Raw genomic sequence first — 137521 nt, 5'->3', positions numbered from 1 at the left:
GGATCATGGGAGGGATTGCCCTAGGGGGGTTGGGTCAGAAACCCCTTGCATGGGGCTTTTGCATAAGTGGATTTCTATGTACCTGAGAGGGAACTGAATTCTCTCTCAGGCACAGAGGATCATGGAAGGGATGACCCTGTAATGTTGTGTTGGAGATCCCTTGCATGGGGCTTTTGTGGCCCAGAATAAAGAGTTCAGTTCACGGGTCAACGGAGCGCTGATTGACTCGTTTGACATATGCAACGGCACGAGACAGGGCTGCCCTCTGTCTCCCCTCCTGTTCGCCCTCACTCTCGAACCCTTTCTCGAGGTGGTCAGGTGGGACGGAGGAATCACAGGACACCGCATAGGCGGGAGGGAGCATCGGGTAGCTGCATATGCCGACGACATGCTCTTCTTCCTGGAACAACCCAGGATATCGACACCGAACCTCCTGGAGGCATTCCGAAAATACGAGGTATCCAACCTGAAACTCAATCTGGATAAATCGGAGGCGATGCTGCTCACAAGGGACACAGCCCTCCAGCAACACATTCGAACACAGTACCACTTCAAAATATGCACAACCGAACTACACTATCTTGGCATCTGGCTACCAAAAGATACTGCACACATATGCCAAATGAACTTCGCGCCCCTTCTCGCACTCTTTCAACAGGACATAAAGCGGTGGACAACTCAGTACATTTCATGGTTTGGCCGAATAAACGCAATCAAAATTGATGTCATGCCCCGCATCTTTTACTTATTCCAAACACTACCCACGACCATCCACGCGAGTTCTTTCAGACGTTATCGACGACCATCCGACAGTTCGTTTGGAACCAGAGACCAGCACGCGTACGGAGATCAACCCTGGAGCGACCAAAAAGCGAAGGAGGCGCGGGTCTACGGTCAATCATCACGTACTATCAAGCAACGCATCTTCATCGACTAGTCGACTGGCACGCCAGCCCAAGCACTAAACAATGGGTTAACATGGAATTACAACAAGCGCAAGGGAAGATCCCCGCCCTGCTATGGCTAGGAGAAGCAACAAATGGGGACATGCGCACAGATAACCCGATGATAGATGCCACACTGAGGGTCTGGTGCAATGTGCGCTACGCCAAGAAGCTCACCATGTCCCCCAACCCGCTCACACCCATAACTAACAACCGAAGCTGGCTGGAGGGCTTGGCCCTGCCGACCTAAAGAACTTTGGGGCAATGGACTGGGTACACATTTGCCAAGGGTGTGGCGGGCCGAATCTAAAGACTCTGGCAGAGCTGCTACAAGACCGCAGACCGAGCAGACTGGACGAATTCCATTACCATCAGATAAAGGCATATGTCACCGCTGTGAAAGCCAGGGATCACCCATTGCTGTACCTAGAAAAAATGTGCATGCCCAGACCACCTTACACATGGAGTATCGACCTTATATACAATGCTACAGAACAATGGAGACAAGAGCCCACTAGGTTTCACTGAGTGGTGGGAAAGAGAGACGGAAGTGGAACTCACAGACAACGAGTGGGAAAAAATCTTCCAACTGACACACAAAGGGTCCATAAGTACTAAATTTCAAAGAGTGCAACTATAAAATACTGATGCACTGGTACAGGACACCAGATGTCCTAGGGCACGTACACGAATCGATCCCAGGTGATTGCTGGCGGTGCGGCATAGAAGAAGGCACAGGAATACACATTTGGTGAAAATGCTCGCACATCGTACCATACTGGTAGATGATACATTTAACAATCAAAGAAATCACAGGTACAGATGTCCCCTTCCAGCCGCTATCGATGCTGCTAAACCATACCCACATACCCCTGAAGACTTACAAAAAAGGCCTTATCATACACCTGCTCACAGCAGCAAAAACGCTCATACCAACATTGTGGAAAAGCCTGATAATACCCTCTTTCCAACAATGGGTCGACAGGGTAGAAACAATTTACAACATGGAAATGATGACGGCCTCACTGCAGGGACACTCAGACAAATGTGCTCTGACATGGTTCCCATAGATGGCCTACATATCTAAGACAGCTGCGGGGGCTGGCATGGGGGGGAGTGGGGGCGCTACCGCGGCGGCGCAGGCTCCCCGACAGGATAACACACACCCACAATAAACACCACACTCTAATAAACCCACACACCTGGACACTCTCCACTCCACTCCCCTCCCTCCCCCCCCCTCCAGAAACCACGGACGTACAACCAAAAGACCCCACAATAACTAGATTTAGCCCATACTATAACAGACACCCAAAGATAGTACTGAGGGGAGGACAGACAGAGGGAGGCGCGCAAGAAAAACGTGGAGAATTTAGCCAACCTAGTTCTCACAAAGACTTCCATAAATCAGAGAGGGAGCAGAAAAGATCAACAGAAAGAAAAAACACGACTTGAAGTAGGACTAGAGAAGACAACTAGCTCAGACGACCACAACACAGACAACCCCACGACTTGCTCTAAACCAAACACGAAGACCACAAATCTAGAACACCTAAACGGTCACACCCTAACACACTAGAGGTAGGATGCGGCAAACTCACACAGGGACACAATGAAGAGAAGGCAACTAGCTCAGACGACCACAACACAGATAACCCCACGACTTGCTCTAAACCAAACACAAAGACCACAAATCTAGAACACCTAAATGGTCACACCCTAACACACTAGAGGTAGGACGCGGCAAACTCATACAGGGACACAATGAGACCACCAACAGCGAAAGGACCAACCAAAGGCACACTAACCCGATGGAGACCAAGACTCATCTAACCAGACGTAAACCCAACCAGACATCCTGAACAACCCAAGAATACTAGAACGAAACCACAACTGGACACAAACAGCATAAACCCAAAACCCAGCCAAACGCACACAAAGGAACCACAAACAACTACAACTATCACACAAACTTTTGGGGGAAATACACAAAACAAGCAGAGAGTCAAAGTGGTAAAACACTAAGATGGAAAACGATCTAGGTAGACGAGCTACAGAAAAACGCTCACAACCACTTGAACACAAGATAAAAATACAGCAAGACAAGGGGACCCGAAGCAAACTTAAAACAAAAGGAAAACCGACACAATCAGCACATGAGACAGCTCAATTTCCGCCCAAGTTTTCACCCCTCCTGCTCTCCCTACAGTGGACGCAAAAGTATAAATATACCTTAAAGCACGTTACGACAGACACCAATCATAGATAGCTATCAGGGAAACATGTTCTTATGACATCAACATAGCAATACGTGTAACTGAACCTGTTCACAGCCAAAAGCTGAATGTTTAAATGCCATATGATTGTTCCTCCATAAATGTTCAATGCATTAACACGAATTTTATGTTACCTGTCTGAAAAAAAAAAAAAAAGTTCAGTTCAGCTGTACTCCCAGAACTATGTGTCGTCTAGTTACTGGGAAGGTAAAGGGGTAATCACTGTTCTAGCCTGTCCCAGCTCGTGGAGGATTTCTGCGGGGAAAGTCCTTGTAAGGACTAGAGCTCCTTGGACTGTGTCCCGCGAATAGAGCTTATCCCTTATCCTGTTTCGGCTAGGAAGCGGCCCCTGGCAGAGGTTACCAGCTGCAGTACGTGGAGCTCCGTCACAGTTTGATGCCCTGGGATATATGTAAAGTGTAGGTCGTCTCCGTATATTTAGGGAAACATAAAACACAAAAATAGTGCACACCATAGAAGTAGGGAAATAATAAATTAACATGGTCTGTTAATTTTAGATTATGATTACTTTGAAAATTGTCATGTGATTCCACGAGGAAGACAGAAAAAGTTATTGAAGAGTTACAGACACTGGGTTGCAATATACTCTTAAATGAACGTGTTAATAAAGCAAAGCAATTTTGCATTGTGACATAGTGGGATGAGAAATAGTTTATGTCTGCTTCTTGGTTTGTGGCATTGAGAAATGTCATGTGGCATATAGCTTTATAATTAGCCCCTGCCTTGTCTGTCACTCTGCACTGCAGGCTTCTATAACTGACAGCTTCCTACAGCTTTCAACACCAAGACACGTTAGGGTTCCATGTATAATAATGCAGTAATGAGATCTCTGCATGAAGGTTTCATTAGTACAGCATTTTAAATACAAACTTTAATTAATGTTACTATTATAGGGACATTTTAAATGGTTTTAGTATATAATTTTTCATTTAGTTTTTATTTTAAAAGTCTGTCCTAGAGTTGTCACTTTTTGAAATTCATAATCTCAACTTTCTGTAAATGCTGTCTGTAAAATCAATTTATTTATCCTTAAACAACGACTTGACAACCAACTTACACAAATTATGATCAAAATAACAGAGTTAGAAAAAGAAATCCACCATTATTTCCCCCCCCAAACCTTAATTATTTTGAAAGTTCATTGACAATTTAAAAAAATGTATATAGGGAATAAAAAATACAAGCAAGAAGTGTGCTACATGGGCTCCTGCGACTGACACCCTACACAAGGCATAACACCTGAGCAAATAACTTGCCCGACCGCAGAGCAGAACCAAGCCTGTTCCTGACATACCGGTGATGCTGGGGATACCTCTCATGAGCTTCTCTGCCACTGGAAACTTTGCCTCGAGGCTCTGCGGCCTACCAGCGACTGGGCGGGGGAGAGACGGCCGCTCTCCTACTGCCTTGCCTGGCGGTAAGACACTCAAACAAGGTCCCCCCCCCATGGACCGGCGGGGGTCATCCCGGGCCCCACTGGCTAGCCTAGAGAACTCACGCTGCACCCAAAAGACCGACTCCTGCCACATGGAGACTGCGGCTCACTCACCCAAGATGGCGGCCGAGTTCCCTGAACAGGGGCATGTGCTGCACGGGAAGAAGCTGATACTGCCAAACTCCACAAACGACATACTGCAACGCATAGACAAGGCATTTGAAAGATTTTGGCAGCAACTGGAAGCTAAAATGCTACCCTCACAGTCCAAGACTAAGAGACCTGCATCAGTGACTAAGCAAAGGAAGGGGCCTCAGAGGACCCGACAACCTTGTGGGGAAATTACACCAGAACAATCTGACGCTAACCCGCAGGAGCAAAGGGCCAAAATGGCTACTACCGCGATACCCAGACAACGGCTACAGAAACAAGGTACACTTATCAGGCACCAGGCAATCCGAGACCCTTGCGGCACTTGGAAGAAAAAAGCATCGACCTCATCTGCAGCCCAGACCCACGGAACCCAGCTACAGACTCCCAGGCAGGCTGAAAAGAGCACAGAGGATGCCCTGATATACCTACCGTGGGCCACACAACACAGAGAGTCTCCCGCGATACTGAGCAGGGGCAAAGGCCATAGCAGAAGTACCCCACCGCAGCACTCCACAGACCAGGACTATGTACAGCCACAGATGGGCATTGGTTAGCCACAAAAGCAGAGCCTGCCTCGGCCATAGGCCTCCCTCCACGCTAGGCCACACTCAGCAGCATTATAATCAGCTAGCCTAGCCTGATACTTATAACAGCTGGCCGAGCAGGCACACAGTGCAATTATAATGCTCCATTGTTTTATTTTATTTTGCTTTAATTTTATTACCCACGTGGCATGAGTAATTTTCTTACACCACAGCTAGCCACACTTGTAATGCAGGAAGTCCCATTTTGTCATGCACGTATAAATGACGCTGAGGGCCAGTGGCATAAAATATCCAGTGTTAATCCTAGCATGTTATACCTTGTTTCTCTTAACATTACTTAGCTCCTACCTAACATATACCATGCTTCAAGCTATACCTTACTTTTCTTTAAACTTGTAATCATTCAGATCTTATATTCAGATCCAAAGTTAAGCCTGTTTTATCATACCAATAAAATGTGCACTTTCCTCATATGACAAAGGCGCTGTAGCAGCGCCGAAACGGACGTTAGGTCGCCAATTTCTTTATTTTAAACTACACGATTTGATGTGATCACCAGGGGAAACAACCTTAGCACCTACTGAGCTAGCAAGTAGCTCTTTAGCTAATCTATTCACTTCAGTGCAGAATCTTTTTTTACTCCTTACAGGTGAATTACTTTAGCTCCTCTCCACTAGTAGGAGAGAGGCTTCTCCAGCTGTTGACATCAAGCAAAGACAACCAGTGGGTTAGTGTGGAGACGGCGTTACTACACTTACCTGTAACATACTTACGTCTAAGAGTGTGGACACATCTGTGTCTCCCTACCCACATCGGGCTATCTCCGTCTAGGAGAGTCCGTCTCGTCCAGCTGTTACACTGGCAAGCAGCTGACACAGAGCAAAGACAGCAAGCGGGTCACTGGGAGACAGGTTATACTGCACCTAATGGTAGCGTCTTTACGTTCCAAGTGTGGACACATTTGTGTCTCCCTACCCATATTGTTTCCTCTTCACACATAGGAGAGCCTGCTCCGTCCAGCTGCTATACCGGCAAGCTCTATAGCCAGACTGTCTGTCTGGGGTGGCTCCTTAACTATTGGCACCGATTAGAAGCCTTGTAACTAAGTGAGTTACAACCCCCTCCACCTCCTCACAGTCTGTCACCGCTAGGCACTCTCCCTGTTTGGTAGATTGTGCCGTCACTAGCGGTACAAGTGCTTTTGAGTAATCCCAGTACGGAGTATAGTCTCTTTCCAAGGCAACATCCGATTCCTTTATAGACAGGATTGAGTGTACTCTATTATTGACTCACAGTAATCCATCATTTGGTCTGAACCGTGTGGTTCAATCTGTTCCTGTCATTCTAGAGCTGTCTTCACTCACGTATCCCTGTCGTAGAGGTCAGCTGCCACTTAGAGCATTGGTCTGCACTGTATAATACCTGTTACCTAGCCTCTGCGTATACATTCTCAGTCTTTCTCTACTCACAAGCAGTATACAGCAGGGCTAGCTTCCACAGGTTCCTATAGCCATTTCGTAGGTACAACCTTTTATACATTTTTGCTTTCCCCGTTTGGTTCATAGCGGTTGTGGGATATTAAGTTTCCTTTCTCTATATGTATATTTTTGTCTGGGACCATACAGTTGTTATGGTGCCCATAATAAAGTTGAATTTTTAAGCCTGCCATATTGGTTAGAATCATCCCTGCAGCACCCAACTCCTGTGCTCCTGAAGCTGCCCCACAGCTTGGGTTCACTTTTTCTCTTTCCTCATATGACATGACAAAGTATCTTTATGTATGTTCATACTATGACTGTCACTGCCGTCATGGCATCTCAAATCTGTATGTCAATCGTTGCACAACAAAAATAAAGAATAAAAAGAATAAAAAAAAAAATACCTCTTCTTCTCCAGGCCCTGAATAGCATAAATTGTTGCAAAAGATCTGCTTCGCAAACTCCCAAACTCACTAAAGCCATTGCTGATATTGAGATATATATATATATAGATATATATATATATATATATATATATATATATATATAATTTATTTATTTTTCTCAAATTCTTGGCCAGCTTAGAAGATATTGAAAAAAAATAAATCTTAAAGGGACACTCAAGACCAGGGGCTGGATTAATATAGGGGCTAATGGAGCTAAAGCTCCAGGCCCATGCCCATCGAATAGGCTCGTTATTTTGTTTTCTTTTTTTGTTTTTTTATCAAACAACTTTTTCATTACTCTTCACATGCTCTTTGTTTTGTGCAGAGAGAATTAAAGGAATACTATAGTGCAAGGAAAACAACGTTGTTTTCTTTGCACTATAGCACCCTATAGTGCCCCCCCCCACCAGGTCCCAGCCAGCTCCCTATACTGCCACCTCCCGCCCCTCCCCGCGCCAAATCTCAGCCCAGTGGAAAGGGGTGGCCGGCGAATTTATAGACCGTGTAACCCCTCCCACAACTACAGGCTCCGCCTTTACATTTGTAGTCGGGACAAAAAGCCGAGTTATAGTAGTGGTGGTATAAGTAGGTTGTGGTGTGCCGAAACCAATGTTCGGGTAGGTCTGTAAAAGAGGGCAAAAAGTTAACAGTTTGATCCTTAATACGTGTTGACATTACATAACCAATACTTTAAATGCCTGCCTCAGTACCTTGCCGTTTGAGGGATATCTGGTGTATGCAGATGATTCCAATGTCCCAGTTTATGATGTGTGCTGGGATGTTTACTAAAGACTGCAGAAGCAGTGCTTATTCTAAAATAATGAACTGACAATGTTGAAGAGTCGCATCTGAGTTTTATGAATTGTTTTCTAAAGTACAGGATTGTAACGGATCACCTGGCACGCCACAAGGATGAATTTGATGTAGAGTGGTTGCTGTGTAACCTTAAAAGAGAGCGTATTCCTGTGTAGTCCTGTGTGTTGGGCAATAAGTCTAGTATGTTGACTGGGCACCATTCATTTTTGATAGTATGTAGGTATATGTCTGCAGGTGGGTATGAGATAAATTTAAGGTTGAGGTGGCAAAAGGATGTGAAAGCCACCATGGTATCGCTGGAGTAGAGAGTAACGATTCGATATTCTGAAGCAAACTTATTAAAATGGCTTGATTTCTGGTATATAAAACAGTTGTTATAAGCAGAGAGAGCCGCATGTCCCGGCAATCTATTATGCTCATGAGATGAGCTAATCCAGAATGAGCTCCTGGAATGTAGGAGTTGTAATTAAGAAGCCGTGGGGTGTTTGGAGGAAACCCTGAAATGGGATTGAGACAAGGCTTCCGCTGCTATGTTGTGACAGGCTGGTATGTGTATGCAGACAAGGTAAAATTGCTGTGTTGCTGCCATCCAAGTAACTTTGCACACTGCTGTGTTTGAGTAGTAATTGATAGACATCAATTATATACTACAATGAGAGCTGGAGGTTACTAAAAGAGTAGGCTTCGTGTCTCTGCAGGTCATGTGTCACAGAACCAGTTGTCCTTGATAATGGCTGCAAACACAATCTAAAAAACAAGGGAATCGCTGGTCAGTGGGGGAAAGAACATGCTTTATCCGGTACATTGTGGGTTGGACATTAACCACATGAACAGGTCTGCTCGAGCATGTGTTGTTATAGTGCTACTGTTGGCAGGAAACCTGGAGTAGGCAGAGCAGTCAGGAAATGAAGGTTTGACCTTGTGGTATTATGTGCATGGCAAAGTAGAGAGAACCTAGGAGAGAATGGAGATACAAATGGGAACAGGCACCTTTGCCATTGCATGACTTATCCTTCCCCAATATGCTGGACCCTAATGTTGGGAGAATTAAATATGCTGGTGAAATAATGTGAGCAGAGGGAATGTGTGCCAGACTGTAAATGGTGATGTTACCCATAGTGAATGAAAGTAAAGGGTACTTAGTGGGTTACTCCGTGTGAGGATTAAGAACTCCTGAGTTAGGAAACGTTAATTCTCCAAACCATCATAGAACATAATTATGATGAAAGGATGGATGTCATCACAGAGTAATAATTACCTTTTTCCAGAGCGAAAAAAACTCTGAATGTCGGTGTTAGCTGGAAGGTAACACAAGATGAGGTAATGTATGCTTTGGGAATTAAGTAATCTCTCCTAGCTCCAGGGTGAGAGACGTACTACGATGAATAAACAATGAGTAAATGTAATGGAGTGTAGCCCTGTATGAACTGGCGGCTCGCTAAGTGCTAGATGGCAAAGAAATTCTATGGGGACAAGGGGAAGGTGAGGCCCTGCTAAATGCCAAGTGGCTCAGAGAGGCTCTAGCTGTGATTTTAGCCAAGGGACTGAGACCACTGAAAGAAGTGGCGCAAAATGTTGGGCTCTCCTGTAACTCTTATTGCCCCCTCCCCCCGTAACTTTTATTGTCATCCCTCTAGCCTTCATCTCGCTCCATGTAGTGTGTTTGAGCAGGCGGTTCACGGTGGAGGATCTTGTTTACTGTCAAGATCTGACAGAAAGCAGTTTGGTGCATTTGTATTTGTATCCAGCATTTTGTAAAAGATTGTCCCTGAGGAAGTCCCTGACAAGGACGAAACGCGTTGGACTACTATTGAACATATTTTTCATCATCTGCTTTTATTTACTTTGATGTAAGTAATAAATGCTGCTTTTTGTACTTTATCTACTCAGTTACTTCATTATTTTCTTGCAATTTTTTATCTTTTGTATGAGATTATCATCTATTCAGCATTGAAGCAAGAAGACACACACCGATATATTTCTGAAGGCACTTTATTTGATGTCAAAGTGTGAGTGATCACTTGCATTTTATATCCAGTATTATTATACACAGTGTTGTATTTTTGCTTCCCTAGCTGGAATAGCCCTATACTATACATGTGGTGCATTTCCTGTCAGATCGTTCAGACCACGGTCTGTCCGCTCGGCCACGCGGGGGCTTGATTCAGCACAGGGGGACAGATTGCTGATGAGGTGAGTATAGGAAGGCTCCTGGGGCTAAATGTCGTTACGGCATTTCATGACGCCGCTATGGCTTTATAACCGATTTAAATGTGGATGGCATTGAACGCCATAGCAACGGGAAGGAGTTAAGCTAAAGTTGTTTTTATGCGTATAATGTACCTCTCATGGACTGAAAACTTGATGAGGTTGATACACAGCTTATTAGTTCTTTCAGTTTTGTTATAGGAAAACTTGATTTTCTAAAATGTTTTATATACTTACATTAGTGTTTTTCGGTTTTGTTTAATTGTTTATATTGACTTTTTCTATTCTTAGAATTCTCCTATGGCACTTTCAGAATTATCTATTATCCTAGATCACTCTCACCTAAATTAACTGATTAAAACCCTATGATCACTCAAAATTATATCACCGACAGGAGTGAGGAAGAAAGCGTTTAGCATAGGCGTGCACAACCTAATCCACGCGGCCCACGCTATGTGCCACCATGGGCCAATGAGGGAGGCAGGAGAGGAACCGGGGAGCACTAGCCAGCAGCTCCGCCGGGTTCCTCTGGCGAGGTTGGAGCGTTGGCAGGCTAGAGTTCACTCACCACTGGACCACCAGGGATGGCAGCAGGGGGGCTAATAACTAAACAGTACCCCCACACAGTACACACAAACAGCACCCCACACACACAGTAGTGTGTGTATGTATGTATAATATACGCGGCGTGTGTGTTTGTGCTTTAGGGTGCACACCCTTATGCAATAGGCTGCGCATGCCTATGGCGTCTAGTAGGAATTATATATGTAAAAAATAAATGTACACAAGTGAACAAAAACGGCATAAAACTAAGTGTGTAAAACCATTAAAAAAAAATAAAAAATTAATTCAGCGACTTTTCCTTCTCAGCCCTGCAGGATGCTTATGGCCTACAATATTTAGCCTCTAGCAGGGGCCAAATGGAAGTTCCTCAACTGTTGTACGACTCCCAAGAAGCCTTGCCAGTTGGGGATCTACCATTTTCCAATGCTTACTAATTGTGATCAGTGTCTTTGTGTTGTCTTTGTGTTTGAATTAGTGTACTGCTGGCATTTGAAGGTCTCTGGTTGGCTCTGGCTGCTCATTTTTCCCTGGCTTGGGAGTCTTGTGGCTCCTTCTTTTTTTTTCAATACGTAATTTATTGATCAATTTCAGGGAGAGGATACAGAAAGAAAAAAGGGAGTAGGAGGGAAGGGGTAAGTATACACATACACGCGTTTACAAGTCGCACCTGGGAAGGTGCCAATGGATTGGGAAAGGCAGACATCATATTGGATCATCACTTTATCTTCGCGGGTTTGATGTAATGACATAGTAGAGTTACAACATAGTAAAGTAAAGTTACCACAGACAATTCAGCGCATATTACAACTCGTTGTTGTGGCTCCTTCTTAATCAGCACTGCATGGGCTGTGGCATGGTGACTTCTGGAGGCTCAAAAAAAAGTCACCATGTTGTGGCCTTGACTTCCACTCCCGACCTACTACTACCAAGTCCAGCTTGGTGTAGATGGCCGATGGCATCAGCAGCATAGTCCGAGTGCTGGAAGTACTGGTCCAGTCTGCCCATTACAAAGAGCAGTGGCAAAGCACCTGAACCATCTTTGCTCTCCATGCAGTCACAACAGCTGCAACACTGGTAGTTCCGCTTCTGGTCTAGACACTAACCCCCCTCCTGAGCAAATCTGACCTCAACTTGACAAGGAATGTCTAAGCATAGCATTTGCTTGCTGTTGCTTTCACCATTTTATCTCTGTCTATGGCACAATTATTACAAAAACCATAACCCAGAAGTGCCATCTGCATAAACCGAAATGCCTAAAGTTTAGGGCATGTTAATCAAATTCCATATTATTATTATTATTGCCATTTATATAGCGCCAACATATTCCGTAGTGCTTTACAATATTGTAAGAGGGGGGGGATGTAACTATAAATAGGACAATTACAAGAAAACTTACAGGAACAATAGGTTGAAGAGGACCCTGCTCAAACGATACTTATCAATATGTCAAATGGAGGGACAAATTTAAATTTAGGAGTGTGAGTGAGTTGGGACTGTTTATTAACATATGATTTCGAACAAAACCAATGTATTAAATTCATACAGACTGATTTCTGAGGACATTTATTTTAGTTTAAAGACACATTACTGTAAGCATTATTGCTGTGGAGCTCTTGTATAAATTCAGATATACCAAGACTGCTAAGCACCTACAAAAGAAGGACATTAGAATAGGAAAGAGGGACAGATGGATTGGGCCTAAAATAGGGACTATTAAGCAGGTAAACGTGGGAGATGTACATTACAGATCCACCTTCACATATTGCATCAGTGTGACACTCAGCAGAATGACAGGGTTGAAAGGATCAATTGAGGTTGTTTTTTATGAATTTATGAATAGTAGATGTATAACTTTAAATAAATCATAAAAAGATACGATCATGAGGGTTTCTTGTGTCTGTTCATTTTAACACTTAGCAAGGGGTAATGCACTCATTCCACTATTCTGTAGTGTTGACTGTGATAAGGTTAATCAGTGCTCTGTTATACATTGTAACAAATCATGTTCCTTCAAACAATAGGTTCCATAATCATGTAATATAATCAGGGTATGGCATATCGCTAGACGAGTGTTGTGCTTAGAAAATGCCTACAGATGACATGAAAGGACAGATTGTTTTACATCTATATCAGGGATAATGCTTAATGTTCTATTATCGTAAATGCATTTCGCCAGGAACTTGAGACATGATGTTTTTGTGGCATCAACAGAACAATGAACATCATTCTTCACTTTATTTAAAGGCTGCATACTCATCATCTGCAGTGCAGACTTCCGCACAAAGCTGTTTACAAGAGAATTACAAGAGAATGACAGTAATCCATGCGAGAGATTACTAGAGCAATAGGAGCCTCCTTCCTGTCTTACCAAAACAACCAATTTCTCTTTGAATGTGTGTGCTGTGTTGCAATATCTGTTGTGCAAACTACAAAACATAGATTTAGGGTTTATCAGATCGATGCTGCTGAAAAATTCCTTAAGTAGTTCACTAAATGTACTATCCCACCTGAAAACCGATTCAAAGCAGGGAGACCATCTGAATCAATCTGAAAAGCCTGAAAGAAAACCCAACAGAACAGGATTCTAAAGGAATTCCGAAACTATGCAATTACATAATTATACCCATTCCAATTTCTGCAAACAGTATAAATAAATGTTTGTCCCTACATGTAATGGAAAGCTTTCCCAAAGGAGTTACATGAAATACTAACGGAATATTGATGATTTTGGAATGAGATGTTCATTGAGCAGGTTTCCACATGCTTTACTACACATCTCACCATCCTGGAGGAATAGAAATGTTAGGAGACAGCAGCATGTGGTCAATGATGCGTAGGAGGGTGAATAGGTAAGATGTGGACATAACTGGTGTAGCCAAGGGCTTACATTTTACCTGCAGTGCCCCACATGTTAGGGTCCCAGTGGTATCCTGTTCCCACACCAAGGGTGTATAAATGTTCTCTGGCACACAATATATAGGGGGACTGATCTAATGTGTCCAGATGATGTGTGCACTCATGAAGTGGGACTGCACAGCCATCAGACCCTCTGTTCATGTGTGTCCAATTCGTCTGGTTACAAATACTGTAACCAAATGTTCCCATCTCATTACATCTACATTATTGATGGGCCATTCACTTTAATTACTAAGCTAATAGTAGTTGCATCCAGGCATTACTGGCTGCTCCATTCCCAGTAGCAGGCAGAGGTGATCACAGGACCACGGCTCGTGATTGGAAGAGGTTTATGCAAATCATCTGCCCACTGTATAAATATTGACACATATACCACTTGTTCCTGTGATGCTTGTGACTGTGGAGGTGGGTTTATGATTGCAGTGATTTTTGCATGTGGCTGCAATAATAAACAGATTTTGCACTCAGCTACAAGGGTTTAAATCTAAGCATGGATAATTTATATTGGGTGCTAAATGGTATAATCCCACTACCTAATTAGGAAAACAAGTACATAGTGTATAGTAAAGCATTGCACACCATGGTCATTGTGCAAAATAATATAGGGGAAACATATATTGGTATTTTGCTTTTTTCTCTATTGGTCCTGTGTTAGTTTTTATTTATGTTTGTATCATTTTTTAAATAATATTTTGTGTAGGTTTTTTTATTATTATTTTTGACATGCATTTTTTATTTTTACATTTATTTAAATTTATTTTCCATTATATATATGCCCTGTCTATATGCCTTGAGTTAAAATAAATTGCATTGAGCAAGGAGTTCTCCACTCCTTTTACTGTATTAGAGCGAGGTCATGGGTTACTGTGGTAAGGCTCTGATACATTTCATAGGGATGCAGACAAACTGCATTTCACACTGGACCACTAGGGATCAGAAGGGATTCTCACCTCCCTGGCCCAAGATAAACCTCAGTGAGGGGGGGGAAACAACTTTCCAATTAAATTTTCTTTTTACTTTACCCTCTGCCTCTTTATTTTAATTTTTTTTTAATTCTTTACTTTTGTTGTGCAGGTAGGTACATTATATCAACGGTCGCCACAACAGCGTAATTCAAGATACATAACATTGTGACTGTGGCATGAGAATTCACACAATTTTATGTTTTGTATACATGCTTAACAAGACAGATTGGTGAAGTAAGATTAGCCAACATACAATGATATGAACTGGCGATTAGTTATCAATTCTAATTCTGCTATGTTATCGTAGTCATACTGTGTAAGCACGGTTTGCCGGTTAGCAGTAACTAAATGACATAATACATATAAAAATTAAACTGTGCGTATGTAAACTAGGAAACGCCAAACAGCATATAACATTGCTAGAGTTAGCCAACATTGCGTAGTCATGTGTCCAGAGGCGGCTCTAGACTTTATGAGGCCTTAGGCGAAACGCAAACATGAGGCCCCACTAACAAAAAAGTGTCACATATACACATTGATGCACTGTCTACCTGTGTATGTGCCTGAGAGTGTGTCTGACAGAGAGTATCCTTGTGTGTGCGAATGTATGTCTCTGTGAGCATGTTTGCGTTTTTGTCTGAGACCCTATGTGTATGGGGTAGCTGATGGTGAGAGGGAGCGATGGTGAAAGGGAGCGGGGGGTTGATGGTAATGTGAGAGGGAGCGGGGGGTTGATGGTAATGTGAGAGGGAGCAGGGGGTTGATGTTAATGTGAGAGGGAGCGGGGGGTGATGGTAATGTGAGAGGGAGCGGGGGGTGATGGTAATGTGAGAGGGAGCGGGGGGTGATGGTAATGTGAGAGGGAGCGGGGGGTGATGGTAATGTGAGAGGGAGCGGGGGGTGATGGTAATGTGAGAGGGAGCGGGGGGTGATGGTAATGTGAGAGGGAGCGGGGGGTGATGGTAATGTGAGAGGGAGCGGGGGGTGATGGTAATGTGAGAGGGAGCGGGGGGTGATGGTAATGTGAGAGGCAGCGGGGGTTGATGGTAATGTGAGAGTGAGGGGGTTAATGTGAGAGTGAGGGGGTTAGTGAGGGGGGTTAATGTGAGAGTGAGAGGGGGGTGATGTGAGAAGGAGGGGGTGATGGTGAGTGGGGGGAGGCTGAGGGTGGTGACGGAGGGTTATGCTGAGGGTGGTGGGGGATAATGCTGAAGGTGGTGAGGGGTGATGCTGAGGGTGGTGGGGGTGAGGCTGAGGGGGGTGATCCTGAGGGTGGTGGGGGGAGTGATGCTGAGGGTGGTGATGTTGAGGGTGGTGGTGGGTGGTGAAGCTGAGGGTGGTGAGGGGTGATGCTGAGGGTGGTGGGAGGTGAGGCTGAGGGTGGTGGGGGGTTATGGGGGATGGTGAGGCTGAGGGTGGTGGGGGGTGAGGCTGAGGGTGAAGGGGTAATGGTGAGGGTGGTGGGGGTGAAGCTGAGGGTGGTGGGGGGTGATGGTGACGATGGTGGGGGTGATGGTGACGATGGTGGGGGTGAGGCTGAGGGTGGTGGGGGTGAGGCTGAGGGTGGTGGGGGTGAGGCTGAGGGTGGTGGGGGGTGATGGTGGGGGAGGGGTGATGGTGAGGGTGGTGAGGGGTGATGGTGGTGGGGGTGAAGCTGAGGGTGGTGATGGTGGTGGGTGAGGCTGAGGGTGGTGGGGGGTGATGGTGACGGTGGTGGGGGGGTGAAGCTGATGGTGGTGGTGGGTGTAGCTGAGGGTGGTTGTGGGTGTAGCGAGGGTGGTGGTGGGTGTAGCGAGGGTGGTGGGGGTGATGGTGGGGAGGTTTGATGGTGAGGGTGGTGGGGGTGATGGTGGTGGGTGGTGAGGCTGAGGGTGGTGATGGTGGTGGGGGGTGAGGCTGAGGGTGGTGGGGGTGATGCTGAGGGTGGGGAGGGGTGTTGGGGTTGAGGTTGAGGGTGGGGTGGGGTGATGGTGGTGAGGCCGAGGGTGGTGGGGGTGATGGTGGTGGGGGGTGAAGCTGAGGGTGGTGGGGGGTGATGGTGGTGGGGGTGAAGCTGAGGGTGGTGAGGGGTGATGCTGAGGGTGGTGGGAGGTGAGGCTGAGGGTGGTGGGGGTTTATGGGAGATGGTGAGGCTGAGGGTGGTGGGGGGTGAGGCTGAGGGTGAAGTGGTAATGGTGAGGGTGGTGGGGGTGAGGCTGAGGGTGGGGAGGGGTGAGGGTGGTGGGGGTGAAGCTGAGGGTGGTGGGGGGTGATGGTGACGGTGGGTGTAGTTGAGGGTGGTGGGGGTGAGGCTGAGGGTGGTGGGGGGTGATGGTGAGGGTGGTGAGGGGTGATGGTGGTGGGGGTGAAGCTGAGGGTGGTGGGGGTGAGGCTGAGGGTGGTGATGGTGGTGGGGGATGAGGCTGAGGGTGGTGAGGGATGAGGCTGAGGGTGGTGGGGGGGGTGATGGTGACGGTGGTGGGGGGGTGAAGCTGATGGTGGTGGTGGGTGTAGCTGAGGGTGGTGGGGGTGATGGTGGGGAGGGGTGATGGTGAGGGTGGTGGGGGGATGGTGGTGGGTGATGGTGGCGGGGGGTGAGGCTGAGAGTGGGGAGGGGTGATGGTGGTGGGGGGGAGGCTGAGGGTGGTGGGGGTGATGGTGGTGGGGGGAGGCTGAGGGTGGTGGGGTGATGGTGGTGGGGGGTGAGGCTGAGGGTGGTGATGGTGGTGGGGGGTGAGGCTGAGGGTGGTGGGGGTGATGGTGGTGGGGGTGAGGCTGAGGGTGGTGGGGGTGATGGTGGTGGGGGTGAGCCTGAGTGTGGTGGGGGGTGATGGGGAGGGAGAGCCTACCTTTCCCTGGTGGTCCGGTGGCCACTGCTCATGGTCTGCAGCTCCTCAGAGCTGCAGACCGTGTAGTCTCGCGAGATTTCAGAGCGTTGCCGTGGTAACCCGCGGCAACGCTCTGATTGGCCAATTCTCGCGAGTCACATGGTCTGCAGCTCTGCACACTGCGGAGCTGCAGACCAGTGTCTGCGATGGTGGCCGGGCAGCCAGGAGGGGCCTCGTACCCGGCGGCATACCGGGCAAGCCGCCGGGCCCCCTCTTGGTGTCAGGTCCTCGGTCACTGACCGAGGACCTGACACACTGCCCACAGGCGGTTTAGGCGGCCGCGAGGCCCCCGCCAGCGCGAGGCCTTAGGCGGCCGCCTAAACCGCCTAATTAGAGAGCCGCCTCTGCATGTGTCTATTCTCTCTATGCATAAAGATGCCCTGGGTAAAATCCAGAGTAAGATGCTTGCAAGGTCTCGAGTGGGTTAAAGGGAAACTCCAGTGCCAGAAAAACTATCCGTTTTTCTGGCACTGGAGGGTCCCTCTCCCTCCCACCCACCAATCCCCGGTTACCCTCCGCGACGCTCCTCCTTGTGATTGCGTCGGCCGGTGGGCGAGACTGATCTCGCCCACCGGCCGAGGAGACCTAATGTGCATGCGCGGAAATGCCGCGCATGCGCATTACGTCTCCCCATAGGAAAGCATTGAAAAATAATTTCAATGCTTTCCTATGGGGTTTTGAGCGACGCTGGAGGTCCTCACACAGCGTGAGGACGTCCAGCGACGCTCTAGCACAGGTTTGCTGTGCTAGAACCCAGGAAGTGACCTCTAGTGGCTGTCTAATAGACAGCCACTAGAGGTGGAGTTAACCCTGCAATGTAATTATTGCAGTTTATGAAAAACTGCAATAATTACACTTGCAGGGTTAAGGGTAGTGGGAGTTGGCACCCAGACCACTCCAATGAGCAGGAGTTGTCTGGGTGCCTGGAGTGTCACTTTAATAAAACCACATATTGCAATGCGCCTCCAGGCAGTATCACGGTACCCAGTGTATCATTAAGGTTGGGGTGGCCCCCACAGGGAGTGTGTATGGGTGACGGGCATATAGCCAGTGAGTTGTGTGAGGGATGTAACAAGCATGTGGGATTCTCCACTCTATGTGATTGTGGTACAAACGAGTGGGTGTCTCTGGCCGTGTGTGGTTGGGTGTGGCGCGAGGCGGTCCCCCGTGCCTGCAGCCCGATTGCTGCATATGTGTGAGAACGTACCGTGTGTCTGATTTTGTTTGCATAACTCTTTATATTGTATGCAGGGCCGGCGCTACCTGTTAGGCGGACTAGGCAGCCACCTAGGGTGCCCCTTGGGAAGGGGCGCCGCCAGGAGCGCCGGCCCCCCCCTCATGCTGCATCCACCCGTGCGCTCTGAAGAGAGCCTCAGGCGGCTGCAGCTTTGCCCGGGCTGGTGCGTCCATGAGGGCGCACCGCCCGGGCGCAGCATGAGGAGAGGAGCTGACAGGAGGGAAGCGCTCAGCGCACCCTCTTGTCACTCCCTCACTGTAGCGTGGCCGAGCCCTGTATGGTCCGCGGGTATAGGGAGCATCTGTCTCCTGTACCCGGCCGGACTAACAGGAAGTGCACACTTCCTTTTAGTCTGGCCGGGTACAGGAAACAAAAGCTCACTGTACCCGCGGACCATACAGGGCTCGGCCACGCTACAACAGAGGTAGGGGAGGGGAAGACATTGACAGGGGGGGGGGGAGAAATTGATGGGGGGGAGAAAGACATTGACAGGGAGGGGGGAGAAAGACATTGATGGAGGGGAGAAAGACATTGATGGAGGGGAGAAAGACATTGATGGAGGGGAGAAAGACATTGACAGGGAGGGGGGGGGGAGAAAGACATTGACAGGGAGGGGGAAGAAATTAACAGGGAGGGGGAAGAAATTGACAGGGAGGGGGGGAGAAAGACATTGACAGGGAAGGGGGAGAAAGACATTGACAGGGAGGGGGGGAGAAAGACATTGACAGGGAGGGGGCAAGAAAGAAATTGACAGGGGGGGGAGAAAGACATTGATGAGGGAGAAAGACATTGATGGAGGGGAGAAAGACATTGACAGGGAGGGGGGGAGAAAGAAAATGACAGGGAGGGGGAAGAAATTGACAGGGAGGGGGAAGAAATTGACAGGGAGGGGGGGAGAAAGACATTGACAGGCAAGGGGGAGAAAGACATTGACAGGCAAGGGGGAGAAAGACATTGACAGGGAGGGGGGGAGAAAGAAATTGACAGGGAGGGGGGGAGAAAGAAATTGACAGGGAGGGGGGGAGAAAGAAATTGACAGGGAGGGGGGAGAAAGAAATTGACAGGGAGGGGGGAGAAAGAAATTGACAGGGAGGGGGGGAGAAAGAAATTGACAGGGAGGGGGGAGAAAGAAATTGACAGGGAGGGGGGGAGAAAGAAATTGACAGGGAGGGGAGAAATTGACAGGGAGGGGAGAAATTGACAGGGAGGGGAGAAATTGACAGGGAGGGGGGGAAGAAATTGACAGGGCGGGGGGAGAAAGAAATTGACAGGGAGGGGGGGAGAAAGAAATTGACAGGGAGGGGGGGAGAAAGAAATTGACAGGGAGGGGGGGAGAAAGAAATTGACAGGGAGGGGAGAAATTGACAGGGAGGGGAGAAATTGACAGGGAGGGGGGGGGAGAAAGAAATTGACAGGGAGGGGGGAGAAAGAAATTGACAGGGAGGGGGGAGAAAGAAATTGACAGGGAGGGGGGAGAAAGAAATTGACAGGGAGGGGGGAGAAAGAAATTGACAGGGAGGGGGGAGAAAGAAATTGACAGGGAGGGGGGGGAGAAAGAAATTGACAGGGAGGGGGGGAGAAAGAAATTGACAGGGAGGGGGGGAGAAAGAAATTGACAGGGAGGGGGGGGAGAAAGAAATTGACGGGGGGGAGAAAGAAATTGACAGGGGGGGAGAAAGAAATTGACAGGGAGGGCGGGGGAGAAAGAAATTGACAGGGAGGGCGGGGGAGAAAGAAATTGACAGGGAGGGCGGGGGAGAAAGAAATTGACAGGGAGGGGGGGGAGAAAGAAATTGACAGGGAGGGGGGGAGAGGACATTGACAAGGGAGGGAGAGAGATTAACATCCATCACATACACACACACAATGCACCCCTTGCACACAGAAAACCCCATAATGCATTACACACAGAGACACACACACACAAGCAATGCAACCCTTACACACACAGAAACACACAATGCATTCCTTACACACACTCAATGTACCCCTTACAGACGCACACACTGCATCCCGTACATACACAGAAACACACCTTGCAGCCCTTACACATACAAACACAGATTCACACAATGCATTCCTTAAACACATATCAGGACATCCCCTACACACTCCACCTCCATTGAACAAACTCATTGGTGGAACATGAAGGTGGACCCTGGGACCCAGACCTTGAGCTGTGTAAAGGGCCCCCAAAAAAGCGAGCTGCTTCCCGTTCTCCCAGAACATTGATTTTTGTGACCACAGTTACAAACAGCCTCCAGAGATCCTGTTCTACACCAGACCAGTGGAGCCAGACTGCAGCTAGAGCCCATCATCATCCTCATCTGGTTGTAAGTAGGCAATCTAGTATATTATTCGTGGCACTAATCTCTAATTTACCTCACATTAAAGGGACACTATAGTCCCCAGAACCACTGCAGCTTAATGTAGTGGTTCTGGTGTCTATAGCCTGTCCCTGCAGGCCTTTTAATGTAAACACAGCAGCACTGGCGTTAGTTAACGTGGCAGATCGTATGGGTGGGGCATTGGGATGTCACATGGGGGGGGGAGCGGCAAACTTTACTTTTGCCTAGGGCGGCAAAAATCCTGATTGTATGAACTTAGATATGTCATTATACACAGTGGTGTTACTATATTCATACTTTGCACCTTATAAGTGCTGATTATTTATTAAACTTTGTATCAATAAATATATTTTTGCATGATGACAATGGTGTGTTATTTTTTACTTTACAAAAAAATAAATATATATATATTTAGCATTTGTTTTTTATGGTGCTTAGAGTGTCCTTTTAAAAATTGATTGAGCTTTAAAATAAAACCAGAAGGCAGTGACAGAAGACTAGTCAAGTTCAACTTTAATGAATGGAAAATGTATGTGTCATCACTGGAAGCCTAATATACTTGGAATCGATGTTACAGCCAATTACATTCCTCCTTTTATTTCACATAAACTGCAATCACATTGACTGATTCACTGATGATGCAGGCAAACAAAATACATTAAAACTAAACTTGACATTTAGTTTCTCAGCCTTCGAGCTGGGTAAGTTTTTTTTTAGCAATGACGTACATACCGCAGTTGCAGGGGTCGCAGCTGCAACCGGGCCCATCACTCCAGGGGACCCCTATACACCCCTGTGACTGGGTACCCGCCGCCATCTTTTGAGGCCCCGGCCCATGCGGCAAACTGCCAGGGTCAACGTCCAAGAGGTCCATCGGTTGGCCCATGCTGTTAGGGCCATCCGATGGGTATGGATTGTCAGGGGGCCCGGTCAGCACTGGACGCTTTAACAGCGCAACCGGACCCCCTGTGATGAGATCACTGCTGGGAGGAAGTGACTGCCCTGGTCACTCCTCCCAGCAATCACACAGAGCCCACGCGGGAGGAAGGAGAGGGAACTCTGACTTCCACCAGCCTGAGACACCAATGGACCCCAGGGAAAGTCACCCTCCTGGACCTAAAAGGTAGGAAACAGGAGGGTGACAAACATTTTGTGTTTGTGTGTGTGTCTGTCTGTATATATGTGTCTGTCTGTGTGTATGTGTGCCTGTTTGTATGTATTTATGTATGTGTCTTTGTATGTATGTGTGTGTGTGTATGTCTGTGTGTATATGTCTGTCTGTGTGTATATGTCTGTATGTATCTTTGTAGGGTGCTAGATTGTGGACTCCTCCTAGGCCCTGGACTCTGTTTTTGTGAATATGTGTGTGGTGACTAAGTGTTGTGTGTTCGGATGACACAAACCTGTAGGAGGGGGAGGTTGAGTGTTGTGTGTGTATGCTTTGTCCACCCTCACGCTTACCTTCCCTAGTTGTCCAGTGGTGTGGTAGTGGATCCCTGGTGGTCTAATGGAGTCTTAGCTGGATCCCTGGTGGTCTGACGGGGGTGCTTCATTGTCTGCACCAACATCAGGTACAAACCAGTTTAAGAGCGCCCTCGTGGTTCAGGTGTTCATTCAATGACTCAGAGCCCTGGCTGTGGAATTCTGAGTCATTGAGATGTGCGGGAGGACCGCATTGTCACTCCTGAGCTGTGTGAAGTGGGCACCCCATACTTTTAAAATGTGAATAAAAATGCACCATTTGTTTGTGCTGGTTTGTTTTGGAAAAAAAAATAGATTAGATTTGCTCAAACCCTGCTAACTTTCCATCCAATGTTATTACATTTTAAAAACAAATACAACATTAGTTTGTGCTGTGTTTGATTTGTGCCACAAAAATAAACTGCTTTGGTTTCAGAGTTATTGCACGTTAGATTTGTTTGTGCCACATTTGTACTAATATGTGCCTTAAAAATGAATGTTTGTGCCACGTTGGATTCTGAAATATTGTGCATTGTATTCAGTCAAGCCGAGTCCACTTTGCACCCGTGTCATTAAAATGTGAATACACATTTTCCATTTGTTTGTGCTGATTTATGACAAAAACAAACATTTGTGTAGTTTTGGCTTCTTAGACATTTTAGACCATGTGACCTCAATCTCCACCCAGTTTGCACCCCATGTAAATAATCATAAATTAAAATACACTATTGTGCTGATCTGTGGCAATTTGTGGGTGTTTTTAGAGGTAAACAATGTTTACCTCAATGGGGAGCTACTAACTGGCTTCGAGCGTAAGCCAATCAGCAGCACCCCTGCCCAGCAGCATTGTGCTCTTCCTGTAACTATACTTCAGAAGACTGATGCTGCCTGGGGGATTTTGAGATTGTCTCAGGAGGCAACATTTAGCTAAAATCATTAAAGAACAGTGTAACCCCTTAAGGTAAGAGTGCACCCAGAGGCCTTCAGGCACCATAGCAACTTTGCTTAGATGAAATTGAGGTGGTTACTGGAGTGTCCCTGTAGTTGATTACTCCAAGCACCATTACCACTAAGTGGTTATAGTGTCAGGAGTCTGTATGTGTAGGGTTTTGTAGTGTAGTGGTTATGACACCAGGAGTAATGGAACAAACCGTTTGGCAATGGCTTGACTCCTACCCTGGGTCCCAGACAGCTTCGGAAGCTCCCTGGTGGTCAAGTGACACACTTCTGGCTTTTGGCAGAGTTGCAGCCGTCACCATTCATTACCTCAATGACTGATATTCTGAACAAATAAATTTGCACAGAATTGACATGAACCACCCCGGATCTCTAGTTCTGGGCAGCTGGCTGACAACATTCTAATGCTGCTGATGGAGTTACCTCTACCAGCAGAGAGGTTAAACTCCGTAATAATATAGAACTCAATTAATCCCAAAGAGACAGCTCTCATAGAAAGTGACCAATAGGATTAAGTCCCAGTCCAATCTGAAAAACTTTATTAATATCTCTTAAAAATGCTGAGATAAGACATATACAGAATATATCCTAATGAAAAAAAGGCAAAAATAGGAGAGGCACTATATGCCTAAATTATAATAGTACACGATATATCCAGAAACAAAACCAAAACTAAACAAAAGGAAATAGATACAAAGATAGCGAATAGGACTAAAGAGCATAAAACAGTTGCTACATAAACTAAAGAGCATAAAACAGTTGCTACATGAACCTAGATACTATCCATGTCTATAAGAAAATGAACATAGATATAGCTAAACAAAGCCTAATAGTGGGATTTAATCCTATTGGTCACTTTCTATGAGAGTGGTCTCTTTGGGATTAATTGAGTTCTATATTGATGCATTATTTGGGTTATACCCTATTACCCAGTCTAGGTAACCTCTCTGGTTAGGAGACGGGTCATAGAAAGTGACCAATAGGATTAAGTCCCAGTCCAATCTGAAAAACTTTATTAATATCTCTTAAAAATGCTGAGATAAGACATATACAGAATATATCCGAATGAAAAAAAGGCAAAAATAGGAGAGGCACTATATGCCTAAATTATAATAGTACACGATATATCCAGAAACAAAACCAAAACTAATCAAAAGGAAATAGATACAAAGATAGCGAATAGGACTAAAGAGCATAAAACAGTTGCTACATAAACTAAAGAGCATAAAACAGTTGCTACATAAACCTAGATACTATCCATGTCTATAAGAAAATGAACATAGATATAGCTAAACAAAGCCTAATAGTGGGATTTAATCCTATTGGTCACTTTCTATGAGAGTGGTCTCTTTGGGATTAATTGAGTTCTATATTGATGCATTATTTGGGTTATACCCTATTACCCAGTCTAGGTAACCTCTCTGGTTAGGAGACGGGACGTGGGAGTCCCCCCCCCCCCCCTATCCCAGTCTCTTACCCTTTTCATACTATTTCTTAAACTCTGTAAGAGCATTTTTTTGTGAAAATATTGTTTTATAAGACACAAAACAGCACAAATAGACCATTTCTATTCTCAGTTTAATTACATGGGTGAAATGTGGCTAATGTGCAATATCTCTGAAACCAAAGTGGCACAACTGATCATTTTATGGCACAAATCAATGCAAAAGCAGCACAAATAAATGCTATCTATCATTTTAAAATTTGAGAACATGGGGTGTTAAGTAGGCGGTGTTCGAGCAAATCTCTGAAATCAAAGCGGCAAAATCTGTGTGTGTGTGTGAGGCTGAATCTAAATAAAGAGATTACATTACATCACTACAGTGTTCCTTTAACCTCACCATAATAATCAAATACACCCTGACCCATCTCGGAACCCGAATAGCAACATTAAATACAAATGGCACCATAATTATGTTGTGCATTTAAGAATGCAGTGTCATTACAGTCTTCCTTGAATGGCATTGAATAGTTCAAAGTTGCATTTTTAAATATTTTAGAGGGATACCAAATAATGAATTTATTAGCAGAATCAAAATTGCATGCATTAAATAAATTACACAATTAAAAGACAATAAACCTCTTTGGACTGTCTTTAGAAGATAACCCAAGTGGAAGAGTTTTTTTTTTTTTGTTATACACCAGTATTTGTACCTGAATTTAGCAATTTGCCAGCAAATTCTCAGCCAGATACTCTTGTAAAATATTTACTTCTAACTTTTCACCAGAGCTGGGTGAATCAGCTTGTCTCTCTCAATCCTGCCAAATGCAGCCCTTGAGGCCCAGTTTTGCAATTTAATCCTGACATACAGAACATTCCATGTGGATGTGTAAAAGCAATCCAAACATGAAGCGGCATATGTATCAGTATTATTTTATGTATTTATAGAGTGCCAGCACACACTGCAGTGCTACCCAATGAGATGCGCGCAATCTCTCTCTACCCAATGAGATGCGCGCAATCTCTCTCTACCCAATGAGATGCGCGCAATCTCTCTCTTCCCAATGAGATGCGCGCAATCTCTCTCTTCCCAATGAGATGCGCGCAATCTCTCTCTTCCCAATGAGATGCGCGCAATCTCTCTCTTCCCAATGAGATGCGCGCAATCTCTCTCTTCCCAATGAGATGCGCGCAATCTCTCTCTTCCCAATGAGATGCGCGCAATCTCTCTCTTCCCAATGAGATGCGCGCAATCTCTCTCTTCCCAATGAGATGCGCGCAATCTCTCTCTTCCCAATGAGATGCGCGCAATCTCTCTCTTCCCAATGAGATGCGCGCAATCTCTCTCTTCCCAATGAGATGCGCGCAATCTCTCTCTTCCCAATGAGATGCGCGCAATCTCTCTCTTCCCAATGAGATGCGTGCAATCTCTCTCTTCCCAATGAGATGCGTGCAATCTCTCTTCCCAATGAGATGCGTGCAATCTCTCTCTTCCCAATGAGATGCGTGCAATCTCTCTCTTCCCAATGAGATGCGTGCAATCTCTCTCTTCCCAATGAGATGCGTGCAATCTCTCTCTTCCCAATGAGATGCGTGCAATCTCTCTCTTCCCAATGAGATGCGTGCAATCTTTCTCTTCCCAATGAGATACGTGCAATCTTTCTCTTCCCAATGAGATACGTGCAATCTTTCGGTGAAAGGTTTTAAAAGAACACACAAAGCACCATAAGCACTACAGCTTACTGTAAATGCTATAGTTCCAGCTGTTACCTGGTCTCCCTATCCCCATTATTAGTCAAACCATTTTTATACGGTTTGACTTTTTATCTGGGGGCCACCGGGCGCGTCGCCCCACCTCCACTACTGATGTCAGAGAGCCAGAAGTTCTAAAGCAGCTCACTCTCCAGCACATTGTCTGACAGCGTAAGCTGCTCACTCTCCAGCATTAAAACATTTAAAAATGTGGAAGTGCCAGGCGCACCTTAACAACCACAGTGAGCTGTACTAGTTATGATACTTGGAGTAAAAAACGAGAAACTCATCCCTACCTTTAGTATATAACAGGATCCTTCAGCCACATACACCTTGGGTCGGGCAATGTTTGAATTGGACAGTTGGTCTGATGTGCAGGGAGTGAAGCAGGGGAAACCATAGAGCGCTGTATGTATAAGGCTGAAGGATCCTGATATAGACTAAAGGAAGGGGTGAGTTTTCCTCATTTTGATTTTACATTTCCTTGGTTTAATAAAGAATCCATTTTCTTTCAAAACTTGATGAAATGATCATTATATAAAATAAATAGTGTTAAGATGACAGTTCTCCTTTAACACATTGAAAGAGGTGAAGGCCCTGCTCAATTAGTTGGTTGTGAAGTTCGCTTTAAAGGACAATGGAAGCCAGCATTAGCAAACCACACTATTTATTTTTTGTTATATGTTGTTTGGATGCATTTGAAGCAAAGGCATGTGCTAAATAGACTAGAAGTTCTGTGGAATCATGTGATTCATTAGTATTTAGCTCAGGAATGTAATCAGCATTCCGCAATGCACACTGATTTTATAGCCTTTTCTGTCCATTAAACACCTTTGCTCTCTGTATAGAATGTCCTTCTTATGGTTTTTTTTTTTTTGCTTTTTTTTTAGCTAAAGAAGGGGGGTGTACAGCCTTAACGCTATCGGGTTTATTCACTAAATGGTGAATTGTGTAGATGTGAAAACCAAACTGCAAAAGTAAATTAAAATAGCTAAACAGTGAATTATTTCACCTCGGCTGTGTTGGCCTACATTTTGCATTTTCATTTAATTTTCCATTCACTACAACTCTTTTTTTAGTGAATTAATCCTTCATTAGTCCTGATGCCCACATCTCTCCATATATACAAACTTAGAGTTATTCTTTAAACTGGGAATTGTTTGACATTAAGTAGGGAATTAAAAATAAATATCTCCAACTCTTTTTGGCTATTTTGTCTAGAATGTTACATTTTCTAGTCAATTCCCAATTTGGCAAACTACTTACTTTGTCTACGTAGAGAGGTGTTCATGGTGGGATCTAGTGTACACAGTGGATAATAGCAAAAGTATCAAAAAAGAAGCAAAGTACTGGGAGTGTCTAAATGGATGGCGATGAGTATCAGGTCAATAAAAACTTAATTCAGATGAAGATGCTGTAGTCCCCGGAATGTTCATGGGTCACATCACATCCACAATCCTGAATTTGGGGCTATCCCTACAGGTGCACACATTTATCTGATTCCCCCCCCCCCCCCCCCCCCCCCCACCTGTGTCAAAGCAGGGATCTCATGCAATTACAGACAAATGGAGGTTCTGAGCACAAGTGTGAAGAACATTGTCCTGTAGTATATGGTGAATAAATAACTATGGGGAGATCTTTATGTTATTACATCATTACTTCCAGGAACATTTGGGAAATCCTAAATCAAAGTATTTTCGGTAACAGATCATAAATAAGCACGAATTGACAAGGTTCGTTTAATAAGGATTATAAACCTGTGCAGTGGAACTGCTGTCCTCCAATCCTCCGCCCACTTTGTCCCACTGCCAAAAATGTGAAAGTGAAATGCTGCTCAGCCTGTGCCTGCTGCTCCCTCCTACAAACCATTGGAGTTATTTAAAACTTCCAGCTCGGATAACCCTTTGGAAACAACACTGGACGGCAGAAGGGGGTGGGGATAGAAAGGGGAAAGAAAAAAATGAGACAAAACCCCCATGGAAGGTAAACACTTAAAGAAGTAAAGGTTCAGAGGGCAGGGAGAGTCGAGTGTGCCCCGGAGCCAGAGGGTAGGGATAGTGTGCCCAGGAGCCAGGGGGAGTGTGCTCAGGAGCCAGAAGGTAGGGGGAGAGTGCCCAGGAGCCAGGGGGGGGTGTGCTCAGGAGCCAGGGGGGGTGTGCTCAGGAGCCAGAAGGTAGGGGGAGAGTGCCCAGGAGCCAGGGGGGGGTGTGCTCAGGAGCCAGGGGGGGTGTGCTCAGGAGCCAGAAGGTAGGGGGAGAGTGCCCAGGAGCCAGGGGGGGGTGTGCTCAGGAGCCAGAAGGTAGGGGGAGAGTGCCCAGGAGCCAGAGGGCAGGGATAGTGTGCCCAGGAGCCAGGGGGAGTGTGCCCAGGAGCCAGAGGTCAGGGATAGTGTGCCCAGGAGCCAGAGGGCAGGGGGAGTGTACCCAGGAGCCAGAGGTCAGGGATAGTGTGCTCAGGAGCCAGAAGGTAGGGGGAGAGTGCCCAGGAGCCAGAGGGTAGAGGGAGAGTGCCCAGGAGCCAGAGGGTAGAGGGAGAGTGCCCAGGAGCCAGAGGGTAGAGGGAGAGTGCCCAGGAGCCAGAGGGTAGTAGGGGGAGAGTGCCCAGGAGCCAGAGGGTAGGGGGAGAGTGCCCAGGAGCCAGAGGGCAGAGGGAGAGTGCCCAGGAGCCAGAGGGCAGGGGGAGAGTGCCCAGGAGCCAGAGGGCAGGGGGAGAGTGCCCAGGAGCCAGAGGGCAGGGGGGGAGTGCCCAGGAGCCAGAGGGCAGGGGGGGAGTGCCCAGGAGCCAAAGGGCAGGGATAGTGTGCTCAGGAGCCAGAGTTAGTGTGCCAGTATATGGAGGGTAGGGTTAGTGTGCCCAGGAGTCAGAGAGCAGGGCTAGTGCGGCCAATAGCAGCAGCAGAGACCTGGGGTCAGGGAGAGAGGTGAATATGGTTTAATACAAAGCACTAAACTCCCATGTGCTGGGTGGGCCAGACCAAGGGAAAGAGCTACTTGGCTGTTCTGTGTCTGTGTGATCAGATTTCTTCTCCTCATTGCATTGCTCCCCCCCCCTTGTCAGTGATGTCTCTGCCTGTGCTGCTGCCTGGCTCTTGCTGTCCCATGGCCGGGTTGTCATCCTCCATGGCCAATGCAGCATCCGCCTCTTCCCCAGGAGGGGATCCATCTCAGCATAGAACTCGCAGGAGCCGCGCGGGTCTGCAGCCCCCTAGATGTGCAGCCTCCCTCGGACTGTGTCCCCCTCCTCCGCCTCCCCTCTCCTCCAGACGCCGAGCTGGGTCCGGCGCGATGATGATGATGCCCGGAAGACCCTTGCTTTCCCTGGGCTTGTTGCAGCTTATCCTGGGCTGCTGTACGGTGGCTCTCAGCTTCGGGGCGCTGTCACTCAGCAAGTCCCCTCAGATCAGGAGCTCGTGTCCCTTCTGGGCTGGATCTTCGGTGAGTAACCAACATCAGCACACCTGCTACATGCACCTCTGCCAGGCTCCCTCTCTACAACTCCCATCATGTTCAGCCAGCAGAACAGTGCTGTAAGGACAGAAGTTCACTGTAAAACTGGTATGATGCCTCCAGGAGATGCTGGCTGTGAACATCGAATGTTAGCAGTGGTAGAGCCTGCACAGTGTAACTAATCGGACAATGTAACAATAATATGGAATCTGTCAGAATAGGGAAGTAACTGATCTGGTTTTGTAATTTCGAATATAAGCCACACACACAAATCAGTGACAATCACTTGTGTGTAAGAAACATGAATAATTATCTTGGTAAAATCAGTCACACTGAGATTAAGCCTACCTGGATGTAATGTTGCCCTCATTACTCTAAACGTTTCAGACCAATACTGGGTCCCCATTCTTTTTTCAAGGGTTGCTACAGACACATCACAAATTGGTTACTATGCAATACCCAATGCAATGGAGAACCATTTGACACTGGAAAGTGGGCAATGAAGGTGATCCATATGTTTTTATACACAAGAATAAGTCATTAAAACTATATTTTAAAAGTAAAGAATGGGTTGCCAAGGTAAGACCATATACTTAACTTGAGTCCCCATTTAAAAAAAACAAAACTAACCAAAAACATTCTTAGAACCGTTGCACTAAACCATAAACTGTGGTGAACTGAAAAACAAAGTGTGTGTTGAAATAGTAATGTAGTAAATACATAATTATATTATGTTTGCGCGTTGGGTTGCAGTTAGAAATGCAGTGTTAATTTTGTATTTTATTCCTATTGTTGATTAACATGTAGTTTTTAAGTGAATGCTTTATTAATTTAATTTGAAACTCAAATGTCAAAAATCTGGCTAAAATCGATGGAGAAAAAAATCTTTTGGTTGGCTATGGTCACAGCTTGGCTATTTTAGCATACATTGTGACATTCAGATTATAATTGTCTACATTCTGGTCTTTAGTGAATACAAGGATTAGTTGTGAACCATACTTCCATCCTTTCTATAGCTTACTCCCAATATTTAGGGTTTCCAGTTTTGCTCCATACATACTGCTGTGTGTGGATAATGGTCATAGCTTTCAATTCTGGGAATCATAGTTCAACTGTCTGTGTTCTGTGGTAAAAAGCTGACAGTAGAACCACAACTCCTAGAATTCCTTGCTGTGTCCATAAAGCACTGCTTACATGATACACAAACTAAGCAGTATGAGGAAATTAAAGGGACACTCCAGTCACACAAAGCACATCTTCTGGCTAAAGTGTTTTAGGGGTTAACTGCATGTCCCTTCTGCCTTAATATATAGTTTCACTTTCAAAAAGCCCCCTAGTAACACCTCAGGGAGGTTTTTCTGCCTTGCCTGTTTTGAATTGTACTTCAAAGTGGATGTGAGTTCTTCTAGAGAAGGATTGATCTCTATGAGAGGCATTACTGGTGGATCACAACAATTGCTGTGCATGCACTGTGTACCAATGCTGCTCTGTGAGAAGGATCTAGTGTACACAGGTCTGGTTGCTGTGAGATTTGAGCCCTTTCAGTGCTACAAATGTGAGTTGTACAGATATCTAAAGATAAGGAAAACAATATTATATATATATACTTTTTTTATTTTTATTGAACGACAATTAGCTGAATTACTTACTGGTTTAGTGAGAACTCATTGCGAAACCTTGCAACAATAGGAAGAAAAAATGTGGAGAATTCATGGGAATTTTTTTTTCTTTTCCCTAACTATATTACATAGTTACATAGCTGAAAAGAGACTTGCGTCGATCAAGTTCAGCCTTCCTCATATTTGTTTTTTGATGTTGATCCAAAAGAAGGCAAAACAACCCAGTTTAAAGCACTTCCAATTTTGCAACAACCTAGGGAAAAAATTCCTTCTTGACCCCAGAATAGCAGTCAGATTTATCCCTGGATCAAGCAGTTATTACCCTACATTGAAAAATGATATCCTTGAATATTCTGTTTTTTTCAAGTATGCATCTAGTAGCTGTTTGAACAACTGTATGGACTCTGATAAAACCACTTCTTCAGGCAGAGAATTTCTTACAGTAAAAAAACAAAACAAACAAAAAACCCTTTTCTTTGCCTTAGACAAAATCTTCTTTCTTCCAGTCTAAACGCATAACCTCATATCCTATGTAAAGTCCGGTTTGTGAATAGATTTCCACACAATGGTTTGTATTGGCCCTGAATACATTTGTATAATGTTATCATATCCCCTCTCAGTCTTCGTTTTACTAAACTGGAGAGGTTTACATTTTTTAACCTTTCTTCATAGCTGATATATTCCATTCCTTTTATTAATTTTGTACCCTGCCTCTGCACTTTTTCTAGTGCCATAATATCATTCTTTAGAACAGGTGCCCAAAATTGCACAGCATATTCAATATGTGGTCTTACCAGTGATTTATACAGAGGCAAAATGATATTCTCATCCCGAGAATGAACGCCCTTTTTCATGCATGACAATACCTTACTGGCCTTAGCCACTGCTGATTGACATTGCACATTGTTGCATAGTTTGTTGTCTATAACAATTCCCAAGTCCTTTTCGTGTGTTGTTATCCCTAATTAGCTTCCATTAAGGGTATACGTTGCTTGTGCATTTTTTTACGCCAAAGTGCATAACTTTGCATTTTTCATATTGGCTTGCACATATCTTTTAAATGCTTTCTATGAGGCATTAAAAATAATCATGGGGGGATGGTTGCACTCACCTAAACATGCTTAAATGGGGTGCTGCTGGGGGCCATATTATACAATAAATACACAAGATCCAGCGCACTCTCCTATCTACTAAACAGCAACTTCAATGTTGACAGATTTTATTAGTTTGTAAAAGTTTTTTTTAAAAACACCTAATCTAGGCAAAAAAATGGGGATTTAGTTACATTATATGATCATACATTGCATAAGCCTGCCACAACGTCAATGTACCCCATCTTTGGCAGGTCCTACTCTCACAGTCTAATGTCTGCTCTTATGAGATTAACCACTTACTTGGGAAAAAAAAAAATTCCATCTGAGGCTCTCTGCAGTACAAGGCTAAATAGGGACCTGAGATGAGGCACCTGTAACAGGGAGGGGTGCAGAACCAAGGAGTTGGCTAGACTCCCAAATATATATAGGAAACATGGGGGGATGGTTGCACTCACCTAAACATGCTTAAATGGGGTGCTGCTGGGGGCCATATTATACAATAAATACACAAGATCCAGCGCACTCTCCTATCTACTAAACAGCAACTTCAATGTTGACAGATTTTATTAGTTTGTAAAAGTTTTTTTTTAAAAACACCTAATCTAGGCAAAAAAATGGGGATTTAGTTACATTATATGATCATACATTGCATAAGCCTGCCACAACGTCAATGTACCCCATCTTTGGCAGGTCCTACTCTCACAGTCTAATGTCTGCTCTTATGAGATTAACCACTTACTTGGGAAAAAAAAAATTCCATCTGAGGCTCTCTGCAGTACAAGGCTAAATAGGGACCTGAGATGAGGCACCTGTAACAGGGAGGGGTGCAGAACCAAGGAGTTGGCTAGACTCCCAAATATATATAGGAAACATGGGGGGATGGTTGCACTCACCTAAACATGCTTAAATGGGGTGCTGCTGGGGGCCATATTATACAATAAATACACAAGATCCAGCGCACTCTCCTATCTACTAAACAGCAACTTCAATGTTGACAGATTTTATTAGTTTGTAAAAGTTTTTTTTAAAAACACCTAATCTAGGCAAAAAAATGGGGATTTAGTTACATTATATGATCATACATTGCATAAGCCTGCCACAACGTCAATGTACCCCATCTTTGGCAGGTCCTACTCTCACAGTCTAATGTCTGCTCTTATGAGATTAACCACTTACTTGGGAAAAAAAAAAAATTCCATCTGAGGCTCTCTGCAGTACAAGGCTAAATAGGGACCTGAGATGAGGCACCTGTAACAGGGAGGGGTGCAGAACCAAGGAGTTGGCTAGACTCCCAAATATATATAGGAAACATGGGGGGATGGTTGCACTCACCTAAACATGCTTAAATGGGGTGCTGCTGGGGGCCATATTATACAATAAATACACAAGATCCAGCGCACTCTCCTATCTACTAAACAGCAACTTCAATGTTGACAGATTTTATTAGTTTGTAAAAGTTTTTTTTAAAAACACCTAATCTAGGCAAAAAAATGGGGATTTAGTTACATTATATGATCATACATTGCATAAGCCTGCCACAACGTCAATGTACCCCATCTTTGGCAGGTCCTACTCTCACAGTCTAATGTCTGCTCTTATGAGATTAACCACTTACTTGGGAAAAAAAATCCATCTGAGGCTCTCTGCAGTACAAGGCTAAATAGGGACCTGAGATGAGGCACCTGTAACAGGGAGGGGTGCAGAACCAAGGAGTTGGCTAGACTCCCAAATATATATAGGAAACATGGGGGGATGGTTGCACTCACCTAAACATGCTTAAATGGGGTGCTGCTGGGGGCCATATTATACAATAAATACACAAGATCCAGCGCACTCTCCTATCTACTAAACAGCAACTTCAATGTTGACAGATTTTATTAGTTTGTAAAAGTTTTTTTTTAAAAACACCTAATCTAGGCAAAAAAATGGGGATTTAGTTACATTATATGATCATACATTGCATAAGCCTGCCACAACGTCAATGTACCCCATCTTTGGCAGGTCCTACTCTCACAGTCTAATGTCTGCTCTTATGAGATTAACCACTTACTTGGGAAAAAAAAATTTTTTGCCTAGATTAGGTGTTTTTAAAAAAAACTTTTACAAACTAATAAAATCTGTCAACATTGAAGTTGCTGTTTAGTAGATAGGAGAGTGCGCTGGATCTTGTGTATTAAAAATAATCACCCTGTGGTTGTAGATGTTTGCTTTACCAGGTGTGAGCTTAAACCTGGCTTAAAGTGTATACAATGGGAGATCTGTATTTTCTTCCTTGTGCTGAATCTCCGTATCCGAGCTCCACCATTTCGATGGATTTTGGGTAAATGGCTTTGGCAACTGAAAATGAACCCTTCTTAAGCTAGATTACATAAGAAATAATTAATTTGGGCTGCTGTTGTCTTTTTGGGGGGTTCTAAGCAAATAATGTCGGCAAAATGCTTACAACTAAACTACCATTTTGTAGACTCAGCCTCATGTGTACCACTTCCTCATCCCCGTCCACTTTTGTGCACCCTTTCCCTTGTTGGCATTTCTCTGTATATTATGTTCCTCTTGTGGCTCATTTATACTTGCTTTACCTATGCTCCTTTTATGGACCTTTTACCACCTCTGTTGCTCCCCATTTTACCATGTGCTTGTCCTCTCTGTTTCTATTGTGGTTCTCTATTGAATTCTTTTTACTGGCTTCTGTGCTGCCTCTCTTGTGTCCTGTCAGAGGCCCTGCACTGTACTGAACTACCTGTTTATGGTAAGATACACATCCTTTCTAGATAATGGTTCCAGGTCCATTGAGGGTCATACGTGAATAAGCTACAAATAGGCATGATGCCAGTTAGGGAATTCTTAGTCCTTGAAATTCCTAAGTAGCTGCATGCTCTGGCTCTGCTAAATTGGCAGTGCCACCACTGCTCATCACTTCAGGGAACATGCAAGGCAGTGAAAGTTCTACAATATATAATCAGGGCTGTCTATAATATTAATTGGGCCCAGGGCAAGATTCTGCCTTAAAGTGAACCTGTGTTCTATAAATAAAGTGCAAGACAGATGTCCAGCACGAGTACATATTGATGTATACACTTACCTGAAGATTGCAGCAACTTTGCACAATCAGATTCATACCACAATAACCACTTCTAACAGCAGAAGTGTTCAAGGTGTTTGGTGTGACTTTTAAGATAGGTGGCGATTATATAGTAACCGTTGCTTCCACTGCTCTATCTTTCTGAGATACCGTGTGGATTTGTTTGGGCATATTTTTCAAGTTTAGACATGTGTGACATTTTATATTGTGACGGGAACATGGATTTCTCCCCAATGACGCTGCTGTAAATACCAAAATATATACAAAGTACAGATTAAGAGAACCGTACACACACAAAAAATATAGTTTTACATTTTACAAGGCTGCTTAAAATCACCTATTTAAGAGATCACAACTCATTCCAGTCAACCAGCCACAGACTCTCACACAGGGGATGGATTTCTGTGGGTGATCGCGACGACCCAATTTGCCACCATTACCTCAGCCACCGAGCTACACTGGGATTGTGTTCGATCCTGAAGCGGACTACAACCCTGTCGGCCCCAATATCGGGACACTGTATGATGTACATAGTTCCTACTGTTTGCGAAACTGTTGCTCACTCCTGTGCCTATATAATGTGCTCCCATTTACTGTCCCGACTGCAGGTGCACGGTGGCGCATTGACATACTGATCGCCCAATTACTGTATAAAGCCTACACAGCCTCACAAACCCAATAGTCACTCACCGGAATAAATGAATGGCTAGACTTCACCCTTAGCTCGACACACGCCAAACACTTAGGGGAAAGGAATGCCCACATACAGCAGGTTTAGCATCTGAAACATATGTTTACCTTAAAAGTAGTATCGGCCTCCCATCTAACCCATAGCAATGCAGTACATCATCACACATAGACAACATCTTGGCGCCACGCTTGCTTCTGCTATGCATCAACCACATACTCTTGACAATACCTCACCCAACCCAAACCTGACTATTCTCGAGAATCGAGCCAAGACTGCTTAACTCCTGTTCACTTTTACTTTTACCCTTACCCCTATTACCATACAATTATACAAGCTTCATTCGATGTCCCACATGACCTCATGACACTCACTTCGTGGATTGCTAACGGGGTGCTTCGAAACTGTGTATTTTTGCTTCATATGCACGACTTGCTATCACTGTCATTGGCTTAACGGCAGGCATAGATAGGCCTATTAACATGTATGCTTTACTTTTATAATTAATGCTTCACTAAACACAAACTGTTTATATAAAAATATGATTATTAATCCTCTGCTTGAGCTAATCGAGAATACTGTTGCAATTCAACTCTTTATATCCCAAAAATGTGCCAGCTTACGACTTACCACAACTTGTACAAAATGTTTACTACTCAAATTTGATGTCGCTGATGTGGCGCACCAAAGTTTATTGTTATTCTTGTGCACAACAAAAATAAAGAATTTTAAAAAATCACCTATTTTAGCAAACACATATGGGAATTTAGTTCCACCTTATGGCCATATCGCGTTAAGCCCATCACTACGCCACAGTACCTCATTATCACTAGGTCCTACACTAATTTGTAACATGGGAGATAAGCCTGCTAACTGCAATACTTGGTGCTGAAATTTCTTCCATTGACTACTGTATCTTTTTGTGAGCACAGTTCCCTTCCACAGATCTTAATACAGTGCCAACTTGTATATTATCAAAGTGTGTTAACTTGAACAAGTTATTGCATATGAGCAAATCAGTCATATCAAGACAAGACTGTTGCCCTAGTAGGGTGTAAAGATAGTGTAGATTTGTAGGATGTTTATAGTTCCAGATTGTAGAAGTGTCTTCCTGGTAGGCCTGTTTCTAATATCAGTTATATAGCCTTGCAATTCAGCAGCTCCCCCAATAACCAACTTTCCAGCAAAATTGTTAGTGCCCTATACCCAAGCAAAGTAGATAGTGGGAACCGCACTCATTCCCACCGGCCACGGGTGCTCTGGATCAGGGCCAGCAATCCCAGAATAATGTACAAAGAAGAAAGAATCACAGGCACTCCGAATTCAAGCCGCAGGCAGTTTTATTGCAACAAAATGCAACGCAACGTTTCGACCGTAAAGGTCTTTTTCAAGCTGACACCACATGGTGAAAATGTGCTTGTATAGCAAAAAGTGACAAACAGGAAATCCGTTCATAATTCAATTAACTAATTAACATGAGTTGTTAATTGATACAAAAAATAATATTGCAAAACAAACAAGTATCAAATCTCCTAGTATATTCATTATATCAAATTTAACAAACAGTAATACATCAATCACTAAATAAATAAACTATACAATTGTACAATTGTTAGGAATAGTCTGGAATGTATATACATAAACATCCCATTGCAGCATACGAGATCATCATTATAATCAAATGTTTAAATGAATAGCTTACGGTACCTATAAGTGCCCAAAGAGAGGAGAGAGGATAACAGGATAAATAAATAAAACAAAAAATAAATACATAATAGATATCCCCACTGCTGTCCGAACGCGGTTCACTTCCGGGTGTGTGAACCGCATGTGACGTCACTGGAACGCAAACTAGGCCACCTCCCAAAGACAGATCGGCATAAGGACCAAATTAGCGTGGTTCTGTGCTCGATCATATAGACAACACAGTGTGCCACAAGAGCGCAGAAGTACAACATAATGTATTTCCCCACAGTGTCCGTGAGATCAAACACACGAATCTACCGCAGACCATAGGTTAAGGTCAAAATCTATAATGCACATTTATGAACAAGGATATAATAAACCAAACATATAATGGTTAGTCATGCCAATATCTAATTTAAGAGACAAATTAAGCAAAGCATGTATTTCTGACACTATAGGTGGGAAAACAACATGTAGGCATCCGGCCCTCCCATGTCCAAAGTGAAAAGGTGGTTTACTCACTTTTTTCCAGTGCCGCACGTAAGTCCTTGCAGCTGGCCCTGCCAACACTCCGCCTCCTTGGCTGAGATCATCTCTTGATGATCTCATCCAATCCAATGCTGTCCCATTAGAAAGCATTGCAAGGCTATTGCGCATGCCTGAAAAGGCAGCGTTTGCATTAAAATGCCTGCAGGGACATGCTATAGACACCAGAACAAACACATTAGGCTGTAGTATTGCTGGTGACTATAGTGTTCCTTTCAGACTGGTAATGGAGGGATGGGGCTGGGACACCATGCTGGCTGGCCGCATGTCAGAGCGGCTCCCACAAGTTCTGGTATAAAATCGATAATAAACATACTAATCTGTCTACCGTGAGATGGACAACTGCAGCATGTTACTGCTGTGACTACCAGTGCAATGGATCTGACATGCAACTGGAGTATAATAGCTCTGGAGTGTGTAATCCCTGGGGCACCTTGATATCGTATGACTGGTCCCATTTCCCCCCTTTGGACTGGTGAGGTTTATCCTGATCCTCACTGGGGGAGTTAGAAGTCACTGTGAGGCTGTTCATCGGTGGAACCTACTGAGAGGGCCTGTGTGTCACGACTATTAATGTGGTCCAGCACGCAGAAACTATGTAAACATATACATAAGTAAGAAAAGGAAAATAATAGGATAGAGCGTAAACCGGACCTTAGAATGGCCGGACTAATACGCTAGAGACAGAGAATGGTCAAAGGGAAAGCCGAGGTCAAGGAAGCCAGAAAATACTCAATACCGATAAAACAAGCCAAGTCAGGGAAACCAGAGATCAGAATAACCAGGGAAACGCCAAGGATCAGGATACCAGGAAATCAGAAACACAGAATCAGCACTTTCAGGAAACCAGGAAACTGAAACCACGACATGGCAAAGTAATGGGGAAAGCTAGGGGTTTAAATACCCCTCTCTAGGCTATGATTGGTCAGAGGGCGACCTCTGACCCCAAAACGTGCATGTGCGTTGACGTCGTGACGTCACGCACACGTTGGTATAATTCTCGGGGGCGGGGCTAGCAATAGACGCGACCACGCGGTCGGCGCCATCTTGGATCTGGGCGCGATGCCCGGAAGAACTACGTGCGCGGTTCCCGGCTCGCCAACGAGTAGGTAAGCTCGTGTAGTCGGAGCGGTCGTGCCGGTCGGGCACGACCGTGAGGCTCGGCGGGCCGGTGACCGCAACAGTACCCCCCACTCGAAGACCGCGCACCGGGCGGGAAGGACCCGGCTTAAGAGGAAAGCGGTTGTGAAATGACCGGATAAGACGGGGCGCATGGACCCGGTCAGCAGGAACCCAACAACGTTCCTCGGGACCATAACCCTTCCAGTCAACGAGATAGGACAAGACACCTCTGGATAATTTGGAGTCCATGATAGAATGGACTTCGTATTCTTCTTGATCACCCACTACCAAGGGCGGAGGAGGAGTGGATACCCTGGTGTAGCGATTGCAAGTAAGGGGCTTGAGCAGAGACACATGGAAAGTATTCGCTATTCTCATATGAGCCGGTAGTGCCAAAGAATAGGTCACTGGATTAATACGTTGGGTAACTCGAAAGGGACCAATGTACCGAGGGGCAAATTTCATGGATGGGACCTTAAGCTTGATATGTCTTGTGGAGAGCCACACCCTGTCACCTGGAAGATAGACAGGATTAGCGCCCCGTTTCTTGTCAGCTTGGACCTTTGCTCGGAATGAGGCTTTTTGCAGAGCTGAATGGACGGAATCCCAGGTATCATGAATCGATTCTAAACGGGTGTTCAAAGCGGGGATATCTGTGTCTGAGAATGCAGAAGGTAAAACAGTGGGGTGATAACCCTGATTAACAAAGAATGGACTGTGATTAGAAGATTCATGAGTGGCATTGTTTCTGGCGAACTCAGCCATGGGTAAGAGCTCATACCAGTTAGATTGATTGGCATTTATAAAGCAACGTAAATAAGCTTCTAAAGACTGATTCGCCCTCTCTGCTGCTCCATTAGTTTGAGGGTGATATGCTGACTAAAAGGAGAGTTCGACGCCCAATTGTTTGCAAAAGGAACGCCAAAACCTAGAAACAAACTGGGTACCTCTGTCAGATACTATGTTTTTGGGTACACCGTGCAACCGAAAGATCTCTCTCAAGAATATTTGAACTAGATCTTGGGCAGATGGTAATTTTTTAAGTGGGACGAAATGTGCCATCTTCGTGAATCTATCAATAACCATAAGAACTGTATTAAACCCGTTAGAACTGGGTAGATCCACAATGAAATCCATGGCTAAGTGGGTCCATGGAGCACTAGGTATGGGCAGTGGTTGTTACAGTCCAGGAGGTGACCTAGGAGGAACTTTAGAAACGGCACATATTTGACATGCCCCAACATAATCTTTGATATCGTTTCTAAGGGCAGGCCACCAAAATCTCCTGGAGACGGCTGAGAGAGTTTTATGGACTCCAGGATGGCCCGCTGTGAGGTTGTCATGGAACAAATCTAGTACCTTCTTTCGAAACTGAGGTGACACATACAGTTTGTCCGGAGGTTTTCCCACAGGTGCCTGAGTTTGATCTGCTATTATGGCACAGAAGAGTGGAGAAGACACTTCGGAAACAGTAGTGGCAATGAGGCATTCAGGAGGTACAATAGGATATATCACCTGTTCTGGTACTTCATCTGTCTCAAACTGCCGAGAAAGTGCATCTGCCTTGGTGTTTTTAGTACCAGGCCTGTACGTAATTACGAAATTGAATCGGGAGAGGAACAATGACCACCTAGCCTGACGAGAGGACAGTCTCTTAGCGTCCCCAATATAAGCCAAATTCTTATGATCAGTAAAGATCAAAAGTGGCTCTTTGGAACCTTCCAAGAGATGCCTCCATTCCTTAAGGGCAAGTACAATGGCCAAAAGTTCCCTATTCCCTATGTCGTAATTCCTCTCTGCAGGTGTGAGTTTGCGAGAGTAAAATCCACAGGGATGTAAAGGCGTATCAGGACTTTCTCTTTGAGACAGAATGGCTCCAACTCCTGTTTCTGATGCATCCACCTCGAGGATAAATGGTTTGGATGGATCAGGATGGGTCAGGACAGGTGCTGAGGAAAATAAAAATTTTAATTGTTCAAATGCCTCTCTTGCCTCTTTGGGCCAAGATATACAATTTGCTCCTTTTTTTGTTAAATTGGTTATAGGGGAAATCACGGAGGAAAATCCCCTTATGAATTTGCGGTAGTAATTTGCAAAACCTATAAAGCGTTGAGTAGCTTTAAGGCCCTTGGGTAATGGCCACTGTAAGACTGCCTCCAGTTTGCGAGGATCCATCTGGAAACCAGACGGAGATATAACGTATCCAAGGAATTGTATCTCCGTTTGGTCAAACTGGCATTTTTCCAGTTTACAGTAAAGACCGTTTTGTAACAGGGTTTTCAGTACAATTCTCACATGATCGTGATGTGTCTCTAGATCTGGGGAATAGATGAGAATGTCGTCCAAATACACTAGAACGAACATGTGAAGGTACTGTCTTAGGACATCGTTAATAAAATCCTGGAATACCGCTGGAGCGTTACATAATCCAAACGGCATAACCAGGTATTCGTAATGTCCCATTCTGGTGTTAAATGCGGTCTTCCATTCGTGACCGTCCTTAATCCTGACTAGATTGTATGCACTTCGGAGATCGAGCTTGGTAAAGACTCGAGCTCCCTTCAATCTGTCAAATAGCTCTGATATAAGGGGAATAGGGTAGGCGTTTTTAATGGTAATCCTATTCAAACCCCTATAATCAATACAAGGGCGTAGGTCTCCTTCTTTTTTAGAGACAAAGAAGAATCCAGCCCCGGCTGGTGAGGAGGACCTACGGATATGACCCTTTCTGAGAGCATCCTTGATATATTCCTCCAAACAAAGATTTTCCTGGGGGGACAAGGCATAGATTCCTCCCTTGGGAGGCATAGTCCCTGGTAATAAGTTTATAGTACAGTCATAAGGTCTATGAGGAGGTAACCCTTCTGACTGGACCTTGTTAAATACCTCTTTCAAATCCATATATTGCTGTGGAATTTGTGTGGTCAAGGGAGGTGTAACAGGAACATTGATGGTGCAAATAGGTTGTGGGATTTGCTTAAAGCAAACACCTTTGCATCTCTCACCCCAACTCACAATCTCTCCTTCAATCCAATCCAAACGTGGATTGTGTTTCAGGAGCCAAGGAAAACCGAGTATTATCGGCACTGTAGGTGAAGATATAATTTGAAAGGTCATTTCTTCAGAATGGAGAATACCCACTGAAATAGTGATTGGCAGAGTTTCGTGTGTGATGAAAGGCTGGGTAAGAGGTCTTCCATCAATGGCCTCGACTGCTATAGGTTTCTCTTTATGTCTTAAGGGCATGAGATGTTTTGCAGAGAATTCTTTGTCTAGGAAATTCTCCGCTGCCCCAGAGTCAATCATAGCCTCACACTGAACAGTAGTGTTCTTGAAAGATAAGGTTACTTTGACAAGGAAACGGTTCTTAGTCAATTTAGGGGACATATACATCACACCTAAGGTCGGTCCCCGTACGTGCCTTAGGTGTGCAAGTTTTCCGGCCGAACCGGGCATGACGATCTTAGATGTCCCTTCTTGCCACAATACATACATAACCCCTCGTTACGTCTGTGTTGTCTCTCTGCCTCAGTGAGTTTAGCGCTACCCAATTGCATGGGTTCAGGTTCCGGAAGAGGAGTTTGGCTACTCACCACTGGGTTAGAGAAACGAGGGGCTATGGACAAATTAGAACGTCTGTTACGTTGTTTGTTTTTCTCTCTCTCTCTGAGCCGGTTATCAATGTCTATCATGTATGCAATAAACTCGTTAAGATTAACCGGAAGGTCTCTAGCTGCAGTCTCATCTTGTATACTCTCAGCTAGACCCTCAGAGAAAGCAGCCACCAGACCACTATTGGTCCAATCAACCTCAGATGCTAATGTCCTGAACTCTATTGCATAATCGGCTACAGAACGACTGCCTTGCTTGATTCTCATAAGGGCTTTGGCAGCGTTCTTCTCCCTGCCTTTAGGTTCAAACGTAGCCTTAAAGGCCGTAAGAAAAGTATTGTAATCACGGGCTACTGCGTCACCACTTTCCCATAAGGGGTTAGCCCAGGTTAAGGCCTTTCCTGTTAATTGGTTCATCAGATAGCCAATTTTCGATCTATCTGTTGGGAATGAACCTGGGGAGGCCTCAAAGTGGTATTCAATTTGGTTTAAAAAACCTCTGAATTCCTTGGAATCACCTCCATAGCGAGGGGGCGGTGACAAGGTTATGGACGGTGGTTTATGTGGTACGGGAACCACTACAGGTGGCGGAACCACAGGTGGTACCGGAGGAACCTCTAAATAGGCAGTCCTCTGGAGCAAGGTCTGAAATGCCTGGGCAAATTGGTCTAACCTGTGGTCCATATCCTCCACCCTACTCTCACATGCGATCATATGCTTGCATAGTTCTGCAGGATCCATGGCCATGTCGTAATGTCACGACTATTAATGTGGTCCAGCACGCAGAAACTATGTAAACATATACATAAGTAAGAAAAGGAAAATAATAGGATAGAGCGTAAACCGGACCTTAGAATGGCCGGACTAATACGCTAGAGACAGAGAATGGTCAAAGGGAAAGCCGAGGTCAAGGAAGCCAGAAAATACTCAATACCGATAAAACAAGCCAAGTCAGGGAAACCAGAGATCAGAATAACCAGGGAAACGCCAAGGATCAGGATACCAGGAAATCAGAAACACAGAATCAGCACTTTCAGGAAACCAGGAAACTGAAACCACAACATGGCAAAGTAATGGGGAAAGCTAGGGGTTTAAATACCCCTCTCTAGGCTATGATTGGTCAGAGGGCGACCTCTGACCCCAAAACGTGCGTGTGCGTTGACGTCGTGACGTCACGCACACGTTGGTATAATTCTCGGGGGCGGGGCTAGCAATAGACGCGACCACGCGGTCGGCGCCATCTTGGATCTGGGCGCGATGCCCGGAAGAACTACGTGCGCGGTTCCCGGCTCGCCAACGAGTAGGTAAGCTCGTGTAGTCGGAGCGGTCGTGCCGGTCGGGCACGACCGTGAGGCTCGGCGGGCCGGTGACCGCAACACTGTGTGACCTTCTAAGATGGCTGCAAGCTGGGCCCTTATGAACCCTGACACAATGTTAAGTTTGCGGAGAGGCACAATTGACAAGACCTATGAAGACTTCAATTTTTCTTCCTGTTTCCTGTGGTCCCCAAGCCGCCGTGCACCTGGCCCTTAAATCTGGTCACTACAGCTACTTACCCAGGCCTCGAACGTAGTGTTAGGGGCATTTTTGTTGTTTTTTATTATTTGACCTAATTTTCTGTATACACCTGCAGTTTACTTTATTACATGGCTCTCCATTCACATTATGTTGTCAGTGTGTGCTGCTCACTCTTGATTTAATTACCTCCGTTATTGTTTCTCCATGTCTACTATACGTTTAAATAATGGTACATATTTTGACTTCGAGTCTAATGTTGTACCATCTGCAAATGTAATGGTTTTTCTTGTTTATCTAGTCGGGAATATATTATTTTTATTTATTTTGTTTAGTACTTGCCACTCAACCTAACTAAAAATCGTTAGGTGTGTTCTCTGGTAAGCACTTCATCGTCTGATATTCTATGTTGTCATTTGACCCAGCTTACTTCTATCTTTGTTGGTTCATCACTAGACAGACATTTGTTTGATTTACCATGTCTTTGGAAAAAAAACAAACAAAAAAATCAGTGCAGCCTTTCTTGATATTCGATTTTACATATCTGTGCCTTTTATTGCTGTCACTAATCTTGCACAATGTCATTACCAGTTTGTATACGTAACTCTGCACTGCAAACCTAAAGCATGTAAATAAAAAATAAATAAAATAAAGACTGCTAATGAAACATAGACACATAGAATGTGACGGCAGATAAGAACCTTTCTGCCCAATTTTTTAAATACTTTCATTAGTCACTGGCCTTATCTTATAGTTAGGATAGCCTTATGCCTATCCCACGCATGCTTAAACTTCTTTACTGTGTTAACCTCTACCACTTCAGCTGGAAGGCTATTCCTTGCATCCACTACCCTCTCAGTAAAGGAATACCTGATATTATTTTTAAACCTTTGACCCTCTAATTTAATGTCCTCTTGTTGTGGCAGTTTTTCTTCTTTTAAAGGATCACTATAGTATCAGGAAAACAAACCATTTTCCTGATACTATAGTGCCCTAAGGGTGTCCCCACCCCCAGGATCCCCCTCCCTTGGTGCTGAAGGGGTTAAAACCCCTGCAGTTACTTACTTTAATCCAGCGCCGGGCTCCCTCGGGGATGGTGACCTCTCCTCCCCCGCCGACATCAGCTTAAGAGTTCTGCACATTGGATGCGATTTTCGCATCCAGTGTCGCAGATGCGCCTCTAGCAGACAGCCACTAGAGGTTGGATTAACCCTGCTATGTAAACATAGCAGTTTCTCTGAAACTTTGTTTACATGTAAAGGGTTAAAACCTGAGGGACCTGGCACCCAGACCACTTCATTGAGCTAAAGTGGTCTGAGTGACTATAGTGTCCTTTAAATATAGTCTCCTCCTTTACTGTGTTGATTCCCTTTATGTATTTAAATGTTTCTATCACATCCCCCCTGTCTCATCTTTCCTCCAAGCTATACATGTTAAGTTCCTTTAACCTTTCCTGGTAAGTTTTATCCTGCAATCCATGAACCAGTTTAGTAGCCCTTCTTTGAACTCTCTCTAAGGTATCAATATCCTTCTGAAGATACGATCTCCAGTACTGTGTACAGTACTCCAAGTGAGGTCTCACCAGTGTTCTGTACAATGGCATGAGCACTTCCCTCTTTCTACTGCTAATACCTCTCCCTATACAACCAAGCATTCTGCTAGCATTTCCTGCTGCTCTATTACATTGTCTGCCTACCTTTAAATCATCAGAAATAATCACCCCTAAATCCCTTTCCTCAGATGTTGAGGTTAGGACTCTATCAAATATTCTGTACTCTGCCCTTGTGTTTTTACATCCAAGATGCATTATCTTGCACTTATCCACATTAAATGTCAGATGCCACAACTCTGACCATTTTTCTAGTTTACCTAAATCATTAGCCATTTGGCTTATCCCTCCTGGAACATCAACCCTGTTACATATCTTAGTATCATCCGCAAAAAGACATACCTTACCATAATGGATGTATTTAAAGAGACTGTTTGGGCTTTAGTTGGACCCTCTTTAAGTTATTTGTGACTGCTGTACAGCAAACATTATAGTGAACTTTACTTTTATAATTTGTTTTGAATATCTTTATTGTTGTCACAATATAAACGCATATATCGAACTGAGTCATTGTAAAGCAGATATTTGCCCACGCAGGGGCATAAGCATTGGTAAGTAAAGGTATAGACAGTTTGTCGCTTACGCAGAAGCGAATTAGTCTTAGCCTGTAACGTGACATAACGGATTGGTTCATATTGTCAACTGGCCTATGTACTCAGATTAGTTTTACGGCTGTGTGTTTTAGTTTTTTGTTTTAAATATTTTCATTGTAGTCGTGTCAAAAGCTAGGTTAACAAACATTTTTTTTCTTTATAGCATGCAGGTGCCTGCGCAGAGGCATGAGTCTCAATACAGCGTTATAAGCCATTGGTTGCCTACGCAGAGGCGAGATTGGCATTCTTTATGCATTGTAATTATCTGTCATACTGTGCGATTTGTGCATGTCTGGATGTGCACGTTTTTTTTTTTTTGTTTGTTTTTTTTTTTTTTTTTTGGTGGGCACCTAGGTACATTTTTGGAGCTTGTTGTGGATTTGTTGTGTCTAGTTAGTCCCTGTGTGCTTTGCGTGTGCTAGTGTTTTCGTCTATTCGTCGCGTCTTTTGGGATTGCTGATGTTGCGGTTGATTTTTACTTATGGCTGTGTGTAGTTGGCCGTTATATGAGAGTGTAGTATTGTGTAGTTGTGTGTGACATATCTCCTGTATGTTATCTCTCCTGTTTTCCCCTGCAGTAGTCCCGCTCGTCTCGGCCTCTCGCCGTGTTTACTACTGTAGAGTTTGCAGGGTTTGTTGGGGTCTGGTGGGTGGTGCGGAGTCTATGTTTTCTAGTAGTACTGTGTCCTTGGGTCTTTTGTGTATCTTGTCATGTTGGCCCCTCTTTCTGCGTCGGTTTTATATTCGGTCTCCGGGTTGGGTGAGTGTGTTTGTGTGCGTGTTCTTTTTGTGTAGTGTTTGTTTTAGCGTGTTTCGGGTGTGGTCGTGTTGGTTGTTCGATGTGTTAGTTTGTCCGTGTCTCAGTGGGGATCGCCGTAGCGAGTAGTCGTGTTTGTGTGTTGTTTAATTGTCTTCACTCTGTTCGGTAGCGTGGTCTTTTTGCGTTGGAGTCTGTGTTCGTCCGTGTTGGAAGTGTTAGGGGTGGGAGAGGTTAAGGGGGGGGGGATGTCTTGTCTCCCGTTGCCGCTCCGGCTCACCGCGCCCCGCGGCCTTCCGAATCCCCACTCGGGTCTGTGTTTCTCCCTCCCTCTCTTTCTGCGGTTACTGTGTTATGTGGCGGTGTTGAAAGGAGTCTGAGGTAGTATGGCGTATCCAGTGGAACCAACGTTTTATGTAGCGGTCCCTTTGTGTTGGGGTATTGGCTTTCAGGTCCTCGAATTTCCGTGTAGCTTCCACCTCCTCCACCCATCGTCGCAGTGGGGGTGTGGTGGTCTGCTTCCAGTATATGGGGATGGTTGCCTTGGCTGCGTTAAGTAGTCTGGGAATGATGGATCTGGCGTATGTCTGTGTTGACATGGTGGTTCGGTGTAGGAGGAAGGCGGCCGAGGTCCTCGGCAATAGTTTGTCTGTTACATCCTGTATCGTTTTACGGATAGTCTCCCAGTAAGGACGGATCCTGGAGCAGGACCACCAGATATGTGTGAACGTGCCCACCTCCTCTTCGCATCTCCAGCAGGTGTCTTGTATTTCTGGGTTTCTCGCGTGGAGCGCTGACGGTGTTAGGTACCACCTGGTGAATATTTTGTAAGAGTTTTCCTGTAGGCGTGCGGAACCCGGTGTTTTCTGTATCAGGGTGATGGATTTGTCCCATTCTGCCTCGGTCATGGGTTCGTCTATGTCTTCCTCCCAGTTTCTGATGCAGGGGGGCGCCAGTAAATATCTGCTTGCGATCAGGACCGAGTAAATCTGCGATATAGCTCGTGGTGGTTCCTTGTCCTGTGTGCAAAGGAGTTCGAATGATGTTGGGTCTCTCAGGAGGGATGGTTTTTGAGGGATGGATCGGGCGTATTGTGCTATTTGTGCTCTCGCCAGAGTGTGCATGAATGTGTGTGGTCGATCCGGGAAGAGTTCAGTCAGCGGGCGGATCATGAATGGGCGTTGGAGGACGTCTTTCATGCGGAAGATTGGTTTCTGTCCTATCGCTCCCAGGGTCGGGCCGAGTTCTCCCGCTGGGAAGTCCGGGTTGCCCCTCAGAGGGAGGAGTGGGCTCGGGTCTGTTGTCAGGTAATGTTTCGTGCCCTGTCTGTGCCAGACTTGCATTGTCGCCGCCACAAAGGGATTGGTGATGTGTTTGTGTCTGTACGCTGTTTTAGGGATCCATGGTAGTGTTCGGAGGTCGCATTTGGTCATGTCCGATTCCAATTGGGTCCACGGTTTGGTGCCGCTAGACACCGACCAGCTGATAATTCTCGTAAGGTGTGCAGCGTGGTAATATTTCTCAAAATCCGGCAGCGCCAAGCCCCCTCGGAGTTTAGGTAGGATCAGTTGGGAGTGTGCTACACGTGGGGATCTGCCCTTCCAAATGAATCTGCGGACTTCTGTCTTTAGCGTCAAGAAGAACGTTTGCGGGGCTAGTATCGGTATTGTTTGGAATATGAATAGCAGTTTGGGTAATAGTGTCATCTTAACCGCATTCACCCTTCCCAGCCACGACATATAGTAGGAGTTCCATTTGTGTAGTTCTTCTGTTGCTGTTTTCAGTATCGGGAGGTAGTTGTGTGCGTATAGATCCGCCGGGTTTGGAGTGAGCCAGATTCCTAAGTATTTCATACGTTGGTCGCACCAGCGGTATGGGTGTTGCCTCTGGATCGTTTGTTTGAGTGTGTGGTTGACGGTCAGGTTCAGTATCTCCGACTTCGAGTGGTTGATTTGAAGGTTCGAGAGGTGGCCGTATGTCTCGAATTCCGTCTGTATGGCTTGTAGGGAGGTCATCGGGTTCGTGACTACGAACAGGAGGTCGTCGGCGTATGCCAGAATTTTATGGTGTGTGTTTCCAATTGTTAGTCCTTGTATGTCCGCATTGCGTCGGATCGTGTTGAGGAAGGGTTCTAGTGTCAGCGCAAAAAGTAGGGGCGAGAGCGGGCAGCACTGCCTGGTGCCGTTGTGTATCTGGAAGGGGTCCGATAGTGCGCCGTTGATCCTGATTCGTGCCGTGGGGCATGTGTATAGCGCTGTCACCCAGGTGAGGTATTTTGCCCCTATGCCGAGGTGTCGGAGCGTTTCGAACATCAGGTCCCAGTCTACCCTGTCGAACGCTTTTTCTGCGTCTGTGGACAGGAGTAGCACTGGGGTCCGTTGCGTTCTGGCGTGGGCTATAATGTTCAGGGTTCTAATGGTGTTGTCCCTTACCTCCCTGTTTGGGATGAACCCCGTTTGGTCGTGGTGGATAGTAGCGGGTAGCAGAGGTGCCAGTCGGGTCGCGAGGACGCTTGCCAGGAGTTTGAGGTCCGTATTTAGCACGGAGATCGGGCGGTAGCTAGGGCATAGTGTCGGGTCTTTTCCCTCCTTCGGAAGAAGGGTAATGTTTGCCGAAGTAAATTGGGTTGTTGGTATGGCCCCTTCGTGGATGGAGTTGAGGGCTATGAGGAGTTTTGGTACTGTTTCCTGTGTAAAGGTCTTGTAGTACTGGAGCGGAAGGCCGTCTGGTCCCGGTGCTCTGCCCGTTTTCGCTCTCTTGATAGCGTGTGCCAGTTCCTCCGGTGTTATGGGTGTCTCCAGTGTTTCTCGGTCGGCCTCTTCTATTTCGGGTACATTTGCTGCAGCTAGGTACCTCCTAATGTCATCAATGGTACTGGGTCGCGGTGCTCCTGGGGTCTCCCGTCGGAGGTGGTATAAGTCTTGGTAGTAGGCTTGGAATGCTGTGGAAATCTGGTCCGGCATGTGCCTGAGTCGCTGTTGTGCGTCTTTGATTTTTGGGATGTAGAGTTGGGTTTTGCGTTGTCGCAGTAGGTTCGCTAACAGTCTCCCGCATTTGTCCCCGTGTTCGTGTATCATGTGTTTGTAGTGCTGGTAGGAGCGTTGGATCGAGCGGTTGAGGTGTGTGGTGAGTTGGTCTCGTTTGGATATTAAGTCCCTGTACGTCTCCGCGTCTAGGGTGCGTTTGTGCCTGGCCTCCAGGTGTACTATTTCCTGGCTGAGGTCGAGGACCTCCTGCACCGCTGCCTTCTTGCGTGCTGCACATATCGCGATGATTTGGCCACGTATCACTGTCTTGTGTGCCTCCCAGCATGTCAGAGGTGTCACATCGTCTGTCTCATTTTCCTCAAAGTATTCCTGGATGGAGTGGCTGATCTTGTCCACTACGGATTCGTCCGTGAGGATCGATTCATTCAGTCTCCATGACATCTGTCTGGGTCGGAACAGCGGTGATTTCAGCCGTATGCGGATCGGGCAGTGGTCCGACCAGGTCATTGGTAGGATCTCCGCGGTGGTGAGCAGGGTCAGGTTTTGGTGTGGCATGAGAAAGTAGTCCAGTCTTGTGTACGTTGAATGGGTCATTGAGTAGAAGGTGTAGTCGCGGGTCGATGGGTGTAATGCTCGCCAGCAGTCCGCTAGTTGGTGGTGATGAAGGAGGCGGAGCGTGTTAGCGTATCTGTTGCGTGGGGTTGTGCCGTGTGTGGATGAGGAGTCTTGGTCCGGATGTAGTGTTAGGTTCAGGTCTCCGCCGATGATCAGAGTGCCTTCTGTGAATTTCATCAGGATGTTGAGTATTTGTCGTAGGTAGTGGTGTTGTTTCGTGTTAGGGGCGTACACGGTGGCAAACGTGTAAGTTTGGTCCAGGATTGTGCCTTTTGTGAAGAGATACCTTCCTTGCTTGCATCTGATGGTGGCTTTCTCCGAGTAAGGGACTCGCCTGGAGAAGAGGATGCATACTCCTTGTGTGCGTCTATCTGGGTTGTTGCTGAAGTATCCTGTTTGGTAATTGCGGTCCCTTAGGGCCGGTGCTCTGCCTTCTTGGAAGTGTGTTTCCTGGAGGAATGCTATTGATGCCTTGTAGTGTTTTAGGTCGCGCAGAAGCCTCGTTCGTTTCTCTCTAATGTTTAAGCCGTGCACGTTGTAGGAGACTATGCTCAGTTCCTCCCGAGTGAATCCGTTCGGCCCCGGGGTCGACATCGCCCGGGCGGCCAGGGGAGACAATTTGGCAGGGCAGTGGGGGGAGGGAGGGGGAAGGAAGGTGCGGGGGGGTGTTTGTTGGTGTAGTGTGGTGCGGTTGTGGTCTCGTCTGGGTTTTTGTATTAGGTTTGTGTGGTCTTGTTCTGTCTTAGGTGCTACGTGTTGTATACTGGTTAATGGACAAGTGTCCCGGTGGTGCGACTGTTGGACCGGCCTGTTGGTAGGTCTGAGTCGACTTCGGGAGTTGTGTGACCCCTTACCGGAGGGGGGGGTCTTACGTCCTATGCCTGTGGGGGTGGCGAGCTATGTGTCTGGGGTGGCTCGGCCGTGGCGTCCGCCTAGTTTATGTGGGTTTTGTAGTATGTGGTGGGTACGTGGTACGTGGTCTCCCGTCTCTCCAGTGGCTGTGTGTTTGGAGCGTCCGCTCTGTCTCTCGTTGTATTTCATGTGTGGGTCATCTATGGTATATTAAGTGTGCAATTGCTGTCCCTCTGCTGCCTCGGGGTGGTCAGTTTGGTTGGTCGTCTCGTCAGCTGGTCCGCGGGTGTGGTTGAGTTGGGGGGGACCTCTGTTTGCGGGTCTTGTGTGTTTATCGTTTTGTTTGTGCATCTGTTTGGATTTGTGAGGCTAGGTTTTGCTGGGTCAGGGCGTTCTTGTGCAGCTTTGGGGTGGGCCGTGTCGTGGGTCAGGTCTGGGAGTGCTATTTCGTAGTCCGTTTTGGGTCTCGCGTTGTGGCGTATTGCAGGTGGGGATTGGGGTGAGGTCACACCATGCAGCGGTGTTCTATTACGTAGCTTCCCCCACGTGTTTCTCGTCTCTAGGTCATGGATGCTGTCAGATTCATTAATAGGTGCTCGTCTGATGCCATATTTGGGTGGGTTCGGGTGAGGCGCGCGTGTGTGGGGAGCGTTAGACTTGCATTAACATTTGCAACATTGGTAACAATTGTAACATTTATAACATTTACATCTTTAAAGTTAATTAAATACCCCCATGGTCATTTCCGTTTTGTATGCTTACTGTTTTTTCTGCAAAGGTTTGTTTTGCTTTTGGCCCTCTATCTATTCCCTATATTACTATGCTGTGCTGTCTGTATTTGACTTGATTTGGGGTGGATATGCGTATGTATTAGCCTTAGACTGTTCCATATCTGTGCCTGGTCCCCCTGAACGGTATCTGGTCCGGTATTATGGTGACTATATTTAATTAACTTTTTTATTATTATTATATATTTTATTTTTTTTTTTAAATATATTTCCCCCCCCCCCTCTCCCTCCCTCCCCGTACATACGTCCTGTGTATCTCTTCCTGTCCCCTTTCTGTCTCCCCTCCCTCCTGCATCAATATCCCCCTCCCCCTCCCTGCCTCCCTCCTTTGCCTCCCTGCCCTTGCATTTGTCTCACTCTTCCTTTCCCAACCTCCCTATGTGTGATGTGGTTGCGATTCTAATGTTCGTGCCACCTTTGCATGCAGTCTTTTTGCCATTCAAAGTCACGGTGCTGGGTAGTTGTGGGTGGGTTCGCCTGTTTTCTCGTCAGCCCTCTCAGGCGGTGGCGTTGGCACGCTTTCCCGTCCCCCTCCCCAATAGTTCTGTTCCCCCCCCTTGCGGTGTGGGTCCCCATGGAATGCTATGAATGTTGCAATTTTTGTCCCCTCTGTCCCCCTGGTATCCGTCCCCCACCCCAAATTCTGCTTGTGTAGATGGCGAGCCCGTGTTTGTCTCCGTTTTGTGTCCCCTGTCCCCTCCCCCCTCCTGTTACTCACTGTTCGTCGTGCACTGTCGGTGCTTCATGGGTCCCCTTGTTGTCGTCTTGGCTGCGTGGTGCGTCTTCTGTTTATTGATCCCGTCTCGCTTGGTCTTGGTTCCAGCCACGTTGGCGTTGGTGTTGGGGCCTTTGAGGGCCATTGTCGGGTCTGCGGGGTTGGGGCGGTCCTGGTGGTTGCTGGAGGAACGACCTCGCTAGCCAGTCGGGTACTTGTACTGGTGGGAGGCCCATGGCGCGCATGAAGCCTGGGACTTCTTCTGGTTTCCTTATCACCAGCTGGTCAGGGCCGTGTCTGGCTGTTAGGGAGAATGGATACCCCCAGCGGTACGGTATCCCTGCTTGCTGCATGGCCGACGTCACTGGGCACAGGGCTCTCCTTGCCTGCAGCGTGTATCGGGATAAATCTTGATAGATGGTTATAGTTTGCCCTTCCAGGCGGAGCGTGCCCATGCGGCGGGCTATGCGTAAGATTTCTTCTTTTAGCTGATAATTGTCTAGGCAGCAAATTATATCCCTGGGTTGGTCCTCTGGAGCTGGTTGGGGTCTCAGTGCTCTATGTGCCCTTACCAGGCCTATTCTGGGTATATGCTGGCTCCCTAGTACCTGGGTGAAGATCTGCCTCAGCATTTCTGGGACATTTTCTGATGGGCCCCCTTCTCTCACCCCGCGGACGCGCAGATTCAGCCTGCGGCCGCGGTTGTCTAGGTCGTCCACCCACGTGGTGAGGTGCGCCATGTCTGCTTCCTGGGCTGTTACTGCTGAATTAGTGTGTTCTAGGTCTGTCCGCAGGGCCTTGGTTTCGGCCTCCGCTACTGTCATGCGGGCCTCCACATTGGATAGGTCCGCTCGAAGTTGGGCGACTTCTTCACGGACTACGCGGCCTAGGCGGTCTGAGAGGGCCTCAAAATCTGATTTAGTGAGGAGGTTGGGTAGTATGTCCCTCCACTCGCCGTCCGGCGTCACTTGGGGCTCTGAGGTGAGGGATGGGGCCGGGGAGTATCTGGCTGGTGTGGATGGGAGTGATTCCAGTACCTGGCTTGAGGCCTCCATCTCCGTTTGCGTGGAGGTAAGTTCTGATCGACTGTTCTCCCCCGTGGCCCGCGGGTCTCGGGGTGCTTCCTGGGTCAGCTTGCTTCTTCGTGCGACCCATCTGCGGTGTGTGGGTGAGCTGGATGAGCGTGATGTGTGCAGTTTATGCGGGCGCCACGAGGAGCTGTGGGTTTATGCGTCCATCTTGGTCGGCCGCCGGACACGCCCCCCTACTTTTATAATTTGAAGGGATATTAAAAGCACCAAAACATTGTTTGCTTAAAGGGATAATATAGGCACTAAAACAACTTTTAACTTAAAGGGACACTCCAGACCCATACAGCACTTTAGCTTGCTAAAAGGCTTTATGTGTGAAGCTTGTCTGGACCTGTTACTTCCTGGTTTGGTTAGCTCAGTGGAGCTAGACTCAAGAAGCAGCAATTGCCTAGAGCACCTGCCTTGCAAAGACTTCTCATTGAGCTGCATTGGGCAGTCTGTAATTGGACAGTCACAGAAAGTCTGGGTTTGGTTAGGCCTTGCAAAGATGATAGACAAAATAACTGCATGTTTTGCAAGACGTATATATATACCCATTGTGAAAAATGCATTATAATGGGGAATATGTACTAAACCTTGATTTTCATTTATTTTGTATCTGGGCACTGGAGTGTCCCTTTAATGAAGCACTTTTGGTTTACAGATCACTTTTTAATGAAGTGGTTTTAGTGTATAAACCATGCCTCTGCAATTTCACAGCTCAATTCTCTGCCATTTAAAGAACTTTGTTTATTCAGCCCTAGCTGTTATGATGTGGCCAGGACAGTAGGCCTCCTGGTTGGCTTGATCACCGGATTGGTGCTCTGTCTGTGATGCTTGTTGCACAACCCACTCCCTCTCCTGATATCAGACCCTCCAAAATGTATAGGTATGGGAGTCACTGATTCTCTGACATTTGCAGAATCTTCCAGCCTTTTTGTTACTTGGGACTTCAGCTCACATCACACTCCTTCTGTTTGTTAAAGTTCTCTGGTAAACTGGGATTGAAGCCCCAGGTCAAGTTATCAAGAAATGGCAGAAAGTGAACACGATCTACCACCAGACCTTTTACCGAGCCCAGGATCAGCTGTTTGCGATAAACTGGACACTGCTAAGCTATTAATGAAGGACAACCGGATTATGAACCTAAAGGCAAAATCAGATACAATTAAAGGAACACTTATCACACAAAGCACTTCAGCTTGCTCAAGTGCTTTATGTGTCTGGAATCTGTCATATGTGTGACTGTTTATAAAAGTGATATAGGATGAAAGAAAGGAGGTGTGGTGTGTAGCGGATTGTATTAAGCCTGTCCTGTATCTTCACATAAGACTGCATTCGTTTTGTTGTATTCGTATCTATCTGTAATAAATGTGTAATTTTCGTATGTGGGTTCGGTAGTTTCATGGGAATAAAACTACCGAACCATCAGATCACCCCAGTGAGAAGTGTGCGCCTCGTTAGGCGTTCACACTTCTCCCAAACCGCAGCTTAATTGTTAATGCCTGGGTGGCCGCTGTTCGGTATACGAACCACGCGCGGCAGCCATCTTACGCATAAAAATCTCAGCGGTGTTTGGTCGTCGAGTGTCTGGAACTCAAATCGGACACTCAAACAATCGAACACCGCTGAGACCTCCAGAGTTCCGTAACTACAGAACGGAGGAACCAACCGACCTCCCATTCGGTAGAAACAAAGTACCGAACCAGGGAACTGTATTGCAGGTAAATTTAAGCGTGGATGGCAAAGATTGCTATGTATTCTTACTGCCGAACGAAGACCGACCGCAGGGCCCAAACACATGGAACCCTTTTTGGATACCACCTCGTGTGCGGTCGGTCAAACTTCACCCTCCATCTAACTCCCGAACCCCTGGTCCGATCTGGGTGAATTTTGGATATATCCTTCACCCAGATCAGGGCTACCTGGCGGTACCCTAATATTTAGGCTATGTAAAGGTTTAGGGGTACATCCAGGTTTGGGGTAAATGTACAATTAATGGGATTATGTGTCACACTGAGGGGAGGAGATGTGTGGGAGTTAACTATTACTGTATTGGCTACTGTCTTAATTATTGCAAATCCCTCCCTTGCATGGGAGAATGTCTTAAAAGGAGGTTGTGGGAATAAATAGTCAGTTCTGCTCCTGATACTGTGTGTCGTCCAGTTATTGGGAGTGCTGTTGGGATATTGCTGTATTGTTTTACCTGCTGGAATTACTACTCTATGGATCTATAATACTTGTTCCTGAGCCTCACAGGGATCTTAAGCGGAGAATAGCTGTGGAATATCAGCTCTCCGCTACAAGGTGGCACTTTTATTAATGTGGGTTTTCTTCCTCTTGTGGAAGCTTCACAGAGCTAACAAAAACCGTAGGTGTGACAGGCTATTATGCGCCTATTTCTTAACCCCCCCACCCCCTTCTCAATGAGCTAGGTAAGCAGCTCCAGCACTGAGACTTTCAGTGAGCAGCTTCTGATTGGTGTATTTCTCTGTACAGGCTGACAAGTTTATTCACTAAAGGGAGAATTCAAAGTGCTTTTTCAAATTTTAAGACCAAAGCAGCTGAACCAAAACTATATATAATTATACCCCCTCCCCCCAAAAGAAAGTGTGTGTGTGCGTATATGTATATGTGTGTATACATACACACACACACACACACACAGTTTCTATTTAAATGTGTAGTTAAGACAACATAAAAAATGTTAAAGTATAAACTGCTTTCTCAATAATAGGTGAAATGAATTCTGATGCAGGATATATGCTGAGCCTTAGCATAACGGTGTATTTAGGAGTGGTTATAAATAGGGATGAAACTGGACATATCACAGTTTATTAGGCCATAAATAAGCTATGACGTTCAGGGAATCTTAAAATAGGATAAGATCTTGTCCCCTTTCTTTCATCCTATATCACAAGGAAAAATTGCAGAGGATTTCATTGTAGACCTCACACACCATGAAGTAAAAAATATACGGAATGAACTGGTATGTAGTAACATAGTTACATAGCTGAAAAGAGACTTGCATCCATCAAGTTCAACCTTCATCATACATGTTTTTGCTGTTGATCCAAAAGAAGGCAAAAAACCCAGTCTGAAGCACTTCCAATTTTGCAACAAACTAGGGAAAAAAATCCTTCTTGACCCCAAAATAGCAGTCAGATGTCTCCTTGGATCAAGAGGCTATTACCCCAATGTCTGTATGGACTCTGATAAAACCACCTCTTCAGGCAGAGAATTCCATATCCTTATTGCTCTTACTGTAAAAAAAACAAAACAAAAAAAAACTTTTCTTTTACCTTAGATTAAATCTCCTTTCTTCCAGCCTAAATGCGTGACTTTATGTCCTATGTATAGCCCTGTTTATGAATAGATTTCCAGATAATGGCTTGTACTGGCCCTGAATATATTTGTATAACGTTATCATATCCCCTCTGAGACGCCGTTTTTACAAACTAAAAAGATTTTAACCTTCTTCGTAACTAAAATGCTCCATTCCTTTGATCAATTTTGTAGCTTGTCTCTGCACTTTTTCTAGTGCCATGATATTCTTCTTTAGAACATTGCACACCATGTTCAAGGTGTGGTCTTACCGGTGATTTATAAAAAGGCAAAATTATATTTTTATCCCGAGAATTTATGCCCCTATTTACACACGACAAAACCTTACTGGCCTTGGCAACCACAGATTGACATTGCATATTGGTGCCTAATTTGTTGTCTATAAAAATTCTCAAATCCTTCTCATGTGTGGTTATCCCTAGTTCACTACCATTTAGGGTGTAAGTTGCTTGTGCATAACTTTACATTTCACTATATTAAATTTCATCTGCCATTTTAGTGCCCAGTCCCCCAATCTATCTAAATCCCTCTGAAGCAAAGCAATATCCTGCTCACATTTTATTACTTTACAAAGTTTTGTGTCATCCGCAAACACTGAAACATGGCTGTCAATGCCTAAGTCAAGATCATTTCTAAATATGTTAAATAGAAGCGGTCCCAAAACAAAACCCTGAGGGACACCACTAACTGTGCAATTTGTTTCGTTCTGAATGTCAATTTGGACAAATTTCGGGCAATTCGGACATTCAGAGACTTCCGAATGTCCGAAGTGTCGAAGTGGAAGAATGAAGAATGTTACACTGTATACCAGTTTAAATAAAAAGTATACAAACATAGCCAGGATTCAGCTGTAAGCATTTGCAACACTTGCAACAATCAAGTAACACACATTCATATAAAATGTTACTTCCATTACAGTCAGTGGATGGGGATGAGTAAGTAGATAACTCCCTAATTCCCACGGTATTAGGGAGCTATCTACCAAAAGGCTGAAAGACCTAAATTGGTCTTTCAGCCAAATTTACTAATACTAAGTAAAAATTACTTAGTATTAGTAAATAATCTGCCCCTACTGCGAGGGGGGCATGTCTATTAAACAGTGAGCAGCCTGTGGGTTTTTTTTTGTTTCTTTTCCCATTTTAACAATGATTGTACTAGTTACATTAAAAATCTATAATGTGTAAATATTATGTTGTGAGATGCAAAAAAGTAAAAGGATTAAAATGATAGTAACATTATGGTAGAAGAAGTAGGACGATTGAGAGAGCCCAGTTTTGTGACGCTCTATAAGTCCCCACTCCCGAGCCCTCACCCATGACACGCGAGTGGGGCTTTTTAAACTAAAGGGGGATCTTTAGCCGCACCCCTGGCCCCCACCCCTGAGTGGCGGGTGGGGGCCCTAAAGTAAAATAGGAGGGAGGACCTATTGTCCTCCCCCTGGCCCCCACCCCTGAGTGGCGGGTGGGGGCCCTAATGTAAAATAGTAGGGAGGACCTATTGTCCTCCCCCCGGCCCCCACCCCTGAGCGGCGGTTGCGGACTTAAAGTAAAAAAGGAGGGGGACCTATTGTCGTCCCCCTGGCCCCCACCCCTTGTTTTGTTTGTTTTTTTAACAGTGAGCAGCCACAGTCTGCTCACTGATTAATATACATGCCCCTACTCGCGGTTTAGCGAGTAGGGGCAGAATGTACTAATACTAAGTAATTTTTACATAGTATTAGTAAATGTGGCTGAAAGACCAATTTAGATCTTCCATCCTTTTGGTAGATAACTTCCAATGTTAACTAGCCAATGTTCTACCCAAGAACAAGAATATTCATTTAGACCAATTTCTTTTAGTTTGAAGACTAACCTATTGTGAGAAACCGTATCAAATGCCTTGGCAAAATCCAAGTAGATAACATCCACTGCAACACCCTGATCTATACTTCTACCTACTTCTTCGTAGAATGCAACTAGGTTAGTTTGACATGACCTATGTTTCATAAAACCATGCTGATTATTGCTAATAACAAAGTTCTTCCCAATGAATTACTGAATATTATCCCTTAATAGCCCTTCAAATATTTTCCCAGTCACAGAAGTTAAAGGGACACTCCAGGCACCCAGACCACTTCTGCCCATTGGAGCGGTCTGGGTGCCAACTCCCACTACTCTTAACCCTGCAAGTTCAATTATTGCAGTTTTTTTATAAACTGCAATAATTACCTTGCAGGGTTAACTCCACCTCTAGTGGCTGTCTACTAGACAGCCACTAGAGGTCACTTCCTCCTTCATAGCACAGGAAACCTGTGCTAGAGCGTCGCTGGACATCCTCACGCGGTATGAGGACCTCCAGCGTCGCTCATTTCCGCATAGGAAAGCATTGAAATTATTTTTCAATGCTTTCCTATGGGGAGCGCTAATGCGCATGCGCGGCATTGCCGAGCATGCGCATTGGGTCTCCTTGGCTTGTGGGCGGGATCAGTCTCACCTACCGGCCGACGCAATGCAGAGGAGGAGCGGCGCGGAGGAGGAGACAGTGCTGCGGCGCGGAGGAGGAGACCTCGTCGCTGCCTCAGGTAAGTGACTGAAGGGGTTTTCACCCCTTCAGTAACCGGGGATTGGTGGGTGGGAGGGAGAGGGACCCTCCAGTGCCAGGAAAACGGATTGTTTTCCTGGCACTGGAGATTCCCTTTAACCCCTTAAGGACCAAACTTCTGGAATAAAATGGAATTATGACGTGTCAGACATGTCATGTGTCCTTAAGGGGTTAAGCTCACAGGTCTATAATTTCCAGGCAAGGATTTTGAACCCTTTTTAAATATAGGAACGACGTCTGCCTTCTTCCAAACTTCTGGTACAATACCTGAAACTAAAGAATCTTGATAGAGTAAATACAGAGGTTCACTTATTTCCCCACTTAGCTCCTTAAGTACTCGTGGGTGAATACCGTTAGGCCCCATAGCTTTATTTACATTTTCTTTAACTGCTGTAGCACCTTGTCTCAAGTCATCCAATCACAATCATTTATGCAAAATAGTTTTGCCCTACTCTGACACAGTTCTGGGGGGATATCAGAGCATTACTCTTTCAAAAACCATTTGAGCTGGACCCCTGGCTTTTCTTACTTTCCAAACTCCAGGAAGTTATGACCCACAGGGAACAGAAATTATGTATTAGAATATCTCTGGCAGCGAGACAAGTCATTGCGGCACACTAGTTTCAGCCCTACCCGCCACCGATAGGAGAGGTCAGGACAAAGGTAAAAGAAACTCATCTCATGGACCAATTAACGACAACCGTACATAACACCCTCCCCTTGTTCTATAAAAATGGGAACTGTGGCATGAGTATATGGATAAACTTTAAATAGCCACTTCTATACATGGTAGAATCATCTGGGATTCCTGGGGGGGCCCTACGACCCACTGAGAACCAATATACTTCGGGACTTACACATGGGCAACGTCCTTGGTTCTGGGAGATCTAGAGAGAAGTAGAGACTGGGGATTGGGGAAGGGGGGAGTAATTTTGCCCCCTAACCCAGTAAACAGAATCCCATACCCCACCCCCGGCGAGCCGAAAACTAGGGAAAGGAAAGCACTCTAGAAGTGATATTTACTCCCAGAAACCCAGGACGGAAACCCTAACTTTGGCGGATAACTTTCACAGAGGATACATCACAAGTATCTATTGATTACCCACTCCATCCCTACTCTACCCCTCCTTCTTGTTATATCTACATATACTTTTTCTTGCTCATTGGTTGGGCCAGTACCTGTAGTTCCATCAGTCGCATAATTATCTACTAACAAGTCTCTTATTATATGTGCATACTCGTTATCAGCAAGTGGGTAGGGTAGGGCTGCTTATATGGTTACAACCAATGTTACCAGGGCTGGTGCAAGGATTCTTGCCGCCCACCCATGACCTGATCCTTGACTCCGCCTCCTCACCCAACCCAAATAATTCAAAAATTTTAAAGATTAGCTTTTAATTATAAAACTTACTCATATGCAAAACCTAACATAGCTGCATTGCACATGTATGAACTGGCAACAAGAGTGTAAAACATCCAATCAAAATAACAATATAAATAAAATTATATAAAATGGCATATCCAATGGTAAACTAACAAAAAAAATGACAAACACTTTCAGATAGGCGGTTCCACATAGAATGACTACATATAAGTGCTGCATCATGTAAATTAAGCTAAAGAACAGGTTTTAGCTGATCAAAAATGCACACAAGAAAAGTACATTGTGCAAAAAAAGTCTGTGGAACAGCACCATTGAACACGAACATTCCAATATTTCTAACATATTTTAATAAATACAGTACAAGAGAAAACATCTAAATATGGGTCAATAAACTATAAACAAAGTGCAAATTATAATAACAGTGCAAACCTAAATACAGTCAGTAATGCAAGTGCCGATTTTTGATTTCTGAGCTGTTCAAGCATCCCTTCACGAAGGCTATTGGGTCTACAAAAATAATTGATCTTTCTTGCTTTAACATCAGCAAAGTTCATCAACAATGTTTTAAAAGTCAATATCTTGAGCAATGGTATTCTCAATAGACCGCATGGCAAGACCCACTAGCCGTTCTTGCGACATTGAAGAACACCAGAAGTCACTGTGATAAGGAGTGTAAGCAGTATGTGAAGTGCTATTGCTACATTTGGAGCAAAATCATTCCTGACTGCGTAGCCCAGAACGTCAATTAGCGTCATGCTTGGTGATACAACAGGAGCCAAGACAATAAGCTCTTCACACAGCTGCATTCCAGCAATATCATTGATATCAATATCAATATTCATTCTTGGACTTTGTATCTGTTAGCACTTCTAGTAATGTTGTAAACCTCTTGAAGAGTTGCTCCATATCTATGTCTTTAAGTTTCCTGATGTCTTACAAAAACTGAAAATAGTGGCTATGACCGCTAAGCTGTTCAAATTTCTCCTGAACAGAATTGATTACGACATCCAAGATAGAGTAGAAGCACTCAACTTTAAACTGTCTTTGTGGATCTTGGATTGGATCATTGTAGAATATTGCATATTCTATGTTTTTATTGATTATATATGGATGTGTGGATTGACATAAGTAACAGTATAAGTCACATGGCTTTCTTTGTCTGAGAGCTCTGGAATGTAAGTTGGGGGTTTTGTCCTTATATGGCTAGAGTTATAGTCTGACGTCATTATGGCACTTCTATATAGTAACTGAACAAAGAGACTCGAGGTCTCTTGGCTCTCTCTGGCTCTCTCTTGATGTAAAGATGTAAGGATATAACTCTCCTGTCAGGAGTCCAGCATTACCATCTGCTGTTGAATGTTCATTATCCTGTAACATCATTTGTTGTTTTATTATGTATCCGTAACTAAGAATAAACCTGAAGAAACCGTAAGTCAGATTGCGTATTAGTACTTTTCATTAATATAGACATATTAATGTGGCGATTTAAATTTGGCCCAAGACTATAAATACAAAAGACGTATACATCAATCAACTGAAGAGAAAAAGAAATTAAGAAAATTTAACATTGACGTTGACGATTCCAACCAAATTTTACAATCATCTTCTCCCTTGTAGGAAAAAAGTCTCTTCTTTTTCCTCTGTTTATGCACTGAAGAAGGGAATACAGGATTAATATCCATTTTCAATGCCATTATTCGTGCTTCTGTAAATAACTCGTCAGACCGATAAGTTATCAAGTAGACCTTGCTGGCCTATAAGAGCTCCACCACATCCGGAAAGTAAATTTTTGACTCTGAAGAAGCTTGCTTACTTGATTAATGTGACTTAATATATTAAACCACATTACTGTCAAACACAAAAACATAAAGCTGTTCACCTCTTTTGCCAATGATGCGGCCTCATTTCTTGCAAGAGAAGCAAATGCTGCATCTTCTTCGATTTCCATCAGCGCATCATATATTTCAGCCATTTGGAATCTGAAAGGACGAATAGCATCAATTCTGCTAGACCATCTTGTATTTGATAGTGACTTCACCGTCAGTCTATTGGTGTGCTTCTTTAAGATGTCCCGATTTCTGTTGAGCCAGACAAAAAAACATATTTTCTGCATGGTGCCAAAAAACGAACTGGCTTCCCTACAAACATAACAGCATCATTGACCAGGTTTAAAGAATGAGCACTGCCAGGAACAAAGAATGCCCTTGAATTAAAATCATTGATTCTTTTATGAACACCAGAGTGCTTGCCATTCATATTAGACCCGTTGTCATACCCTTGACCTCTCATATCCCTTAATGGTATGTTCAGTGCCTCAAGCTCTGCCAGAATAGAGTCAGTCAACCCTTCACCAGTTGAACTATAAACTGGAATGAATCCAAACAAAATTGTTTTTTTGTTTTTTTTCAGTTCAAGGTTGGCTGTTGGTGAGTCCCCTCATGTGATTGACACAAACCTAACAACGATGGTCATCTGTTCCACAAGAGCAACATCTGGGGTGCAGTCAAGAATGATGGAATAGTATTTAGCTTTTTTTTTTTTATTAGTAGCAGAATCAGTCTTGCCATTTCTTTGGAGATAAGGCCAATCAATTAATTTTGGATATCCTTTCCCAGACATAGTAATGAATTTCAGATTTTTTTTTTTAAGGTGGTTTTGCATAACGGTATCAAATGTAGCAAGCATTTCCACGAGTTGCAAATAATTACCATTGTTTTCACTATATAGAGTATCGTTCCTTCCTCTGAAAGCCAAGCATTGCTTACCAAGATATTGGACAATAGCTACAAGGCGTTGAAGAACACTTTGCCAGTGCTTTGTTTCTGCTGTTGGTAATCTCTGGTAAGCCCGGTCAATAGTTCTTCCTGATCCAAGTCTTAGCAATAATTCATTCTACCTTCCCACAGAAGCAAGATGATTTGCAGACTGCTCATGTCTTGTCAAAATGAGATATTTTTCCAGTCACCAACACCTCCAGCAATTAAACTTCTTTCTTTGTTTGCAAACAGTTTGCAAGAAAAACAAAACTCTTTGTTTAGCTTGTAATAAATTTGCCAATGTCTGTTCTGCAGTTCTCCATTTCCAAGGTGGCGTTTGTAAAGGACTGCTGTAAAACTTCTATTAGATGCATCTATGGGAAACACAAAGTGCTCATTTGGCTTTGCAGGCCCATTCATTACGATGGTATCCCGAAATGAGGTAGTGATGACATCAGGCCAGTCTGCTGGATCTGAGAAATACAGTGGTAATGCAGTGATCTATTTTTCTTGTAGTTCAGGTGATTTTGGAGAGTTCACGTCTTCAATATCGTTGGTTGTTGAAGGTCGTTCATCGCTCTCCATCTGCACAGGATTCTCTTCAACTTCACAATCTGGTTCATCATTCGATTGTGTGGCTTTCTGCTTTTGGTCAACATTGAAGAATTTGTTTAATGAACCAGCCATTTTTTGTTCCTGTCATTACATTGACTGGCCAAGTAACTTATATTTTATATGAATGTATGTTACTTGATTGTTGTAAGTGTTGCAAATGCTTACAGCTGAATCCTGGCTATGTTTAGAGCACAGTTATAGCTCCAGGAACTGGAGAATGGCCAGGTCTAAAAATATCAATGGCCGCATACAAATATGATGAACCAACTGTACTAATGTGTTAATACATGTATAACTGGAAGGTGCATGCTGCGATTGAATGACTTTATCAACAGCATATTGAAAGATATGTTTCCTGCTGTGTCTAATCAGGGCAGTTTTAAGGCGTGGGGGAGATAATATGTATGTATTGGTATATATCTATTATGCAAATGTCCCTACTGTCACGATTCGGGGAACCCAACACGCTAACACACACAGACACACACACAGAAAGTGTGCAGTACCGGTCCTTAGAGTGGCCGGGCTAAGCACACATAGAATAGTCAGGAGACAAGCCGAGTAAGGGGAACCAGAAAACAGAATAACGAGAAACAAGCCGAGGTCACAGGGTAGGAGAAAGTCACAAAGTCAGTATAACAAGCCAGAGAGTACGTAACCAGAAAGCACACTTTCAGTATCAATACTATAAAGCAAAGACCACAACAGGGCACTGAGAGACAGGAAAGGTAAGTATAAATATCCTTGCCTTAATTCTGATTGGATAACTTCCAATCAGAATTAACAAACACACGTGGGGGGTATCTATACCCCCCACTGTGATTGGTGCACTGTCGCTTTAACGCTGGGTCACGTGAGCGACCCCGGCGTACTGATATTAGTGCCGGCTCCCAGCGTGCAGCGTTAGACATGCTGCCGCTGGGAGGAGGAGGAGAGGACGCGAACGACGTGTCAAGAGGAGAGGACGCCGCTCGCCGACCGGTAAGAGGAGGGGGGACCGCGGGCAGCGGCGGACCGAGGGTGAGTGCTGCGAGAGGATTGCAGCCTCCCCGCGGAGCTCTGACACCTACTCTGCAGAAAATATACATTCATCCTTGCTGAACCAAGTCCTGGAACCAAATATAAATAGTCTGCATTCTCTACCAGAAGCTTCTCAGATGTTGAAATAAATAATTGCAGATATACAACCGGGTTACTCCTGAAAACTATGCTTCCCAGTATCTTGTACTAGTTAGTGCATATAAACTGTGGTGAGGCAAAGCATAGATCTCATGCTGATTACACAGCTCCACTACCATCACCTTGCAAACTGCTTCTTAAAAGCACATTTGTCAAGAAATTGTAGTCTTTGTGCCATGATGGAAAAACAAAATCTTCCCTGCAGCCTCAATGCTTACAACTACTTTGTGAACTTAATTACTCCTGTTCTGCACTGTTTAGGCAGCTCTCAGAATCCTAGGAGAAGACTTTTGAGTTTCTGCAAAACTTCAAGGAAGAGTAAAGAGACTGGACTTTTCTACAAAGCTGAGACTCTCTAAATATACCACAATCCTCCAGAGGGACCGTTTGTTGAAACTCCTTACTGGTATTTTGAGGTCCTATGTAATGAAGTTTGTCTGAGGCCTGCTGTTTTAAACTCTCTTCTATAAGAGGAAAAGTGACCCTGCTTACCTACTTTGGATCTGAAGCTATTTTAATAGCCTTAGAAACGTACTCTCTGAAGTGTTTTGTTGTTGTTTTCAGCTGCTAAGCCCAAGCTCTTCAATATTTCAACATTTATTCAGAAAATGGTATGCGGTCTGGGACACCATGAGAGGCACACAATTCAACTGAAAATCTTGGTACCACTAAATGGATATTCTTTTTCTACAGGTCATTAGGGTTTCCAAAAAAAGCCTTGCTGTTCAGAATTTCCACTTATATAGTGCACAATGCATGCATTCATAAATAAAATAAAAAGAACTCCTACTTACAAATTGGGAGCAGAATGGAGTTGCTCCATTCACAGTATGTTGATAGTTTGTATTCCCACCAAGAATATAGCCGATATCGTGCAGCAAAGTGCGAGGTTCTATGATGATGGCTAAAAGCAATTAAAATAAACACACTAACACATTTTGCCTGCAAAGGTCCCCTTCCCAAGTACTCTTTTTTTTTAACTCTTGACCATACTACAAACATTGCACTACACTTCCCATTGTACTTTGTGCTGTTGGTCTTATTAAATACCAAGGCTCTGCCGTGGTCACATGACCACAATCACGAACACTACCTTATGCATAATTATACTCATCAGGAGGATCATGTGATCGTGGCTACAATATACCATATTTACTCAAAACTAGTGCGCCATTGAATCTAACGAACACCTCAATTTTTGAAACCTGGAAGCTAAAAAATGTTTTTGCTGTCGAATGTAATGCACATTTATACAAGAAGATCCTACTATAAAACATTGTGCTACAATGAAAATGTTGATGGTCATATACCATAGTAACATTGATGGTATTCCAACATGCAGGGCAGTATTCCAACATCATGACTCCAAACACACCTCCAAGACGACCACTGCCTTGCTAAAGAAGCTGAAGGTAAAGGTGATGGACTGACCAAGCATATCTCCAGACCTAAACCCTATTGAGCATCTGTGGGGCATCCTCAAACGGATGGTGGAGGAGCGCAAGGTATCCCACCTCCGTGATGTCGTCCTGGAGGAGTGGAAGAGGACTCCAGTGGCAACCTATGAAACTCATGTGAATTCCATGCCCATGAAGGTTAGGGCAGTGCTGGAAAATAATGGTGGCCACACAAAATATTGACACTCTGGACCCAATTTGGACACTTCCGCTTAGGGGTGTACTCACTTTTGTTTCCCACGGTTTAGACATTAATGGCTGTTATACAGGCTTGCTACTTTACATTGTAGCAGAGTGTAATTTCTTCAGTCACATGAAAAGATATAAAGAAAAATATTTACAAAAATGTGAGGGGTGTACTCACTTTTGTGAGATAGTGAGTGTGTGTGTGTGTGTGTATATATATATATATATATTGTATTTTATGGGGAATTCTTTATACCACACCACAACCGACTGGTTCCAACTCATTGATGTTATGGTTATTATATGCTAGATTTCTGTATACGGCTATATTGCCCCGACTACAAATTTGAAGGCTTGGCCTGTAGTTGTGGGAGGGGCTTGAATTCCCTTTAAAAGGGCTCCGAATCCACTCCCACCTTACCGTTGCTGGTCTGGCGAGTCACCCCACCCACCACTCCCTCTATTCATAAACACACTCTAAGGAAGGCCCACTTTTATTACAGGCCTACTGCTTTGTCAGTTCCGGCACACCACAACCGACTGGTTCCAACTCATTGATGTTATGGTTATTATATGCTGTATACGGCTATATTGCCCCGACTACAAAAAAAAAAAATATATATATATATAAAAATCCATATATTGAAAATATCTTCATATATATTCTATAAGGAGAGGATTTTCTTATTCAGATTAATACAATTTATTGAAAAATGGGGGATCTCAAATTCATGATTAAGACCATGTGGGATAATGATATTCCATTTATAGATCCATTCCATTTCCTCTTTACTTAATCTCTGATATCCCTCCCTCTCCACTTATGGGAAATTTTATATATTCTGAACACCATCCCTTTTGGATCCTGATAATGAAAACATTTCAAGTAGGAAGACCCGCTATGATTCTCAAATCTTTTAATTATATTGCGCGTATGTAGAGTGGCCTTGTGGTCTTTCCCACATAATTTAGAATACATGGACATTTTAAAAGATAAAGTAACATGTCATGAATTCTTTAATATAATGTATTTAACCATTTCTTTGTTTTAAACTCCCTAATTATTCTCTTATGGTTGTCTGTTCTTCTACAAGCCAGACATTGTCTGCAACTATAGAAGCCTTTCTGAAATTTAAGTTTAATAGGTTCTTTTTTTATCGGTTTTATTATCACTTTTTGTTAATGTACTTTTTAAATTATCGACTCCTCTGCAGATAAAAGTAGGTTTAATAGGTAGAAAATATTTTAATATTCTTCTAATAAAATGGGCCAATATTTGTTAAAAAAAAAAAAAACTTTTTCCGGGGGACGGAGCCTGGCTGTGGAGCTGATCAGACACACTCTCTGTTAGCTCCCGGGCGTGGGCCCGATAATCGACTGCAAACAGGGGCAAAAAGCCTTGGATCGAACCGCAACCCACCTCATCTTACTCTATTGAGGCTCGTGAATCGGGGGATACCCTTCAAGCCCAAGTACCCGTCAGAATGACCGAGCCGAGGCTTGGGGACTACAGCATGCAGGGCATGGGAGAGACGGCCGCTCTCCCAGCCCATCAAGACAAGCAACACCCACGGTACCCGGCTCCCCCTCCCCCCCCCACAGGACCGGCGGGGGTTATCCCGGTCCAACTAGCTCGGATCCACACACCTCCGTGGTCTCTGAGGACTGGCACGAACCTTAGCCAACTACAATGCCTGCAGTCGGATAGCCACTATAACATGGCGGATGCACAGCCCAGCGAAATGCACGTGTCTCCCCCCCCCCCGGAGGAATAGGATAACCTGCTGACACGCGAGCTGTCCATTCACCACCCAAGAACGGATGCTATCCAGAGGCACAAAGAGGCTGACACATAGGCTCTGAAACCCCAAACCGATGCAGTCCTCGTTTAAATAAGTATATAGCCCCACACATAATGTATGCTCCTATGATAAGCTCCCAACCATGCACCAGCATTACACAACATATCTACTTACAGATACTCCATCTAGCATCACGACACCCAACTTGACACTTAAACTTGCACTGTACCCTGCTATATGGCGGTCCCTCCAATCACTGTCTAAACCACAGTTGGTTACTTTCTGTTTGTTGCCTAAGTAAATCGAGATAATGCCTGTTTACACAATACCTACGGAGGTACGTCTATCGTTAAAAATGCATGTTATAGGCTCACTCATCCAAATAATCTCACAAGCATGTACTCTATCTCTTGTAACCATACTTGTTAAGGTCGAGACACGTCAGACAGTCAAAGCCTATTTCTTGGTATACATATGAGCTCAGCTCCACTAGACTGTTAGCAGTCATGTTGTAATAACACTGACCTGGCATTAGAAGTTGCCTATCGGCTGTCAAGCTAATTGTATATAATGGCCATATGCGCCCGGCTAAACTGAGAGGGCAAAGTTCTTTAAAACATAAAATGAAGCAGATACTTATGTGAGAAAATACCGATGTTATCAACTACTGTGTTCAGCATGTTTAAGTTTCATTACTTTTAAAACAAAAAACGGAGGCATCGTTTCTTTGGGAAATGTTATTCTTTGTTGTGATCTCCTTAAGGTGTATTTATACTTGCACATTTCCCTTCTTTTACTTCTGTATCCCAACTTATTTGCCTTAATAAAAGAAAGATTTACAAAAAAAAACTTTTTCCAATTTTCATACTAAAATTACATATAAAAGGTACATCCTCTATTGCTTATTTTTTTTCCATTTTGTATTCTAATAGACAAAAAAAATTCTTAACTATCCTCTGGAAACGTTTTCCAGCTAAAGTGAAAAATGACAACTGACAAGGGCTAAAGAGTGATGGTTAGACAACTGGGTCGGAGCATCTTCAGTACAACAAGTCTTGAGGAGAGTTCCTAGTGGTTAGTACATACCAAAAGTTTTTCAAAGAAATAAAATAAAATAATTACTGGCGCCTAAGGTCCATTGATTTATGTGGGGAGCTAAAGGTAGCCAATCTGGTTCATTCCCTCAGAGCTACTGTAGCTTTAAATTGCTGAAAAACTTAATGTCGTAAGCATTAAAACTAGACCATGGTGCAATGGAAGAAGGTTGCCCGGTCTGTTGAATCACATTTTCTTTTAGATCAGTCTTATGGCTGAGTGCATGTGCATTGTTTACCTGAGTAAGAGATGGAAGCATGATGCACTATGGGAAGAAGGCAGGAAGACAGAGGTATTATTCTCTAGACCAGTTTTTCCCAAACCACAAAATATTTCCCTGGTGCTATGATCATAGCATTGGGAACCGTGCCTCCCTCTCAACCGCCGGCTGTGCAGGACTGGAGGGGAGATCAAAGATCACCCTCTCTGGCCCGCTAGCTCTCTAATGCTGGCAGGGGAGGGAGAGAGGACCTGGGAGAGCTCAAACCTGTAGCTCCGCCGGGTTCTCCTCTTGCCATCTTGGAGCGTTGCTGCGGTTACCATGGCAACGCTCCAAATCTCATGAGAATAAACTCACCTGGACTATCAGGGCTTCCCCACGAACCACCAGGGATTAGTACTGTCCCCCCTCCCAGGCAAAGGTAAGCAGGGAGGGGGGATATGGAAATAATTGCTTTTAGTTACAAACAATAGCCCCCCATACACACACACTGCCCTCCCCATAAAAACATGCTGTACCCCTCATGCACAAACTGCCCCATATACACACACACAAACACAAAACATCCTTCACAAACACAATGAACCCCCGTACACGCACACTGCAACCATCGTGCACGCACAATGCAACCATCGTGCACGCACACTGCAACCATCGTGCACGCACACTGCAACCATCGTGCACGCACACTGCAACCATCGTGCACGCACACTGCAACCCTCACACACACACACACACACACACACACTACTGCCCCTATGCCCTACTATACTACTATAGCCCCTATACTGACAGATACCAGGTAAGTTGTCAAACTGTTATTAAACTATTTGGCTATTTACCCTGCCTGGGAGGGCACTACCGCACTACTGGCACCATAACCAATACAAAGTGCAGTAGTGGTTATTGTGCCTGGATTGTTTCTTTAAATAATCTACCAGTGCCCCTCCAAAGATTAGGTTCCGGATCTTCGCCTGAACAGCAAGCAATTCTGACGAACAGAGGCCCAGTATATGCTGTAGCGCTGTACATATATAGAACCTAGAAAATTGTTTTACTTGGGGCGCCTTGGAAAAATATTGAAATATTAAGGGCACCATAAACCTAAAATGTTTGGGAACCACTGTTCTAGACAATGTTCTGTTGGGAAACCTTGGGTCCTGGTATTTATGTGGATGTTACTTTCACATGTATAACCTATCTAGAGATTGTTGCAGACCACGTACAGCCCTTAATGGCAATGTGTTACCTGATGGCAATGGCCTCTTTCAGCAAGATAATGCACCCTGCCCCACTGCAAAAAAAAATCAGGAATGGTTTGAGGAACATGACAAAGAGTTCAAGGTGATGCCTCCAAATTCCTCAGATGTCAATCCGATTGAGCATCTGTGGGATGTGCAGGAACAACAAATCTGATTCATGGAGGCCTCACCTCGTAATATGCAGGACTTAAAGGATCTCCTGCTGATGGCTTGGTGCCAGTTACCATAGGACACATTCAGAGGTCTTGACGAATCAGAGTTGTTTTGGCAGCACAAGGGGACCTACACCATATTTGGCAGGTGGTTTTTATGTTGTGGCTAATCAGTGTATTTCCCCTAATTTGCAATGTTTGCCCTGGCACTACATTGTGCCGTAGTAGTACCGGTGCTACGATAATCAAACAATGTTTGGCTCATAAGATATAAAGGAACTTCCTAGCAGAAATGTCATGGGTTCGGGAATCTATTGCTGTTATTCCTTCAATTCTCCACTAGTCCTAAATCCAGATGTGCTGAATATAGTGAAAGTATTCCCTTTGTGTAGAGTTTCCCAATATGATGAACGCAACCAGTCGTATTGGGTAAAAGCAGCAATCTCAACTTTATTAGGCCACACTCTGCTTCTTATGCAGTGCCCCTAGCATGGGGTTTATAATACAAAATCACAGGGGGTGGGCCTGACCAGCATGGCGGATGGTCGCAACTTGCTGGAGCTCCCCAGCAAGCTGAAGGCCAAGCTGAAGGCCCAAGCGACCAGGCGAAGGCCCCGATCTGAGTACACAACATATCCAAAAAATGCTCAGATCTGTTCGGTAAAACGAAAGTTGAGTTATTATGTAAAATGTTGAGCTGGATGAAAGCTATTGTGTTAATTGTCATATGTAAAAGCTATTGTGCTTTTGGCTCTCGACACCAGAAAGGGAGCGATATGGAGCCCAGGTAAGAAGTATTTAGGTTATAGGTGCTTGTAGTGTTCTCTTAAAGCAGGGCTTGACAAAGCACAGATGCCAGGTCACCATGGAAACTAAGAATTTTTGTGCCTGGGATTTCAGAGCCCGTTGCAGACCCTGTCAGATGGAGGCCGAAGGGGGCTGGACGACAGTCGGAGAGCATTGGCAGCCACTCAGCCAGCCGGCCCCATGAAATGGAGGAGGTGAGGGGGCGTTGTCCTCTGTGCTCTTCTTGCTCTGTGTGCCTTCTAGTGATGCTGGGAGACAGAATATAGCACTGGACTATTTTTTTTTGTGGCCGTCTGAGTGACTGTCACTAGAGGTGTTTTTCTCTGAAAAGGCAGTGTTTACATAAGAAAAAGCCTGCAACGACAGGCTATAGACACCAGAACTACATTAAGCGCTAGTGGTTCTGATGACTTTAGTGTCCCTTTAAGAATTATATTTTTGTTGCTGAAAATTAAGCTTTAGTTAGTTAAAACCTGGCTCTTAACGTTTTTAGCTGGCTCTTAGATTCCATGCACCTTTTTCTTTGTAAATTCTTTATTTTGCCATTCAGGTGAGTACAAAAACATAGACGAACACCACAACAGCGTACATGTGCATGTAGACATGCTGAATAATAGTACAAATATTCGGGCATTTGTGGTCTTTGATTACGTGATATTCGTCGAGCGCCATAACAGCGGTCAGTAAGATGTATACAGTTTTAACATTGGTGCATGAGTGCGCACTTTTGAAACATAAGCAAACTCGATAATGACCGGCTGAGCCGAAACAATGAATTACTGTCTTATTATACTATAAAGAACTGCTGTATATTTAAGCTTACAGGGTTGACGGAAAAAACAAGGTAGTAACATCAATACTAAGACATATATGACACATAGAGCATAAAAGCAGGAGCCTCAACATTAGGTGACATTTGACACATAGGCTATTAAGCTCAGTTTAAGGTCTTATTCACTCATCTAATTCTATTATTGTGGGGTCAATATTGCGATTCAGTGTCCAATTCCTGATGCGTCACTGTTTAGAAAGCGATTCCCCAAATCCTAGCTTCAACCCGGAATCTCCTATAGAAATGAGCCCCAGAGGTAAATTATGAGGTAAATGTTAGCTTAATTGTTTTGGTTTGTTTGTGTATCTCTCTGGTCAGATGTGGGTTGTATCTGCAGCCAGTCGCCCTGATATGTTATAGATCGAATGCTCAGCTCCTATCCTCTTGGTAGTTAGTTGTGTCCTACCTAGAAAACTAGTTCTCCATGTGTCTGATCCCATTCTACCTCTGTCTTCCATGCACGTTTTTCAAGCCCTGTTTTAGAGCATGATTGTTCCATAAAAATTGAAAGCCGTTGTCAGTGACTCAGAAACCTTATGCTCATGTACAGCGAGTGCCACACACATATCAGGCCTTCCCCCAAAGGGAAGCATTGAATCAATGTTTTCCTATGGGTTTTGTCAAGATGGACTTTGTTTAACTGACACTTGGGGCAGAAACATATTTTGGAACTGCCCTCCCAAAACTGTAAAGCAAAAGGAAAAAATTGTGTTTCAGTTTCAGTACCGTGATACCTCAGAAGCTTCCTCCCTGTCTGCATTGCAGGAACCGACAACACAGCAAGATAGCAGGCATGTGGGGCATGGTACCCTATACAAGCAACATACCGGTTGGCAGGTCCCTGCTCTGGTGGAAGGGGGTGCTCTGTGCTTTCCCACCCGCCCTGTTTGTAGTACACTACAGAATAAAGTAAAATGTAAAATCTGTTTTTTTATTTTTTATTTATTTTTTATTCAGTTGTACATGCAAATGTTAAGAGTTGTTAGACACCTTCTAGTCTAGGAAAACGCTCCACCTCTCAGGAGCCTCTCACTCTGATATATGGGGATCTTTTCTTATTTTATAGTCTTGCAGTGGTTTGTAAGGATATGTAGTTTAGCACACAGTACCACTCAGCTGTTTGCGTAGTTCCACTTGTCAGACCAGATGATGTCATTCAGTGTTCAGTGTCTGCCATCCATTTCATCTCAGCCCTGTTCAGAAATGTGAATGATGCTGATCGCTGCAGTTAAGCAGAGAACAGCGTGCGCATTCAGCCGTGGTCCAGGCTCTGACATTCAGATAGGAGGGATGTACATGGTGCACACCTGCAGCAAAGGTGGAATAGAAAATATTCTTAGTTTGACACCAGTCACTAAAAGGGGAATCTTATAGCTGTAATGATTTTTGATTATATCTGCAATGATGTCACTGTGTCCTGATAATAATGATAGGGGACCAATTCACACTATAAGTTAAGCATGGAATCTAGGCGATCACCAAGCTTGAAATTAAATTTTATGAATGAGGCAAAAACCAATGTGCATTTTATGATGTGACAATGCAAAGTTGACCCAGCTGATTTAAATTTAGAAAACCATCAAAGGAAGTCCAGTATTACCGAGTTGCATACTCTGCTGCCTATTATGCAATTAGTGCAATCAATATGCTCCTTCTTTCAGCCACTAAAGGATTGTTGCAGAGCCAGTGATATGCTGCACATAGTCAGTCTAATATATATACAGAAGATAAAATATATTAAATATATTCCTTGCAGATTCAGATGGCTTGTTGAAATGGAACTTGACATTCTTATTCTCTAAACTACCAAGTTCTGCTACCAAGATAATTTCCAATTTAATGGAACACTCAAAGCACCATAAGCACTACAGCACACCATTTACATTTGACATCTGGGTGCTGGTCACCACCCAGTACTCTGCATTTATCTACCTGTACTCTGTAAACAGTCTTCCTCCCTGCATGGGAAAGTATGGGAACTGTATTCCCTCTGCAGAATATAGTAAGTGCCCTGAATTACCATGTGTTCCTACTGCACTAAAGCCCTTGTTGGTTCAAAAACAAAGTAAAAAGAATTAAAGTGAAGTGTTAGAATATACATGACCTATTTGTCCTGCCTGTGGAGGAGCTATATGCCTTTGTGATCTGCTTAGAGAACCAGTATGTTACCCAGGCCACTTGATCTCAATGAACTGTCCTAGGTACAGCTGTAACTTTGCAAAGTAAAACATTGATTTCAGTGGCAGATGAGGGAATAGAGTTTCACCTTGTAGACATTTCTTAAAAACTGAAGAGTCATAAATGTGACTCCAAAATGGGGCCATATATTACCAGAAGATATGCAACATGGCATCTCTAATACTTGGGGAAAATGTTGTGTATTTTTGAGGTGTATTGTACCAGTTGGTCAATATCCTAGAATTAGTCTCTTGATACTCGGTGTTTAGAGAACATTTGGTGAATATTTTTGAAGATCTGCATCCACAAAGGCCGATAAATTAGCTGTTAACGAGTAAACCCTACTAATGATAGGGCGGCCTGGATGATTGAGAAGACATTTATGGGTCTTTGGAAGAAAATAAGAAATAGGGAAAATCAGATTCTTTTATAATAAAAAGTCAAAATTAGGTTGTGAAATGATATTATTGGCTCTAGCATTTTTCCAATATAGCTTTCAACTGCAAATTAAATTGTACTGTTGGATCTTTTTTTAAGTGTGATATGTTTTTTTGTCATTTAGAATATCTTCTGTTTTGTTAACTTCAATGTCAATATCTTTTATTATCTTTGGCGACCACTAGAGGCTGCACATCATTCCAGTGAACTCTGTGGCATATATATAGCCGTTTTGATCCCTGTGGCTCCCATCACTCAACAAGTGGAACGCGGAAGTGTCCAATGGAACGCACTTCCGGTTCAGTGGTTTTTTGCTGTTGTTTTTTTTTTATACCAGCCAATATATGGGAGATGATTTGTTTGAAGATCTACTGGTGATCAAGTGCAAGAAGGGAACCAGTAGGACCACGGATTTGAAACAACGCCCTCTCAACCACCAATGAACTCAGGGATTAGCCCTATTTAAAGGGACTCTGGGGAGGGAATTGTTAGGCTGCTATTTCTGTACTAGTCTTTGTAACTGCTTTGATGTTATGGTCTCTGAGGAAGTTCCAAGTGTGGGACGAAATGCGTAGGACCACAGCTACTGCTGTTTTATCATTTTATTTGATTTATAATAAAAGCCGCCATTTTATACTACCATGCGGAGTCCTGATTTCCTGCAATTCTGCGGACAGCGGAGGGAGATTTTCAGCCCCCCAATTACATCGGGGAGGCACCCTTGAGCACATTATATGTCTATATCTTGTGAGTGCACCTTTTATACAGCGTATATAACCTGTTAAAATTGTATTGCACTGTTGTATTTTTATTTTTTATTTTTATTTTATTTTGCAGCCGTATGCCATTTATGTTTTGCTTGTATCTTTGTTTAAAAGTTCACTACCTGGGAAGTGATCCTTGGGAGGCTGCTCACCTGATTTATCTGATAAGTATATTACATACTTATTTCACACTATTCACACGTGATTGTGGTGATTAGTATTATATATATATTTCTATCTCTCAGATAACCACCATGCTTCACGACCTTTAAGAATATATGTCTGCTTACGTTTGTGGCTGGCTCTGTATTTATTTAAAATATGAGGGTTATTCACTAATTTAAAAAAAATAGTCTACATCAGCTAATTAGACCGAATTTAAATGTACTGATTTCTTTTTTTGAAAATGCATGGTTTAGTGAATAAGACCGTGTGTCTGAGCCAAATCGAATTGGAATCTGTCAATAAAGAATGCAATTTAGAAATGTGCACCCATACATCGACTTGTATTCTACTGTCTTGTGAGTGCAACCGTTTAAAGCGTAGAAATTGTTCTATGCAATATTGCACATATTGCATATGCATTGATTTCTTTTTTCTTGTAGATCCCATTTTTTTTGTGTGTATGTATATTTTGGAGTGTTAAGGGTACCTGATTGGGAGGTGGCCTTGAGAGGCTGAATTATATAGTGAAGCTTTACTTTTATTAATCACAATATTTTATTTTATGTTTTGTTCACCTTAACTTTTGGTTAAAAGGTGCTATTCACTAAACACATCTGTGACCACCTGGCACCCTGGCGGGGTACCTCCATCAATCGCTGCTTCCTAGTACTTGCGAGCACCATAAGCACTGCATGGGAAAACCATAACCACAGTAAACCCCACAAACCGCCGCAGCTTGGTTGGGGTCTCGCTGTCCTCCACCCACCCTGGGCCCAAGACCAGAATCCAGCTTTCAGTGGGTAGATTTTCCTAGTCCAGAGAGCAAAGCAGGCTGCTCTTACAAGAGCAAGTGTTGTGATTCAAGGGAGTATAGTGATTATAGCAATCCCCAGAGTGTGAATACAGCTCTCCAATCCCCCAAACATGAGCCTAGAATTCATGAAGGGTAAAATAAATCTTGTTTAATGGCAGCCACAACTGGCCTTATATGCAGGTCCCCATACAAGGGGCACTCCCCCTGGACCTGAGTAAACCACAGTAGAAACAAATACACAATCACATTGGCTCGCAGGTCCAGGATACTCCCATACAAAATAGGTCAATCCCTCCCCTATGCCAGGGAGATAATTGAGTCAAGCACTGTATTAAACTCTATCTCCAGGCACAAAAAAAACACAAATTTTTACAAACCCCCCAAAATACCTTAAAACACACAAAATCCACACAAAAGTTACATCCCCTGATAGCCCTAATTTGGGTGACTAACACAACCAAAAATCACCAAGATCAGTTCAAGGGTTCAGGAATTTCCTGGAAGTCTTATTTATGACCGACCGCACGTATGGTCCCATGCTCAAAACAGTTCCAGAGAATCAGGGCTTGCGGTCGGTAAGGTTCGGTAGTTTGGAAAACGAACAAACTACCGAACATAGTCCATGTTCTTACCCTGGAGCTTGTTCCCCTCATCCAGACTAACGATTTCACCAAACAGTGCCCTTCTAAATTGTATAGAACCAAACGGAGGTGATGATGGAAGTCCAGCGGTGTTCAGTAGTTTCTGTGTCCGATTCTAGTTCCATGAGATTCATTCCCAAACACCGCTGCCTGTGTTCATGCGAACAAGATGGCCACCACCTCGTGGTTGTCCATAGGAACCCAGATGAACAATTAGAACATTGCGGTGAGAACCGTTCCAAGGTGTTAATAGGTGTTAACAAGCTCCCGTGTGATCCCTGGTTCGTGCGGTTGTTCGGTAGTCGAACAGGACAATGTTAGAATAGGAGGGGAATGCAATCTACCGAACAGAATAGCAAAAGGCACGAACAAGGTCTTTTATGAACCTTTTTGCATGGCCCATAGTCCTGAGGCAAGACCCTGACAAGCAGGCCCCTCCAAGAACACGTGACGAGGCTCAGTTCATCACATCGAAGTATAGCTAGTAGCATATTTGCTAATTTTAATAGCAGAGTATAGTAAAAATCCTATATGTGTCACACACTTTTAAAAAGTTTTCTATTAATTACAGGTTATTCTCTCCGGTATAATTGGACTGACCACATGGAAGAGGCCAATGGTTCTTCTAGTAAGTATACTATATGTTCATATTTATTCATGTGGAAAAATGGGTAACTCATTCACTTTGCTTGTCTCCAAACACTGGACCCATCCTCTTCTTGCACTTGCTAATCTAGAAAGCCTAACAACTCTCCCAGAACCTAATCCAGATGCATTAATAGTTAATTTTTCTCTGCTCCCAAATCCCAAAATGTTATATATTTTTTGTGTGTGTTTTTTAGTCTCTCTGCAATGCCCCTAAAACTCTTTTCTTAGAGAAATTACTAATGCATGCACTCACATTTATATACAGAGACAAATATTCATACAGACACAAACTCAGTCATAAAAAAATAATTGATTATTTTTACCCCTCCTGGGTGTTAAATTTATTTTGTTCATTCTCGAGTCCTCTCCCTGAAGCCTGGGAGTCTGATGGTTCTGCACAGTACCTTTGCAGTTCCTAGCACAGCATTCTTCTGGACAGCCTTAGGTCACATCGGCCCGGGGACACAAATGTCCGGCTGACCAGCATGAGGGGAGTGTGGCCAAGCACCAGCAGCTCCATCCAAGACCAGCCTTCCAACCTTGGCATGCCGCGGACTGTGTGAAGGGGGCGCGGATATAAAGGAGGGAGAAAGAGACAGAAAGGGACTGGTGGGAAAGTAAGAAATACACAAGGGGGGGTGTAAGACACAAATGGGCAAAAGGGGTAAGACATTCAAGATAGGGGATATGAATCCGTAAGGGGGTAAGAAATTCAAAAAGGGGGCTATGAAACACAGAGGTGAAGATGCATTTTGTTTTCCGGCACGGTTGGGGGCCTAAGGGGGCGCAAAATGCGTCTTCATCTTTGTAGCCAAAAATCCTTACAGTGGCCCTGCCCTCACTATACATTTCAACCAATCACCCACCCTATCATTTGCTTCATTTTTGTAGTTCACATTATCCACATATTCAAACCTACTGCAGAATTTCAATCATTTGTCCCTACCTCGTCAACCTGGCCTATTACTTGAACACTTCTCATCCTCTGTAGGTAATGAGTACACTGGTGAAAGGAGGAGGTATGGCTAATTTAGACATCTAGGAGACTGTGTGCACTTAAGTCATGTACACACAGCCCAATGGTTGCTGCTGGCTCTGCCACTGATCTGCCTGTTTGGCTGACATCAGAAGTGGCAATCTGAGCCAATCACAATGCTTTCACATAGAAAAGCATTGGATTGGCTAAGATAGTCAAGGAGGAAGATCCGGGGCAGAGCCAGCACAAGCCAAACACAGCCCTGGCCAATCAGCATATTATTATTTTATTATTATTATTTTATTATTTATATAGCGCCAACAAATTCCGTAGCGCTGCATATCCTCATAGATGCACTGAATCTATGCATCTCTGTGAGGAATGTTCAGTGTCTCCATGTCAAGGGTGGACACATTGAATGTCAGTGCTGCACAGTGTGCAACATTGCCCCAGGAAGCACCTCTAGCAGACATCTGACGATTGACAAGTGGAGGTATCCCTAGGCTGTAATATAAACACTGCATTTTCTCTGACAAAAACAATGTTTACTGCAACAAGCCTGCAGCATTTGATTCTACTCACCAGAAAAAAATACAATAAGCTGTAATTGTTCTGGTGACTATAGTGCCCCTTGTTTGTGAACAATATTTGGACGTACGTGAACAATCCTGTTAGTCTCCTAAAATTTATCTTCAGCTTGGTGATTTCTAATTTAGTTTTTCGGTGACTCAAAATGTAGGCGCAAAGTATTGTCAGAGAAGCAATTTTTTGGTTTTGTTATTGACTTTAAAAAAATAATAATAAGAAAATATATATATCTTTTCATTCTACCTTCTATAGATCTTGGTATCTTTTTTGATGTTTTTTCCCCCCTTTCTCTAATTACCTTCAGACTTTGTAAATCCCATTATAATTTTTCACAATAGTAGCTTAACTAATTTATTAACATGTATCGCTGTGTTTCCTGTATTACGTATTGGAGAACCATATGAGGACTGCCTTTATAAGAGTACACCAAGTTACTTTAAATCCTTGAGCTTTAGGTACTATGGTAGCTTGTCTCTAATACAATATCTGGCACGTAGTACTATATTACATCACACAGTTCTTGTTTACTATTGTTCTTCCCCATCTTTTGAATTTACATTGTTTTGTTCTACATTTCTTTGACCATAAATTGACTCCTTCTGCTTCCCCTCTTTATATAAATGTATATTAAGGTGATGATCTCTCTTGAATATCGTGTGAATATTATGCAATCATTGCACTCATTAGACTTGAATATTTGCCATTGTTACACCCTTGTCAACACCTGGGTACTTGATATGAATCTTGACTTATTATGACCTTAAAGAATGCACTTAATGTACTTAATTAGATGGATAAGCCCTGATGAGAACAATATTCTTTTTAAAACAGCGGCACGTAAGTGGCCTTTTCAAAAATGTTGAACTTGAAATACTGTTCCAGCACTGCATCTACAAGAGTATAGTAACAGCACATGTTTAATGCACTGCTATCAGCTGTTTTGAATACGGTTATGGACAGTAGGAACAAAAATGTCTGGGGCATCAACAAACCAGACACAGTTACATAGTTACATAGTTACATAGGCTAAAAAGAAACATCAAGTTCAGCTTTCTTGTGGAGACACGTCCCTTCTTTATTATTGCATCTCCAACTGTAAATAATAACAATAATTGTAAAAACTAACTTTTTGTGGGGCATTAAAATTAACATTTCTGTAGCTTCTTTATTTGCTAATATAATTGTGCGCCTATGAAGTATATTGAATAAAATGTGCGTGCCTAATATCATGTTCACAAAATAGCAGGTTTAAACATTTCATTATTAAAATCACCCTTAAAGGGACTCTCCTGTGCCAGGAAAACAAACCCGTTTTTCTGGCACTACAGGATCCTGCAGTGCCCCCCTCCCTCCCACCCACCATCCCATGTTGTAAAACCCCTTCAGTGACTTACCTGAATCCAGCGCAGATGTCCCTCAACGCTAAGTCAGGCTCCGCCCACGCTCCTCCCCTGCCGACGTTAACCGGCGGGGTAAACTGCGCATGCGCATTAGTCTTTCCTGTGAAATTCCGGCGACGCTGGAGGTCCTCATGCATAGCGTGAGGACATCCAGCGTCGTTTGAAACACTTTTCGTGTTTTAAGAAGTGAAAGTTTTATATTAACATTCCAAATCATTCTGTTTTGCTGTTTACATTGTTGTTTGTGTGTTTTATAGCATTGTATACTAGTTGATATATTTTACAAGTTAACAACTAGGGAAACGTAGGATGGGGCATCATTGATTGGATACAAAGAATTATTGCTTATATTTTCATAAGCTTTCTTGTTGCACCAACTTCCTCTCTCCCCCCGCTTCTGTATATTAGTGCCGATTTATCAATCACAAGAAAATGTTAATATATCATATATGATTAACTGATATAAGTGTATAAGTACATAAAACCAACACTTAGCCACAACTTCAGGGGGATAGGGGAGAAAACTACTTGTTAGATATAAGCACTGTGATCACTTAGTTCAATAACCCTAAGCCTAGCTCATCTGTTTTAGACTGCCACTATTCCAAAATCTTATACATCTTAGAATTAATCCAATTTGCTCTACTAAACATTCTTCCCATTGTCAACTGGAAATTAAGTTGTTTTCTAATTTGGGTCCAAGATGGTGATTCTGAAGATTTCTGACTATTAACATGTTTGTTGCTATCATACAATGAATCAAAAGAAAACCAAATGTATATATTTGTTTTGCCAAGGAGGGAGTTTTAAAAGGAGTAGAGTTGTAATTGGTGATTTCAAAATTTCAACATTTGATAATCGCTTAAAATAATAAAGTCCTTTTTCAGATTGGCGATATTATTTCACAGCTTCATCATATGTGGAGAAATCCCTTCTTTATTATTGCACCTCCAACAGATGAAAGGGCTGTTGACATTTTGGCCAATTGAGGGACAAAGTACCATCTGTTTAATACTTTAAATTGTGTCTCCACTATATTAAGACAGTGAACTGAGAGATTTAGTTTATAATCGTCCATTGAAATATCAAGGGTTAGTTCTCTCTCCTATATCAGGCAAACCAAAAATGTTTCCATGGCATTTAACATTCTAATAGTAGACGGCCCTTTTGAAGTTACTTTATTAACAAAGTCTCTTGATTAAAGATTTCTGTGATTTTTCTTAGCCAGTTCTGAGCCAACATCCATGTTATGTTGAATAAAGTGGTTTTATTCTCATGTAAGTGAATAGGTATTCTTTGGGTATCAATTTGAGGGTAGGAGATTATTTTGTCTTTACACATACCGTATTTATCGGCGTATAACACGCACCTCATTTTCAGAAGGAAATTCCAGGAAATGTCCCCCCCTCCCATAGTATCCCCCCCCCCAATCCCATAGAGTTCCCCCCCCTTTCCATAGTATTCTCCACCCCCTCCCATAGTATTCTCCACCCCCTCCCATAGTATTCTCCACCCCCTCCCATAGTGTTCTCCCCCCTTTCCATAGTATTCTCCCCCCCCCTCCCATAGTATTCTCCACCCCCTCCCATAGGGTTCCCCCCCTCATCCCATAGTGTCCCCCCCTCCCATAGTATTCTCCACCCCCTCCCATAGTGTTCCCCCCTCATCCCATAGTGTTCCCCCCCTTTCCATAGTATTCTTCCCCCCCTCCCATAGTATTCTCCACCCCCTCCCATAGTGTTCCCCCCCCTCATCCCATAGTGTCCCCCCCTTTCCATAGTATTCTCCGCCCCCTCCCATAGGGTCCCCCCCCTCCCATAGTGTCCCCTAGTGCACTTTCCCTCTTGTCCCATATTTACTTACCTGTCTTGAAGCGTGGGCCGGCTTCACAGCGTGCACCGCGGTACTGGAACTTCAATTTCAGGTTCCGGTTTCCGGCGGGACTGAAAGGAAGTGTGCACACAATAGCCCACGCTTCAAGACAGGTAAGTAAATATGGGATATCGGCGTATAACACGCACCCATCATTTCCCCCCTATTTTCAGGGAGAAAAAGTGCGTGTTATACGCCGGTAAATACGGTAATTTGGTTAATTCAAATGATCCATCTTTGGATCCATTTACTTACATCTATGTCAGTTATATACTTTTTTAGGTGTTTAATATTAAGGATAGTTGGTATCTTATTTAGAATGCTACCAAACCTCCTAAATCTTTCCCATGCCTCCAACATGTAGCTCATCACCTTGGCCCATTTTTGTATGTGTATTATGAAACCAAAGCAGTGAGCTCAGGTCTACCAAGTTGCAAATCTCACTTTATATCAGGTACCAGCCTTCCTCTCTTGGCTCTCTCAATTGGAGTCTGTATATATTGAAAATGATGTTGGTCCAGTACACTCTTCTAATAATTGGACATCTGAGATCACTTTTCTTAATACCTTGAGCAAGCAGATTTTATCTCAATCTAGGTCTTTTTCCTACCTTTTCATATGAAGATAGTTATGCTATTTTGGATTAGATCGAGCCAAGGTAGCATTCTAAATAGATAAGACCATTTAGGCACAATGTGTGAGTTTGACATTTATCCTCCTCCACAAAGAGATTTCTAAACTTTACCATGTTTTCAGGGCTTGATTAATTTGTCTTAAGAGATCAATAAAATCAGTTTCCATTGTAGTGTCTAAGTTTTTAGTAAGCTTAATGCCTAGATACGTTAAATCTTTGTTGATCCATGAAAAGTTGTAAAGGTGATTTTTTGTTGTTGTTTTTTTCGTCCTAGGGTCTATGGCAAGATCTAAAATGATAGTTTCTAACTATAAGATCAATATAAATAAAACTAAGCTGTATTTTTCAAATTCAGTCATAAAATAAACAAGAGATGAGACAGGTTCAATTAGGGTTATCGGTGTGTCATCGGCATATAAGCTTATTTTCAGTTGTTTGTATAAGGCAGTGAAACCTTTTATCTCTGTGTTATTTCTTATGTTAATAGCCAATGGTTCAATTGTTAATGTATAGTAAATTGTTGAGAGCGGACAGCCCTGTCTTGTGCCTTTACAAAGAGTAAACCAGTCCGCACATATATTTGGGTCCACTGTACGGGCTGTTGGTTTATACTAACGTGCCATTATCGCCTTATGCATCCAGCCCATTATTCCAAATTTCTGTAAGGTTTTGTTCATGAATTCCCAACTTACCCTGTCAAAAGCTTTTGATGCATTGACTGCTATAGCCAACGTAGGGGTTTTTGTCCTGGTAGCTCTATCAATAATGTTGAATATAAATACACAGACACACATTTCCCCCTAACACTCACAGATTATTGTTATATTCTAAATTTTATTTATATCCACCCAGCCTCCCTTCCTTTGGGATGGCTGGGTCGATTTTTTTTTTTTACCTGGGGTCCAGTGGGGCTCCTGGCTGGGCTGCTGGGCAGGAAGGCAGATGGGCATACTGGCGGATCTCCCTGCTCCGCTCCCTCGCGCGCTGCAAAGAGTGATGCTGGGAGCCGGAGTGACGTCATATTCCGGCTCCCTGCATCACTGCAGTGCAGCGATCCCTCACCACCCACCTTGGAAAGAACTGGCTGCCTACCCCGGGGCTAACAAGGCATTAGCTTGGGCATTTTGGGGCAGCGTTTTTTTGCAACCCCATGGAAAGTGCTGCCCAAGGCAAATGCCTTGTTTGCCTCGTAGCAAATACATTGCTGGAGCGTCTGCTGGTTGCCCTTCCCCACCTCCATTATAGCTTGATGAGGACCAAAAGTGTCTATTCGGGAGCTTCTGTTGGCTCCCCTAATCTAAGCCATACACTGTAGCTAGTACATAGGCTGAGAGCAACAGCTGATCACTCTCAACTAACAAGATAAACCCTGCACTTTTGGGCTTAGTTCTATGAAGAGAGATTACGGCTCTCACTGAGCTGTAGTGGAGGCTGGGAGGTGTGCCTGGCAGAACCCTGGTAAGAAGTCAAACATTCTGAAATGGTTTAATTTCTTACAAGAGGGGGACCTTATGGCATTTCTGGAACCACTACAGTGCCATGTAGTGCTTATGGTGCTTGGATTTTTCCTTTAACATGCACGAAGAAGGGTTCTCTCTCTGTTACTCATATGACCTATCTATTGGAATCCACCCTGTGGTTCTTGTCTTCTAGTCCGTATCTTATGCTCACTGATTTCCTCTGTGTAGCCCAACCTTTAATCCACCATCATGGCTTCTCTGCTGCATCTCATTGGGTGTCAGTCGGCCTTTATTCTTTAGAGTGATATTACGAAGTTTTGCATGATTTTATTTTGCCATCCCAACAAAAGATTAACCTTGTTGCTTTCTTGTTTATGTAAGGTAAACCTATTTGTAATGTTATCCGTGGTCTGTGTCCTGCTGAACCTAGCTGGATTCATCTTGGGGTGCCAAGGAGCTCAGTATGTGTCAAGTGTCCCCAGCTGTCAGCTAGTAAGTGTTCTTCATTTCATTAAGGGTCGTTTGTTCCAGCTAGTAATACGTTAAGAATGAGAAGTGCTGGATGAAATAATGGTCTCAACACGTACCCCTAAGAGTTAAATCCAGCAAAACAAAACTGTAAAAAATAGGCAAATATCGTGTATTACAGCACAGAGCTGTAGGTTAAGGTTCAAGCATTTCCAATGCTATTTGTATTACTTCCTGCAATTGTTTTCTAAAGCTTTATTATGCTGAGAAAACAGGCAGACATTATTCAGTCTAGTGATATTCTCAAGGACATGGATGTTAAAATCCTTTTCACTCGAGAGCCAGATCTTACATTAGAGTACGAATGAAGGGGTCAAGTAATTTCTATTGTATTATTATTATTATTATTGTTGTTGTTGTTGTTTTTTTGCGTTTTTTGAGGGGTGGGGGGGGGGGGGGAGGAAGAGTGTGAGGGGGATCCATGCTCCTACCCACTTTGAACCAGTGAATTACTTTTAACCAACATTTAAACAGACATCCAACATGAAGATTCACCAACTTTGATGATTTGTCAACCTACAATGTGCTAAAATGGTTTGACATATTACTCTTGTAGTGACCAGGGCAATCCGAGCACCGCACCCACTACAGTAGGCTGTAGTGATTACAGTGCTTGGAGTATTCCTGTAAGCTTCGCTGCCAATTCTTCAATCTTACATGTTTACTCAAAAGACAATAGTGTATGGGTTTGTATGTGTGTATTGACAGCCTAATGTGCTGTGTGCACACTCCCATTTTATCTAGGGCTGAATACTAGGTAACAAAGTTGTTTTTTTAAAGATGCAGTTGCATCCAATTAAACAAAGCAGGAACAAAAGAGGGGAGAGGCAAGATATATGTAAAGAAACTTAATGATCTAATGAGTAATAATACATTGGATAATTCCTTCCCAGCAGCAGTTCAATGAGGGAAACTTCAAAATTATTATATAAAACAAAAAGAACACACACATATCCCCAAACCATACCCATGTTGAAAGTGCGAGTTATGCATGAAACATGTTAGGCTGTCAGGGCGCATGTTGCTTAATTTATGTAGATTTATTTTTTCACGGAGTGTATTCCTGAATGCTAAAGTTCAATAAAAATGAAGGATGGGTTTTAGCAATGAAGATAATTGTATCAAGCTTTCTCAAACGTCTGGAAACTGAGTTAGCAAGCACAGTTTCTGTAAGTCTCAGGAACCAAGTTTCCCCGTCTGTCTCTCTGGCCCCTTTTACAATCTGATAATTGCCTTTTAGGTGAGAAGGGAGCAGGACTTAGAAAACCTCACAATATGAGCACATGGTTGGTCTTTCAAGCTCACTCTGCTGACCACATAACTCTAGCGTTAGTCACCAAGATACAATAAAACTGAAATCTGAGGACAGCTGTGGGCCACATAGTTTGTTTAAAATAGTAAGTGCGGACTAGGCGTTTTAGTTTGGGTGCATGTTTCTTTAAAATGCCAGGAAGGTATTGTTCTTCCTGAACTATGTGTTAATCAGTTATCCAATTGGTTCCCAAAGAAAGGCACCGGCTTGTCCATTTAATTTTTGATAGCCTTCAGGACTTGCAAACATATCACATTCTTTAATCAGTGTGTGAATGAACAGGAAATGGGTAATCATAGCAAAGGTGGCCTTAAAGGCTTCACTCCTCACATAAGCAAAAATTGTTGTCTAAAATCATTGTACGTTATTGTTGTGTTTAGGAACAAATCTTTGCTGTGAAAAATTATAGTCTATCCTACTTCTTTGTTTACCAAAAGCCCATGTTTTTATACTCACTGTATCTTGTGATCGTGGAAGCCATGTGTATTTTGTCAGCACTTGCTAGCCAGCTGCCTCATCAAAAATCTAATTGAAATCTACTGAGCACGTGGGAGTCAATATGACCCCACACTAGTACAATACCTCCCCTATGCACCCTGTCACCAGGCACCGGGTGGCGGTATGTCAGCTAAGCAGTAAGCAGCCAACTGCTAGTAAAAGTCTAGTGACTGTCTAGTGGACAGCTTTTGGACAGCTATTACTGCCCAAACGTTAGAAAGATTTCACTTACTGTACATTGTGTGTTGACTACAATTTAAAGAACAGTGGATAGACCGATCACGATCCACCTCCTATGCCCACACATTGGGTTGTTAATTAAATTATAATGCAGTGCCCCACCCCCGTACTCCTTGTGTCTCCACAGCCCATGGGTGCCGCGTGGGCGTTCAAATGTTGAAAATAGGCAGGGGACCGCTGTGGGGTCAACATGCCATTGTCCACCCCACCAATATAAAAAAAAAAAAAAACTACCTACCCTGCTCACATTCATAGGGCAGTCAAAATAATTTGCTTCTTTTTATTTTTTTTGTTCTTTAAATTATACTTATGAGATTTGTCTTTTTTTTTTTTTTCTTCTTCTTCTTAAATCTTCTTTTTTCAGCCCCAGATAAGGCCAAGTAAAAAGCCTTTCTAACCGAAGCGACTAGTTAAAATAGAAAAAAAAGGAGTCAAAGTAAAAAAAAAGAAAAAAAAAAAGAAACCTTCTTCACCTATAGCGGGTCCTGCTCAGAATGAGTTAACATAGTGTAAAAGCCCTTGTAAAGCCTCTTTCACGCTATGCAATTGGTCAGTTTCTCTAACTGAAATTTCATGGCAAGGGAACGTGATCATTTTGGGAGTTCAGCATTCAAATAATTTTTTTTTTCTTGTCTGTCATTTCAGGTAGAAATGATTGAAGGGAAGATCTGTGTATGTTGTGAAGAATCCCAGACAAACAAGTGTCCGGAAAAAGAGAATGTTTTGAAGCTTTTCCCAGTCCAGTCCTGCAATGCAGTCCATCTCCTACTTAAGGTACAAATGGTGGAACATGCGTACCATAAAATATTTTTAATGATCATAAGAATCTGTGTGTCAGATGTGATGGTTTTAGTGTCTTAGAAATGACTGACTCTGTGTCTAAAATGTAGATTATGACATGAACACAGCCTTTGAGTAAGTAATCTATTGACAAAAAAACTCATTCTCCTGTGACCCCTATCATTAACAGAATTACAGACATACAACACCAGCAGTTCAGAATGGCAGGCCACACTACACATATATCCAATATATACCCAGGACATACTTGAAAACGAGAGAAATCTCAATGTTCCTCGTAAAATATTTTATAAATAATATTTACAGCAAAGATCTTTGTATCTCTTTAACCATGGAAGCATATGGGCATCCTATTGTGCTTTTGCTTTGTCTAGGCAACCTTCCTTTTCTTTATGACTGCACGGGGTTGGCCTCATGAAAGAACCCCAAAGGCTCCTCCCTGGTTAACTCCCAGGCCTCCAAGGTAGAGGACACGGGGTAGTCGATGGTGTGCACTGCTGGTCGGGAGCTGGTACCGGATGGACGAGTCCACGTAGATTGGGTAGGTTCCATTGGGCAATCCCTGCAGTAGTGTCCCACCTGCTTGCACCGGAAAACATCTGTGTCCCGTAGTCTGGGGAGGTCAACTAACGGTGACTGGGGCTCGCTGTGGTGGTGGATAGTTACCCCCTGACAGTGGTGCTGGTGGCTCAACCTGTGCTGATTGAGTTCGGAGGGACGGCCGTTCCGGCTTGCGGGCATCCGTATATTCATCTGCAAGCCGGGCTGCTTCTTGCAGGATGAGGGGGTTACGATCCCTCACCCATTCCTTTACATCCGTTTGTAGCAACAAGAAAAACTGTTCAAGCAGCACCAGCTGTAATAATTCCTCCAGGGTGGTAGCTTGGCATCCATTCACCCAGTGGGTGGCTGCCCAATGCAGCCTGCAAACCCACTCCGTGTACGAATCGGTTGCTGTCTTCCTGGACTCCCGGAATTTTCACCGGTTCGCCTCTGGGGTCACTGCGTACTGGGCTAGGAGGGCTTCCTTCACCTGCTCATAGCTGCTTATGTCCTGATCAGGAATGGCTCTGAATGCATCAGCTGCTTTGCCAGAGAGCTTTCCAGACAAAATTGGAACCCTTCTGGTATCTTGTGTAGGGCACATTGTCTCTCAAAGTCCACCAAATAGCCATCAATCTCGTCTGTAGCCTCCTCAAATGCTTTGAATGCGCTGAAGGGAATTTTCCGCGGTTCGGGGTTAAAGCTGGAACTGTTCGGTGCAACCGCTGTAGTTCTCTGCGCCTCCACTAAGCGGATTTGTAATTCCCGTCGCTTATTCGCATTTTTATTCGCACTGTCAATTATGCGAAGGATGATTTCTGGTGCAGGGTTTGGGCCGAACAGCGCCAGCCGTTCCCTTATTTCGCGGTCCGCTTCGCTTTCTTCTGCACAAACAGCCGTGGTTGCCGCAGCCACGCTTTCCCTGTCCAGCTCCATTAGTTTGCTTACAATACAGCGCTTGGTCTTATTGCTGCCGCTGCCCCCTCGAACCTCCAATAAGTCTTTCAGGGTGTTGCGCTTGAGCTGGTTGTAGTAAGCTTCCATGCATGCTCCAGGTTCAGTCTTGAATTATAAATTCATGAGAAAGGGACGATCCCACTGCTGCCACCAACTGTGACGGTCCAACCCTCTCTGATTGTCTTGGGTTCCCTTTCTCCCAGTCGAATAATCCTTCCAGGCAGAGTGTAGACACAAGCATAGCATAACCCTCCACACATGAGCCAAGGCTTAATGCTGGGTAGAAATCTGTTGAATGTACACAAAGCAACAGTATTCATGCAGTAAAACCACTCCTGCTCTGAGGAAAAACAAAATGACAGTTAAAAGGGTCAGACAGAGTTTGAAAATATGACCGTTATTAAGGGTTTAAACTGGTGTTCTAAGAGGGGAGGGGGCGAGAACAAAACAGTCGAACGGAGTCCGTAAAACAGGGGTTTTCTTCACATGCACCAATAGAAAGAGAGAAATACAGATCTTGGAGTGCTTAGTAGAACTAGTAAGAATGGAGAGATGACCACTCATATATTACTTCTGCTTGCTGAAGTGCTTCATGGGTGAGGAGTATCCCATTAATAGTCACGTAATAAGTGTCGGATTTCTCAAAGATATCGGCACTTTTATAATTAAATAATGGAACACAGGGGATCAGTCAAAAAGCCAAGGAGGTTTCTTCCTGCTTCCGGTTGCTCCCTAGAGCTAACAGAAGTGGTTGGGGCACTATACATGCAGTGTACCTGCTTCCCCCACCTACCTCCTCTCAGACCTCAGTGAAGACCAGCGTTTTAGAATTCTGCACTGTGTATGCGCACAAGAAGATGCGCGTGCATATGCTTTAATAAAAGGTTCACAAGAGCTGCAAACTTTGCAAGCTCTCTTAAGGTATACTCTGAATGAGTACATGCATGAAAAACCATGGCATCCACCATAGAAAGAACCCTTTTCCGCTCAGCCATCAGTGATGGTTGAAGGCTTGACAAAAGGTAGCTATGCCTTTTGTCAAGCTTTGTCTTTAGTATTGTTTCCATGCTAGGCCATCTTTGTCTTAATATATCTTTTGACTTGTTTGAAATTCCAAAACAGTGTGAGTATTTCATGGAGATTTTCTATTTATTTCGGAGGCTAAGAGCTGTGCCCTTCCTCCGGTAGTGGCTGCTGTGGTTGGTTAGATAGTTTGGTAGGACTCTACAACAGGTCTGAAAAAATGGACTTTACTGGACATACAGATATAATTTTATATTAGCGAGAGAGATAAGATGGGAAAGAAAAAGTTAGAAGAGCATGACAACATATGGGAACCATGGTTGACAAACGTAGTAGCAGAATGAAGTCGGAGGGGACAACATTTTATGCAAACTATAGCTACAACCACTGCCCTACGCTCAAGAAAGCCCATAATGACGCAGAACCCTTCTGATAGTGGTGAATCTATCATTTTAAACACTACCATAGGGTATGCGGCATACTTAAGCTCCTGACCTGCTTTACTATATATGTATCTCATGAATTCTGCTTTTGTTCTTTTGTCTGTACATAATTACGAAACTGTGACACTACTAAACGGAGAGACCATTTGAAAACTGATATATACTTGAAGTATACGGTAATGTTAATAGGTTTATACACTATTGTATATCTCAAGAGAAGAAATACTGCTATCTTTTTCTATCTTTTTAAAAGCCTCAAAATGTCTTGTATGCAACCATTTCATTGAATGTCACCAAAAATAACAAATTTAAAAAAAAAAAAGTTGGAGAAGCATTTTGTCTAGAAAATAAAGAGAAACATTATAATGTGCTCATTGAGATCCGCTCAGCACGTAATAAAATAAAATAGAACCTCAAACTAAATGCAATAAATTGTCCTTATGTAATCTGTCATAAATACAAAGTATTAACCCCACCACTAAGATCCTGTAACTATAAGGTGGTTAACAAAGAATGGAACACGTTAGACACAGAAGAGGATGATTTCAACAAAGTTAAAAAAGAACTGTATGATATAGGCGCTTTACAAAGATGTTAAATATAGTGCCGATACAACACTCTAGTGTGGATCCCTCTTACCCACCTTAAATACATTTCACCAAAAATACAGAAAAAAAGCCAGAAGCAATTTACCTTAAATATTTAAAAGCTCCACGCTTAAGGTGAATTGCTTCTGGCTTTTTCTCCTGTATTTTTGGTGTTCTACAGAAGAGGAGATGCTAATCAGGAGTCAAAGAGGTCTGCCTCGTGAAGACAATATGGGGGAATAAACTGATAAATGGGAGAAAAAAAATAAATATAGAGGCCCAAGTGGGTCTTAATCACAAATCCAATTGTGTGCCACTGACAAAGGATTACTCCCAAACCCTATTTATACTTGACAAAAAAAACACAATCTGTATAGAAACTATTTTCATATGCAGAGCATGGTGTCACAATCACAAGTGCAATAGTATATTTACCACTTGATAAGAGAAAAAATCAGAAAAAAAAATCATAGTGTAGTATTTTAATACGGTGGAAATAAAACAACAAGAAAAAGGCACAATAAACAATTATATTAATTGTTCAAAAAATGGGAATTTTAAAGTTATTTTTGCTTATAATAATTTTTACACATCCAGTGCAAGTAATAAAATGACTCAAAATATATTATTTATCAATCCTGATTGTTAAATGCCTAATATCTTTAGGATCTAAATAATTTTTGACGCTTAAAGCTAGCCCTTTACCAACCATAGTATTTGCCCAATGCTTACACTAATTCTTTTTTATATATTCTTTATTTTTCGTGCTGAGCAGATTCAAAAAGACATGTGTGGCTTGCGCAGAAGCCTGTTTTGTATTTAAGCGGTAGGTATGATTGCACGCATCATAGCGATGTTGGTGCCTTTTTTGGTTCCGTAGCCTGTGGCCTGCGCAGAGGCCTATTAAGGTGTCGTTTGCTACAGTGTCTGTCAGCGTTTTCCTTTTGACTCTTTTAACATATGTTGTAACAGTTCAATACATATTAAACCATATGAAAATTAACTTAAATAAAACGAAATAGTTCCATTACACGAGTGAGATTTCGCCGTCCCTGATCTGTCATTTCTATTTGTTTTAGATGTCGTATTGTTCCCATGTGGCCCAGACTTTCCGGAATGTGTTGGTGGTATTTCTCACCTGAGCTGTCATCTTATCCATTAGGTAGTTGTCCCTAATTTTTGCTTTGACCAGGGTGAGTGGGGGTGTGTCTGGGTTTATCCAATGTTGCGCTATCGCTCTTCGAGCGGCTAGGTAGAGCATATTTAGAAGTTTTTGGTCATGTTTGTGGAGCCCCTCTGTGGGTCTCGAGAGGAGGCAGGCCCATGGGTCTAGCGTCAGTCGTCGTTCTAAAATTTGTGAGCATAAGTCTACTATCTTTCCCCAGTATTCCTGTATCTTTGGGCATTGCCACCACATATGGATGTATGTGCCCTTCTCTCCGCACAGTCGCCAGCATGTGTCTGTAGGGCTCAGTTTCATATGATATTGTTTCACTGGGGTGGTATGCCACCGTAACATTATTTTGTAAGCTTGTTCTTGTAGTGTTGTGCAGATGGACACCTTTGCGTTTGCCTCCCATATGTCCTGCCAGTCTGTTCCCTCCAATGTTTCCCCCAAGTCCTCCTCCCATCTATCCGTGTAGGTTTGCGCACCCCATATTCCTGATGTCGTGCATATGTGGCTATATAGCCGCGAGATTAGTTTCTCTGGCATTTTTTCTTTTAGACATATTTGTTCGAAAAAGGTTAGGGGTTTCGCCGCGGCTGTTTTAACCTCTTGCGTTTGTGCGAAATCTCGCAGCTGTATGTACCTAAAGAAGTCGCGGGTTTGTAGCGGGGCGAGGGATTGTAAGTGCTCATATGAGACTATGCGGTCGTCCGCGTAAAGGTGAGTATATCTCTGTAAGCCCGTTGCTTCTATTCCTTTGAAGTCTTGTGCCCTTATCCCTGGGGGGAATGCCCTATTGCGCAGCACGGGTGTCATTGGTGAGGGGATATCCGCTATTTTGTATTTTTGTGTGAATCGGTCCCATATGCTAATGGAGTTTAGAATGGCCGGACACCTGGTCCTTAGGAGCGCTCTGTGTTCCCTTGGCGTCCAAATGTGAAACTGTGGTAGGTCCGCACCTGTCATCAATGCTTCAATGTCCACCCATCTACGTTGGTCTATGGGGCAGTGCCAATATGCTATTTGGGCTATCTGTGCCGCTACATAGTAGTGGTGGAGGTGTGGCAGGCCCAGCCCCCCCCTCCATTTTGGGTTGTACATTGTGGCTCTGGCTATCCTAGGTCTTTTCCGCTGCCATATGAACCCGTCTGCTGCCCTCTGTATGTCCTTTAAGTCATTTTTGGTTACGTTAATTGGGAGCGCTTGAAACAGGAACATTAGTCTGGGTAAGATATTCATTTTTATTGAATGTAGGCGGCCTAGCCAGGATATGGGTTTTTCCGTCCAATTTTCCAGGTCGGATTTTATTTTTGAGAATAGGGGCGTATAGTTTAGTTTAAATAATGTGTTGGTGTCTGCCGTTAACTTCACTCCTAGGTACGTGAGAGCTTCCTTGTTAATTTTGATTTTGTGTATGTGTCTAATCAGTTGTATGTCTTGGTCGGCTATGTGAAAAGGCAGTGCTACGGATTTGGTGAGGTTGATCTTGTAGCCGGACACGTCCCCGTATGTTTGTAGTAGTCCCGCCAGGTGAGTCAGTGAGTGGCTTGGGTTCGTAAGTGTGAGGAGTACGTCGTCTGCGTACGCTGCTATCTTAAATTGTTCGTTCCCAAGTTGTACCCCTGTAATATTTGGGTCGTTTCGGACTGCGTGTAGGAATGGCTCTAGGACAAGAGCGAATAACATTGGGGATAATGGACATCCCTGCCTTGTTCCGTTTCCTACGTCAAAGGGTATCCTAGGTGCTCCCGCCACTATGGTTTGTGCCCGTGTGTTTGTGTATAGTGCTCGTATTGCTGTGATGAAGGGGTCAGGGAAGCCTAGTGTGTGGAGCAGTTGCAGCATGAAGGGCCATTGCACTCTATCAAAGGCCTTCTCTGCGTCCAGCGAGAGGGCCAGTGATGGTGCTCGTGTGTCTGCCATGTGCCACAGCAGGTCTACCCCCCGGCGGGTGTTTTCGTACAGCTGGTGTCCCGGTATGAAGCCTACCTGATCCGGGTGAATTAACTTGGGTAGTAATGGAGCCATTCTGTGTGCCAGGATTTTAGCAAAAATTTTTAGGTCCGAATTTATTAGGGAGATAGGCCTGTAATTTGTGGCTAAGGTCGCGTCCTTATCGGGTTTGGGTAGTAAAACTATGTTTGCTATGGCCACCCCGGGGTCCGGGGTGCCTCCCTGTAGGAAGTGGTTAAACAGTTTGGTGAGGTGTGGCAGTAACTCTGTGCTGCATTTTTTGTAATACGACATATCGTACCCATCTGGTCCTGGTGCCTTATTACTTTGAAGATTGGAGATTGCTGCCCCCACCTCTTCCTGTGTGATTGGTTCACTTAACTCGGTGGCGTCCCCTGGCGTTACTTTTGGTAAGCGTGTGTGTGCTAGGAATTTGGTGATGCGGCTTAGGTATTGGGCTTGTTCTTCCCCCTCTCTAGGCGTGTGGTTGTATAATGCCTTAAAGTATTCTGTAAACGTTTCGTTGATAGCTTTCGGTGTGTTGTCTATTTGGTTTGCTGAGTTGCGTATTTTGGTGATGTGTTTACGTTCCTGTCTGGGTCTAAGTGTGCGTGCTAGCATGGTGTCCATTTTATTCGCCTTTTCGTAGAATAGCCTTTTAGACCAGAGTACGGAGCGGGTTATTTCTGCTAGAGTTTGTTCCCTAATGAGATGTCTAATGTTTTGTAATTGGTTATATAAGGTGGCGGTGGGGTTTTGTTTGTGTTGTTGGGCGGTTTTCCTCAGTGTTGCCTGTAGCTCCAGTATGCGTTTTGTTTTTGCACGTTTTTTATGTGTAGCTGCTTGTATGAGGTGTCCCCTTAACACTGATTTGTGGGCTGCCCATAGTGTGGTCGGGTTTATGTCTTCTGTGTCATTAGCGTTAAAGTAGTCGGTGATTGTTTTTCTTGTTGCGTTGAGAATGTCTTCGTCGGCTAGTAAGCTAGTGTTGAGTTTCCACGTCCAGGTAGTGTGGTGTTGCAAGTTTCCTAGTGTGACTGTTATGTCTGCGTGGTCCGACCATGTGATGGTGTTTATTTCTGATTGGATGAGTTTGGCCATTCCCGCTCCGTTGAGGAGTATATTGTCTATCCTAGAGTAAGTGTTGTGTGGGGCTGAGTGGAATGTGTAGTCTGATGTATCTGGGTGTTGTAGCCTCCATGCGTCTAGTAAGCCAGTGTGTTGGATGAAGGAGTGGAAGATTTTATCCTGTCCCCCTCTGCCCTGGGATCTCTGTGTTCCTGGTTTGGTGGTGCGATCAAGGGCTGGGCAGGGAACCGCATTCATGTCGCCTCCTACCGCTAGGATACCCCCCTGTAAGGTGAGTAGTAGTGATTCTATGGTGTTCCAGAAGTCTTGGTCGGGTTCGTTGGGTGCGTATACATTTACCAGGTGTAGTTTGGTGTTATGGTACGTTCCCGAAAGCACTATGAATCTGCCTGCCGGGTCCGTTTGCTTATGTAGTAGGGTAAAAGGGCAGTGTTTGTGGAGGAGTATGGCAACGCCCGCTTGCTTGCGCAGCGCTCTCGCCTCATGGGTGACTGTGTATGTGTGGTCACCTAATTTGACCGGAGCGGCCCTAGGAATATGGGTCTCCTGAATTAGGGCTATGTCGACCTTTTTAGTTTTTAGGTCGCGTAGGAGGGTCCTGCGCTTGATGGGCGTATTGAGTCCCCTAGCATTAATCGATAGTATTTTTAGTGCCATGGGGTGACTAGTCTGGCGGGTGGCGTGTCTGTGCGGAGAGTTGGGCCCATACCTGTCAGGGGTCCGTAGGGTTCTCTCTCCGGAGTCTTTGTTGTCGTCCTCTCTTTTGTGGTCTGGGTAGCGGTCTCACTCGTGTTGGAAGAAGAAAATAAAAACATAATGAGTAACAATTCAAACATTTCATAACCGGTATAAACATTATAATATTGTTTTTTTAATCTAGTCTTACTTTTTGCCAGATTCGGACGGGGACGTGTCCCCCCCCTGCAGGCCATCAATGTGTGTTCCTTACAGGGTCGGGTTTGTCTCCGATCCACCGTGCCTCTTTACGAGGTCCCTGGTATAGCCCCTTAATAATATTGCCCTTTACCATGCCCCTCCCTCCCCCGTCATCCCAAGCCTCTCTTCCCTGTCCCTTTCTATTCGCTCCTAGGGATCTCAGCTTCCCGTCAATCCCATCCCTTTCTCTTAGTTCAGCGTCCGCCCTGGGCGCTAATTCCTGTTTTGTGCGATCTGATTCGTAGGGGGTGAAGCCTAGTTGTAGTAAGCCCTTGAATGTTGTGTTGTGTGTAGTGTGCGTGTAGAGACCTGTCCCCTGTATTCCTTCTTTGTCTACTAGTTGTCGTCCCTAAGTGTTTGTCTCCTTCTGTATTGGCTGAGGGAGTTGTTTGGGGGAACCGGGACACCATGAGTCGGGTGTCCGTCGGTTCCGCCACGCCTTTGGGTATTTTTTAGGCCCGTGGGCAATAGCTTTGAGTTTTTTGCTTTTCCCTCCTCCATGCCCCCTGTCCCCTTGACATGGCTTAAGCCCGTGTGGTTCTGCTAATTCCCCAGTCCCAGTTCGCTTGACATGTGAGTTCATAGAGGTCTCTTGGTTCCCCTCTCAGGGGTTTTTAGCTCAGCGTCCCTCTGTGTCTCCCACGGTTATCCATTCTGTGGCCAAGGTGTCCAGCTCGGGTATGGGTTCCTGCTGCAAGGTGAAGTCTCGCGGTGGGTCCACCCGCATGTCCCGGAGGAACTTCTGAGGATCAGCGCCCGGTATCAGGGTGTGTGTCGTGCCGTCCTTGAACGCCACCAGCTTAAACGGATGTCCCCATGTGTATTTTATGTCCCTGTCCCGCAGCAGCGTGGTGAGGGGCCTCCATGCTCTTCTACGCTGTAAAGTGGTAGGGGAGAGGTCTTGCTAGACGGTTATCACTGCGTCTTTGTACGATAATTCGTTGTTCCTGGCATACTGCATCACCGCCTCCTTTGTCCGGTAGTAATGGAATTTAATTATAATGTCCCTAGGAGGCTGGTTTGCTGACCTGCGGGCTCGTAGCGCCCTGTGTGCGCGGTCTATCGTCCATTGTTCTTCGGGTATGTCTGGGATGAGGTGTTTAAAATAGTGCTCCATTGCGGCTACCAGATTCCCTTCAGTGGGGGACTCCGGAAGGCCTCTGAGCCGGACATTATTCCGCCTGGACCGGTTAGCCAGGTCGTCTATGGTGAGTGCGAGGTCGGTTAGTTGTCTCTCCATGGTTTTGGAGTGTGCTACTACCTTGTTATGTGCCTGGGTGACCTGTTCCATTCTGGTTTCTAGGTCTGCTGTTCTGCAGCCCAGCGCCTGAATCTCTGCCTTCACTTCTTTTGTGCAGTTGGAAATTTCTGCAGACAGGTAGTTGCTCACCTCTGTTAATTTGGCCAGTATGTGTGATGTTCCTCCTGCTGTGATTTCGGGACTTTCCTCTCCCGTTCCGGTCTCAGGATGCTGATTTCCCCGCGGGCTCTGTTGTCGGCCATCTTGTCCGGCCTGTGTGCCTCGTGGCGCCGTCAGCATTTCGGCGACGGTTTTAGGGGTTTCTCTGCCGTCGTCCTTTTTTTTCCTGGCTGGTTTGTTGCCGGAGTAGGAGCCTGGCTGCTTTGCAGGGCTACTGTCTGGGCCTCGTTGCCTTTGGTAAGTGCTTTATTCGTTGTGGATTAAGCGGAGCTCCTGTGCTACACGGCCATCTCGGTCGGCAGCCAAGCCACGCCCCCCTGCTTACACTAATTCTGATTGTATATCTACCTGAATCTTACACTTAACGTCAACCCTAGACTATCATTAACTGATGCCCACCATTGACCCTTACCATACCCTAACACTAAAGCTAACCTTCCCCTAACTGTAGGTGGGACTTTGCGCTCTTTTGTCCCGTTATACACCACCTTAGTTTGGCATGGTAGTCTTGGTAGTCATGGTTATAGTAGTTTTTCTTTTTCTTTTTTTAAAAACTATTTTATTGTTTATTTCCTTGCTGGATTATGAGTGAGGTGGTTTGGGGTATAGATAAATGTTTGTATAGAAAAAGCAGCTTCACTACTGTAGTTTGATGAAGATGTGAAATAATTGCTTACATTGTTCTGTAGCTTTTATTATTATTCTTTGATATTTTCTGTATCATGGTTACCTATTATGTCGTGCATGACTATTTGATGCCTATGTTTATTTAGAACTGCGAGTCTGATTATTCCTCCTTTTTCTAACTCTCTCTAATAAAAAATAAATAAAAATGTAAACACCTGTTTAAAAAAAGAAAAGAAAAAAAAGATACCTGGGACACCCTGTTGTGAGCAGGGGTTTAACCCTGTATTCCCAGTATTTATTTATTTTTTACTTTCTCCTGTATTGAAATTTATAACCTATTGGGTCTCAAAATGGTGATAAAGTATTGGCATTCGATTTTACCACGAATATTTGATCAACATGTGGCATGGCTTTTTCCCATGCACATTGTTAATGAAAATGTAATAAAATATGTCTGTCTAACCTGAACACTTAGTGGGTATTAAAAAAAAAAAAAAAAGCAGTTACCATATTCTATTTAAGCACTTCAAAAAAAATCAAGGATTACATTCTTTAATGCATGCCAAAACCAACTTCTATAGCAACTAACCCATATCCTAGGAGAAGAGGTTAAGTGAGAGTTAGGCCAATATAATAATCACAAAAACAGCCAGTCTAGTTATATGGTTGTTTAGCAGAATGAGTTGGTTAAGACACACTGGATTTTATCTAGATACCAGATTGTAAAAATTGAACCACAAACTCTGGCCAAAAATGTCGATCTGGAAAATTTCTTTAGCTCAGTTATGTGGCTAAACACTTGAAGTTAATCTTTCTATGCAGTATAATGCGGGATAGGGTGGACTGGATTTGACATATGTCTTACTAGTGATTTAATACCTAAAATAAATTGGGTCCAGGCACTCGGGTTGCTGCAGGGAGGCAGGTTTATTGTAACAAAAAGTGCAACGTTTGGCCTACATTGCACTTTTTGTTACTATAAACCTGCCTTCCTGCAGCAATCCTGAGTGCCTGGACCCAATTTATTTTATCTACTAAACTGGGTTTTGCCAACCCTGGCCCTGATAAGCACCTGGATTCCTAGCAAAGAATTATGAGTGTCCGTATATGTGAATACACCCCTGCATTCAATCAACACCACACATATACACCCCTGCAGTCAAACATCAACACTATACCCAAACACACCCCACACCCCATTCAAATGGCAACACTACATACAAATACACATTTGCAGTCGCACACATCCCCTACAAAACCAGACCTACATTCAAGCATACAGATACAAGTGTGCAGTGATGATCAAATGGTACAACCCCATCTGCCAAAACACCTGTGCTCTACAGGGGAGGCCCCAGAAAATCTTGCACCAGGGCTCTCTCTTTGGTAGTTCCACCACTAAGGGTATGGTATGTACAAATACAAATACATACACAAATTTAAAACCTGAATATTCCCATCTAATGATATATTAAGTGGAGTTGTACAAAGCCTTCAGCAAAGGTGATGTAGAAGTGTAATTAATTCACTTTCTACTCACTGTACACTCCGCTATCCATCTGCACATTTTTTCTGTATGGTCTCATTTAACTCTGAGACTTAAACATAATTTTGGTGTAAGGGGAAAAAATTGACCTGGAATTTCAGGAAGCTGTATTTTCTCTGCCTAATAGTCTTCCTGTTATATATTTATTGAATGCGTTTTTATTCCTCAGTTAACCACTCCTTTACCTTTATACTCTCCTTTAGATACATTTCCCTGATTACAACTAGCTGTAAATGGCTACCTGGGCAGTGAAGGGTTGTCTGTGATATCACTCACTTACTAATAAGTAGTGATGTCGCGAACACAAAATTTTCGGTTCGCGAACGGCGGACGCGAACTTCCGCAAACGTTCGTGAACCGGCGAACCGGGCGAACCGCCATTGACTTCAATGGGCAGACGAATTTTAAAACCCACAGGGACTTTCTGGCCACAAAAGTGATGGAAAAGTTGTTTCAAGGGGACTAACACCTGGACTGTGGCATGCCGGAGGGGGATCCATGGCAAAACTCCCATGGAAAATTACACAGTTGATGCAGAGTCTGGTTTTAATCCATAAAGGGCATAAATCACCTAACATTCCTAAATCACAATGGATATGGATTGACACCTGACATATTGACACCTCGACATATGGATTGACACCTGTCCTCAGAGACCCTGATACACACTGACACAGAGCAGAATAGGGACTGTTCCCCCTACATAGGGTCACTTGGCAGATATGGATTGACACCTGTCCTCAGAGACCATGATACACACTGACACAGAGCAGAACAGAGACTGTTCCTCCTACATAGGGTTACTTGGCAGATATGGATTGACACCTGTCCTCAGAGATCATGATACACTGACACAGAGCAGAATAGAGACTGTTCCCCCTGCATAGGGTCACTTGGAAGATATGGATTGACACCTGTCCTAAGGATCCATGATACACACTGACACAGAGCAGAATAGGGACTGTTCCCCCTACATAGGGTCACTTGGCAGATATGGATTGACACCTGTCCTCAAAACCCCTGATACACACTGACACAGAGCAGAATAGGTACTGTTCCCCCTACATAGGGTCACTTGGCAGATATGGATTGACAGCTATCCTAAGGATCCATGATACACACTGACACAGAGCAGAGTAGAGACTGTTCCCCCTACATAGGGTCACTTGGAAGATATGGATTGACACCTGTCCTAAGGATCCCTGATACACATTGACACAAAGCAGAATAGAGACTGTTCCCCCTACATAGGTCACTTGGCGATATGGATTGACACCTGTCCTCGGAGACCATGATACACACTGACACAGAGCAGAATAGAGACTGTTCCCCCTACATAGGGTCACTTGGCAGATATGGATTGACACCTGTCCTCAGAGCCCCTGATACACACTGACACAGAGCAGAATAGGGACTGTTCCCCCTACATAGGGTCACTTGGCAGAAATGGATTGACAGCTATCCTAAGGATCCATGATACACACTGACACAGAGCAGAATAGAGACTGTTCCCCCTACATAGGGTCACTTGGAAGATATGGATTGACACCTGTCCTAAGGATCCCTGATACACATTGACACAAAGCAGAATAGAGACTGTTCCCCCTACATAGGTCACTTGGCGATATGGATTGACACCTGTCCTCGGAGACCATGATACACACTGACACAGAGCAGAATAGAGACTGTTCCCCCTACATAGGGTCACTTGGCAGATATGGATTGACACCTGTCCTCAGAGCCCCTGATACACACTGACACAGAGCAGAATAGGGACTGTTCCCCCTACATAGGGTCACTTGGCAGAAATGGATTGAGACCTAATATTACCTATTATATAATATTGGCAGGGGCAAGGAAATTCCCTCTAAATAGATGAGTATAGGCAGAGAGTATGGAGACCGGAGTGATAAAGTGTCAATAAGGTGATATAAAGTTAAATGTATCACAGACACACAGCCACCCTTTCTCTTAGCTAGTTTCTAGAAATGCTGGATAGGTAGAAGGGCTATAAAGACTCAGAGAGGTCTAAGAAGAATCCTCTAAACTAGCCCTAATCTCCTTAAACACCTTCAAGGGTGTTCTAAGCTGAAGCTCAATCTAAACATTTAGATGACTGCCTGATTTCCCATCACAGATGCTGGCTAGGAATAACAGAGTGGGTCTAAGTGCCCATAGTGCAGTAAAGTGTCCCTAGTGAAGTGAAAAAGAGAATAACGAGCTGGCGCCCAAGAGAACAACGAGCTGGCGCCCTATTAGGGGACGTGTATATGGCATCGATTTTAGGAACCGGGAGATGGAAAAAGATGCTTGGTCGGTCCTCCTACTTAAAATTTGGGGCACTGCGCGTGCAATCTAATGTGCCACCAGATAGGAGTGGTGTGTTAAGTAGTACTATTCAGTTTAATCCCTGTTATGTGCCTTTTTTTGGGTTTGGTTTTTGAAGCCACAGTGCAGCAGCAGAGGGCCGAAAAATTAGGCATGTACACATGCCTGAAAAATTAGGTATTGTTGCAGCCGCTGCTGTAGCAGCGGCCATAAAAATTGATGTTTGTTTCCCAGGCAGAAAGTGCCCTAAAACATTGCGGCTTGAACCCTAGTTGGTGGTGGATAAGTCACGCAAGTCAACCGGCATTCAGAGCTAAAATACAGCAGCGTGTGGACCATTTTTAGCCCAAGGCAGCTCATCTCATCAGGCCTTTTTTAGTCGAATGTATCGCCCAGTGTCAGTCCCTTCGGGATCCATCCCTCATCCATCTTAATAAAGGTGAGGTAATCTAGACTTTTTTTACCTAGGCGACTTCTCTTCTCAGTGACAATACCTCCTGCTGCACTGAAGGTCCTTTTTGACAGGACACTTGAAGCGGGGCAGGCCAGAAGTTCTATCGCAAATTGGGATAGCTCAGGCCACAGGTCAAGCCTGCACACCCAGTAGTCAAGGGGTTCATCGCTCCTCAGAGTGTCGATATCTGCAGTTAAGGCGAGGTAGTCTGCTACCTGTCGGTCGAGTCGTTCTCTGAGGGTGGATCCCGAAGGGCTGTGGCGATGCGTAGGACTTAAAAAGCTCCGCATGTCCTCCATCAACAACACGTCTTTAAAGCGTCCTGTCCTTGCCGACAGGGTCGTGGGAGGAGGAGGATGACTTTCACCTCTTCCCCTGTTAGATTCCCGTTGTGCTGTGACATCACCCTTATACGCTGTGTGAAGCATACTTTTTAATTTATTTTGCAAATGCTGCATCCTTTCCGACTTGTTGTAATTTGGTAACATTTCAGCCACTTTCTGCTTATACCGGGGGTCTAGTAGCATGGACACCCAGTACAGGTCGTTCTCCTTCAGCCTTTTTATACGAGGGTCCCTCAACAGGCACGACAGCATGAAAGACCCCATTTGCACAAGGTTGGATGCCGAGCTACTCATTTCCCTTTCCTCCTCCTCAGTGATCTCAATGAAGATATGTTCTTCCCCCCAGCCACGTACAACACCACGGGTACCAGATGGGTGACAATGAGCACCCTGGGATGCCTGTTGTGGTTGGTCTTCCTCCTCCTCCTCAAAGCCACATTCCTCCTCTGACTCCTCTTCCTCACAATCCTCTTCCAGCGTTGCCGCAGGTCCAGCAAGCGATGCTGATAAGGCTGTTTCTGGTGGTGATGGTGACCACAACTCTTCCTCTTCACGCTGATCTACGGCCTGATCCAGCACTCTTCGCAGGGCACGCTCCAGGAAGAAAACAAATGGTATGATGTCGCTGATGGTGCCTTCGGTTCTACTGACTAGGTTTGTCACCTCCTCAAAAGGACGCATGAGCCTACAGGCATTGCGCATGAGCGTCCAGTAACGTGGCAAAAAAATTCCCAACTCCCCAGAGGCGGTCCTAGCAGCCCGGTCATACAAATATTCATTAACGGCTTTTTCTTGTTGGAGCAGGCGGTCGAACATTAGGAGTGTTGAATTCCAACGTGTCAGGCTGTCGCAAATCAAGCGCCTCACTGGCATGTTGTTTCGCCGCTGGATATCTGCAAAGTGCGCCATGGCCATGTAGGAACGCCTGAAATGGCCACACACCTTCCTGGCCTGCTTCAGGACGTCCTGTAAGCCTATGTACTTATGCACAAAGCGTTGTACGATCAGATTACACACATGTGCCATGCACGGCACATGTGTCAACTTGCCCAACTTCAATGCCGCCAACAAATTTGTTCCGTTGTCACAAACCACTTTGCCGATATCCAGTTGCTGCGGAGTCAGCCACTTTTCCACCTGTGCGTTCAGGGCGGACAGGAGTGCTTGTCCGGTGTGACTCTCTGCTTTCAAGCAAGTCAAACCCAAGACGGCGTGACACTGCCATATCCGGGATGTGGAATAGTACCTGGGGAGCTGGGGGTGTGCCGTTGATGTGGAGCAAGATGCAGCAGCAGAAGAGGACTCAGCCGAGGAGGTTATGGAAGAGGATGGAGTAGGAGGAGTAGAGGAGGTGGCAGCAGGCCTGCCTGCAAGTCGTGGCGGTGTCACCAACTCCTCTGCAGAGCCACACATTCCATGCTTGGCAGCCGTCAGCAGGTTTACACAATGCGCAGTGTAGGTGAAATACCTGCCCTGACCATGCTTTGCAGACCAGGTATCAGTGGTCAGATGGACCCTTGCCCCAACACTGTGTGCCAGACATGCCATTACTTCCTTTTGCACAATCGAGTACAGGTTGGGGATTGCCTTTTGTGAAAAGAAATTTCGTCCGGGTACCTTCCACTGTGGTGTCCCAATAGCTACAATCTTTTTGAACGCCTCAGACTCCACCAGCTTGTATGGTAAAAGCTGGCGGGCTAATAGTTCAGACAAGCCAGCTGTCAGATGCTGGGCAAGGGGGTGACTTTCTGACATTGGCTTCTTATGCTCAAACATGTCCTTGACAGACACCAGACTGTGGGCAGATGAGCGGGAACTGCTCAAGGCGAGAGACGGAGTGGCGGATGGTTGAGAGGGGGCAAGGAGGACAGCAGTGGTTGACGTGGCTGAAGATGATGGACCAGGAGGAGGATGGCGGCTTTGAGTTTGTGTGCTGCTTGTACTCATGTGTTGATCCCATAGGCGTTTGTGATGTGCGATCATGTGCCTACGCAAAGCAGTTGTACCTAGGTGGGTGTTGGACTTCCCACGACTCAGTTTCTTTTGGCACAGGTTGCAAATGGCATCGCTGTTGTCAGAGGCAGACACACCAAAAAAATGCCATACTGCTGAGCTCTGCAATGACGGCATTCTGGTGGTGGACACAGCATTGATTGGCGTGCTGTTGGGCTGACCCCGGGTGCCGATGCATGCTGTCTGACTGTGCCACTAGCTCCTTGCGACGACCTCCCCTGCTTCCAACTCGTCTCCTCCTCCTCCTCCCTGTCTCCCCATCTGAACTTTCGCCCTGTTCTTCTTCTTGCCGAGCGGGCACCCACGTGACATCCATGGACGCATCGTCATCATCAACCGCTTCACTTGTATCTGACAACTCAGCAAAGGAAGCAGCAGCGGGTACAACATCATCATCATCACACCGTACGTCCATGTGTGTAATGCTGCCTGCCTGAGATATATATGGGGGGAGTACTATAGCATAGATCAGGAAATGGAATATGCGATCACCAAGAGTGTACCTCACTCACTCAAATACAATAGAAACCAAATAAGTTAATGAAACTAACAAAGAGAATCAAAAGCTAAAAGATGGGATAGCACACACAATAGAGGATATAAGGTCACAAGATACAACCTGTAGCATGTGACGTTATCTCAGGTGAATCTAAATGACAATAAAAATATACATAGTGAAGTACGAAAAAAACAAGAAAAATGCATCCAGGAGGTAGAGAACTTACAAGAGGTATGTGATGGTCTGCGTATATCACCCCTGTAGGGGTCTCCTAATGTAGATAGGCAAAATCTTCTCAAGATTGAAATCCTCAAAAGGATAAAGAGAAAAGCATACATAGAGTAATATAGTTAACAGAAATACAGATTTATTGCACAGATTGCACTTACATCAAAGTCACAATCAGCAGGCATATCTCAACTACTGGGTGGAACAGGTTGTTAATGACGTCTATGCAGTAGCAGGAAAATCCTGACTGATAATAAATAAATATAAAAAAATATATCAATGAAAAAACAATTAAAAATAAGTACCTGGATGGACTTTTATTTTTAATTGTTTTTTCATTGATATATTGTCATTGTCATTTTTTGGATTAGTGGTACTATGCGTGCAAGCTACTGTGCGACCAGATATGAGTGGCACTGTGCAGTGGCAGAGGTTGGCAGAGTACACGCTGTAGGCCTGACACACCCGCTTGAAGACAACTAACTGCTATTCAATCTATAACAGTGAAAACATTTTTTTTCTTTTTAACCCCTTAAGGACCAAACTTCTGGAATAAAAGGGAATCACGACGTGTCACACATGTCATGTGTCCTTAAGGGGTTAAAGGCACGCTATAGAGACACCAGATATGAGTGGCAAAGTACACTGGCAGAGGTTGGCAGAGTACACGCTGAAGGCCTGACACCCAGACGCTTGCAGACAACTAACTGCTATTCAATCTATTACAGTGAAAAAAAAGTTTTGTTTTTAAATGCAAGCTTAAGCTATTGTGACACCAGATATGAGTGGTGGCACTGGGCAAGTGGGCACCGCATCCACTGTGAGCCTGACACAGAAGCTGGCAGGCAGGCAACTGCAATTACATTACACAAAAAAAAAAAGCAGACTGATGTTCTAGCCCTAAAAAGGGCTTTTTGGGGTGCTGTCCTTACAGCAGAGATCAGATGAGTCCTTCAGGACTGTAGTGGACACTGAATACCCTAGCCTAGCTATCAATTTCCCTATCAAATGAGCAGCAGCTACACTTTCCCTCCTCTATCTAAGAATGCAGCTTCAGAATGAATCTAAAATGGATGCTGTACAGGAGGTGGGAGAGTCTGGAAGGGAGGGTCTGCTGCTAATTTGCTGGAATGTATCTGCTGACCGTGAGGCACAGGGTCAAAGTTTACTCAATGATGACGAATAGGGGGCGGATCGAACCGCGCATGTGTTCGCCCGCCGTGGCGAACGCGAACACACTATGTTCGCCGGGAACTATTCGCCAGGGAACAGTTCGGTACATCACTACTAATAAGTCCTTGATGTCATAATGTGGGCTGGGTATGTGATGTAGAGCAAAATGAGATGTTAAAAGGGCACTGTACATAAAATAAATCACGTAAAATCACTATTTAGGAGATATTCTCCAATACATTTTTTTTTATTTTTTTTTTAAATTAGATGTATATCTAAAAACGGCTTGCAAAAGCAGCAGATCTTTTCTTTCCCAACCCAGACTTTCTGTGGCTGTCCAATCACAGACTTCCCAACGCAGCTCACTGAGAAGTCTTTGCAAGGCACGTGCTCTGAGCAATTGCTGCCTTTTGAGTTTAGCTCCACTGAGCCGACCAAACCAGGAAGAAACAGGAACTGTTGTCTGACAGCTGGGGGTGGGATGTAACCGGGTGAAATGCTTTTTTTTTTTTTTAATTTTTTTTACCAATTTTACAAAAAAGTGCTGTACGGTCCCGAAATAGCCCTTTAATCTCAGTTAATGTGTTAAACCTAAATAAAATATTAATAACGGGCAAGTCAGGAATGTGACTTATTAATTTTCTTTACAATAAGTGAATAAAAAGCAACTTGCAAAACACATTTTTCCTGTTTAAAGCCAAGACAGCATGCAGCCCCTTCAATTATGATTTGGCATAGGACATATCAATTAATTCCAGGGATTGTGCCTACTGCCTCCCACTACACTGGTGTGGCATTCTATTGTAATTAGGGGCCTGGCTGCAGGCTGTTTGAGACAGAGCCCCTCTACTAAATGGTGATTAAAAAGTTTCACATTTGAACCTGGGGCCATAACCGCTTTACTATGTTGAAGTGTTTATGGCGCCTACAGTATCCCTTTTTATTGTTTTTCAGACCTCAAACACATATTTGTTAAACATAGCAGATAGGTATGTTATTACAAATCTTGGTAAGTTACTGATCCCCATTAAAAAAAAATTTCATTTGATTTAAATTCTTTATACAGCCATGAGATACTGGTATTTCATTGTTAGTGAGTGGTCTTCAGACCCATTATATTTCTGCTTATTGTGCTGTCTTAGGTTCTGAATGTAAATCGGAATTTTATAGTTTCAGGAGAAATGTTTTTTTGAACATGCTCAAATTATGATAATGTGCACCTCGTAATAAATATATATTTATTTATATGATTTCCTCAATCTACCCACAGAAAGTTTTCTTTGCGTTATGTGCCCTGAATGCCCTTACCACCACAGTGTGCTTGGTAGCCGCTGCCCTGCGTTACTTACAGCTGTTGACGACTAGAAGACCCTGCACAGTAAGTGAGTCTGAAGTGTCTAAAATGCCCTTTGAAAATGACATTGTATCTAATGTATCTGCAAATTAAACAAATGTGCGCGCACACACACATGCATGTATATATGTATAGACTCACACAGGGTTCTGGAGACCTCACAAACTTGAATGCTACTTCTGTCTTCACCATTATCTGAGTTTGTGAGGGAGTTAAAAGGAGTGTAACGAATACTAATCACAGACAGACTGACACATGTATGTTCTGAATCTGCTAGGAGCCCCTATTGTGTACGCAGGTTAACCACGTATAATTTCCCCTTCATTATGGAAATATCTTGAGGGTATGGTATGTACAAATACAATTACATACACACATTACAAACCTGAATACCCCCCTTCTGTGCACTATGGAGATAGGAAATCTAATCTGTGTTAAAATAACAAGTGTGTATTTTTCCTCTGGGACTTTTATCAGGATAAAATTATCGTATATCTATAGGATCTCTAGCTCTCTACTTTGCCACAATGGCTGTTTTAGCCTAGATTTACAATTTCTCTAGCAGTTCCTCAAATTTACTGGTTTAGTAAATATTGCCAATTGTTTTGTAAATGTAAGACTTGTTATAAAAAAAAAATATATTATTACATGGGGGGAGGGGTGGTGTGTGTGTGTGTGTGTATATATATATATATATATATATATTTATTTATTATATGTTTAGTATGTAAAATAAGCATGTCAAACTCAAAGACTAGCACGGGCCAAAGAAACAAGGTTTAAGTTATGTGGGCCGCAAAATAAACCAAAAACTTAAATTTTAATAGAAACGTAGGTTTGTTTTGAAAAGTACAGTATGCAAGAAAACCAGCATCCCCCTCTACTAAATCCCAGCCCCCCCCCCTCTATACTAAATCCTAGTCCCGTCCTGGCCCCCCCATACTAAATCCCAGCACCTCCCTCTACTAAACCCCAGCACTTGTTAAAAAACCCAATATGGGGGCGTGGCTTGACTGCACTTGCTCCCGGGCCCCGATCCGCCTAAACCCAGACCCTGAGCGAAATTTGCGGTCCACATGGGGAGAACCAAACGTATGACGACCCCGAGACCTCCTCCTACACCCCACACCACCCTTAGACCCGGTCCGATGGACGAATTTCTGTCCACACCTCAGCACCTCAGAGATACACGCGGCACGGACAAGATGGCGCCCACCTCCCCGAGCACCAGCAGCCTGGCGGGCTCCGCGAGTGACACACCCGGCGCAGCTGCGCTGTCCCAAATGTCGCTGGACATAGCGGCTATATCGGCCAACATGCTCACACGAAGTGACAAGACGGCCCTGGTCGCGGAGCTGCGTACCGTCATCCGGGAAGAGGTAGCCGCGGTGCGCAGGGACCTGACGGCCCTGGAGCAGAGGGTGGATGACCTGGAAGAGACTCGCCTCCAAACTGTGCAATACCAGCAGGCCACAGACCTAGCTACGGCGAGACAGGGGAATATACTTCTTGAGATGCGCAGACAGGTCGAGGACCTGGACAACAGAGGCCGCCGCAATAACATACGAGTACGGGGCCTCCCTGAAGCCGACAATGAGTCCCCACGGGAACTGCTGACGGGCCTTTTCTTGTACCTGCTAGGAGAAGACGCACCCCCTGATATTTCCATGGAACGCGCACATAGAGCGCTCCGAGGCCCTAGAAGAGATGGCCAGCCCAGGGACCTGATTTGCTGCCTCACTTCGTTCCAACTCAAGGACGCCATAATGAGAGCGGCCAGGGCCCGACGCACGCTCACATATATGGACTCCCAGGTCATGCTCTTCCAAGACCTGTCGCCTCTCACGCTAGATGCCCGCAGAGCGCTGAAACCGCTCACGACCATGCTAACGGAGAAGCGGATTCCCTATAAATGGGGCTTCCCATTCAGCCTACAAGCCAAGATCGAGAACCGTTGGCACTCGCTGCGCTGGCCCAACGACGTCGCCAGATTCCTCCAGTCCGCTAGACTGCCACATGTCCACGTTCCTAACTGGATTCTTGAGTATCCGCCTGCACGTCCGACTGGACCCCACCCAGCGGCCGAGAACCTGTCGGGCGACCGTGTTGCCCCCCTTCCGCAACGACGTGGAGGCCCTGCCGGCCCAGAAGAATAACACCCGGTGACGCCACTACCGACCACCTTTGCCTAGAACCATGGACCTCACCCTACGCTACCTAGCCCTTATAAAGGTACCACACCTGTCCCTCTGACTTTGCTGATTGCCGACCTCATCCTGTACTAGGTGGACACTGTGAAGTTGACCGCAGGTTAGTGGGACACTATCACTAGCTCATTACAGGGCTTAAGACTTAGAGCTGCACTTTGGGTGGGGGGGTTTTTTGGGGGGTCACGGACAGTACTGGGTGGGCTGTGATGCGTTGGACTGTTTGGGAGGCGGGTTTGGGCTGCCCAACCTCATGTAGTGCTGGCTCTTAGTCGTACCCGGGCCTGGCAGGTTGACACACTCAGGGGGCAAGGTATTGAGGTACGACTCCCCACGTGTAATGCTTCTTGCCTATATCCATTGTTTTCAACTTTGTTTTCCCATGACATGCTTAACTTGTTTTCAGACAACACCCCTGGCACATATCCCATAGCTAACGATAATTAACGTGCCACCTTACTGGTTCATATATCTTGTAATGCATTGCACTGTATTCCACATGTTGACCCGCCCCATTGATTCCCGTCTTAGAGATGTCGTGGTGTTTAGCCCGCGGCACTTAATGCCCCAGTACTTGCCGCCCACCTAGCGAGGATTAAACAGCTGACGTAGGTGCGGCACCACACTGCCCGATGTAGGTCGTGTTAAATTGTACTTATATTGTTGACCACTTCCTTTGCCTCCATTCACACGTTCCCCAGAGAGGCTTCGATAACTGGACTGTTGTACTTGTATGTCTAACGGTTTGTGATGCTTTATTTCGAAAATGTTTAATTAATAACGTGTATTTCAAAGTTGACATGGGTGCCGTTGCGTTTTCCATGACATACGTTGTTCTTGAATACGCCTACTATGCTGTCACCCCCTGCTGCGCTACTGCACGGCCACTCCCTGTATAATAGGATAGCTCGCACATGGGCCGGGGTGACGGGTGCTGGTCTCCCTTGCGTAATGGGTACACTACCGCCATTCATATGCCCTTTCTATATAGCCGATACGCCTAAATTATACCACACGTGCCGCCTGCGGCATCATATGCTACTGGGGCTGGTACTGCACTGCTCTCGCTTCTTATCCAGCTACATGCTACATTGCTTGGTGCCGCACGTGGCGACCCCCTCCCCCCCCTTACTGCCATAACCCACCTGAGCGCCCTATACACACGTGTCGCGCCCCATTTCCAGGTTCCCGCTATGCCTCAGGCACGCGCAGCAGGGCCCTAATGGGATGCAAGGCACGCCGCCTACTATAGGTACTGTGGGCCAACACTCATATAGTTATTCTCCGTAAAACTAGTACCATACGCACACCCAAGAGATCCATACCCTGTGCTTGTTATATTTGTGTAGAAAAATGTTTGTGGTTTCCCGAACCCTGTTATGGTTTTGCTGATGACTTGGGCTAAAAGGCCGATGTTGAGAATATAACGTTCTGTTCACATGTGTTGTCCTACATTGTATTGTGTTACACTGTGCTGTATTAACCGTATCTTTGAATGACACACGGCTCTGACTACCACTCCCCCCCCCCCCCCCACCCCCGCTTTGCCTTCCCCCTCCGCCCGCCCTCTGGACAGGGACGTAAACCCACGGTGCTGACAGATGCCCCTACGTTACCGACGGACTTGCAACCCCCCCTTCTTCTCCCCCCCCCCACTCCCCTGGACACGCAAAGATCTAGACAGCCATCTCCCACGGCGGATTGGGAGCCGAGGGACATGGGTGCCGATTACATCCCCTCACGTGACACAGACTCCGTGGGTGGCCTTCCCCGCACCTCACGCAACTGAACTTTTTTGTAAATAAGACCGTAGTTCTACGAGACTTTCCAGACCCACAGTCTCCCGAACGCTGTCAACCGGTCAAGGTTCACACGTTGCATTTACTCTCCCTCCCCCCCCCCCTCCCCCCCCCCCTTACTAGATGGCGTACTCCCATCCCCCAGGCGTCCACCGTGCGGGGGCCGGAGCGGGATTCGGCCCGGCCCTGCTTAAATACTGGTCCAATAATACTGGGGGCCTCAACCAACCGGAGAAACGTTTGCACCTGCTCCGCCGTCTTTGGGCGGAGAGGGTGTCCGTGGCGTTCCTGCAGGAGACGCACTTTCGGGGTCCTAATGCTCCCAAACTGGAAAACAAACGTTTCCCCCTGGCTTACTATGCCAACCACCCTGATTCTAAGAGAGCAGGCGTAGCAATATTGTTCGCACACAACACACCCTTCTGCCACGTAGAGACCCAAAGAGATCCGGGAGGCAGGTACATTTTTATCAAGGGTACGATAGCTGACCACACGTACACATTCGCTTGCTTATACTCCCCTAACCGCGGCCAGCACACCTTTCTTTCCCGCACCTTAAACAGGCTGAACAGGTTCAGGGAGGGGCTTCTTTTGGTGGCTGGTGACCTGAACATGCCACTTGACCCACTCCTGGACACGTCACGGGGAACATGCACGCTCCCGCCGCACTGCTTGCGGACAGCTACTAGGGCTCTGACTAACTTAGGACTAGTAGACTGCTGGAGAACCGCACACCCCGATGACAGAGACTACACACACTTCTCACACGTCCACCGCCATTATAGCCGTATTGACTATATTTTCATGTCCCAGGAATACCTCTCCCTCCTACGCGACGCGCACATTGGAATCACGACCCACTCGGACCACGCCCCGGTTACAGTCTGCACGAGCTCCCCACTTTACCAACCAAAGGACAGGCAATGGAAACTGAACGCATCCCTACTGACTGACCCTGTCACCCGCGCATCCACACATCAGACGCTCACACAATACTTCGACACTAACGAAAACCCGGACACACCACCCCTGACGGTCTGGGAGGCACACAAATGTGTTGTGAGGGGCCACTACATCGCCATTTGCACTCAACGTAAGAGAGATAGACTCAAGCATTTCACCAATCTCACCACCAGGGTTACTGACTTGGAGAACAAGCACAAACAGACATTAGATGACGACACCTACCTACAACTGACTGAGGCTAGGAGGGATCTTAGGGACCACCTTTCGCAGGGACTGCTGCACACCCTGTCGAAGTCGGCCAGATACTTTTATGAACACTCTAATAAGAGTGGTCGACTTTTAGCACGGATGCTCCAGACAAAAAGACGGACGCAACACATTCATAAAATAAACACACCTGGCCAACGTAGCACACGACTCCCAGGAGGCATTCTTGAAGCCTTTCAGACCTACTACGCTGACTTATACAACCAGACACAGACCGCTCACGGACAAACATCTCAGACACACCAACGTCAAATCACCGACTACCTCTCCCAGCACATAGCCAAAACGCTCACCCAGGAACAAACGGAGGACCTAGAACTACCCCTGACACTTGACGAACTTAAAGGCGCTCTAAAGTGCATGAAGCCTCACAAAGCACCGGGCCCGGACGGATTACCGGTCTCATACCTTCGCACTTTTAGTGACACACTCTTGCCTAAACTTCTATCCGGTCTGAACTCGATTCGCGAAGGAGGGCAGTTCCCGACAGACACGCTAGCCGCCACCATCACAATAATCCCCAAGGAAGGTAAAGACCCATCTAATTGCTCGAGTTACCGCCCGATCTCGCTCCTAAACTCGGACCTTAAGCTCTTTGCTAAAGCGCTAGCACTGCGGATCTCCCCGCTCCTCCCGGATCTGATTCACCCAGACCAGGTCGGGTTTATCCCGGGTAGGGAAGCCCGTGACGACACGATCCGGGCCCTTAACGTCATCCATATCGCTAAATCCAAGAAACGCGAGGTTGTCCTGTTATCGACGGATGCCGAAAAGGCGTTCGACCGGGTAGATTGGTCATACCTCGCGTCCACTCTCCACCACTTCAGATTTGGCCCACAGCTGCGCAACTGGGTGGCGGCTTTGTACACGACCCCGACAGCACGCATTCGCGTCAACGGTGCACTGACTAAACCTTTCCCCATCAGCAATGGCACGCGGCAAGGTTGTCCCCTGTCCCCCCTCCTGTTTGCCCTCTCTCTAGAGCCTTTCCTGGAGGCGGTCAGACGGGACGGGGGTATTACGGGGGTGACTCTGGAAGCGGAAGAACACAAACTTGCCGCCTATGCTGATGACATGTTGTTCTTCCTGGAGCAACCCTTAATTTCCATCCCTAACCTCCTCAAAGCGTTCCGCGACTTTCATCGAGTTTCCAACTTGAAATTAAATATGTCCAAGTCAGAGGCCCTACCTCTCCTCGATAACACCGAGCTGGTTGATCGGTTGAGCTCAGAGTTCGCCTTCTCTTGGCGACCAGATAGACTACGGTACCTGGGCACTTGGCTGCCGAGGGATCTCGCACAACTCTACCCGATGAACTTTCCTCCCCTACTCGCTACTATCCAAAAGGACCTATTGCGTTGGTCCCCAATGTATCTCACCTGGTTCGGCCGCATACAAGCCCTGAAAATGAATGTCCTCCCCAGACTTTTATATCTTTTCACGACACTACCTGTCGCGATCCCACAAACGTTCTTCCGTGCACTGGCCAGAGACATCCGTAGCTTTGTATGGAACCGCTCCGCTTCCCGCATTCGCAGAGCCACCCTGGAACGCCCAAAGTCAGCAGGGGGGGCCGGACTACCTTCCGTGCAACGATACTACCAGGCCACACATCTACAAAGGGTGGTGGACTGGCACGCGAACACGGGTGCCAGGAGATGGGTGTCTATGGAGGTACAGCAATCTCGCGGTACGATCCCTGCTAGACTCTGGCTTGGCTCCCTTACGTATTCCGAGCTCCGACTCCACAATCCCCTCATAGACGCCACCCTTAGGGTATGGTGCTCACTACGCTTCACGCACAGGCTCACCACATCACCTAACCCACTGACCCCGATCACACATAACCCGTCTCTCGCGGACGGTCTCACCCCCGCGGCAATGCGAAATTTTCACCAGACGGACTGGCTCTACCTGCATCAGTGGATCGCAGACAGGGCCCTTAAACCGTTACCCGATGTCGTATCGATTCAGCAGCCGACCCTGATAGACGCGTTCCACTATCACCAGGTGAAGACATACTACACAAACATTCAAGGCAAAGACCACATTCACAGACAACTGACCGACTTCGAACAATTGTGCACTGACAGAAAACACCTTGACCACGCTGTATCCCGCCTCTACGTACGCCTACTGACACCGGACAATGAGGGCACACTGGGGTTCACGGACAGGTGGGAGCGGGAGACGGGCGTGCACTTGACTGCCCAGGAGTGGGGCAAAGTCTTTCTCCTAACCCACAAATGCTCCATTAGCTCCAAATACCAGGAGATGAGCTACAAATTACTCACGCGCTGGTATAGAACCCCTGAGGTGCTCAGACACATGCATGGTACAACCTCTGGCGACTGCTGGAGATGTCACTCCGCTCTGGGCACCACCCTTCATATTTGGTGGTCTTGCACACGCATAGCTCCATACTGGCACATGATACACGACAAAATTAAAGAAATCATGGACACAGACCTCCCATTCTTGCCTCTGGCAATGCTCCTCCACCACACATCCATGCCCATTCAACAGTACAAAAAATCCCTCACAATACACCTGCTCTCTGCTGCGAAAAGCCTTATCCCGCTGCTTTGGAAAAGCCAGGCGGCACCCACTTACAAGCAATGGGTAGACAAGGTTGAGGAGATCCGTGGGATGGAAATGCTAACTGCGTCCCTGCGGGAGCGCTCGGACAAGTGCGCCCTCCAATGGTACCCCTGGACGTCCTATACTGCACGGGGACGGGCCTGACCTTGTACTCCGGGCCCCCCAGGAGACGCCTGATACCCTCGCCTGCTACCCCGATCCATATCCCTATGACGGAGATTAGTCCCCAGACTTAGCCACCCCCCCCTCCTATACCCAACCTTTGACTCATCTGACAGCTATAGACGCGCCTGTAATACATTTTACACCTGAGGAAGGTGCCCCATATTACTAACTATAACCCGCTTAGGCGGACACGCTGTACACTGATTGTGACTTTATCATTGCTGAAACATTATACTCGATTATGTATCCATGCCGGGCTCGATGTTCTGAGCCGATGTATGTCATCCTTTGCAATTTGATGTTTGTTTCCCCTGCCCCTCCCCTCCCTTTTCTTTTTTCTGTACCCCTTCCTTACTTGAAAAATCTCTCATAAATAAAGAATGTCTAAAAAAAAAAAAAAAACAATATTGGTCAACAATCAGACTCCACTCACATTGCCGCTGCCGTCCAGCCACTGATATACTCCCAATGGGGCCTACCACACCCTGTGCCAAAGCAGATACTCCCGCTACTCCCTTGAAAACCTGTGAAGGTAGAGCATGTTCATGTACCTTTGGAATGTGACGTGGTGTTGCGTGCCTCCATGCACCTCCAGGTCCTCCACTGTCCAGCCGCAGCCATCGCAACACTGACCAGCACACACTGACAGACACACACAGTCTCTGACAGACAGACACACACACACACTCTCTGACAGACAGACAGACAGACACACACTCACTCTCTGACAGACACACACACTCTCTGACAGACCGGCACACACATTCTACTTTCAATATATCCCAATCCTAATTTTTGTATTTTTTTTTTAATCACACTTTTGTTATCTCATTCTAGGATGAGTCCCAAGTGTCAGCAGAGGAAGCTGAAGAGCAGGATCGGGTACCTGACCCGGAAGAGTTTGTCCCACCTGCTCCTCCACCATCATATTTCTCGACTTTCTACTCATGCACACCAACAATGAATCAGAGGTAATATGGGTTCTCTGTACTAAATGGCACTTGTTGCCATGTGAATTCAGTAACTATATATAAATGAGGTCACAGAGTAAAGAATTTGTTTTGGAAAAGAACAGTCTAGTCATCATTGAAAAATAATGCATACCTTACTAATGCAGAATCTGCATTGCCAACACACACTGACATTGAACATACACTAAGTTAAATTGACCTTGCATGCAAAAAAACATAATTCACCCTGATCCACACACATGTTGAAATATTTAGACACACCTGAGATTTTTTCTAAAAGACAATCTTATTTTTTTTTTAAATTTTTTATTTTTGCAGTGCATAAGGTGTTACAGCTTTACACGGGGTACCCCAAAGGCAATCCTCGTGTTGGTCAGACAATAGGTACAATGGGGTATACGTTTGTATGTGCACATTTTTTTTTTTGTGATGGTCTCGTTCTGACAAAAGGATATACAGCATTATTTAGTCGATTAATTACATAGAGGTGTAAGTTATGCAGGTATGCAATACAAGTCATATACGGTTACTTAAACAGGTAGTTGCGTTACACATGCGTAGGCCCTGTGTTTAGCGTGCTAATGATGTTTGTCCAGGATTGCTCCTAGGTTACTCACCCGGGGAGGCAGGGTGCATGATTTAATTACAGGCAGCGCGTGGGGGCACATGGTAGACAAAATGGCCTGAAACATAGCTGTTGTAAGCGATGTGAGAGTGCAGACTGAATAGTGGTTACTGCAATGGTAATGTGCCTTGAGTGTTGGCATGGTATGTGTTGCAGTGTGTGAGGTGTAAGCAGTATGCCGTGGTCAGAGGTGCAGCATGTACATGTTACATGTGTTAAAGCCAGGCAGCTATCATACTAATTATAGGATTATATCACCCAGTCCGTTCTAGAGTTCGTGTAACGGCACACGCGTCAGGAATCACTGACATGGCGTGTCCGATGCTTCATGGGTGGCAGTGTATATAATCCGCCAGTGTTGGTTTCGGCCCGTCAGCGCGACCCGGTGTTAGTCTCCTTGTAGGCTGAGGTTCCTCTCCAGATGCGTCGCCCGGGCTTGCTGCTGTGAGGAGTTGAGAGGAGCGGTCTCCCAGATCGGCATTGGGGGTTGTTTTTCTGGCGTGTGGCTCCCAGCGGTTGGCGGCAGAATCATGGGTATGGAGTTGAGTCTCTGCAGGTTGGTGACTCCGCCTCTCCGTTACCGGTAAGCCTCTGCTGCTGCCTGTCTACCGATGGATTGTGGCTCTGACAGGTGAGATGTCGCTTGGCGAGCTGATGGAGGGTGAAGCCGCCGTCTGTTCAGGCTTCCTGAGCCCGTGCTTGTTCGTCGCCCTCGGTGCACGTGGCAGTCGCCATCTTGTGCGGTGCGGTCGGGCCCTCAAGCGTGTCTATGGCGCCTGTGTGTTCCGGCTGCCATGCCTCCGGGTGGGGACCGGGATCACCCCCCCGGTCCATAGGGGGGGGACCAGGGCCGGATCCGCTCCAATTCGAGCCCCAGGCTGGGCGCTGTGAGGCAGGATAGCGGAGCGTCGGCCGCCCGCTCCACTCACCGCCGAAGAAGGCCGGGGTCTCGCAGCCCTCTCCTCCAGGGGACTGTAGCTTAACAAGCCAGCCTCTCCCTGGCTTCAGCAGGCCCTCAGCTTTGGGCAATCTAGTGGTCGGTCGTTCCTTGGGCAAAATTAGATTTTTCCGGCGTATTTGGATTTGAAGCAGCAGGAGCTCCTTCTGCTTGCGACCGGCCATCTCGGCGGTCCGGCCCCGCCCAAGACAATCTTATTTTAAACAAAGTGGAGACAACGTTTTGGCTCCTCTCTGAGCCTTTATCAAGTCTTGATAAAGCGACATACTCACACCTCCATTGATGGGTGGATCTGCATGGAATTGCACAGGGCTCGAGTCCTGCAGGAACGCGTGGGAACGGCGTTCCTGCACTTTGTTTAGAGCAGGAACGCCGTTCCCGTTTATGGTCCTGCAGGCACTCAGGGGGCGGCAAAAAATGCCGCCCCCAAATGCCCCTGTGTTCCCCCTCTCATGGGCCACCTAATGGACCCCCCCCCCCGGCCGGCTCTTGTCTCGCTGTCAGACGCGGCGAGGGAGCTGTGTTATCTCTGTTCCCTCTCGCCGCGCCGTTTGCTGATGCCGGGAGCCGGAATATGACGTCATTTCCGGCTCCCGGCATCAGCAGACAGCCCTCGCGGCGAGAGGGAGCAGAGAGGACACAGCTCCCTCGCCGCGTCTGACAGCGAGACAAGAGCCGGCCGCACTGAAGCCCCACTGGACCCCAGGGACAGGTCCACGCCAGCTCTCCAGGTAGGGAGGCTGGGTGGACATTTTTAATTTAAAAAAAAATATACAAATAATTTTTGTGTATATGTGTGTGTGTTGTGTGTCTGTGAGTGAGTGTGTCTGGGAGTGTATGTGTGTGTTGGTGTGTGTATGTGTCTGGGAGTGTATGTGTGTGTATGTGTCTGGGAGTGTGTGTGTGTGTATGTCTGTGAGTGTATCTGTGTATTTGTGTGTGAGTGTATCTGTGTATTTGTGTGTGAGTGTGTGTGTCTGTGAGTGTATGTATGTGTGTGTATGTGTGTCTGTGAGAGTATGTGTCTATCTGTGAATTTGTGTCTGTGTGTGTGTGTGTGTGTGTCTTTGTGTGTGTGTGTCTTTGTGTGTGAGTACGCGTTTATATATGCATACAAGGTTTTTTTTTTTTTTGGTGGTGGGGTGGGGGTGGAACTCGAGTGAGTCCCACACTTTATTCCCCAGGACTTGACCCCTGGAATTGCACCACTAAGATGGTGGAACATAGTGGCAGCACTCAGGGTTCAACATGGTCCAGTCAGTGGGAAAATCTCATATGTATATTTTATAAAGTGCACAATGCATCGATGTTTATTGTATCCCTCGACTTGGATTTAATTAATCAGCTTTGTCCCTCTCGCTGGAGTGCTAGAGACCGTTTGTCCTAGGATCTGGGGGAAGGGTGGGGGATCTACCACTGAGGCACACTCTGAAGCTTAATGAGGTGTTTAGGTTGGTGCTAGGATTTGGATCCCATTTAATATAAGCCTTTCTTATTATAACATAGAGGTGGGAGTACAGGTGGTCAGGGAGAGGCTGCTGATAACAAATAACACACCAGGTTATACATCATCTACAAAATGCCTATTTTACAGTTCCATATTCTGTTCTCTTGTATTTTCTAAGTATTTCTGTTCTTAGGGACTTGCACGTCCAACATTGTTGATCTACCTACTATCATACCGACAAACTAAAAATCATGATTTACAAAAAAGTCTTGAAAAAGCCCATTGCCCACTGTTGTGGTTATGGTGCCAGGATTGCCCTGGTGTTAAAATATGGCAAAATGTTTGGAAAAAAATATGCTGGTACATTTAACAGAATCATGTCAGCTACCTGTCTGTATTTGATTTTCTGACACAAGAGAAGCTTGATTGCATTTCTTCATTAGCTGTGATGATCAGCTCTCTGTCGGTGGATGAGTAGAAAGAGTTCTAGTGAGCAAAACTGACATTTTGCTTCTCCGGCTCGGAGAAGACTGGATGCAACATAAGTGCCTGGTGGGACCCAGGTATTTGTTAAAACGGCATGATTCAATTCTACAATCCTGGAGTCAGATAATGCTAAAATTGACCACTCTCTCATGTTCACCACGTCTGCTATCCTGCGCAATATGTTGTTATATATTAGTGTAACATGTGCTAAGATATTGGTGTGGTTTACTTTGCAGGGTGGTTGGTAATGAGATAATCCCGTTACCCCACATCTATGGATCTAGATTCAAAGGGATTGAAGTGTTTTGTCCCATGGAGCCTCCACCACCATATGAAGCGGTTGTTGGTGCCAATAGTTCACAGGAGGTAAACACTGCTAATTTGACATCGCTTTTCATGGATTTAATCTCACCAATTGACCCTGGTAACCAAGCAGTATGATTGGAGAAAAAACTTAACCAGTTGCTAAACTGAACGGCTAATGATGCTCCATCTGCCTTTAGCTAGACAAAGATTGTCGGATGAGCAGGCTTTATGGTTCTGCAACAGCTGGATAATTTACATGTATACTGTGTCCCTTAGTCGCCAACAGAAAATTATAAAAAAAAATGTTGTCCACTCTGCATGGTTTACACCAGTGATTGGCAACATGGATTATGGTAGATACTGTAGATCTTACATTATGCTTTTGAGTCTTTAGAATTTCAATGGAGATCTAGGCCATGCATCTAAGTTTCCTAATCCTAGCCTAAAATATGTAACCTAATGTCAACCTATTGCCATCTCTCTTCACCGCTTGTTAAAAACTTATTTAACAAGTGTATTGTTAATTTACCAGCAGTAGGTGGGCTTGCGCCACCACAGATGACCACTAGAAAAATTACATACATTTTATTTGAGCATATGTGGCAAGAGGCTTAGTACATAGTCACTTGAAATACAATAGCAACTTTCACATCCAGCTGCTCCACCAGCTGCTTTGCACCTTCACACCTAGTCACCCACAGCCATGAAAGCCTGCATACTGCACAGCAATGACCAGTTCTTTCTTCTAGTATGCCGATAATGATTGGACCCTGTGATGTAGCTCCTATACTCTGAGTAGCTCCACCAAGTATTCACATTCTCTGGAGCAGGATATCTTGAGTAATTATAGCGTTATTACCCAACATCAGCCTGAAGGGTAAAATAAGTCCATCATTATTCAGAAACTCGCACATATGTATATCCAGGCATTCCCAACAGAGACTCCTTAATATGCACACTCCAATTTCGCCTTGGTGTCTAGGACATAACTCAATTGACGACCGGATACATTAACTGCCAAACACCTGGGCTCCTTACAATAATATACCCAAGGCAGTGTTCCCCACAAGTTGGCTCCAAGTGTAATATATTCCCAGAGAGCTTTGATTCCAAGGGGCATACTATCCAAAAGGCACCCGGATCAGATGTCTGGCCCGAGTAGTCACTGAATGAAGTTTGCATGGGCCTAGGCTATGTTTCGTACTAAGTCCCTGTCTCTGATAATGGCTCCTCGTGTCGATGGACGCCTCATCGTCACCCCGATCTCCCCTCCATATAGCTATCTGTTTAATGTCCAGGGGACCGAGTAATACCTGATTGAAGTTTCATTGTTCCAGGGTGATTCAGGGTATCTTCTGGTCAAGCACTATGTGATTAGGATGAGCTTAGGTAGCTAACAAAAGTCATTGAAGCAGGCTTGGAAGCATGGCTAAGCGCCCTGTATGTCCTGCGGGGTCATGACACAGGAGGGGAGGGTGAGCGAAGTGAACTTAGCTTTTTTGGGGAGGAATTGGCTTGGAGTCTGACGCCAGATATCATGGTGACCGGACCAGTCAGTCACAGACCCTAGGCATCTTTCTGATGTATAAAATCCCCCCAAAAATTACCTATTGAGTATCATGCAAGAAAGTCATAGCATATGCTTGAATCCAGTGTTATTTCTTTCTACAGTCTTCTACTTTTATTTATTTATTTTTTGTAAAATGTAATTTTCTGTATCCTTTCTAAGGAAAGAATTCTGCAAACCACAGACTTAGTGGCAGCTGCTATGGATTCTGAAGTGCTGTCCACTGCAGGTAATGGATTATCAGAGGTGTTTTTCTATTAGAGTGATTTCAAATGCAGCAGAAAATTACACTCTATGCTGAAATTACAGCATTTTTAAATGAAGGATTGTTTTACTTCACATAGAGTGAAAACCTTTTCTCTCCTGGAATCATGAGTTCAAGCTCCAGTAATGCCATGTGCAACTTACTGTGAAGTGTTATTACATAATTGTGTTGTAGGTAAGGAATCAGGACTGTTTGGTCAAGGCAGGTGGTATTTAATGTATCCAAGTCATTAGCAACAAGTTTAGTTTATGTTACTGAGTGGCCTAGGACTGGACTGGGGAACAAATTTGGCCCAGGTATTTCTTAATCAAAGTGGCCCAGTGAGTAGGGGGTGGGCCAAGCATGCCCCCTCTCAAAGTGAGCATGTTGGTTCAATGCTCTTTCAGGGCAGCATATGCATAGAGTCCTGCTAAAGATCTATGTGCAGCACATGTGAATTTAATGACATGCTTGTTCTGTGTTTGCTTCTGGCGTGTCTCTAGTGTCTCCATATGTAGGATACCAGGGGACAAAAGTGCAAGGAAAGTGTACTGTGCATGTGTTTGGAGCCTGCTTGTGGGATTGCGTGCGTAGAGTCAGCTAATTGTGGTGTGGTATTTTGTGTAGATAGGTCAGTTTTAGTCAGGGGCGGACTGACCACTCGGGCATATCGGTCATGGACCGAGGGCCCGAGGCAGCCAGGGGCCCGGCAGCAAAGCCATGCTCCAGCTGGAGAGACCAGAGATCTCTCCAACTGGAACGGCAAAAAAATAAAAAAAGTATTTTCCTTTATTAGGTTGCTGGGGCCCCTGATGCAGCGCAGGGCCCCAGCAACCTACCGCTCTTTAAATCACCCCCCTCTCACCCTCACCCGAGACCTGGCAGCTTCACCTCCTCTCTGCCAGGTCTCCTCCTTCCTGTCCCATGCGGCTCTGTGTGATGGGAGAGGCGGAGCCAGGAAGTGACATCACTTCCTGTATTCTCCTCTCACACAGAGCCCGATCACAGCCACCAGGGGAGGGAGCAGCAGCCTGGGAGAGAAGAGGGAGCAGAGAGACAGGTAGGCACTAATCACCCCCCCCCCCCTGTCACTAGTCACCCCCACTCTGTCACTGTCACCCCCACTCTGTCACTGTCACCCTCCCTCTGTCACTAGTCACCCCCCCCTGTCACTAGTCACCCCCCGTCACGGTCACCCCTCCCTCTGTCACTAGTCACCCCCCCTTTCACTGTCCCCCCCTCTGTCACTGTCACCCCACCTCTGTCACTGTCACCCCACCTCTGTCACTGTCACCCCCCCTCTGTCACTGTCACCCCCCCTCTGTCACTGTCACCCCCCCTCTGTCACTGTCACCCCCCCTCTGTCACTGTCACCCCCGCTCTGTCACTGTCACCCCCCCTCTGTCACTAGTCACCCCCCTCTGTCACTAGTCACCCCCCTCTGTCACTGTCACCCCCCCCTGTCACTGTCACCCCCCCCTGTCACTGTCACCCCCCCTCTGTCACTGTCACGCCCGCTCTGTCACTGTCACCCCCGCTCTGTCACTGTCACCCCTCCCTCTGTCACTAGTCACCCCCCTCTGTCACTGTCACCCCCCCTGTCACTGGTCACACCCCTGTCACTGGTCACACCCCTGTCACTGGTTACCCCCCCTCTGTCACTGTCACCCCTCCCTCTGTCACTGTCACCCCACCTCTGTCACTGTCACCCCACCTCTGTCACTGTCACCCCACCTCTGTCACTGTCACCCCCCCCCTCTGTCACTGTCACCCCCCCTCTGTCACTGTCACCCCCCCTCTGTCACTGTCACCCCCCCTCTGTCACTGTCACCCCTCCCCTGTCACAGTCACCCCTGCCCTGTCACTAGTCACCCCCCTCTGTCACTAGTCACCCCCCTCTGTCACTAGTCACCCCCCTCTGTCACTAGTCACCCCCTCTCTCTGTCACTGTGTCACCCCCTCCCTCACTGCCACAAGTCACCACTCCCTCCGTCACTGTGTCACTAATCACTCACTCCCTCCGTCACTGTGTCACTAATCACTCCCTCCCTGTGTCACTGTGTCACCCCCACCCTCCCTCTGTCACTAGTCACCCCACCCTCTGTCACCCCTTCCCTCCCTCTGTCATTGTGTCACCCCCTCCCTCTGTCATTAGTCACCCCTCCCTCTGTCACTAGTCACCCCCTCTCTCTGTCATTAGTCACCCCTTCCCTCCCTCACTCTGTCCTTAGTCACCCCCTCCCTCCGTCACTAGTCACCCCATCCCTCCCTCTGTCACTAGTCACCCCTCCCTCTGTCACTGTGTCACCCCCTCCCTCCCTCTGTCACTAGTCACCCCTCCCTCTGTCACTGTGTCACCCCGTCCCTCCCTTACTCTGTCACTAGTCACCCCCTCCCTTACTCTGTCACTAGTCACCCCCTCCCTCACTCTGTCACTAGTCACCCCCTCACTCTAGTGACAGTGAGGGAGGGGGAGGGTGTGACTAGTGATAGAGGGAGGAGATGACTAGTGACAGAGTGAGGGAGGCATAGGGTGACTAGTGACAGAGGGAGGGAGGGGGTGACTAGTGACAGAGGGAGGGAGGGGGTGACTAGTGACAGAGGGAGGGAGGGGGTGACTAGTGACAGAGTGAGGGAGGGGTGACTAGTGACAGAGTGAGGGAGGGAGGGGGTGACTAGGGACAGAGGGAGGGTGTGACTAGTGACAGTCACCCTCTCCCTCCCTCTGTCACTAGTCAACCCTTCCCTCCATTACTCTGTCACTAGTCACCCCCTCACTCACTCTGTCACTAGTCACCCCCTCTAGTCACCCCCTCACTCTGTCACTAGTCACCCCCTCACTCACTCTGTCACTAGTCACCCCTTCCCTTCCTTACTCTGTCACTAGTCACCCCCTCCCTCACTCTGTCAGTAGTCACCCCCTCACTCTAGTGACAGAGTGAGTGAGGGGATGACTGGTGACAGAGTGAGGGAGGGAGGTGGTGACTAGTGACAGAGTAAGGGGGACAGTCACCCCCTCCCTCACTCTGTCACTAGTCACCCCCTCCCTCCCTGACTCTGCCTCCAGGTACCCCCTCACTCTGCCACCTGTCACCCTCTCCCTCACATACTCTGTCACCTGTCACATATGCATTCACACTGACACTACATCCAGACATGCACAAGTGCATTGACACAGACTCAAATACAAACATGCATTAATACACAGGTCTTCACAATATACACATCCAAAGGAATGCTGTATTATATGAGAGTTGTATTTAAAGGGACACTATAGTCACCCAGACCACTTCAGCTCAATGAAGTGGTCTGGGTGCCAGGTCCCTCAGGTTTTAACCCTTCAGATGTAAACATAGCAGTTTCAGAGAAACTGCTATGTTTACTTAGCAGGGTTAATCAAACCTCTAGTGGGTGTCATCCTGACGTGCAGAACGTCTATAGGAAAGCATTGAGAAATGCTTTCCTATGGACTGTTTGAAAGCGCACTTGCCGCGCATGCGCATTTCGCTCCACTCATGAGCTGACGTCGGCGGGGGAGGAGAGGTCACCAGCGCTGAGGGGGCACGGTGCTGGATAAAGGTAAGCTGCTGAAGGGGTTTTAACCCCTTCAGCGCAACGGGAGGGGGACCCTGAGGGTCGGAGCACCCTTAGGGCACTATAGTGTCAGGAAAACAAAGCGGTTTTCCTGACACTATAGTGATCCTTTAACATTTATTTAATGCACATATATTTGTGCATTCAAAGGGCCTGGGATCTAATTTTGCCCGGGGGCCCCAAAGGCTCTCAGTCCGCCCCTGGTTTTAGTCGTGTTGTGTTTGTGATGTAAAATATGTGGCTAGGAGCTGTAGAGAGTGAAAGTGTGTGTGTGTGTGTGTGTGTATAGGGGGCATAGTGTGTAAAGGGGATGTTTCTGTGAATGTGTGTGTGTGTATGTATATGGTGGCTGAGTGTTGTTTTTTGTGTCTGTGAAAGGGATTTTTAAAAAAATTTTGATCCCCTCCTGCTTACCTTTTGGTCGGTTGTAATCATTGGTGGTTCAGTGGAGACCCACTGGGGAGCCAGGTCCCTGGTGGTTTGGTGGGAGAGCATTGTGGTCTGCACCAATACTAGGTGCAAATCCCCCTAAGAGCTATCTTGCGAAGTTAATGACTCAGGGCCCTCTCACAGTCACTGGGCACTTCTCAATGACTCAGTGTGCTCTTAAAGTGAACTGCACCCAATAAAGCTGCTATTTCTATTTTTGTTTTTGTATATGTGTTTATGATTATATTTTGTAGTAACAGTGTTTCTCTTACCTTCTTATTCAATCCCTTTTTATGTGTAGAACATTCCAGCTGCTGTAATGATGATGCCATACCTGGACCCAGTGCACAAATTGTTCCAGCAACAGATAGTGAGCCAAATAATCCACATCGAAAGAGATCACACAGTGACCCTGTCATTCATGATCTTCCTGCACGGGGTAATGTCATTATACCAGCATTGTAATCCGCATTATAGAAAAAATAGGCAGTAGCCAAAATTAAGTTTCCTCAGTGCAGATGTTTAAAGGTAAAAAGAAGTAGAACGATTTGTTCTACATGAATAGAAGGAAACCTTCCAGTAGGCTGCTCTCGGCTGCGATGGTCTGGTTGTCAAATGGCAAACAGCAGTGACATTGCTAACTAGCCCTACCACAGTGCTCATAATTTTACTGGTTTCCTATCAAATTAAGATTCAGCCCTGGCGAGTATAAATTTACTGGTGGTAAGTGTGCCATAGATCTTTTAGGCTTGTAGTGGCAAGTGACGTCTTGGCTTGTCTGGTAGAGTAGGACTTTCGAAGCCTGCCAGGGAGTCTGAGCATGATGTGAAATGCTCAATAACGTAAAACACAGGTTCTTCACACAAGAGTTGAATAAGCAGAGATTCCTTTATTGCTGGTGCACAAGGAGAGTGTCAAAGAAGGCTGCCCTCTCTCTATATAAAAAAACACATATCTTATATACAGTTAAACAACACAGCTTCCGTGCCAAGAACAGCATAGTGACAAAAGATCAGTATCTTGATGTATGCAATAAAAACACAGTGCCCTGTAATTAGTTGCCTCTAAACCTACTCCTCCATCCTGCTATGGTCTGTTCAGTCTACTTCTGAATCAATCACCCTAAAGTAACCATTCACCCTAAGGTGATAACCCACCTTTACCTGTTTCCATTATGATCATTGTATAGATAAACCAGTTTATTGTAAAACTACTTGGAGCAAAGACATATCCATACTTAACCCTTCAAGCACACAAAGTTACACAGAGGGCAAACATGGCTGATAGAAGAATAAGATGGCGGCTGAGGAGCTAAGACACTTTCTCAACATTCACAATGGTCTCATACATATGTGTCCGAACAGTCTCTCAGCATGCACAGAAATCCTAAAATATTATGTTACTGTCTACTTTTTTTATATTTAGGAGCTGTGCCAAGTTGTGAAGCGGCCACACAGACTGAACAAAGGCCTCCTCTGGAAGCTGTAACTTTAAGACGAGCTTTGAGAGCAAAAGCTGCTAGATCAAGACCTCGTTCTCTAGTGGATTACAAATCTTACATTGACACTAAACTCTTGGTGGCTCGGTTCCTTGAAGAGCCTTCCTGCAGTATGACTCCTGACATACAGGAACTGGTGGAAAGCATAAAGACTGTTCTAAAGTCAGACGAGGAACATATGAATGAAGCTATCCAAAGTGCCAACTTTCTCGACCAGGTAAACTAGCTCCATTTTCTGTGACCCACGTTTCTTTTAAGCTAGGATCGATTTTTTTTATTTATTTTTTACTCAAAGAAACACTGTTCACCAGTATAACAAGTGTATGTAACCTGATTTGGCCTCACATGCATGCTTTATTTTGTCTCACCGTTCAAATATTTCAGTTTTGCCTAAAACACAAAAAATGTTCTGCAGCTTTCTAAAGCATAACCCAGTACCTTTTAATTGCAGTTTCTCCTTGCACAAAGTGGCTTTCTTCTTAGACCTATTCGGAGTATGTACTCAGCCCAGCCAAGGAGAGATCAGTGTGAGCTTTGCTGCAGATTTGTCTCCATCACCGTGGTCAAACACTGGCCTCTTAGCACAGCTTTTAAATACTTTGCAAATAATAAGAGCATAGGGTACAAATAATAAGAGGAGAGTATTGGCATCGTAATTAAAATGAGCAACCTAACCATTTTGTGCGCTTGTGTCTGTCTTATTGTACAGGTGATGGTTCCAGAACAGCAAGTTACAACCTCTACCCACAGACATTCATGTAGAAGATACCCAGGTCTCCTCCACTTGGAAAGCTGTGGGGACATAAGCACATTTTGTACCGCAGAGACACGCAAGAAAGTGAGAAGTCGACGGACAGTCCGTGAAAGACCTCATAGCCTCATTGGTGTTGTGCGTGAGACAGTTTTGTGAACCATGCTCTAAAAGGCACTAGCCTCAGAAGGGCAAGCTGAGTCCTCAAATCAGGACTTAACAGGAACATTGCAAAGAAATATGCAATTATCCAAGTACTTTGTCCTTCCTAAATACTTGTTTTTGTTTGTTTGTTTGTTTGTTTGTTTAACTGTATGAAGACCCAGAAATCATGGTTGCCCCCCAGAATTTCAAAGAAATCTATATATATATGTATATAAATATAATATATGTGTGTGACAGGATAGCCGCATACATGGAAAAAGCGTAAGATAAATATAGTCCTATATGCCACTATTGTATTCCTTTTATATACAAGGAGTACTGTAGTAACTTAGAGTCTCAGGGTTTTGTAATACTGTGAGACAAGACATCGTCCACTGTAAGTATGAATTTGCACTCTTTTCCTGGCATGAACATGAAATGCTGGAGTTAGATGCTACCCCACTGAATAAGCTAATGTACTCTACATTGCTTTCAATCTGAACTGTAATAAAGGATATATATTCAGTCAGACATTTAGAATTGCAGATTTTTATTTTGTTAGTTTGTTACTAAAAATGGACATGGTCGAGTTGTCCATATTTTTCCACTTGGGAGGAGTTTGATGTAGGTGGCATAAAAAGGTGTATATATATTGTGATGCTTGATCTAGAGTGGTTACCAAGAAAGATTATTTTATCTTTTAGTTTTGGCAGTCATTGTCCCTGACTTGAAGGTGCCTTAGGCATGTTATTAAATTGATAAGTGCATCTAGATCAGGAGTGGCCAAAAAGTAGACTCCAGACCTACAACTTCCATAATGCTTTATCACCTGTACTCTAGTAAAGGATCATGGGAGCTGTACTTCTGCAAAAAAGCAGGGACCTACGTCCTGGTCACTTTTGATCCCGTGTTTCAGGTTTGAATTTTGTATGAATTCACTGTATTTTAGTCTATCAATACTGGAACGATAAAAGACCCACTCTTTTTCAGAACAAAACTGGAGATTTTCTACACTTTTCTAATTGTAATTGCTATAAATTTAGCACAGTCCATCAGAACAGCTTCAGCTGAGAATGACTGGAAGCTTATTTCACTATTGATGTGTAATTATATAATGTTTTCATTGGATCATCTAATATCTTGAAATATCAATAAAAGATGGATGTTTTGTTTTACGCTTGATCAAATGTAAAAAAAAAGGTGCCTGATACCAATATTGGCTATATATAGAGATATATTTGTGTGTTTGTCTGATGTATACTATATTTCTCATGGCAAGGTTAATATATTGAATTCTCATAATAATGATGTAGAATTATTAAAAAATCTTTATTGAACTTGTACTAAATTATTGTACTAACTCCATTTTAACCTCACACTGTAACAAACCCTCCATTTTGTCCTCATTACCTGACAGATTCTCCATCTTAAACTACATTACATGACAGAATTTCCCAGCAACATTCAATACAATGAACAGAGACTGTATTTTCTATAAAGACATAGCTGACTCCGGAATTATTGAATCTCCTGTAACATGCAACAAAGTATAACCAAGGCCAGAGCCAAGGCCATGAGAACACTGTACTAATGAAATGTTCTATTCATAAAAGAACTTTGCACCTGACCACAAGATTGACATCGCTGACTGTGTAAAATGACGCTCAAGCCCCCCTTTCCACCGAGTAAAACTCATGCTGGGAAAAATGGCGCCTGAGCCTTCTGTCCACACCCTTGTCCAGAACAATACCACCTCCCGGTGGGAGGACACCCAGCTAGTCACTCAAACCCCTGAGCCAATTAATAATATTGATGGGTGGACACTGATATAGTCACATAACATTTAATCCAATTAATGATGTTTATTTGTTATTATCTGATATTCAATGATGATGTCATTTTGCATTTAAAAAGGCCTGCATAACTGTTTTCCAACCAGATTGCATTAAATTTTCTGAAGTGCTTTTAACCTGAACTCCATGTGTCAGTGTGAGCTTACTTCTGCGTATACGCAATTTAATCATCTCAGATTTGGACAGGAACAGATAGACATTTAAACATATTTGTTTATTTCTAAATTAATCTACATCAATTTGGCGCCCAACGTGGGGCATCGGGCTATGACCTCTGGCCGGTGAGCCGTCCTAAGGAAGACAAGGTTGGACGGGGGAATCCTGGGGGTAGGAAAGGAGATTGATCACCTCCAGGTACACGGTAGAGACTTCTGCAGAGCCACCGGTATGTTCCGGCCCCTTTGATTGACCCGTCCACGTGTCTGTGACTGCTTCCCGGGAGGACATCAAAGACAGGTAATATCTTGCCCGGTGTCTCGTTACTCACTTGTTTACCTGCATTTTAGTCTATCTGTTGCCTGGGTGTGTTTGAATTGTTTGCCTGTTTCCCCATTTTGAGATAAAGGGGGGTGAACCTGCAGGGGATTTGCCTGGGGTTCTCTGTTTTGCTTGTTTTCCCCTTTTTGGGATAAAGGGGGGGGGACCTGAGGGGACTTGCCTGGGTCTTCGGTTTGTCTGTCTATCTGTTTGTATTTTACCCCTTTTGGGATAAAGGGGGGTGGACCTGAGGGGATTTGCCTAGGTCTCCTGTTGCCTGTTTTACCCCTTTTAGGAACCACGGTGCTGTGGTTGTAGGGAAAAAGGGGGGTTGACCTGTGGATGTGTTCCTGGGGGTCATCTTTTCCTGTTTAACTCTTTCAGGAGCCTCGTGGCTGGGGCTGTAGGGAAAAAGAGGTGTGTTGGATCTGTGGAGATTGTGTAGACTCATAGTTTCCTGGGGATCCTTCTTGTGTCACTTTGATAGCCTAGCTAGCTTCTCTGTGCACGTTACTCTGCTTGCAGAGTGGTGGTACCCTCCAGCTTTGAGCGCTGAGCTGGAGCCATTCCAATTTTCTCTTATTTGTGGTGGATGAATTCGGGCAGGCATTGCTGTTTTCATCGCCACGGAGTAGTGAGACTTATAAAGTGGGTTTTTATAGGGGCACTACAAGGGTGAGGGTAGCGCAGACACCATTAGTGGGCTGCTGTGTCGAGGGAGGCTGGCGGAATTCGGACCGGTGTCAGTTGTTTTCCGCGGCTGCAGGTAGTGGAGACACTACGGGGTTGAGGGAGGTGACTTTGGAGTAAGCACACGAGTAAAGGAAAGGAATTACTGTTGATTTCATTTGAACTGTGATGCATGCACTGTATTTCAACTGTATTGTTGTCTTGTATGTTTAATGAGGAGTCTCATGAACTCCTGTGTCTGTCTCTAAGGATTTTTCCTTGCCTTTCATCTTTTCTACACTTTCTATATTATTATACTATCCACTCCCATTCCTCTTGAAAGAGAAGTGATTGGTCACACACTTCTCACCTCGCTCCAATCCGTGTCTACCACCCCGGGTAGGCGGATTTAGTGACTGGTCTACGTTTTGGGAAGACGCACCTGAGAAAGTCCCACGGTTCTCGGGTGGCAGTCGAGCATTGTAGACGTTCTTGTTCAATTTTCCCTCTCTCTCTCTATATCTAGGACGCTGGTATAGGGGTAAAGGGACTATGGGACAGGATTTAGATAAGCCCAGCAAGGGCTGGTTAGCATGTGATTTAGTAGAGAACAGAGAGGGTGAAGAGATGGTTAAAGGTGTTGCAAAGATTGCAAAAGTATGTAAAATTGCTGTGCCTTCATGTGGTAGATTACTGACAGAGAAGAAAGCAAGCTTACTGGTACAGAGTAGCAATGCTATTCAGCAGGAAGGTTGGGTTGAGGAAGAACTAGATCACAAAGGGTTAAGAATGTATGTATATCATAATAATTGTAACGTAACTGTCTTTCCAGCACTGACATGGTTAAAATGTCATGCTTGCAGTCCCCCCTCTCCTACCCCTCCCTTTTTGCCTTCTGTGAGACAGGGGAGGGAGGAGGAGGGGGGGGGGGCGTGGTTGCGACTCAGTGCAATTCAGATTTGTGTTTCGTAGAGTTATTACTGATAAGACTTAGCAATGGAATTTTTGCTAGAAAATATTCTAATTGTGTATTTTGCTACTTACATAGGAGTGAGGTTTCTAGGGTTTGTGTGTTGTTGCTGCTGCCATTTGTGCGACGCCAGCAGGTTCCGTGGCATTGTATATGTATTTGGACGTGTTGAGTGATTAATAGCTGGTGAATGATGGGGGAGGTTGGTTGCATCCCGTGAGTTTATTTTTCGCACCATGTTATTTCAAAGCTTCACGGGCTGTTAAATGTATAATGCTTTCATTTGTCAGCTGAAATGCCCTAAAAGAAAATGGCCCCTAGAACAAAAGAAGGTTGTCCTTAGTACCCACGCCTCCTCCTGCCCTCACTCTGCCCTTACCATATCAGTGAGGTCATATCCGCCCGTGTATTGTGTCATGCTCATCCTATCTTAAAGACATGCTGTCTTCCTTAATTCCCATATATTATGAACAAAAAAGTTACAATTACTAAAATTATCCTACTATTAGTTTCCCTATATCAGGAAAGTGTCTGTGACAAGTAATGGTTAATATGTAGATAGAATATATATGTCTATCGTTTCACGTATAAGTAACAAGTGTGTTTTAGCTTTGTGTACAAAGATTGATAACATGCTGAAAGAAGGGTTATCTTAAAGAACATTTACTAAAAGAAAGTTCTAATAAATCAAGATCTCTTGAACAAATGAATAAGCCAAGTTTAAAGACTGACTAACATAATTTTTGTTGTAAGCCCAGATATTTTATTATTGCATATGCATAGGAATTGAGACTTTGGGCATTATAGTATATTAATTCTAGATCTGTTACTAGCAGCAAGTGCCTATCCCACGCATGCTTAAAACACTTCTACTGAGTTAACCTCTACCACTCCAGTTGGAAGGCTATTCCATGCATCCACTACCCTCTCAGTAATATAATACTTCCTGATATTATTTTTAAACCTTGGTCCCTCTATTTTTGAGACT

General features: G+C 45.0%; 1 protein-coding gene across 2 annotated transcripts; it reads left to right on the top strand.

Moving 5' to 3' along the window:
• Nucleotides 1–28663: 28663 nt before the first annotated feature.
• Nucleotides 28664–133751, top strand: ENTREP1 (endosomal transmembrane epsin interactor 1). 2 transcript variants are annotated; one of them, XM_063455058.1, is made up of 12 exons: nt 28664–28813; nt 29888–30264; nt 80469–80525; nt 87857–87967; nt 90699–90827; nt 111456–111563; nt 120382–120515; nt 124268–124397; nt 126067–126133; nt 130473–130610; nt 131597–131886; nt 132379–133751. In XM_063455058.1, the coding sequence occupies exons 1-12, from the start codon at nt 28807–28809 to the stop codon at nt 132577–132579; spliced, it is 1749 nt and encodes a 582-aa protein (XP_063311128.1). In that variant the 5' UTR covers nt 28664–28806; the 3' UTR covers nt 132580–133751. The 2 variants fall into 2 exon arrangements, with proteins under 2 accessions (XP_063311128.1, XP_063311127.1); XM_063455057.1 differs by lacking the exon at nt 28664–28813 and having other exon boundaries at nt 29727–30264.
• The last annotated feature ends 3770 nt before the right edge of the window (nt 133752–137521 follow it).

The sequence above is a fragment of the Pelobates fuscus genome, chromosome 5 (assembly GCF_036172605.1).
Source record: "Pelobates fuscus isolate aPelFus1 chromosome 5, aPelFus1.pri, whole genome shotgun sequence".
Taxonomy (NCBI): Eukaryota; Metazoa; Chordata; class Amphibia; order Anura; family Pelobatidae; genus Pelobates; species Pelobates fuscus.
This window is presented reverse-complemented; position numbering and strand designations above follow the sequence as displayed.

Bases quoted from the DNA above. Each gene is read 5' to 3' on its own strand.
- ENTREP1 (XM_063455057.1), top strand. From the start codon at position 29,785: ATGTGCTGGGTGGGCCAGACCAAGGGAAAGAGCTACTTGGCTGTTCTG. The intron at 120,516-124,267 runs GTAATATGGGTT...TTTACTTTGCAG, and splicing joins ACACCAACAATGAATCAGAG to GGTGGTTGGTAATGAGATAA. The intron at 131,887-132,378 runs GTAAACTAGCTC...CTTATTGTACAG, and splicing joins GTGCCAACTTTCTCGACCAG to GTGATGGTTCCAGAACAGCA.